This window comes from Pinus tabuliformis, chromosome 6, assembly GCF_031772625.1.
Source record: "Pinus tabuliformis cultivar Carrire ecotype Pingquan chromosome 6, CPIR1, whole genome shotgun sequence".
Classification (NCBI taxonomy): Eukaryota; Viridiplantae; Streptophyta; class Pinopsida; order Pinales; family Pinaceae; genus Pinus; species Pinus tabuliformis.
The window spans coordinates 2,046,559,549-2,046,703,727 of record NC_142292.1 but is presented as its reverse complement, the minus strand read 5'-3'; positions in this window follow the sequence as shown (position 1 = coordinate 2,046,703,727).

Sequence of the window (144,179 nt, the reverse complement as noted above, 5' to 3'; positions counted from 1 at the left end):
TAAAGCTATTCAAGTTTTCCTCCACATTCTTGTACGATTGATGATATATGCATTTGTGTGGTCAATATATATCTAGTCCTATATTGTTTATGATAGTAGATCTATGTTCTTGGATAGTGTTATGCTGCTTTGATTCTACATGTGCTATTTGAAGCTGGGTAGATGAGGTGTTGAGATTGCAACAAGATGATGGAGCTTAGTGAAAAGAGTCGCCTTCACTAAGTGGGCCCGCAGGCAAATTATGGCGCAAGTTCTATTTTTGATCACAGTGTGGGTGACCACAGTGTGAGTGATCACAGTGTGGGTGACCACAGTGTGAGTGATCATAGTGTGATTGATCATAATGTGGGTGACCAAAGTGTGGGTGACCATTGTGTGGGTGATCAAAGTCTATTTTTAGACTGGCTGTCAAAAATAGAAAAGTCAAATATTATTGTCTCATAATAATATTTGGACTATAAACTTGATCTTATTCTCTTGGAGCACTTCAGCTTGAGCTACAGATGTGGCCCATGCAGCTATCAGAAGGAAGTACGCTTTTCTTATGAGTCAGTTGAGTTGTTGCATGCATGACTTCAGTTCGAACTCAATCAATTGAGTTTGGTGGAGTTGATTGTGGAGTTGATGGAGTTGTGTTCAGTTTGACTTGGTTAAACTAGTTGTAGTTAGTCTAACTGTAGATAGACTAATGATGAGTTGTTAAACTAATTATTAACTCATAATACAACTATAGAATACATCAGTTAACTCAGTTTCATGTCAGTGCATGTTCAGTTCAACAGGGACATGTGTTAGAGAATTAGATTGCTCTCAGTTGTGACTATAGTTGTGCATCAGATCTTGCACAATCAAGGGATTGAGTATGCCAATAAGTTTGCTCATGTCTTTGCCCAGTTTGTAGCTTCTGCTCACGTCTTACACATTGTGAGTGATTCTTTGGAGGTGAAATATGAGTTTGGTAGACCATTCTCATTCATTCTTGAGTAGGTATTGAGCAGTGGAGGCAGGCAAGCAGTGGAATAGATTTGGAGATCAGATCTTAGCTGTATTGTGTGTAACAGGTGGAGCTGGTACTGGATTGCTTGTGATAAGCATTGTACTTTGTAATGTTACATGGTTTCAATCATTAATATACAGATAGTGTGGGGTTTTTAGCAAGATGCTTTCCCCGGGTTACATACTGTGTTAATGTGTGAATGCTCTTGATGTTTTATTGTTATTGATGCTGATATATTGATGATCAACGTAGAGGAGCTTATGTATTGTGTATGTATTCCGTAATAGTACATGATCAGGATAATCTCTGTTGAATATGTGTTAAATTATTCAAAATTTCTACATGAGGAAGCGAGTGGCAAAGATATATCAGAAGGGAGAGGAATCAAGCAAGGAACCAAGCGCAAGATAGAGGTTGGTCTCCTTTATTCCCCTCTTATCTATTTCTCATAAAGGAAAACGAAAGTGGTTTTAGTTTGTTTGTTTCTAAGGTAGCTACCAGCCTTAGTGGGACTATCAGATCTACATAGACACTAGATTTCCCGATAAAAATAACGAGAAAAAATGAATTAGAACTTCATTTGCAAATTTCAATCCATAATTTGCACAAAAAAATAGTTTTGCGTCGCCATCATGACTGTTTTTAAAACAGTCGCTATGGCGCAAAGTTAACAAGTTCAATTTTCTCGCGGTCATCACAGAAGTACATCACTTTCCCATGATGATCGGAAAGCATTATGTGTAAATATTTTCGGTCATCGCGGACCCGAGCGGTATACCCGCGATGACCGAGTGGCGGAGTCTGACTCAAAAAATCTGCCTAAACTCACATGCCTAATGCCAAAATGCATAAAAAAGACACTGAATTGAAGCGCAGGAAGAAGTCTATTTACCTAGAAGAAGTTTCAGGATGAACGGTGGATGAATGGGCCGAAATCACCTCGCCAACTTTGGTGCTCCAAAACGCTCCAAGGTGAAATAAACAGTGCCAATGGTAAAAATGAATGAATTACCCCCCCTTTTATAGTAATTTTTGAAAATTAAAAAAATATATTTTATAAATGTGGGTTTTTTCTCATTTTTTATCACATGGTTAGTTAAAATTTGGATTTTAAACTATGTTTCCATGTATATTGTTCATTTTATGTCGAATTGGTTTACGTTTGACATGTTTTGGGCAGAGCTACAGGTAGTGGAGTTATGTCAGCTTCGTGTACACTTGATCCATAAAGTCTTCTTTAACGCTCTTTTCCAACTTAAAAGAGGAAAAGATAGACGAGTTGTTCCTCTTGACTCGTTAAAAGAAATAAGAGGATGTCACCTTTAAGCTCTTTTCCAACTATGTAAACACGAAAAGATTGCCGAGCCTTTGTCATTTCAAGCTCGTTATTGATTACGAAACGATGTAATTTCGATCGCTTTTCTACTTTTTCGCGTCAAGATCACTGATCACGAAAAGTACTCCTCGGTTGTAATGGTTGGGAAGTGATTTCGAGTATCTTCTTATACTTTTTCAGGCTCGAGAGACACAAATCTATGGAAAAGGACTCCCCTGGAGTTTTCTTTTCCGTGTCTTTTTCAAACTCCCTAAACATGTAAAAGACTCCGAGTTTTACCTATGTCAGACTCGTTAAACCCTGATGACATTGGACTCGTCACCATGACGAGACTCGAGCTTCTCCTCCCTAGGGCTCGTTAAACCATTACTAGGTTGGATTTGACTAGCGATCAAACTTATATTACTAGCATATGCTATCCCCTTCAAGCTTGTTTTCAAAAATAATATGGGTACTCGCCAGCAATGGTGGGGAAAATTTGGAAATCATCATTGGCAGCTAGTCACTCTTGAACATCAACACTTTCACTTCTTATCAGGTTGGGACATCCATACATCGTCATTAGGCCTTCTACGGGTTTGGGTTGCCATTTAGCCTCATTCCATCTGATTCATGTCATCTCCATTGAGCCTCTGATCCCTTGGTACCATGGAAAATTTTAGGGGCTAATCTTCGCCCAGTGGGCTAATTTTCCATGATTTTTCCAAAAAAATATTCGCCAATTTCCAATTTTTATAAAAGACGATTCGCCCAAATTTTAGAATATAAAATTATTTTACCTAAAAAATCGCCAACATTATATAGAGACTCTATATAAATCATTAAAAATTTGAATAATTTTACAAATATATCAATAAACATTTTATAATTTGTATATTAGGATTAGTGAGATTCGCCAATGTTTTTAAACTTCAATAAAATTTTCCATCCTTAAAATTTTCCTTGCTTGGTACCTGAATGCTGCCACCCTCTGGAGTCGTTGTTATAGACATTTTTGTGCCTTGCATCACTGAGCATGAAATGTCAATAATCAAGGGATCCAAAGTCCCTAAACATGTTGTTCCTACCCCTAGAGGAACAAGGTCAAATAACCACAGCAATTCACAAAAGTTCTCCACCTGAAAACACTCAAAAACAAGGCAATTCTGGATCATGTCAACTGCTCCACTGAGCATCTACGCTGAATGTCAACTGCTCCACTATCCACCTGCGTTGAATGTCAACTGCAAAGAAGGCTACCTGCGCTGAGCGAGTTTGGACAAGTGGAAGAGGCAATCCTCAAGGTGTCAATGCCCAGAAAGCTTCCAAAATGACACTTGGATCAGGGAATTCGACTGGTGATGAGTAAGAGGTTCCAAATCTCCAAGTGGAAGCAAGAACCTCCAAGTGGACTCAAGAACTGAAGTGGGAGAGGACACTAGTCAGCTTCATACCAGCATCAAGCTGACTCATCCTCTCTCCAAAACTCCTATATATAGATCTCTCTCATGAGGTCTGGAGAGGCTGGAATTTGGTATTTGCAAAGAATTGTTGTTGGTTTGTGGCTAGAAACATTGGGTGTGTTATGCTTTGAAAGGAGCTGAAGAAGGAATTCCATTCTACTGGGAAGGAGATGCTGGGTTGGAGCCCTATGGGTTGTATCTCTTCCTGAATCCTGTTACTTTCAATAAAGCTATCTTGATGCTTCCCTATATGCTGGTGTATTTTGTATGATTGCATTAGTATATTTGATTTACTTCTAATCCTGAATCATTTATGAATATGTATATTTGCCTTTGTATTGTGTTCCTCTCTTGTTGCAAGTAGCTGTTCTCTTGTCACAGGTAGCTGTTCTCTTGTGATCTCGTGGGATTCAAGTAGCTGTTCTCTTGATCAAGCGAGGAGGCAAGTAGCTGTGGACACACAAAGAGAAGAGGATCTAGTTTGAGGGACAACCAGAAGACAACGATAAGTCTGCCGATCTCCTCTCTTTCACATATAATAAAGGAAAGAATCATAATAGCTGTATTCGTTTGTTGCTAAGGTACTGTCACACCTTAGGTGGATAGGATCGTCCTAAATAGGCATTTTTCCCCACAACAAATTGGCGACTCCATTGGGGAAGAACTTGTTTATTCATTTCATTTGTGTTTCCGTCATATGTTTACCTCATAGACTTGACAGCAACTTTGAACTGCAAAGTAAAAGTTGTTGCTTTGATCCAGTATGTTGGACTTGTCTATGATCTAAACTAGATCCACAAACGATTTGATTGATCCTTGTGATAGTCTTTAGTACCCTATCAAAGCATCCCTCTGTTTATACCTTACTTGTGTTTCTGATTTGGCCTGAAATAGTGTATTTTTGAGCATTTTGTGACCCAGAAACCAAGAGAAACGAGAGTTTCTCTTTTCATTGCAGGCACTGTGAAGGCAGTCTGCATTTCAACGCAGGTCCCGAAGGGGCTACCTGCACTGAATGTCAAACTGACAGTGTTGTATCTGCGCTGAACCAGTGTGGCCTTGTGCAGCTGGGGTTCTTTGTCCTTTATTGCCCTGTTTTGATCTCTGTTTTTGCAGCCTTTAACCAAGTATAGGTGCTGGTATGATAACCCTTTTCTTTGCCTGAATTCCACCCCATTTTTGTACAAAAAGATTGTAAATGTTTTTATGTGTTTGTGGCGTCATTTACAGTCTTCCTTTGCATGAGTAAAGTGGTCTTTCTGTAGCCTTTGATTCAGATCTGATTGAGATTGGTCTTAGAAGAGAGTTCATTGGCTGTTTGTTCAGATTGATTAAAGTTTTACTTTTGCTTATTGGTTTGAGTTTGTTCTTTTCAAAGTATCAAAAACGAGGCTTTATTTCGAAAATCGCAAAGTGATTGTAATCTCTTCTACCCTTGTTGATTTCGAAGAAAGTGAACTTGTTTATTTTGATCATTGTAAAAGCAAATTCAAAGTTGTGCAAAAAGCTTTCTTTGTAGGCATTTATACTAAGAAAGTGAAAACAAACACCTGGATTGTACATTTTGCATTTGATAAGTTTGCATGTTGGATTTAGGAGAAGTGCATTAGAGTGTGCTGATTGCTCTTTGAGAAAAGATAGTCGCTCTCTTTTCCCTTAATAGCTAGGATTTTCAAAGTTGAAAGATTGTAAAGCTTGCTTATCATCTTAGACTGCATTTAGGAATTTGTATCATACATCTCGTGGTGAACCTTGAAAGGCAAACTTTAAAAAGATCAACCTAAAATAAACTGAATGAATCTAACAACGCTTTGTAACATAACGCAAAACATAGAGGTCTAGGCTAGAGACGTGTTCCGGCGTCGTTAAACATAGTGACTGTCGATCTCGAAGAAGGTGGGTGATTCCTCCTGAGAGTCGGTGGCGCTAATACGGATTGTGCTCCCACGTACCGTCGCGTATATATTGGGATACCCCTATAGGCATATATCTTTTATCCTTAGGAAGCCGTGTCGGCCGCCCTACTGATCGCAATGCAGTGAACACAACATTCACGAAGATCGACCACCCGTACCGTAAAACGTATTCTGTGGTTTTGCGAAAAGTTTGGCACACCCTCTGCCTAGATCTCTAGAGCAGTTTCTTTTGGCCTTTTTCAGACTCTATAACAGAAAAAGTCCATCCGAGCATTTGTCACTTCGGGCTCGTTAAAAAATCGAAGGAGACTAGAGTCATCTTTAGCTTTTTCTCAACTCTTTAAAACTGAAAAAGCAAGTTGTGTCTAAAGCGTCGTTAACAATTTATTTTAAACGGAACAATCACCCTTTAATCCTGCATTGATCTTTAGGTTGAAAAGATGGAGCACACCGACCAAGGAATTCCCTTGGGTGGGAATCCTAGTCCCTTCTCCTCTTGGGGAGATGTTGGTGCACCCCACATGGCCACATTGTCACTTCCAGGACTGACAATTGGCCTACCAGTTTGGCTGTTTTCGACCAATGTCGTTCAGAATACCACCACTCCTGAATAGTCGAGTCAACAGTTAGATCAGACAAGAGTTGCCTCCCAGCCTTCCACTTCATCTTCCTCCCCTCCTTCCTCTTCGCTTGACGGAACTGGTCGATAAAAAAATCAGGTTCCTAAGGAGAAGAAGGAGAAGAAGAAGAAAGAAAAGAAGAAGAAGGAGCCTAAGGCAACTGGGGGCAAACAAGTGTCATCTAAAAAAAATCCACACACCGCACTCGTAAGGCCTAAATTTCCATGCGTCATATGCAGGGGAGACCACTTCCATAGAGATTGTCCCTGTATCCCACGGATACTAAGAGACTGGTCCCCCCGTTTGCACAATTCGGGAGCATCGACCTCTGATAGCCATGTCGACTGCTCACCGTCAACTAGTGGGAGTGAAGCTCCAGGACAGAATGGGAAAGTTAAATTTCCCTGCAGACTGTGTGAAGGTGATCACGCCATCCACCGTTGTCCCTTCTTAGACGAGGCAAAAGGAGTTCTGGAAGATCGCCCGATTTTACGAGCGAATCTTCCTCCTGGATATCAAAGACTCCTGCCAAGTCCCTCACTAGTTGAGAATCCAGCTGAGCCACTTAGATGGTCAGCCGAAGCACCTGTCATTGAAGAAGAACCGTCTGGATCCATGCCTGACAAAAGTCAAAAGGTTGATACGGCAGTTGACCCGGTTTTGCCTTCAGAGGCTCCATCTTCGAATGACACTGTCACAGAGAAGAATCAAGACGACACCGTCCAGATTCTCTTCATCAGCACTGACTCTGATGATCAAGGGGGCAATGCCACCATTCCTTTGTCGGAGGAAGGAAGTTCATCAGAGCACTCTCCGGCCGTATATTCGGTCCCACCACCAAGCAACCTAGTTGTGTCCTTTGATTGGAACCAACTAGGCAGACCCCGGTTGCCAGCCAGTGTGCCATTCAGAATTATTTGTCAAATATATAGAATGGTAATGGCTGGCACTATCATTGATGAGGGGGCATCTGTGATTATCCTTTCCTCTATTGCTTGGAGAGCACTTGGTTCGCCAGCACTCTTACCTGAGATGAGAAATCTATCAGGTTTTGATAAAGGAACCAGTCGACCTTTAGGGATCCTCCCCAAAGTGCCTATAACATTGAAAGGGAATACTGTTCAAATGAACATGATGGTCGTTCAAGGACCCTTGGATTATAACCTACTCGTTGGACGAGACTATATATATTGCATGGGAGCTGTAGTCTCCTCACTCTTTAGAGTAATGTGTTTTCCGCATGAAGGAAGAATGGTCAAGCTTGTGGACCAACTTTCGTTTCCCGGATCACACATTGCAAATAGTCATGTGCCATCCCTAAATGGTCTATTCATGCAAGAAGTGTCTCAACCCACGGTCCGTCCTCCTGATGAGCGCGAGTAATCAGGGAGGATATGTCTGGAACCCAGGGGGCATGCATCCTGGCCTGCTTTGGCAGGGGAACTTTGGGTATAAGGTAGAATTTCCGCGAGAGAATATGACTAGTCCATACCCCGTCCGTAGAGGAAAGAGGGTTGTTCTAGGATAAGATTCTTTTGTCAAAGTTATGTGAGAGGGCGGGGGTCGTCACTCACCTTTGTCTATTTCGGTAGGCATCGCCGAGGAAGTGTTTTGTTTAACGAAACAATCTTTAGGTAACCTGAAAGAGGTAGGCCAAGGAAGTGTTTTATTTAACGAGACAATCTTTGGGTAACCAGAAAGAGGTAAGCCTCCCTCAGTAACACAAATGTTTTGTCTTTGAGTAGTGTTCTTCTCTTGTCGCAAGTAGCTGTTCTCTTGTCACAGGTAGCTGTTCTCTTCATCAAGCAAGGAGGCAATTAGCTGTGGACACACAAAGAGAAGAGGATCTAGTTCGATGGACAACCGGAAGACAACAGTAAGTCTGCCGATCTCCTCTCTTTCACATATCATAAAGGAAAGAATCATAATAGCTGTATTCGTTTGTTGCTAAGGTACTGTCACACCTTAGGTGGATAGGATCGTCCTAAATAGGCATTTTTCCCCACAACAGTCGTGTCACCGACATGTTCAAGAGTATAATCCTTCTGTAGTTTACATCCTTGCCTTCTCCTCTGATACACTGTTTCACCATCTACTGCTTGTTCCTTATCTCATGTCATTGATGGGGGAAGCATTATGGCCCTCCTGTGACGGGTCGTCTCCTGTCGACGTCAGCTCATTATCCAGTAGATTGATCTAGAGATCCCCTTTGGTACCTTAGATCTTGCATGCCTCAATGGCAAGTTCTTCACACCTGATGGTCGACTTTCATCATTGGTCATCAATTGGGTGATTCCATGAGTGTTCGACTTCAGCTCCTTTTTCACACTTCATGGATTGTGCTAACTAGTATCTTGAGAACCATTAGCATTATTGGTGGTTTCTCTCATGCTTGTTAATGGTTTTCATCATTGACTGGTAATCAAGTGATTTTCTATCATGCTGGACCTTAGTACATCTATTTGCATGTTAGATTTTGTACTATGGTTGGTTGGCTTGAAGACCCTGAACTTAGTACACATGTTTGGGCTGTGTGGATTGGTTCATGATTGCATGACCCATTGATGGATGGCTGCGACCATACCTTTGTCACTATCATGGTCTTATAGCTGGATGGCTGCGTCCATACCACAGACCTAGTTCATATGTATTTTGGATGGATGTGCCCATGCCTAGACTACATGTACTTCATTATCAGAGATATCAGTTGTACTTGCGTGCAGGTTCTTCCAAATGGTGTTCTAGCTCAGGTAGTTTCATAAAGCATTCCACCCCTCCCACTCTCTCGGGCTTCATACTTTAGGGGGCATCTGTTACACAGTAATTTGTCACTGCCTTCAATCCAGTCCTTCTACTATGTGATGTGTCCATGTCAAACATACTCATATTGAACAAATGCTCTCTTGTGTTGCCAAGTGACCCATTTTTCCTAAGTTATCTGCCTCATCATGAATGTGGACTTAATATATGCACTAAAAGGCACTCATGAATAGTCCAACCATGCTGCCAGCGTGGAAGTACATCTGATTCTCGTGATGGTCTGATTTCATGCTCCAGTGCGAGGTTACTATTATCTTTAGTGATGATCTGACTGGCTACATTGCTCACTAGCGATGTCGGTCTTCCAGATGACTCCAGACCTTATTGTTGGCATAGTTTGTATCGGCCTCCTTTCTCTAGCATGGAAGTTCCATCAATTGTGCTACCTTCCTTGGAGATAAGCTCACTTTTCCAACTTTCATGGAGACTCCTTGTCCTATATAAACTCTCACCATTGCTATGCATTGCTAGTTTTTGATAGTTGGCTAGCTGAGCAATGTTGTTAGTGTTTGTGAGTTTGCTAGGTAGCTGGTGTGAGTGTGACAAGTGTGGGATTATTGATAGCTTGTTGAAGGCTGTGAAGTGCCCTTAACATTGTGTAAAACTTATGAGTGAGAGAGAATATTGTATGTTGGCAGATCCATCTTCAAAGAGTGAATGCTTGAGGAACATGCTGGTTGGGTCCCTCTGAGAAGGCTTGTGACATCAAGAATTTGGTTGTAAGCTTACTCTTATTTCATTATTAATACAATCAATGATGTTTTCCTATGTCTTGTATGTAATTTACTCAATAGCTCATGACTTCTTGACTTTGTGAGTAAATAGATCATTATTGTTTTTCTGGTTACGTGCTTTGTTGTATTTCCTTTGCATGTTTTCAGGTTGATCACTCATTAGGAGAAGGAAGTGGAAGCTGGAGCAGCGCAACAGAACTCCATCGATGACTAGTTGAGGTAGGCTTCTAACTATGACTATTTAAGGAAATTTATTGTTGATCTATCCTTGTTTGTGACTAGACCCACTCTAGGGCTGGGGGGTTGCCTCTGTCCACAGAGGGAACACTTTCCTACATCACAACAGGGAGAGGGTTGGGGAACCCAAGGCGAGCCAACATGAAGCTGACATGATGCAGGTTGAAGCACCTTCATCAATGACAGTTTTGTGTATACCTTTACCTTTCGTGGTGATATGCACCTAGAATGCAAGATAGTGAGAAAGGGGAGGTTTACACTTGTCCATGTCAAAAATAGCAAGCACGGAATCCATATGGTCAATATCCCCGATAGTCGAAAGCAAAGCTTTCCTTTGGCTAAGGCATGTTTGTAATACTTCCAATGCCGACATAGCCGACGGTGCTTGCGCCAAATCCTCTACGATGTTGTAGTGTTGGGTGGCATGTGCAGATGTATTGTGCGTTGTGTGTCAAAGTGCCCCCTTGGGGGGTCAGATTACAAAGTCCTCAACTGGCCTTTCAATTCACAAATCATTGGGTGGCGATGGGTTTTGACCTGCAGATGGTTCTGCTGCATGAGCAACAGGATCTCCATAAGATTTGGCTCTAGTGGCGAGATCTATCATTCCAAATGTGTAAATGGCAGAACTCCCTCCACCAGCTGAAGGATGTTGCGAACCATCGCTGCCCCCTGATGTGGGTTGTGGTTGGTTGGAAACGAAATTTTGTTGTTGTTGATTAGGAAAAGGATTTCTAAGGACAGTAGGTGACTTACCAAAATCTTTCTTGGTAAGGTAATATGCACATTCTCGAAGACGCAGACAACGTCAAGTTATGTGATCTTCAAGATAGAGTTTGCATGAATAGTTGGTTCCTTTATCCTTTTCCGTATTAGTAGGCATAGTGGCCTTCTATTTCCTGTTGGGCTACTTAGATTACTGTTCCTCAGAAGGAGCGGTCTTTTTCTTATTCTTCTTGTTCTTGCTACCCGATTTCTATATAGATTGCATAGAGTTAATCGTAGTGGCAGGAAGAGCAGTCGCTTTGGTAGAGGGGTCCACTACCAGCTTGGCAACGGAACCACTGAGTTGTTTTACAACGACCCCGGAGGTTGCGGCGACGATCTCGTTGGCATGTGCTCTAGGGTGTTGAGTGGTGCGAGGATTAGGGTTACCGGGAGCATAGGGGATAATGTCGTAGAGAGTGCTAGACTGTGAATAAATCAAATCTAAGTGTTGGGCATGACATATGGATTGGTCCTCTGTGACCGCACCACCTAGAGCAACATCTCTAATGATTTTTGGGAGCAGCAACTTACAAAACCATTATGTTAAGAGAAAATAAGGGATGGTAGCTTTGACTAACCTCCACCTACGTCTCCATTCATGGAAATGATCGGAGATGTGGGTAGCGGTATCCTGACGAAACGAAGTAAGGAGATTCGTCCCTATCTCATAACTGATAGGTAACTGAAAGTGCTTTAGGAACTCCATCACTAAAGCGTCAAAGGTATTCACTGACACATGCAGTAACTCAATATAACACTTTTCAGCATTTCTAGTGAGAGTGCGGGGAAAAAGACATAACCAGACAATGTCATGCACCATTGAGTTAGAAACACACTAGAGATGGTAGGTGGTGACATGAGTGCCCCGATCCTCACCTTGTTTTCCGTCAAACTTAGGAATGTATGTTGGTATTTTATGCAGGATTGGTGGCCATTGTAAGTTGTGGTAGATGGGGTCGTTTGTCAACTTGTATAAGTCGGGAATATCCAATGTTTCAAAAAGAGGCAAATTGTTGGGTGCCCCCAACTCGGACCATGGTGATGACGGATGACCTGAAGAGCTCTGTGCTCCTCCCATCATTTGGTTCCCCATGGTGTACATGGGTTGCATGGTGTAGCAGTTGCTTTGCAGTATAGTGTTGTAGAATGGATTTCCATGAGGATTTTGATACTAGGGTATGAAGTTTCCGCTAGTATAAGCGGTGCCCCCTTGACTCATCTGAGATTGTGAGTAGGGTGCCCCCATGGAGTGGGTGGAAATCCATTGTGGATTACCAACTGACACAGAACTAACCATATGGCTTTGATTGATAGAGGGAACACTCATGTTAATCAGCGACTGTCCATGCATGCCTGAGAACGACGGGGGAACTGTGTCATTCCCCACCGCCATGTGCATATTGGGAACCACCCAAGATATATGAATCTGGGGGTTGGAACTATACATTGGATGTCGACCTTGTTGTTGGTAAACTAGAATCGAGCCCATAGTGCCGCATTAAGTGTTGTATAGAGCACTATATGTGGCACTAGTCGAAGGTATGTTGTGTGGCACCATAGGAGTGGAACTTGGCATTTGCTGGGTTCCACTTATAGAGGGTGTTATGTGAGTTGCAGTACCTGGGACGAACAGGATTACAGGATTCCAAATTACCAGTGTTTTGATGACCGTCAATTGGGGAAGTGGTAGAAGGCTCACAGTGTCTCTATAATTCCACAACCCTTGAGGTGTCGACTGAATAGATGGGAGAGTTCCTCCAACTGAAGAAGGAAGTATAGGTATGACACGAGTAACGATAGGTGCCGACAGATCTATAAGCAGAGTGTTAAAATGAGGAAGAAATCCTTCCATGAAGAAATCCTCCGGAAAACTAGAATCGTCGGTCGTCCAGACAGATCCTGTGTGTGATTTAGGAGACCGATTCCTTGAAGATGAGGAATCCGAGTCAGTGGAACTTGTCGGATCCTCCACAATGAGTGGAGGAATTCCTAATAATCGTCTGGATTGATGATGAGGGCTGGATGTAGCCACAATGACTATTAAGTTTTATCAAATAGATTTTAATGTGATATTCTTTAAGTCTAAAAAATGATAGCACTCAGGTACCTAAAAAGAAAAATACACTAAATATATCAACCGGCAAACAGAGGGAAATTACCTTGTCTGATAAACATCAATTACTAGAGATGAAACCCAATCTCTCAATGAGTAACAGAGAAGGATGACCAAATGTACGGTTATGGTTACTTTTGAGCTTCGCTCAAACCTCAGATTGAGGGGCCAAGTACTCTCATGAAGACGAGCACCCTCCCAAAAACTGAAGACAAAGTAGATCTGTCCATTTGAGGTACCAGGACAGCCCATCGCAGTCACCTTAGGTAAGTACCTAGAAGTTTTGACCACTAGAGATACCTCAAATCAAAGAAATTACCAAGGGGGACATAGTCGTAGACAACATGCTGTGTGGGCAGGATACTTAAGTCCCCGACTTAGTTCTGAAATCCTCGAAGGGACCCCCAATACATAGAATGCCCAAAGGAGTTGTAAAAGAAGGCATGCTACCTTCAATTACAGTGCAATGTTGTCTCGTATTTCGCTCCATTGTTAGTGGAGTGGTCCTAGTAATATGAGTGCAGAAGTGATCCAGGTGGATGTTGGTGGCCACCAACCTATCCCATTTGGACCCGCACAACTGTCTCTTTCAGTTTTTCACTTTCCTTAATTATAGTGCAGTTTACTATTTTTAGCAGTTTTTCGGGTCCTAAACTTCTGGAGCCGTTTTGAGGCCCTAAACAACGTTTTTTGGGAAATCCACCACCAACGATTTTTTTGATAAAAATCGTCTTTTCCGTCGTAGTCCTCGGAGAGATATTTCCAACGGGCTATCATGCGCGTCAAACGGAGATAAGATGACCGATTCGCGACCCCGGGAAGTTGGCTGTCCAACTCACCCCAAAACGGGGCCCACAATTTGGCATTTCATCTTCTAGGGTTAGGTTTTGGAATGTGAAGGGTTTTCCATTGTTTCTCAATAATAAATAGGCCTTCGAGCCTCATTGTAAAGACAGTTCAAAATAGTTCAGATGCATGTAGCCGACACATCTCTTCTCAGAGATAAGCTACCATCGCCCTAGCTGGGTTATTTCTATTTGTAAGTATATTTCAGTATTCTCCATTAATGAAATGAAGTATTATTTCCGCTGCATCTCTGTTTTTTATGGTTATCGCATCTCTGTATTTATGGTTATCTCTGTAATCTATTGCGTTCCTACTTAAATCCGGATCAAGAAGGATTTTTCACTCGTTAACGACACTTTTGATTTTCAACCTTGGTCAGTTGACTCACACTCTTATCCCAAGGTCCTAATCTATCTAATGTTGGTTTGCTCAAAAAGAGTTAACTGGTTGAATTTAGTGTAAATTTTAGTGTACTTGCTTATTTGTCTTCGGTGGGGGTGTTGACATATGAATATGATGAGACTCTCGACTCAATAAACCATGTAGAACAATTCTTTGAAAAAAATTTCAATTTCTTATGCAAAGAAGTCTTATTCTACACATGTATCATTTCACATATTCATGGATTCATCAATGCATCTAAAGTCTTTCAACACTTTTCATAACCGAAAGTTTCTTTCTCAATATTCCCTAACAACCATTGAACCAAAAGAAAGTAGCCTACAACTATTTCGATAAAAAGGAGATATACAGTTTATCAGATTTTCTTTCAACAAAAATGACTTTTATGAGAGAAAAACTAAAACATTTTCTTAAAAAATAAATTTTAAGACACCAAATTTATTAGCATGATATTGTTGCATATCTTACTTTAGTCCCTGAGACAAGTTCCCCCCCTTTTGGTCCACAAAATATCTTGAAAAACATGGAAATGGGTCACTAACACTTTGTCTGTGTGTAAACAGAGCTTTAGTTTGGCCACTAATGCTCCCTTTGCATAGTCAAAGAGCTTTATAAAACTTTGTGTAGACCAGAAACCTGCGTTAGTGAGGGAAATAGATCAAAAAGAGAGCTTTTGGGATCAGTTTCTGAGAAGAATACAACTTTGCAGGATGCAACAAGGTAAATGGTGGATCAGAAAATGATTTGAAGAAACGAGAAGCTCATAGAAGAAAGAGAAGATTTGAGAGGAGTCCAGGCAACCGGGAACTAAATGTATAGTCCCCAGTGGAGTCACCAGTTCTACTATGGGGTAAAATGCACGAGATGAAAACTACCATTGAAAGTCTTCCCGAGACCTTTGATAGATAGGTAAGGTTATCTGCAAAAGCTACCTATTACACACATGTTCATCTATCATGCATATATTGAAAGGGTATGGAAAGAGGATCACCTTTGGTTCGTTCTATATTTGCTTGGGGTTCTTCGTGTTGTAATAAGAACTCCTCCTAACCGGCTCCAAGATGATTCCTGCACAAAAGAACAAAGCAAACCAATCACAACATACACTTCTGACAATTAATGCAAGAATTCGTAACAAACATGTATAAATGTATAACTTATCTACTTAACAGAACAAGCATCAGAATCAACAAATGAATGCACAAAATCACCGACACTTTGGAGTAGGGAACACAACCATAGTCTTATATTCAAAATGAAAGAGTGATTACAACAACCCTATTGCATCAACCTTCCTTATCCCTTCTTCCTCTCTCTCTCTCTCTCCTTCTTTCAGCTAGCTCCTTCAAGAATATGACAGTTTCACAATAGCACTATGGGCTATCCTTTTAAATGTTCTGACCCTTTTGAAATGGCCCTCTCGTTGCTTATGTAGCAATCGACTTAGGGCTACCAAACTCCACCTATATTTCCTTATGGAAAAAACCATGAACCTTCCCTGTTTACAAGCTTTTTCCCATTTTCCTCTGTTCTCGGAATATAATTTCTCCAAATATCTTGATTTTTGGAGTTTCCTTGCTTTTCTTACATAAATATAGGGATTTAATATCTAGATATTTATTGGTAGATTCGTTGGTAGAACCTCTTTGAACATCACTTAAGTTCACTAACGCTCCCCTTAGTCTAACAAGAAGAGTTAGTAGGCTAACTAACACTCCTTTTTGCTTGGTAACAAGATTTATAAAGCAGGTTGTCAATGGAAGGGAGTGTTAGTGTGGATTCTGGGCCTGCAATTGTGGTCATGGATCCAGTCATATTGTATTTCTCCTCTGATTTGATTGGGAGGTCAATTTGTCCTATAACAATAGTGGCATTTGTTCTCTGTAAGTGTCAATGTGTGAAGGGGTCGGGAAGATCCAAGGATCAGTCGGTTCATGAGGAATGGATGAAACCATAGAGACCATCTATGGAACCAGATGCGATGAGAGAGGAAAACAACCCATCAGGGAAGAACTCTTCAATAGACCAGTACTGGTATTGATGTAAGAGTGAGGTACACCACCCACTAAGGGTACGAAGCCTTTGGGTAACGAGGAGTAATATGGGGTGCAAAAGGACAGCTAGTCCATTGTGACTATCCTTCCATCCAATAGAAATAGGATGATGGGAAAGATAGTAGATGCAATGGCGGTCATGGCGTAAGTACAATTGCGGCCCAATGATAGATTATAGTCAAGATTTCTATCTACGAATTCGATTTCCAACATTACCATTTTCCAACTAAAAGTGATGGGGTAACTAGATAGGTAAACTTTCGGGATGAAAGTGTGGTTTTAGAAAGCTTTAAGGGAATTTGAAAGTGGGGATAGGGTTGGAGAACCCAAAGTGAGCCAACATGAAGTCGACATGATGCAAGTTGAAGCACCTTCGCCAATGACAGTTCTATGTACTCCTCTCCCTTTTGAAAATATTTTCACCTGAAATGCAAGCTGGTGTGAAAGGGGAGGATTACATTTGTCCATGTCGAAAATCTCAAGCATGGAATCCTGAGGGTCGACCCCACCAATTTCTGAAACCAGAGCTTTCATTTGTGCTGGATAGGGTTGTAATACTTTGAGGGCTGACATAGTTGATAGTGCTTGCACCAAACCTTCTACAGTACTGTAGTTCTTGGTAGTATGTTCATATGTATTATGTGTTGTGTGACGAAGTGCCCCTTTTTGGGGGTGAATCACAAGATCAACAACCAACCTTTCGATATGAAGAACATTAGGTGGTGGTGGGTTTTGACTCAAAGAGGCTTCCTCAGCACTAGCCACTGGAGATCCATAAGTTTTGGCTCTTGTTTGTAGATATACTGTTTCAAAGGTGTAAATGGTAGATGTTCTTTCACCAACTGGAGGATGATGTGAACCATCATTTCCCCCTTGTGGGGGTTGGGGTTGGTTTGCAATAAGGTGTTGCTGCTACTAAGCAGAGAAATGGTTGTTTAGGACCGCAGGGGTCCTGTGAGTGTCTATTTTAGAAATCAAATCATTCCATTCTTGGAGATGCATACAACGATATGTCATGTGGTCTTCCGCATAGATTTTACAATGGAATTTGGTAGGTTTGTCTTTTGCCTCGTCAAAGGGTGCAACAACTTTCTACTTTGGGTTGTACTGCTTATTTGACTGCTCTTTAGAAGGAGCAACAATTTTCTTATTCTTATTGTTCTTACCGTTGGGTTCTTGTCTAGACTACACAGAGTTTATTGTGGTGGTAGGAAGAGCAGTCAATTTGGTAGAGGGGTCAACTAACCACTCGGAAATGTGACTGCTAAGTGTTGGAAATAATACTGAGAGGGGGGGGTGAATCAGTATTATCTGATTAATCAAACTTTTTAAATGCTCAGAAACATATACGCTACTTCAGTTAAGTGAACCAGCGTGTACACGCTACTGTGACGAAGTAAAACAACGTATAGGAAGAAAACTCACAATTTAGTTAGCTTATTCTTCAATTAAGTGCATCAGGACATTATTCATCACATTAACAGTAAACATGTGCAGTAAAACAGAACAGATAAAAGGCCACACACATGAACACCAAGATATAAGGTGGAAACCCAATGTGGGTGAAAACCACCTGCTGCAAGTTGTCTCTATCTTTCTTTAATATGAAACTTCAGTTTACAATCTTTTGTACTGGTGCAGCCTTATACCAGTACGCAGGCTACAACCTGCAGAAGGCTTCAACCTTCTCTCGTTCTCCAAACTTCCTTGGAAGGGAGCTCCAACCCCCTTTGCTCTTGTACTAGCCAAGATACTAGTACGTAGGTGCTGACCTACAATCTTCCTTCTTTCAGATATCACTTTTCATACATTTTCAGACTTGGATATTCCTGAAGCACAACATTACAATCTGAAGACCACAAATCATTCAATTTCCACAACAGATCATTGAAGCATAAAACAACCAAACTTTGAATCACTGAACCACTGAACCCTGTCAATCACCAGTTACCAGAACACAGAGCAGACTACAGAACTCTGCAATAACAGTCAGACCCCACTGTAAACCCAAAATCAAGCTTCAAAAGATATACGCTACTTCAATGAGCAAAACCCGCGTATACACGCTCTTTTACCGAAGCCAACCTGCGTACAGATCTAAAAATAAACTTTCTCAACTTGCAGCTGTACCAGACATTAGTTAGATCCAAAACGTAACATTGCGACAATATGCAGATCTAGAAATACGCATAATCAACCATATCATAATAGTGCATTTCAAACCATTAGATCCCGATCTATCCTTAGATCTAGTCTTCCATCAACCGATGTGATCTCTCCTTGGCTTAGATCAAGCAACCCAGAACCTGCATATCAGATCTCTTTCTCTCTTAGATATTCAAGCCTTGTCGAAAGATGATCTTGCCTAATGATCTTCTTCTCCTTATATAGTCTTAGGCCTAACTCAATACCAAGAGCCAAAACCATAGTAACACAATACCATCAACTTCAAAACTAGGGATCGACACGCCCGTCGAGACACAATGGTCCGAAATCATAGGCACAACTTCCAAGGACTAACCACCATGGACCAAAGGAACCTTTCCACATACACGCGCTTTTTATGAATCGAACTTGCGTGTACACGCGACTTGGGCTTAACGAAACGGCGTGTATGAGCTTCCTTGGTATGCTGTACTGAGATCTGTCTTCTGATTAAGTTGCCATCACCTGTACCAACCTCTGAGCACCTGTACCATCCTCTGAGTGAGTTGCCATCAAGGACAACACTTGAATCATAATGCCAACAATCTCCCCCTTTGGACTTGATGGCAACCATCACACCAAGTCACTCTCCCCCTTTGACATCAAGGGAAAAGGGCTGTGCTCCCCCTGAGGACATGCTGATGTCTCTGTTTGGCTGTGCTGACTTGTGCTCCCCCTGACCGAAGGCCAGATCTGCAAAAGATGTTCTTCAACAAGAACCAAGACTTATACACCATAAGGGACCTTCCTATCACCAAAAGACTCAATACATACATCCATACTCCCTACCAAGAGGGGACATAACAGAAACAACCAATTATATTACAGCATTCATCCCAGGCATAGTGGGGAAACCAACAAAGGCCGTTACATGACCTTGATACCATAAAAGAGATATGACAAGAGAGATACATGACATAGAGACAACAGATCTAGACCAAGACTTAGGAAAGACACCAGCAGCATCTGATAAACATCTTGTTAGATCAGCAACCAGAATTTCTTTCTGAGCTCCTTCTCCTGAAACCAACAACCAAAACATCTGAATGCCAACAATGCTTTATGAGACTTTTGAGCTGCTCCCCCTGAACCTGTGCCTGTTGCACTCCCTGAAACTGTGCCTGAAGAATTCTGACATTCCTATTGCTGTTCAGAACTTCAGAGTTTTCCCTTGCTGTTCAGAACTTCATATACGCGTTTTATCCTGTACAAAACAGCGTATGTACGCGGATATTCTTTCTGCAACAAGCGTCCAGCATACACGCGACTTACCCATCATGAAACCGCGTGTATACGCACATATCCCTTCCGTAACCTGCGTATACCAACTTTTCTGTAGAACAAACAAACTTCAACAACAGGATGAAGCATCAACTACTCCCAGCTTTTGTCTGAGATATTCAAAAGTTTCCCTGGGCAGTGGTTTTGTGAGAATATCAGCAACTTGCTCCTTAGAAGGAACATACTCCAACTTGACCTTCTGCTCAAGCACTTGTTCCCGAAGAAAATGGTACTTGATTGGTATGTGCTTGGTCTTTGAGTGCATGACAGGATTCTTTGAAATGCTGATTGCACTTGTATTATCACATAAGATAGAGACAGGTGGAGTGCAAGTGATTTGAAAGTCCTGCAAGGTCTGCATCATCCAAAGAAGTTGTGTGCAACAAGATGCTGCAGCCACATATTCTGCTTCAGCTGTAGATAAGGCAATCGAACTTTGTTTCTTGCTGAACCAAGATACTAATCTGGAACCCATGAAGAAAGCACCTCCACTTGTGCTTTTCCTATCATCCACACTTCCAGCCCAATCTGCATCTGTGTAAGCATGAAGAGTGAGATCAGTATTTCTAGGATACCATAAGCCATAGTTTTGGGTCCCTTGAAGATATTTGAAGATTCTTTTGACTGCCTGAAGATGAGTTTCCTTTGGGTTGGCTTGAAATCTTCCAACCATTCCTACTGCATGTGTAATATCTGGTCGAGTACCTGTCAAATAAAGCAAACTCCCAATCATGGATCTATAAGTGGGTTGGTGGACTGCTGCTGATTCATCATTTGCACTGAGGCTGCATCCTGTAACCATGGGTGTACATACTGGCTTTGACTCTTCCATGCCATACTTCTTCAAGATCTGCTTGAGGTATTTGGTTTGAGACAAGAAGATACCTCCTTCATTTTGTTGGATTTGCAATCCAAGAAAATATGTCAATTCTCCAAGAAGTGACATTTCGAATTCTTTCTGCATAACCAAGGCAAAGTTTTGACTCATGGTCTCTTCATTGCTGCCAAAAATAATATCATCTACATAAACAACAAGAATTAGCAATTTGTTATTTTCAACTTTTATATAGAGATTGCTATCTGCTGATCCTTTTGAAAAGCCTTGTTGGTGAAGATATTTGTCCAACCGATAGTACCAAGCCCTTGGAGCTTGTTTGAGCCCATAGAGTGCCTTTTTCAATCTGCATACAAGGTTTGGATCATTTCCAAGAATGAACCCATCTGGCTGCTCAATATATACTTCTTCTTCTAAGTCTCCATTCAGGAAGGCTGATTTCACGTCCATTTGAAATACCTTGAAGTTTTGAAAGCTTGAGAGAGCAAGGAACATTCGGATGGCCTCTAGTCTTGCCACAGGAGCAAAGGTCTCTTCAAAATCTATTCCTTCTTGCTGTGCATACCCTTTACAAACAAGTCTGGCCTTGTTTCTAATTACTTCTCCATTTTCATTTAACTTATTCTTGAAGACCCATTTTGTTCCTATTACATTCTTATCTTTTGGTCTAGGAACTAATTCCCAAGTGTTGTTCCTTTCGATTTGCTCAAGTTCTTCATCCATTGCTTTGACCCAACATTCATCTTTGCATGCTTCTTTCACATTTTGTGGTTCAATGGAGGAGAGTAGAGCCAAGTAGCTTGAAGCTTCTGCAAGTGTCCTTCTTGTTTGTACTCCTGCTTCTTTCTGCCCCACAATCTGAGTTTCTGGATGATTCTTTTGGACATATCTGGATGGAGTCTTCTCTTCTATTCTTGTCTGCTCCTCTGGTTCTTCTTGAGATTCTTCTTCTTCTTGAGGTTCTTCTTCTTCATCATTTCGCCTTTGAGAGTAACCTTCATCTTCTTCAATGTCTTCATGATGAACTTGCCTAGGAATATATCCCTTCTCATCAACCACTATATCAATACTGTCAACAATTCTGCCAAGTCTTTTATTGTAGCACTTGTATGCTTTGCTATGTGGAGAATAACCAAGAAGAATGCCCTCATCTGCTCTAGGTTCAAGTTTGCCAAGTTGCTCATCAGTATTCTTAATATAACATTTGCTCCCAAAGATTTTGAAATGCTTCACGGAAGGAGTTTTACCACTCCAAAGCTCATGAGGTGTTTGAGTGCTGTTTACTCGGACATTTGTTTTGTTAAGAATGATAACAGCAGCATGTGCAGCTTCACCCCAGAAGGTTGCAGGAGTACCTGATTCATCGAGCATAGCACGAGCCATTTGTTGGATAGTTCTGTTCATTCTTTCCACAACCCCATTTTGCTGAGGAGTTCTAGCTGTAGAGAATTCTCTTCTTATCCCATGTTCATCGCAGAAATCGAAAAATTCATTTGATGTGAACTCCCCACCTCTGTCAGATCTGAGGCACTTAATTTTGTGTCCTGATTCATTTTCAGCCAATGCTTTGAAGGATTTGAATTTTTCGAATGCTTCATCTTTGTGCTTCATAAGCCCTAACCAAACAAACCTTGAGAAATCATCAATGAATAATATCAGATATTCTTCTCCTCGAGGTGTCCTTTTCCTAAATGGACCACATACATCTGTATGGACTAGCTCAAGAGGCAAGCTAGCTGATCCTTCCTTCTCTGGAAAGTTAGTTCTGGTTTGCTTTCCAAACTGACAAGATTTGCATATGGTGTTGTCTGGAATTTTGATATCTGGAAGATCGCGAACTGCCTGATATTTGCATGCTTTCCTTATTTGTGAGAAGCTTAGATGTCCCAACCTTCGATGCCATAACCAGTGCTCTTCATCCTTGCTAAGATAGCATTGTTGTTGTCCTTCTTCAAATATGTACAGATTATTTGGAGTTCTTTTGCCTTTGAGAACTGTTTTACCTGTATCAAGATCACGAACAAGACATCCATTCGATCTGAAAATAACCTCGGTTTTTTGATCACACATCTGGCTGACACTTAGAAGATTATGCTTCAATCCATCAACATACAAAACATTTCCAGCCTTGACCTTTTCTTTCAAAGGAGCAATACCTTTTCCTTTTATAGTTGCAGGAGTATCATTTCCAAAAGAAACTTTCTTTCCCTTTTCTAAAGTAGAATAAGATTCAAGTTTTTCTTTATCACCTGTCATATGTTTCGAACATCCACTGTCAATGTACCATAGATTTTCCTGTCCTTCTGCATAAAACGCTATCCCACATCTTTCTGTCTGAGGTTCTTTTATTCTCCATTTTTTGGTGCTCGTGGCTTGTTCCTTTTTCTCCTGAAACCTGCTCCTGCATTCAGACTCTTTATGACCAAAATTATTGCAAATAGAACATTCAACTTCATTTTCAAGAACCGAAAAGTTGTTATAGGTCCTCTTTGTAATCCCTGTCATACTTCTTTGTTTTTGAGCTTCCCTAGTCATGATTGTTTTATATGCAACACATTGAGCTGCTTTGTGACCAAAGTTATGGCAAGAAAAGCATTGTCCATTGAAGAAGCTTCTGCGGTTATTGAATCTACCAGCCAACTGATTGTAATTTCTATTTTCATCTATTCTTGTGCCAAACTGAGAAGATTTTACCTGTGGTTGGTTGTAGCTTTTGTTCACCCTTAAGAAGGATTGTCCCTGATAGTTTCTGTTTGTAATTCGTCCCTGCTTTACCTGATTATCTTCATTGTTCTTCTGCTCATTTCTTCTTGCTGCATCAAGATAACTTTTTGAGGTGGATGCTTGAGAGGTTTCTCCATTATAGCCCAAACCTGTCTTGTTTAGAGGAGACCGCTGCACATTGATAATCTCATCCAAAGTTTCAGATCCTTTGACAAACTTAAGATTAATAGTTTTTGTTTTCTCAATTTCTTTTCTGAGACCAACAATTTCACCTTCTAGTTTTTCAAGATGTTTTTCCTTTTCATCAATTTGAAATTGCAAAGTATCAATGATCACACTCTTTTCTTCTATGCATCTCTTGAGTCTAGTAATTTCATTATAGAGATTATCCACATCTACAGCATCCTCATAATCATCATCTTCAAATGCCATTAATAGCTTATATTTATTACCTTGTTCATCTTCATCACTGTTTGATAAGCCATCACTATCTTCATGGGTGTAGTAGCTTTTCTTATTTGCACTTTGTTTCTTATTCCATCTAGCAGGTTCTTTTCCTTTATCCTTATTAGGACATTTTGCAGCATAATGACCTACTCTTTCACAAGCAAAGCATTTGAAAGGTAGCTTACCTCTGAACCTTCCAGCACCCCTTTGAAGATTTCTGACAAAATTTGATTCTTCTTCCTCTTCTTCTGGAACATGGCTTGCTTCATAGTAATCTTCTTTTCTTGATGCCTTAAAAGCAGCTTCCCTTCTGTCTGATGGACCTCCCTTTCTCATTTCATAAGCAGTTAGAATTCCATGTAGCTGAGACATAGTGAGAACTTTGAGATTTTCCTTTTCTTCTATTGCAGATACTTTAGATTCAAACTTGGGGGATAATGATCTTAGAATCTTTTGAACTACTATAGTCTCTTTTATTTCTTCACCCAGATTTTTCATACAATTAACAATCTCATCTACCCGAAGAAAATAATTAGCCACACTTTCATCATTATACATCTTGAGGGTCTCATATTGAATCCTGAGAGTTTGAAGTTTAGCTTGCTTTACCTGTTCATCTCCTTCATAGCTAGTGATCATTTTGTCCCATATCTCTTTTGCTGATTTGAAGTGCATGACCTTCATGAATTCTGTTTGAGATATACTTCCTAATAGAGTACTGACTGCTTTTGCATTTGTTTCATATGCCTTTTTCTCAGCTGGATCTGTAGGAGTAGCTGAAGGAAAAGCATAGCCTGTTTCTACAATGTCCCAAACTTCTGTACCAAGAGATTGAAGATATGCAGTAACTCTTACCTTCCAATAATTGAAATTTGTTCCATCAAAAACCGGTGGCCTGATTGATGCTTCTTTCTCGTAGTTGCTCATGATGAATGATCTTCCTTCAAGCGATCAAGCTTCTCTGAAGGACCTGCTCTGATACCAATTGTTGGAAATAATACTGAGAGGGGGGGTGAATCAGTATTATCTGATTAATCAAACTTTTTAAATGCTCAGAAACATATACGCTACTTCAGTTAAGTGAACCAGCGTGTACACGCTACTGTGACGAAGTAAAACAGCGTATAGGAAGAAAACTCACAATTTAGTTAGCTTATTCTTCAATTAAGTGCATCAGGACATTATTCATCACATTAACAGTAAACATGTGCAGTAAAACAGAACAGATAAAAGGCCACACACATGAACACCAAGATATAAGGTGGAAACCCAATGTGGGTGAAAACCACCTACTGCAAGTTGTCTCTATCTTTCTTTAATATGAAACTTCAGTTTACAATCTTTTGTACTGGTGCAGCCTTATACCAGTACGCAGGCTACAACCTGCAGAAGGCTTCAACCTTCTCTCGTTCTCCAAACTTCCTTGGAAGGGAGCTCCAACCCCCTTTGCTCTTGTACTAGCCAAGATACTAGTACGTAGGTGCTGACCTACAATCTTCCTTCTTTCAGATATCACTTTTCATACATTTTCAGACTTGGATATTCCTGAAGCACAACATTACAATCTGAAGACCACAAATCATTCAATTTCCACAACAGATCATTGAAGCATAAAACAACCAAACTTTGAATCACTGAACCACTGAACCCTGTCAATCACCAGTTACCAGAACACAGAGCAGACTACAGAACTCTGCAATAACAGTCAGACCCCACTGTAAACCCAAAATCAAGCTTCAAAAGATATACGCTACTTCAATGAGCAAAACTCGCGTATACACGCTCTTTTACCGAAGCCAACCTGCGTACAGATCTAAAAATAAACTTTCTCAACTTGCAGCTGTACCAGACATTAGTTAGATCCAAAACGTAACATTGCGACAATATGCAGATCTAGAAATACGCATAATCAACCATATCATAATAGTGCATTTCAAACCATTAGATCCCGATCTATCCTTAGATCTAGTCTTCCATCAACCGATGTGATCTCTCCTTGGCTTAGATCAAGCAACCCAGAACCTGCATATCAGATCTCTTTCTCTCTTAGATATTCAAGCCTTGTCGAAAGATGATCTTGCCTAATGATCTTCTTCTCCTTATATAGTCTTAGGCCTAACTCAATACCAAGAGCCAAAACCATAGTAACACAATACCATCAACTTCAAAACTAGGGATCGACACGCCCGTCGAGACACAATGGTCCGAAATCATAGGCACAACTTCCAAGGACTAACCACCATGGACCAAAGGAACCTTTCCACATACACGCGCTTTTTATGAATCGAACTTGCGTGTACACGCGACTTGGGCTTAACGAAACGGCGTGTATGAGCTTCCTTGGTATGCTGTACTGAGATCTGTCTTCTGATTAAGTTGCCATCACCTGTACCAACCTCTGAGCACCTGTACCATCCTCTGAGTGAGTTGCCATCAAGGACAACACTTGAATCATAATGCCAACACTAAGTTTTTTTACAGCAGCCTCGGAGGTAGCATCCATAATACCATCGACGTGCACAGCGGGTTGCTGAGTAGCGGGAGCATTGGAATTTCGAGGGGCATTGGGAATATATGTCAAATCCAAGTGTTGCGCATGATGAATGGATTGGTATTCCATGACCACACCACCTAGGGTGACATCTTTAGCGATTTGGGGGAGAAGCGATTTAAAGAACCAATCTGCTAATAGATAGTCTCAGAGAGGAGCTTTGAGTAGCCTTCACCTACATCTCCATTTATGGATATAATCAGAGATGTGGGTGGTGGTGTCCTGACGTAATGAAGCAAGAAGATTCATCCCAGTTTGATATTAGATGGGTAGTTGAAAATGCTTTAAGAAATCCATCGCTAAAGCGCCAAAGGTATTCACTGACGCGCATGGTAACTCAATGTACCTCTTGGCTGCATTTCCAGTAAGGGCGTAGGGAAAGAGCTGTAGCTGGTTACTATCATCCACCATGAGTTAGAAATGCACCATAAATGGTAGTTGGTGATATGTGTACTCAGATCGTCCCCTTGTTTCCCTTCGAACTTTGGGATGTTTGTCGAAATTTTGTGCGGTATTGGAGGCCAAAGTAAGTTGTGATAGATGGGGTCATTAGTGAGTTTATACAAGTTGAGGATATCAAGAATTACCAAGAAAGGCAAGTTGTTCGATGCCATCGAATCGGACCAAGGTGATGACATATGACTTGAGGACCCTTGCGGTCCTCCCATCAAGTTGTTCCAAATATTATACACAGGATGCATGGAATAGTAATTTCCTTGGTGTACAGTCATGTACTATGGTTGTCCATAGGGATTGTGAGACTGGGGGTTGTAAGTGCCCCCATGATAAGGAATTCCCCCTTGACTCATCTAAGGTTGAGAGTGGGGTACCCATATGGATTGAGTGGGACTCTTTTGAGCGATCCTGCTCGCCACGTAATTAACTATAGCACTTGAATGACATAAGGAGGTTTCATGTAAATCAATGATTGTCCCCGTTGTCCTGTAAATAGAGGGGGAACTGCAACATTCCCAACCGGTATGTTCATTTTGGGAACATTTCCCCCAAGAATCTGAACCTGGGGGTTGGAACTAAACAATGGATGCCAACCAAAGGGGTTGTTGACAGGACTGTTGCTAACCGTGTTATATGTAGTTTTATAAGGAGTTCTATATGTAACAATTGTCTAAGGTCTGGGACCTAACACAAAAGGGGTGGAAACTGGCATGTGATGGGTTCCACTCGCGTTGGGTGTCATGATAGGGTTTGAACCTAGGTCAGGTGGGATAGCAGGGTTTGCCATCAGAGGTGTGGTACTAACTATCGACTGGGTAGGTGGCGGTGGACCAAAAGTGTCCACAAAATCCCACGACCCATTAGTCATCAATGGGATGGGTGGTGTAGGTCCAACAAAAGACATAGGAGGTACAAATGCAGTTGGAATCAAGAGTGTTTCCAACGGATTCCTGATTGGAGGATTGTATGCAGGAACGAAACCTTCAGTAAAGCAATCTTTTGGTAATCTTGAGTCGTGGGATGTCCAAACTGATTCAGTGTTAGATCTCGGAGACTGATTGCCCAAAGATGGGTAATCGGGTTCACTAGGGCTTGGTGGACCCTCCACAATGAGTGGAGGAAGACCTAACAACCGTCTAGATTGATGACCAGGGTCAAATGTAACCACGATGGCAAATAATTTTTATCAATATATTTTACAGTGATATTTATTAAAGTCTTAGTGATAACAATCTGGAACTTAAAAAATGAAAAATACACTAAAGAAATCAATTAACAAGTAGAGGGTATGACCCTGTCTAATAACCATCATTTGCTGGAGATGAAACCCAGTATCACAATATATAAAAGAGAGAGTTGGCCAAATGTACAGTTATGATTACTCTTGAGCTTCGCTCGAACCTCAAATTAAGAGGCCAAGTACTCTCGTGAAGGTGATCACTCTCCCAAAAACTGAAGACGTCGTAGGTTCGTCCGTGTTAGGTACCAGGGAAACTCGCCCTAGTCACCTTGTGTTCATCCCTAAAAGTATGGCCACTATGGTTACCTTAGATCAGAAACACTACCGGGGAGGACATAATTGCAGGCAGTACACTATGTGGGCAGGATACCTGAGTTCTTGACTCAGCTTCGATATCCCCGAAGGGATCCCCGATACTCAAAATACCCAAAGGATATTTAAGTGAAGGCAGGCTACCTTTGTTCATAGTCTGATGTTGTCTAGTATTTAGCTCCACTTTTACTGGAGTGGTCCTGAATAGTATGAGTGCAGAAGGATTTCCCTCGTTAATGACACTAGTTTAAATGTATGATCTTGAGCAGTTAACTGACAACATCCTAACCCAAGATCCTAGACTAAACTAATGTGTGTTTACTCTAAAAGGAGTTGTTGATTGATTTTATTAGGCATATTTTAAAAGTACTTTGTTAGTCTTTGGTAGGGGTGTTGACGTATGAAGTTATATGGGACTCTGACACAAATCATGCAAAAACAATGCTTGTAAATTTCACTTTCAATGAAGAAGTTGCTTCTACAAAGGGAGATCCATTCATACATCAATGTATATACCATGCATCTTGTTCAGTAAAACACTAGCACAACCAACAGAACTAAAAATGCTCACTAACAACTTTTGAAACCAAATAACGCAGATCTAACCAACTAAGCAGAAAACAATGAAAAATTTGGATTTTTTCTTTTATGAAAACAAAAACTTTAAGAAGTAAGGCTATTTCCTTAGAAAAAATAATATTCAGGAGACAAGTCAATCAAAAAATCATAGTTGCAGATCCCTGATCAGTCTACAAGCAGATTTCCCAACCCATGAGGTCACTGAGCAATGGTTGGCTAATTCTTTGTAAGAGAAGGTACAGAGAGTTACTTGTTGCCATAACGCACTGTGTGAGGACACAGTGCTTTATAAAGCACTGTTTACACTAGAAGACAATGTTAGTGAGGGAAAAGGTTCAAAAATAAGGTTGTGGGGATTAGATCTAGGGTTGAGCACTGAGATAAGGGTGTTGTATAGTCCTAAGTGGTCAGAAAGGGGACCAAGAAGTACAGGAAGGCCTAGAAGAAAGAGAGATCTAGGAACCTTGGAGAAAACCGGGAACTAAGTGTAGTCCCCAGCGGAGTTTCAAATTATATTATATGGATTAATGCATGGGTGTTTGGTTATGTAGAAACCCTCAAGGATCTTCCCGAGTTCCTTGGAAGACTGTTAGATTAGATGAAACTGTGACAAATATGCATGCATATCTATGTTAAACAAATGAGAATCAAAGCAGGAAGAAGGACTTATTACCTCAAGTCTTGGTGTAGTGTTGTTGGAGAGCGCAAAGTAGCAAGGTAGAATACCCCTTATCTAGCTCCTGATCAAAATCTGCACATAGATAAGACAAGCATAATATCACAGCATATAACTTTGACAAACAATGCATTAACATATAAAGATATATAATTACATGTGTCTAAGCCATTCATAATAACAACATTGCATAAATATGTAAACATATTACACTACTAAAATCGCAGAGTGAACAACACAATTAATGTTATATATTGATGTAGAAAAGAGTGATTACAACCATCGGTTGTATCAACCTTCCCTTACTCCTCTAGCTCCTCTCTCTCCCTTCTTAACCTCTTGATATGCCTTAGTCAGAGACTATGCTCCCCTCTTGATATGCCTTAGTCTGGACACCACATATCTCCACAATGGTATGATATTGTCCACTTTGGGCCTAAGCCCTCATGGATTTGTTTTTGGGCTTTACCCCAAAAGGCCTCATACCAATGGAGATATTTTTCCATCCTTATATACCCATGATCCTCCCCACTTCTAGTCAATGTGGGACGTTGGTTGTATACCCAACATGATATGCCTTAGTCAGAGACTATGCTCAACAGTCAAATAGGAAATCCTTTCAAATGTTTCAACCTTTTCCACAATGGCCCTAGCCTCTCATATATAGCATGAGAGGATAAGCCTTTCCAAATCCTCCATGAGTTGCATTAGGAAAATGCAGTGATGTTTCCATGCCTTTGTGCTATTTCCCATTTGTAGACTCCATTGGGAATTAGTAATTCCTCCAAAAAGGTTGAGTTTTGATGTTTCCCTGTTTTTGTGAATTTACATAGGAGAGAATCTTAAGATATTTCTTAGTTAACTCATTCCTTTGACCCTTAGAAGCTTAGAGAGAATTTGAAAGATCACTACCTTAACCTCCTGCAGTGCCTCATCAATGCTTTCGAACCCATCTTCAAAGTTGAATGTCCTCCTGAACCCTTCTCTTAAGACATCCCATTCCATAGTGTGGTGGTGGAGCTCCGTTTCCAAATACCAATTCATTGGGATTATATCCAAAGTGTGACAAAATAAATGCAATTTGGTTGTGACTCCATTCCATATACCTTAGTCCATTTGGCCAAATGATCACGTGGATCATTCTTCCCATCCTATTTCTCAGTTAACCGTACTTTAGGGTGACCAAATCACATCCTCATCATCCTTCTGTAATTGTGCCACTCATCAAAGTTGTCTTTGGGCATACCCCACCATTAAGTAGGCATAGCGCATAGTACCAAATCCAGTGCCTGGAAGTGGTGATCCTCTAGAATGTCTCTTTCAAAAGCATCCAATAAATTATCCACGTCAGTTAAACCATCGTGATAAGGTAAATTTTATACCTACGATGACACAAAATGTAGTGATTTAGTCATCATATTGTAGCGTAGTATGGATACTTCGTGCAACTTATTCTGCTAATGTTCCAACTCTTCGTCTGAATCTGAGGGATAGGAACTTTTGTGGTGCCACAAACGTTTCCCATCAACTATCGGATTAACCCAGTCTTGGTCTCACACTGTTATTTTATAGATTTGATCCAAATCATCATCACTTTCTTCATAGTCACAAATCGGTTTAGTATAGCGCGGTCCTTCTGTAGGGTCCAATGGTACTAAAACATAGAGTGATTTCCTTTCAAATGACATTGTCTGCTTCTTCAAATTTATGACCCCATTCATGTCGATATCCCAATCATTTCCCAGGAGCGTGAGGTATTGATTTCTATCGTCAACAATCTCTATCACTTCAAAATCATCCAGTGCATTCACACCTTTTATATCTAATGTAACTCCTGAAATCATCCCATAGGGATAATCTTCTGTTGGTTCACCATCCTCAGTTGAATCAGAGACCACTGTAGGTCTCCCTATTCTCTCCTAGGTTTGTTTAGGCACTACATTCATGTCAGACCCCAAATCCAAAATAACTTGGTCCATCTCATAGTCTCTTATTTGTGTGGTAAGCCTCATCTCGTGCCCTATTCTTGCCTTATGCTTACCAACGTTTTTGACTACGTAGGGTCCCTCAGGAGAATTATCCATACCGACAAACTTTTTTATCAACTCCTGTAGTCCTTTCACAGTCTTTCTATCATGCAGTAGTTTCATACAAGTCTCTAAGAAGGTGGTAAGCACGGAGGGGTCAACCTATGTAGGCAGTTTGTCTTGAATTACTAAGGTAGAGGTCTCAGTGAAGATTTTCTTCGTTTCCATGAACGTTTCATTCACACACTCTAGATCAAACCAAACCTCCTTTTCTACAACCTTGCGAACCCATCCACCTTCTTCACAATGTTTTCCATTATCGTCACTAGTTGTGATCTCACTTCGCAACACAATATTCACATTTGGGTCCTCTTCGTGGGGCTCATCCCTCATCATCTCTAAGTTCTTTGTAGGATGTTGAGGCTGCACCTTCTTCTCCTACATTTGGGTCATTAGCATAGGATATTCTTCGATTTTTTGGTCAAACTGAGTGCAATATTGACATGACAGGCGTGTTTGATTCATACAGTCCTGTGTGTAGTGTCATGCCATTCTGCAATTGTAAAAAATGACCTGCCCACAAACCCTACCAAGTCCTCCCCCTTTTGGGTAACGGAGGCCCCGTGTAATGGTTCTGGGGCTCAAAGCCCACAATTTTGGTAATAGTATGTTAAAGGCTCCACAAGATGCGTGGAGCACGAATTGTAATGAGCCAAGTCAAAGGGTTGTCCGCTTGAAAATAATGTAAGAAAATAGAAAGGGGGTTGAATGTATAAATAGAGCAAGGCTCTAAGGTTAGAAGTTAGTTTTTGGTTTTGATCTTGAATGTTAAGGGTTTATGAAGGAAATTTTCTCTCCGCGTTTGTAAGTCTGAGTGAAGGGTTTTGGTAGATAGATAAAGGCTCTACAGCTGTGTTTGGAAGGCCTGGTAGAGTCCGTAGCTATGTGCACGGACCCCTACAGCTGAGTGCGTAGGGAAGATCTGGTTGTATTGGAAAGGAGATAAATAAAGATAAGAATTTCTAAATCATTGTGTGCTTTAGCGTGAATCTATTTGTTGCTTATGTTCTAAATTTATGCATATTTATGATTACATGTACTAGTTGTTACTGTTAAATGTTTGCTTAAAGACCTTAAGAGGTAGATCAGATCTATAATAAACTCGTTAATAACAAATCACATAGGTACGGATCTACACGGAAGCCTGAGAGCAGTACAGAGTAGCGTGAGAGTGCAGATCGGTTGTGACCCCATCTAGACCACATCAAGACATCCCAAGGGTGCGGAAACCTAGTTCCAACACCCTCCACACATTTTTGCCAAAAGGGCCGGTAGCACGAGATTTGTTTGGCTAATAACTCTTCCAAACCCAGGTCAGGCCCCAACAAGCCAACAAATGGTTCCATTGCTGGGTTCGGGATCTGCCTAAGGGATGTCTGATGTTGGAAAACTAGAACCCTACAAAGAAAGAGATTGAAGATTGGTTGGATCAGAAACTGCACGAGTTCATGGTATAGGAAAAAAGAAATCCATGGATATCTGAGGAAAGGTGGCTGGATCGTTACACATATATAGAGATCCACGAGATCTTCTTCATGACTTTCTCATTAGAGCTGTATGAGTGGATCACGAGGCTAGCTGACAGTTAGGGAAGGTGCAGACTAGATCATCCCATTGTGTGGACTCCAAAATTGGTGCGCAGACTAGAAGCATTTGAAGATAAAATCACACGCACAGTAGATCACTGTTTGGATCGGATAATAGGAGGGTTTGTCACTCAGTTCGCAATAGACAAAATCGTGAGCTATAGCAAAGCAGAAAGGCGGTTTCTCCAGGGACCAAGGGGTAAGTACATCAACTCATTGAACACTTGAATTAAAATTCTGTTATGTAAAAAATGGGTTATGTGAATCCATTGATGTCTTGGGTAACGTGAAGCGGAAGAGGCTACCGAGGGTTTGAAGGATAGGAGAACAGCCCCTTGATTTCACTGTCATGAAAAAGCAAAGAGGAACTCATTGGGTTCTCTCCAAGAAGCACGATCCAGTTGATCAAGCAGCGCATTCCACTATTGCCACCTCCATCCACACCCTCACCAACTTCACCTACATTAACCCCATCTTCACCCACCCCACCTCCACCACCACCGAAGGTTGGAATGGCGAGTGCAATCAAGGTGCCTGTATTTATAGGCGTAGGGAATGAGGAACCAGGTCAGTTTTGGTTCGTGGTAAAGGTAGTATGGTAAGTCCAAGGCGTTATGGATGATAACATCAAAAAGTCTACTCTAGTGAGTGTGTTGCAAGATCTCATGTTGATGTGGTATATAAAGTACTCTAGCGATCATTTGAATGTAGGAATAGCGGCGATCCAAGATGCATTGAACCAAGAATTTAGCTGGTCGAAATCGGAGACGCAGTCGATCATTAGGCTGAAAGAGATCATGATGCTGCTAGGTGAAACCCCATGGAACCAAGATTAGAGATTGAAGAGTATGATCTGGGAGGCTAATATGACATTGTCAGATGCGTAGCACCGCGCATGGTTTGTGGCATCTTTGGCACCACATCTGAGGATGGTGTTGTCACAGCAAAAGATCTCAACCCCAGTTGAAGCATTAGAGATAGAAATGAGGTTGCATGAAACTCCAATACAGGATCGAGGGTTGGGAGTTCAAAAAATCCACGGGAAACTACAAAAGCTATGCTTAGAGATGCAAAGTTTGAAACAAGATAAGGAGCCCTAGTCAGAGGCGTGCATCGAGGTGTGGTTCATGAAATGTAAATGATAGGACCACTATAAGGATTGTTGCCCAATATTTGCGAACTATTTGATGGGGGGGACCAATGCCATTGCAACCAAAGGCACAATTGGGACCAAATGTGGCCCCTGCACTCTGGTGCACAATCTGTCAGGTGGGAGGAAAGCACGCCATAGACAACTGTCATCTATTACATAAACTTATACAACCCCCCAATAGGTATTTTGCATTTTTTGTAGATCAATGGGCCATGATGAACGAAATTGTCAAAGTTACGAGTTTTTGATGGATCAGACATCTACTTACAGGATGCAGACTGAGGCGTGAGGTCAAGATCCAGCTACAGAAATAACGTGTGGTGGATTCTAAGGACGCGGATAGGGATGAGGAGGAAAATTAATTTGCTACAATTGTGGAGGACTTGGGCACTACGAACATGGTTGCACGAACTCGACCAGAAAATGTTGCCCGTACTATTACCAATTTGACCATGAAGCAGTAGATTGCCCCACACTAATTGCACAGATGCGTGAAAAGGGGGTGCTTCAGGCTAATCCCACTCAGAACGTCCAAATGCTGAAGGTTGAACGTCCAAAGGCTTGCACTACAATGGTCTTATATTCAATTACAGATGGCGAACCAACAAAAAATCGTACCCGTGAGGAGGTTGCAAGGAGTCACAGTGGACATTGAAAATGCAAGCACACAAACAGACTTTGAGGTAATAGAAATTGTAGATGACAACAATTCTTACCCCACATTATTAGGGATAAACTAGGCCATGGACATGATTGGAGTCATCAACCTAAAGAGATGAAAAATGATATTCTAGAAAAAGTCTCTCCGCGTAGTGGTCCCATTGGACCCAGCTAAAGGGGCGTGCGACACTGAGCCTATGCGCGATGAGGAAAGTGACAATGAATTGGACTACATCTACCAGATCATAGTTCAGGATCATGATTGGGTGAATCCAACAGTAGACGAAAGAACCTGATGGGAACGGGACAATTCTTGCACATCGGACTCAGATGAAGAAATCGAGCGATGACAAACCCGATTGCATGAGGTCACAACACTAAATTGTAATATGATGGTTAGATCATTACGCCACGTAACGAGGGAAGAAAGGGAGTTCCCAATAGAGGTAGGTGTAACAAACATGGAGGAATCGGTAGACCTCTGCGATAAGGCAACTCTGGAACAAAAGCAGTCGAGTGCGCAAATAGTGAAATTATGTGAAAATACTGCACAAGGGTGGAGGACACGCCAACAGACTAAGAGGAAGTGGTATGGATGTAGATGAGAGGTGCACATACATGTTGTAGGACTCTGATGCAGGAAAGTGTTCCCTCTGCGGACAGAGGCAACCCCTCTAGCCCTAGAGTGGGTCTAGTCACAAACAATGACAGATCAACAATAGCTTTCCTTAAATAGTCATATTTGGAGGCCTACCTCTACCAGTGTTCGATGGAGTTCCATTGCACTACTCTAGCTTCTGCTTCCTTCTCCTTAATGAGTGGTCAACCTGAAACAATGTGAAGGAAATACAACAAAGCACATGACCAGAAAACAACAATAATCTATTTACTCACAAAGTCAAGAAGTCATGAGCTATCAAGTACATTGTATACAAGACATAGGAAAACATCATTGATTTTATTAATAATGAAATAAGAGTAAGCTTACAACCAAATTTTTGACATCGCAAGCCTTCTCAGAGGGATCCAGCCAGCATGTTCTTCAAGCATTCACTCTTTGAAGATGGATCTCCAAACATACAAGATCTCTCTCACTCATAAGTTTTACACAAGATTAAGGGAACTTCACAACCTTCCACAAGCTATCAACAATCCCACACTTGTCACGCTCACACCAGCTATCTAGCAAACTCACAAACACTAACAGCACTGCTCAACTAGCCAACTATCCAAAAAACTAGCAATGCACAACAATGGTGAGAGTTTAAATAGGAGAAGGAGCCTCCATGAAAGGTGGAAGAGTGAGCTTATCCCAAAGAAAGGTAGCAAAATTGATGGAACTGCCATGCCAGAGAAAGGAGGGCGATACAAACTATGCCAAAAACCAAGTCTGGAGTCATCTCGAAGGCCGACTGTTGGAACAAATTTGCCCAATATGGATCATCGTCGGTGAACAACTGAGCTATAGCGCTGACATCACTAGTGAGCAATGTAGCTAGTCAGATCATCGCTAAAGATAACAAGTAACCTCATGCTAGAGCATGAAATCGGGCCATCGTGGGAATCATATGTACTTCCATGCTAGCAGCGCATCTGGACTGTTCATGAGCAACCTTCAACGCGTATATTTAGTCCACAGACGCGATGAGGTAGATAACTTAGGAAAAAAGGGTTTTTTGGCAGCACAAAATAGCATTTGATCAATATGAGCCTGTTTGACTTGGACACATGACACAGTAGAAGGACTGGAGTGAAGATAGTGAAAAATTACTGTGTAACAGATTCCCCGTAAAGTATGAAGCTCGAGAGAGAGGGAGGGGTGAAATGCTTTACGAAACTGACTGAGCTAGAACACCATCTGGAAGAACCTGCATGCAAGTACAACTGATATCTCTGATAATGAAGTACATGTAGTCTAGGCATGGGCACAACCATCCAAAAGACATACGAACTAGGTCTGTGGTATGGACATAGCCATCCAGCTAATGAGACCATGATAATGATAAAGGTATGGTCGCAGCCATCCATGAAGACTCAGGTATGGTCGTAGCCATACATCAATGAGTCATGTAATCAAAAACTAATCCACGCAGCCCGAACATGTGTAATCTGAGTTCGGGGTCTTGAACCCAATCGACCATAGTACAAATTCTAGCATGCGAATAGATGTGCCGAGGTCAAGCATGATAGAAAGTCGTTTGATTACTATTCAATGATGAAAACTGTTAACAAGCGTGAGAGAAACCACCAGTAATGCCAACGGTTCTCAAGGTACTGTCCAGCACAATCCACGAAGTGTGAAGAAGGAGCTGAAGTCAAAAACTCGTGGAATCACCCAATCGAGAACCAATGATGAAAGTTGATTACCAGGTGTGAAGAACTTGCCATTGAGGCATGCAAGCTCTAAGGTACCAAAGGGGATCTCTACATCAATATCCTGGATAATAAGCTGATGTCGACAGGAGACGACCCGTCGTAGGATGATCATAATGTTTCCCCCATTAATTACACGAGATAAGGAACAAGCGGTCGATGGTGAAACAAAGTATCGGAGGAGAAGGCGAGGGTGTAAACTATAGAAGGATTATACTCTTGAAAATGTCAGCGACATGACTCTGGAGGGTGGCAACATTCAGGTACCAAGGGATCAGAGGCTCAATGGAGACGGCATGAATCAGATGGAATGAGGTTGAATGGTAACCCAAACCCACGGAAGGCCAAATGATGATGTGTGGATGTCCCAACCCGACAAGAAGCAAAAGTGTTAATGTTCAAGAGTGTTTAATTGCCATAAACAATCAATGATAAACCTGCTATTGAATCCAACCTAGTAATAATTTAATGATCCCTAGGAAGGAGAAGCTCGAGTCTCGTCATGGTGAAAAGTCCAATGTATTCAGGGTTTAATGAATCCGACATAGGTAAAACTCAGAGTATTTTTCATGTTTAGAGAGTTTGAAAAAGACACGAAAAAGAAAACTACAGGGGGGGCCCTTTTTCATAGATTTGTGTTTTTCGAGCCTGAAAAAGTATAAAATGATACTTGAAAGAACCAGTTGACCATTACGATCAAGGAGTACATTTTGCGATTAGTGATCTTGATCCGAAAGAGTAGAAAAGCGCTCGAAATCATGTCATTTCATAGCCAATAACAAGCTTGAAATGACAAAAGCTCAGCATTCTTTTCACGTTTATATGGTTGGAAAAGAGCTTAAAGTAGACCGCCATTTTTATTCTCTTTAACGAGTCAAAAAAGGGAAAAATACTTGGAAATATTTTCATTTTTACGAGTCAGAAAAGTGCTTAAAGGTGACTTGTACTAGAGGAACGAGTGGTATAAAGGGTAGCAACTGGTTCCGGAAATGGTGGAATTGCTCAAAACATGTAATGGTCAAGAGGCTGGCTAATAAAACCACTCATCACTGTGGTTCCTCAGGAAAGGATAAACAATCAAGTGAAAGCATATGATCGGCCAAAGAGATGGTGGTGATGGAATGAAACAACCAAGGCTCATCTAACAGAAATTTAGTGGATAAAAATGGCAGTCATGAGATGTAAATCAAGTATGGGTTCATTTTTACACAAGCTTGAACCTTGGAGAACTCTTCTTGGATTTGGTTTCATGTTTACGCAAGCTTGAAATGAAAAACTATGCTTGTTATAAGTTTGCATGCCCCCAGCATAATGATGCAAGTCAAGGTGAATACCCCCCAAGCTTCATTGCATTCAACGAGGTGGATGGAATGAAGGTTCACATTTGAGAGCTTGGAAAGACTCGACTTGGATTTTACGAGATCTTAATCTAAGACTCGATTTGGAAAGGGAGTTGTTTCATATTTTTTTAAATGACGTTGACACAATAAAAGAACTATCCTCATAACCCTTGTTCATTTTTTAACGCAGTTGACACAAGATCAAGAACTTTCCTCAAGACTCCTTGTTTCATTTTTTAACGAGGTTGACACAGGAACAAACTATCCTCGTACCCTTGTTTCAATTTTTAACAAGGTTGACACAGGAACAAACTATCCTCGTAACTCCTTCTCATGGGCCATACGAGAACATGGCTCCCAAGAGGTCTTCATGGGATGGAAGAAACGCACTCTGGGAGGAATACATGTCATGATACACCAGTGACAGATCGGGTTCCAATGCCCCTAGTACATGATTTATGAGACCATCTGCATGATCAGCAGCAGATGTGGAGATGGAACAGGTAGCCACATAATTGACCTGTGGCAAGGAAGGTACTGCTTGTGAGCAAGAACTGAGATGGGATGCGAGTTGTGCAGGAGGCACCGGGGGACTAAAGAACGATAATTGATCTATGGTCACCACTCTTCCGTCGTGTGGAAAAAAAACCACATGGAAAAGTGAAGAGATGAGGGCCCCCATGGCATAAACATAGTCATGGCCAAGGAGAAGACTGAAATCTAAAGCACCTTGGACAACCAGTATGTCTATATAGATGGTTTTTCCTCCCAAAGTAACAGGAAACTTTAGAAGGATCCATAATGGTTGATTGGTTCCTCTGTCAAATGTTAATAGATGTTGTGCAACTGGCACAAGCTGTGGGGAGCCCAAAGCTTGCAAAGTAGTGGAAGGCATAAGACTGACAGATCCACACTCATCCAAGACAGTGCCACGTACTACCTTATCATAGGCATGTATTGTAATCTGGAAAGGCACATGGGATGGAAGGCAGAATGTAGTCAAATAACTCCAGTCGAAGGAAACGACTGAACTACTTGGTGGGGGAATCATATGATTACCCCCCTGCTCTATAGGAACCAAAGAAGGGCTCTCATGATCAGCAGGGATAGGATAGTCGTTCTTGGACTTAGGAGAATCTCATGAGACGAGAAGAACATGAGCATGACACTCTTCCAAAACAGAGTGATCAACAGGTTGTGAACCCAAGTCGACACTCTTTCCAACCAATGGTTGGAACAGGCTGAGCATGGCCAGGCTCGGAAGAAGGAGGATGGACAAGAGAAGAATCTAAGTCAATATCTTTGCCAGTGGGGAGAGGGTATGAAGAGAGCCTCTAATAACCAAAGGGAAGTTGGGGTGAAGAAGCTATAAGACTTTCCAAAATGGCGGAAGCTTTATCCATGAGCGGACAAAGGTGAAGGGGATGGTTGCCTTCACATAGCTTATAGGGGAATCAGATCTTCCCTTTCTTCTTACCGTTGCCAGTTGATAGGGTAGCATCACCATGACCTTTAGAGGATGATGAGGGACGAGCCGGATCATGAGACCATACTTCTAAGATCCTAGGAATTCAGGACAATCACGAAGAAGATGGTCACCCTCTAGCCTAGACCTCTAAATAGTGTGCGTTATGTTCCAATGCATTGTTAGGTTTATTTAGTTTATTTTAGAGTTGATCTTGAATTATGTTTCAGTTTCTAGGCCCTACCGTATGTATATCAAAAACCTAGGATGCAACTAGAATGAGTAAAGCATCTTTCATTTCGATGAACACCTACTTATAGAAACGTAGAGATTTCATTCCCAAACCAAGACAAGTGAATGCAAACACTAAGAGACACAATGCATCAATACACTAATCTCATGATGCATCAATACTACTAATGAAAGATTTAAAATTCGCTTTCCAATTTTTCAAACATGAAAATTCGCAATGCAAATGTACTTTCACTTTTGTATGCTAAATGAATGCAAACTTTTGATTTTTTTTTTTTTTTGGTGAATTTAAAGAGACAAACAAGAAAGTGTGAACTGATCGATCCAAACAATTGTGATCTATGCTTGGTAGCGAAGAAATCTAATCAACATAAAAAATTGGTTCAATGATCGACACTAAAAATCAACCAGCAAGAAAACAAACAGTGAAAGAGCCTCAAGAAAATCAATAAGATGGTTATGGATGAACCTTGAATAGACAAGTAACCCAAGAAAATGATTTCTCGACGAAACTTCTAAAGGGCTAGGTCACATGGTCTAAAAAACACAAGACTCACTCAAATGAAATCAAAGAGATAGTACCCTAACCAAAAGCATTTAAAACAAGCTAATGAGAGACAAGAAACAACAGGGGATAAACAAGATTGATGAATTCAGGAGGTAAAAAATTGTAAAAACAACTTTATAGGAATCATTGCAAGTGTTACACTGACAACTAGAGATGTCATCGCTAAAGTAGATACCATCGCTAGTGATGGACAAACAACTAGAGATGTTAGCACAAGTTTTACACTGACAGCCCGAAATGATCGCGAAAATACACCTATTTTCTGTGATGATGTGATTTCCAGAGTTGTCGCGGGATGATGTTCAAAAACAATGACAAATGAACAAAAGCTCTCAAACAAGAACTAGTCAATCCAACAGACAATAGAGGGATTTCCCAGATCGATCTAAGTAACCCAAAAGACTGATAATTAATCCCCAAAATTGAAAAGAGACCAAATCAAAATCAAAACAAAATAAAACAAGAGAAGAACATAGGCCAAACTCCCCAGTGGAGTCACCAATTAATGATGCAGGAAAGTGTTCCCTCTGCGGAAAGAGGCAACCCCTCTAACCCTAGAGTGGGTCTAGTCATAAACAAGGATAGATCAACAATAGCTTTCCTTAAACAGTCATAGTTGGAGGCCTACCTCAACTGCTCCAGCTTTCGCTTCCTTCTCCTTAACGAGTGATCAACCTGAAACAATGCAAAGGAAATAGAACAAAGCACTTAACCAGAAAACAACAATATTTACTCACAAAGTCAAGAAGTCATGAGCTGTCAAGTACATTGTATGCAAGACATAGGAAAACATCATTTATTGTATTAATAATGAAATAAGAGTAAGCTTACAACCAAAGTCTTGACGTCGCAAGCCTTCTCAGAGGGATCCAGCTAGCATGTTCTTCAAGCATTCACTCTTTGAAGATGGATCTCCCAACATACAAGATCTCTCTCACTCATAAGTTTTACACAAGATTAAGGGCACTTCACAAGCTTCCATAAGCTATCAACAATCCCACACTTGTCACACTCACACTAGCTATCTAGCAAACTCACAAACACTAACAGAACTGCTCAACTAGCTAACTATCCAAAAAACAAGCAATGCATAGCAATGGTGAGAGTTTAAATAGGAGAAGGAGCCTCCATGAAAGGTGGAAGAGTGAGCTTATACCAAAGGAAGGTAGCACAATTGATGGAACTGCCATGCCAGAGAAAGGAGGGCGATACAAACTATGCCAACAACCAGGTCTGGAGTCATCTGGAAGGCCGACTATTGGAACAAATTCACCCGATCTGGATCATCGCGGGTGAACAACTGAGCTTTAGCGCTGACATCGCTAGTGAGCAATGTAGCTAATCAGATCATTGCTAAAGATAAAAAGTAACCTCACGTTGGAGCATGAAATCGGGCCATCGCGGGAATCAGATGTACTTCCATGCTAGCAGTGCATCTGGACTATTCATGAGCGACCTTCAGCGTGTATATTTAGTCCACAGAATCGATGAGGCAAATAATGTAGGAAAAAAGGGTTTTTGGCAACACAAAAGAGAATTTGTTCAATATGAGCCTGTTTGACTTGGACACATGACACAGTAGAAGGACTGGAGTGAATACAGTGACAAATTAATATGTAATAAGGACAAAGCAGGGGGAGAATCCGTTAGCAGCATAGGATGCAGGTGTATGTGGTGCATGTGCCTAACCAACTAAGAATAAAAAATTAGAATTCGCCACAGTGATGCATTCTACTAGTTGTTCACGACAAAGATAGTACGAAAACCAGGGGAAGCAGGAACAATGTCCGCCTGATAAGACAACCCAATAAGAATCTGTGGATACCAGGGGTTTGATGGGCCTATAAACTCATCAGCAAAAGGAGGGGGATGAAGGTGATGGAAGTAACTACTCAGACCACAAAATCCACAGTTCACAAGGTCCTGGGCAAGGAAATTCAGCGGTTGCAGGAAGCCATTCTGTGCGACAGCAGTAGGTTTCGCAAAATTGAGGAAGAATGTGCATGACTAAGGAGGAAAAGCACAATGTTGGATGAATATATCAGCAAAATAAAAATCGACGTCACACAAGCGGGAAACGCGACTCTGCAAATGAGGGAACTAGGCCTAGATGGGTCTAGCTTGGTGCTAGAATGAGCTGCAACCCTGCTATCATGGCTGCGACCGCACCAATGGAGAAGTGTACCATCTACAACAGCACCCGATGGGATAACGAATATGAAGGCACTCGAAAGGTGCCCATAGCCCAAGCTAGCAGGGAGGCGAAAAATCTTGCGCCTGGGGTGTGACCACTTGACTAGTTGTGGAAAGCACAGTCTCAATTCCCCAATCAGTTGAAAGGAGGCACAGGACTATAAACTAGTATGTAGGAGGTCTACGCGGAAGGAGGGTTCCATGCAGGGCCAATCGATCAACAAGATTGTGGTCATGCCAAAGGGGTTGCACTGCCATGTCGAAAGGCTAGGAGGTGACTGTTGACGTCGCTATTGATGACAAGAAGTTCAAGTTATGATAGAGAGGAGTGGGCGGCAGGTCATTAAGATAGGAGCCCTGAGCTAGATATGGAAAGATCTGCCACCCAGAAGATATTAATAAATTGAAAAGGGAGGGAAGGGTTCCATTCAAATTTATGCGTTCATCTAAAAACCCTTGGACAACACTGGGATATTTGAGATTTGATCCAGTACAGAATAGAAAACATCTAGCTACCAAGTCTCCCATGAGTACCATGGCTAGAACCTGAGCATGGTTCGTGGAAGAACTGTATCCAACCCAGGAGGAACCAGAAGAAGCGGCCACTGCCCTCGAAGTTCCAAAGTCCCCACGCACACCGCGACCCTGGAAAGACAAGTAGACTATGGGGCCAGTCTGGGTATTGCCAAGATTCAGTAAATTATCAGTGGCTAAAAAGGGCAAAGCAATCACCACTGAAATAGAGGAGGACGAGGAAGATTTGCAAGCCCTGATTGCTCAGATTGAAGCATAGGATGAGGAAGAAGAGGATGCTTTTCAAATACCTTCACTACCACCATATATCTCTCCATGGAATGGGACGGCCAAGATACCGAAGGACCTAGATGCTACAAAGAGTACACTTCAGACCCTGCTTCTTTCAGATGAGATAAGGTTTGATGGTCTGTCGTTGGGCCGAGTACCGAGTATCAAGTTTGAATATTGGGATCTTATGGACAGTGAGAAGTTCCCCCAATTAGCCGAAGATAAATTACTGTCGCAAAAGTGGTTACGGGGCATGGAGAAGGCGAGATTACTCAATCTGAGGTGGATACCCCACTATCACCACACAACCATCACTATTTTCATTATCCAATAGTTACTATGCCTGGTACATGAGGGGTATCTCTATTTGGAGGAACTGATTCCCGTCACGACTGGTTTAGTACACCGAATTACCCACCTGCCTATTTAAGGGAATGACCCTGCAAACGTAGCCGAAACAAGTAGCAATGTGGGTCTCGCAGAAGAAATGAAGGATAAATCTAAGCTGGAAAAGAGAAAGTGTGGGTATGTAATACCAAGCATCAAAGACCGAGGGGTGCGAGTCGCCACCCAGCTACTAGCAAGTAAACTCATGAGGAAATGCCGTGCAGATGAGGTACTACCCTCTATCATTGCACTTGCGGAGCAGTGTGTAGAAGGGGTTCAGTTCAACTGGGCACAGTTTCTATGCGAAATTGTTTTGACAAATTGTAAGGAAGCCCAGGAGAAAGGTAAGACTTTCCATTATGCATGGTTGCTACTATCAATCCTTCTGGTTGCAGGAGAACTACCGTAGGGTAGCAAGTTTCCCAGCATTGAGAAGAACCTACTTGAAGCAGTGCAGAATCAGTTGCTCTGGCCTACAAAGGATGCCATGAGGGTTCGTGAGATGAAGGTATTCTGGATATTCATGGAGGTGAGTACCTGGACATGGATCGCTCTTAGACCACAATTTCCCCCGACAATATATAACAATTTGCAAAGAACAACCAAGTTCAAAGCAGAGATGCATAACCTATATATCTGGGTGTGGAAGGATCCACACCAAACATGGGTAAAGCTTCCATTCATCGTAACGGATGATGAAATTTATGAGGTACTGGAAACATGGCCTCCGGAGTGGCACGCCCTAGACATGGCCGTATTAGAAAGGATAACAGGACAACAGTGAAAGAAGGAAATCCAGCTGTGACTCACTAAATTGGCGGAAAAGATATGTTAGTGTTTCTGGGAAAACTAGTGTCGCTATTTGATCTAATAGTACCACTAAGATGGGTAGCTATCTTAGAAACAAATAATTCAAAGCAACTTGTGTTTTCCTTTATGGATGATAGATAAGAGAGAAGCAGAGAGAACCAACCTCAGTGTTTCGCTTGGCTCCTTGCTTGTTTCCTCTCTCCATTGATAGAGCTTCGCCACTCCTTTCTCACTTGTCCCACTTCAAAGAACACCTATAGAGGCAAAGCAACAAAATACCATCAAAGCATAGAGGTATATAATACTATAAACAATGTAGAATCAGGTGTACAATAACCATACAATTGCATTCACAAATACAATATTTACAAGTGCACAAGTATATGGAGGAAAACTCAAATAACTTTATTGATAGTAGAAGTACAAGAGAGGATTACAACCGAGTTGTCTGATCTAGCATCATCCTCCTAGCATGAAGGCCCTCTTCACCTCATGAAAAGCAAGATCACCCAACAATACAATGTCTCAAAGAGAAACCAACAACACTTCCTTACAAATTACAAAACTCCAGCCTCTGGATCTCTGGGATGAGGGATCCATATATAGATATTTGGAGGGGGGTGAGTCAGCTTTTGGGTTTTTTATTAGTGTCATTTCACTAATAGTTCTTGGTTCCACTTGGATATTTCATGATCTCTTACTCAACCCTGGGCAAATTCAGAGAGGTAGGTGTCATATGAGCAGCTTCTAGAAGATTCTCTGAGTTTCCACCTAGCAAACTGCCTATGCCATTTGTCTGTTCTTGCTCATCGCACCCTACAGAAGGGCTTTTCAATATGCATCACACCCCTTGTGTGTAACAGGTGAGATGCATCACACCCTCAGCATGGAGTAGTTTGTATGGTCCAGTTTTGACCAGTTCGAGTAGTTTTTCAAGGAGAACTTCTAGGAAATGATGTAATCAATTGACCTTGATCTTTTAGGGTGTGAAACAACACTTTTAGGGGTTTGAGTGCCCTTGGTTTATCGAAAAATGTGATTGGGGTTGTTGTGCCCAAATATGTCTATAACAGTTGCCCCCTAAAGCATGAGGTTGTAAATCTTCTGATGTCGAGTGAAATGCTTTATCATGAGGATCCGAGGTTTTTCGGACTAGAAGGTGACCTGTATAAAATACAATTCAATACATTATCTTCATATTATTTTCATGATCTAGCTGAGGCGGGCATTCCCATGCTCAGCTTTATAAATTCATTTTCATGTACATAGGATAGACAACCATCTGTGCTGCAGACTAATGATTCTAGTAGAGCCATCATCCCTTAGTTTGGATGATCATCTGTGTAGCTATGGAGTACATTTGATGTTTTTATTTTCCTAAATATATCGAAGCCCGGATGGATGAAACTACATTCGGGGTGTTCAAACTCGTTCAATCTTCGCTCGATGTACAAGTTGATCCATGCGAAAAGATGTCCTGAAGTCGAACATGGAAAGACATCGTCTGATTACCAGCCAATGATGTAAGCTGTTAACAGGCACGAGAGGAGTCACTGATAATGATAATGACCCTCAAGGTACTATTGTACAATTCACATGGTGTAATATATGATCTGATGTCGAACACAATGGAAAATATTTCAGTCGAAGGCCGTTGATGTAAACCTGTCACCGAAAGTGAGAAAATTGCCATTGAGGCATGCAAGCTTCAAAGTACTGAAAGGGTTGTTCCTAAGTCAACTACTTGGATAATGAGATTATGTTAACAAGAAGTGACCAATCGTAGGAGGGCCTTAATGAATCCCACATCTACGACACGAAACAAAGAAAATGATTTTCTCGAGGTGAAAATGATCTGATGCTACAAGGTTCAGGGTGGTGGTCATGAAAAATGGAGCGTGAAGGTATTGCAGTGGATGAGGTGTTAGCTGGGTTGGTGAATTCTTTGAGCAACTTCTCTTGAATATATCAGCGACACTGTGATGGACCGGTAGCGTTAACCCCATGGATGGTACGAAGGACCAATGGTGATGGTGAACGGAATAATCGAACCTGACTCAATCATGGTGATGGAGTGAAAATGTCATGTTCAAGAGTGACCTGCTACCGATGAAGTTCTTCAATTTTTCTTCCATTTTTCCCCAGTCATTGCTGACTAGTACCTCTTTATTTTTTTCAAGCTTGAGGAGGATACCATATGCTTGTTCTATAATTTTCCCTTCAAGAAAACCTGTCACTCTATTTTAGCAAGTCTAGCGACAGTGAAACTCGCTCTTGTCTGGATGGACAAGTTTGTCACTATTGTTTTTGTTATCACTTAGAACTATAAAAATTTGCATGTAATCCTTTGTTCTAAGTTCAATGTCAAAAGTTGGTGTCAAATTGTTTTTTTTTTTATGTTTCTTACTTAGGGTTGGAGCTTTAAAGGTGTTTGATTTAAATTATACTCTAATCTTATTGGTCGTCCTCCACCATCATGGTTTCATAAGCCATGTCTTGTCATATCCTAGTCACCGGCTCTTTCCGTGATTTCGCAGCGCAGTCTCTTATTGGTCAGTTTTGCAGCTTAATCATTGTTCAGCCATTCCGCAGTGCGTCATCATTAAGCCGTTTCGCAGCGCGTTATGAGAATTCAAAACTAACCGCGCTGCGAAATCGTAGATTCGTGCGTTTGGCAGCAAATTTTTCCCAAAGTGTCAAGTCTGTTGATGAGTCATCAATTCCGTCCTCTCATGTCAGTCATTAACCACAATTCCACCAATAGATTTGTAGACATGCACAGAAATATCATTCAAATGGATTTTACCGTGCATGGATCTTTATGATGATCGTAAACGATGCATAAGTGACCAGCTTGTGTGATGATGTATTTGAGTTTTCAAGCGAGCCTGTTTCCAAGCGAGCCTGATTACAAGCGAGGCCGAGTCAAAGAGAATTGAATCACCATTTTAACTGAAGCTGTTGGTCATTGTCTGTGCGAAGATTTCAAAAGCAAAATGGAGAGGAAAGAACATAGATCTGGAAGATGTCAGAGAACAGAACCTGAAGGTTTAGACCTCGCATTAAGAGATGAAGGCGTGAAGAAAGCATTCAAAGATGCTGGGTGTTGGAATTTCTGTAAGAAGCTGCAAGGTGGCCATGCTCAGGTAACAAAAGATTTTGCTTTAAACTTCACCGGTTTAAATTCTAAAATAGCTATGTTGGAAGTTCAAGTGTCTCCGGAGGCAATAGCTGCTGTAACTGAGATCCCAAGAGGGGGGCAAGAATGGTTTAAGAATTTTAAGAATTTTAACTTCACCAGAAAGCACCAAGAAGTCTAGAGCTTCAAAAAAACTGAGGTTTGATGAACCAGGTGATGAATTCATCTTCAAACCAAGAAGACCTATTACAAGAAAGCAAGTAAGGGAAGCTGAGAAACTGCCTAGAACAGAGGTAGCTGAGGAATTGTCCAGAACAGAGGAGGCAGAGAAAATCAAGCAAAAAGACACAAATAGAACAATCATCATATCCCAAGGAGGTAATATTATAGCTATAAAGAATCAGCTAGAAGCAGCTAAACATGAAATTGTTTAGGTGAAGAATGCCACTAGGGAGTCTGTAGTCAGGTATGCAAATTATCGTAAAGCTGTATTGAAAGGAAGTGAAAACCTAGTAAACCAGGTGGATTTAGTAGCTGATGTTTACACATGGACAGTACCTGCCATTAAAGAGGCTAAACTCCTCAGAAAGATAAATGTGCATCTTAGAGCTGAAAATAAAACCATGAGGAAGAAAGTTGCAGACTTAAAGGCACAGCTAGGTCAATGGAAGAAGGTTGAAGACTTAAAGGCCCAGCTAGACCAATTAGTTGATAAATGAAGTTGTTGTTCAAAGAAAAGTTTTGTTCCAAATTTTGTTAAATTTTGCTTAGTTTTCTTGTTTTGAGGACATGTAGATCCCTGCCATATGTAAAGGTGTTTTAACAAGTAAAGGTCTAAGCAGTAAATACCTCAGGGCAAATACAAGCTGTTTTAACAAATTCAGCAGTTTTGTAGCGCGCTACGAAACTGCTGTAGGTGGTGTTTTTAAAGCAAACTAACAGTTTGGTAATATGTGCGGGATTTTTTCCAAAAGGGAACACCTAAAGGATATGTAAAGACCAAATGAAGACATCCCAGCCATTCTGATCAAGATAGGTGTGCCTTCAAAAAGGTGAAATGTTTAACTCAGGTTTAAAAATTTTCGGTTATAAAGCCACTTTATTACCGGTCATAGGGTATTGAATGGATTGCATACATGGAATTTTGGCTTGCACACTTGGCTATTGATGGAGCATCTGACTCATCAGGAAGCATGGTGGTGTTCTATATTTTTGGGGTATTAAAGGGATTAAAAAGACATGCTGCTGCATATTCGAAGTGATGGGGGACCAGAACCGGAAAGCAAGGGATATTCCCTAACATCGCTGAGCAGTTAAAGCCTTCAGTATCCAAAGCCAACATGGAGCATTAACTGCTCATCTCAGCCATCTCAGCCAAACAAAAAGGAAACCAGGTGTCAAAGCTGCAAGGAGGAATCCTTCTACGAAGGAGATAGAGTTAGAATCATAATCAGATTAGAACTCTTTAGAATTTCAATTATCAGTTATTGTATTTAATAGTTTGTTACAAAGCAGATAGGTGTCATTAGTGGCAGTCATCGAGCTCCCCTCATGCTGGAGGAGGAAGCTCCAAGTAGTTAGAATTATGTTTCTATATATAGCTGAATCATCTATGTAATGAGGGTTGGATATTTGAGAAAACAGAGTATTGTTTTGGCTTGTGTAAAAACTCAGTTTCAGTAATACAATTTGCTGCTTTTCTTCTCAGGATTCATACAATGTTTCAATGCTCAAAATATGTGGTTTTGCTTTATCCTTAATGTTTTTACAGTTGTATAAATACACAATCACTCAGAATTCACTTATGCTGCTCTGATTTCCTTTGTGTATTTGTAAGCTGAGGTTTTCTATGAGATGTGTTTTGAGTATTTAAACATCACATGCCCTGACTTCTATGTATGAGTAGTGTTATAGTTTACTGAAGTATGATTAACTCCATAAGCCCAATGGAAGTCTTTGTAATGTCTGTCCAGCCAGCATGTTTGTTAAATTCACCTTACAAGAGTTAGCCATCTTATCAATAGTCAAAATCAATAACCTTTTGAGAGAGCCCTCTCAGGCTAAGGAGGCTAAGCCTTAGTCAAAAGATTGGTCTGAAACAGTTACACAGAGTCTACCTGATCAGCAGCCCTTCAGTGCTTGATTTTGTGATAACATTTTGGTGCGTCTGCCGGGAGCCTGAAGATTACTCATTCCCGAAATTATAAGACTGAACTTCTGAAGGTAGCAGGAGCTCAAAAAGGTTTTCGAGGCTGCATTCTACCTTGGTGACTCCATTAATTCTTAAAGTTTAAAAGGTGGCTTCGAGAGGAAGATATACAAGGAGTAATCCTGACCCAAACCCACCTAGTCCTGTGGATAATCCCAATATCATCTCAAGGAGTAGACAAAGATTTTCTGATATACCAGGTACTTCAAACATTTCAAAGTCTTTGTTTCCTGAGTTTTCTAGAAGTCCTGAAGATAAAATTGTTGATGATAAAATTCAAGAGGTATTGTTGAGGTCTGAAAACGAAGAAGAACTTATTGGAATCATTTTGGATTTACAAAAGAAAGGCATCGATACTTCATCTTTAGTGTCACAAAAAGATAAAGAAGAGTTTTGGGAAATTGTTACTTCTGAATTGTTATTAGAGGAGGAGGACTTGAAACAGCTCAAGGAGCTTGACCCTTTTGAAGTTTTGCTTAAATCTAAAACTGGTCTACCTCTCCCAAATTGGAGTTCTTTTGTCAGTGGTTTACAAAGTCCAAATAGCCCTTTCCGAACTCATACTTTATCTTCTGCGTCTGCTAGTCCAAATAGTCCTAAAACAACATCGCATACTAGTTCTGGTCCCACTAGTCATACAATACCTGTTATCCCTGCTCCTCCTTTCATTATGGCTGTACCTGCTAGGTATGCTCCTCTAGCTCTCCCTGCTGTTTTGCATGATCTCCCTAGTAAATATGCTGCTAGAATTCCAACATGGGGAGGAGATGAAGACATTACAGCTGAGGAACATGTGGATAGGTTCAATGATTTTGTTGATAGGGAAGAAGTGGATGATGAAGATGTAAAATTAAGACTGTTTGCTCAAACTTTCATTGGGGAAGTCCGAAAATGGTTTAAAGCCCTTGGAGCTGGTAGCATTCATAGTTGGGCTGAGTTTGAAGATAGCTTTCTGAGGAAATGGGGAAATAGAACCAATCCTGTTCAAGCCCTCACTGAATATAATAGTCTAAGAAGAGCTCCAGATGAAACTGTCCAAAACTTTTCTAAGAGGTTTAATAAAGTATATAATTCTATTCCAGCACATTTGAAACCTCCTGGAGCTTTGGCACAGTTAAGATATGCTGAGTCATTTGATTCAGATTTCTCTCTTTTACTCAGAGAAAGAGAGTCTGACACTCTTGCTGACATGCAAAATGATGCAGTTAAGGTAGATGTGAATATGCTTGCTGCTAAGAAATCAAAGATGGAAAAGACTAAGATAAAGGAAGAGGAGAAGCCTTCTACTTCTGCTCAAGAAGACAAGTTTGAAACCATGATGAAAACCATGGAGAAATTGATGGACCAATTAGCACTTGGGAATACTGCTGCTCCCCAAGCACAGCAAGAGCCTCGGTTTAGGAACCCTCAATTTAGAAGGCCTCAGAATCAGCAAAGGCCAAGAGACAATAGAAATCAGCAGGCAGATCCTCCAGTGAGACCTCCTTTCCAACAAAACTTGGTGGATGAAGAAGAAGAACCTGAAGTACCTGAGGAATCTATTCATTGCTTTGGTGAGGAAGACTCAGAAATTTTCTTAACAAAAGAGGAACATGATGAGTCCAGCATGGTAAAAGCAGAAGAGGAGCCTTCATATTTCTTAAAAGGTTATTAGCATGCCATATTTGAAATTCAGAAGCAGTACAATCTTAGAAACCGAGATGTCCCTATTACAGCAAATAAAGCACAGCCCAAGAAGAATATTTCAAAGGAAATTGAAGATAAAAAGGAAAAGTCAAAGCCGGTTGATGGTAAAGGTGATTCCCCTCTTGATAGAAAGGATATTCAAAACCCTGCTCCTCCTAAAGAACTTGAAAAGTCTACTTCTGTTTTTAACATTGAAAATGAGATTGCAAAAATTAAAATATCAGTCCCTTTCAATGAAACTCTCAAGGTAGACAAATATAGAAGCAAGATTGTTGAAATGCTTAATTCTCCACCAGGAGGGGCTGATATTCTAAATGTGCAAGAGGATAATCCTATTATCTGTTTAGGTCCAAGACTTGAGGATGAACAAAATGATGAGTTTCCCCCTTTTTATATAAGCATTAATATCCATGACATGACTCTACATAATGCTATGCTGGATTCAGGGGCATCACATAATCTCATGCCTAAGGTAATCATGGAAAGACTGGGATTAGAAGTAACTAGACCATACAAGGACTTATTTTCATTTGATTCAAAGAGAGTTCATTGCATTGGATTAATAAAAGATGTTGTTGTGGCACTCACACAAATCCCAGCAAAAACAACTGTCATGGACATTGTTGTTGCAGACATTCCACCTAAGTTTGGGATACTTCTTTCAAGGTCATGGGCAGCAAAAATCAAGGGTACCATGCAAATGGATTTAACATATGCCACCATCCCAGTGTTTGGTGAACAAAGGAGGTTGTATCGTGAAACAAGGATGGCATATATGGTAAGCAGCAAAGACAAGCCTCAGAATTTTCCTATTTACTCATGTGATACAGGTCTTGGATCAGCTATCCTTTTCAATGAATCAGTTGGTAAAGAGTCACAAGATGAACATGCAGAAAATCAGTGTCAAGAGGTACAAAAAAGAGATGAAAGAGACATCACTGGTTGCTGGTCCCTATAATTTGATGGAGCAGCAGGAAAAGAAGGGGCAGGAGCTGGAATTTGGATCACTAGTCCAACTTAAGAAAGTAAGTTTCTGTCATACAAACTAAACTTTGATTGTACCAATAACATGGCTGAGTATGAATCTCTGGTGTTAGGCCTGGAAACCTTGATAGAATCGAAGGCAAACAACATTGTTGTTTGTGGAGATTCTGAATTGATTATTAAACAAGTACAAGGTGCATATCAAACAAGGGATGCAAGGATGAGAGCCTACAGAAATTTAGTGTTGGAGTTGTTGGAAAAATTTCAATCCTATTCCTTCAGTATAAAAACCAGAGATCAAAATTCTATTGCAGATTCTCTTGCTGTTGCAGCCAGTCTTTTTATTGTTCCCAAACATTCTTCTGATAGCTATGAAGTGAAGGTTCGCCATAGACCAGTCATCCCAGATAATATCATCAACTGGCAAGTCTTTGAAGATGATCAGCAGGTAAGAAATTTTCTTGAGTTGAAAGAAGAGTTTGAGCATAATCAAATAGATCAGCAGAATATGTTAACAGAGACAAGGGAAAAGTCTGAAGTGTTGCAGCTACAAAACAACCTAATTCCTAAAGGCCTTATTCCACTTGAAAAATTATTTGATCAAAATGATGTGTTTAAAGCACCAAGATTGCAAGCCAATGAAGAGGAAATAGAAAGCTGTAATTTAGGTGACTCAGTTGTGCCCAAATTAGTCAAAATTTCAAAGTTCCTATCAGCTGATATGAAGGTCAAATATGTTGAAATGATGAAGAAATTTATTGATGTTTTCGCATGGAGCTATGCTGATTTGAAACAGTATGATTCTTCAATCATACAACATACCATCCCAATTAAGCAAAATGAGAAGCCTTTTAAGCAGAAATTAAGGAGGATTAATCCTCTTTTGATGCCACTAATTGAAAAAGAAGTGAAAAAGCTTTTTGATGCCAAGATTATTGTTCCAATCAGATTCTCAAATTGGCTTGCTAACTTGGTACCAGTCAGGAAAAAGAATGGGGAGATTAGAATTTGTATAGACTTCAGGAACTTAAACAAGGCTTCACTGAAAGATAATTACCCTCTTCCCAAAATGGATTTCATTTTGCAAAATATTGTTGGTTCACAAAGAATGTCTATGCTTGATGGCTTCTCAGGGTATAATCAGATCCTTGTTCATCCAGATGATCAGGAGAAGACAGCTTTCACTACACCACGGGGCACATTTATGTATGAAAAAATGCCCTTTGGCCTCATGAATGCAGGAGAAACTTTCCAGAGGGCTATGGACATTTCTTTTGTTGAAGAAAAGGATAGATCAGTGGTGGTATATCTTGATGATATCATAGTATTTTCAAAGAAGGAAGAAGACCACTTAAAGCACCTTGAAAGGATCCTACTAAAGTGTAGGAGGTTTGGTATTTCTTTAAACCAAACCAAAAGTATCTTTGCTTTAACTTCTGGCAAATTGCTTGGACATATTATCTCTGAAGAGGGAATTAGGATTGATCCTAATAGAGTTAGTGCAATTCAAAGGTTAGATTTACCAAGGAGTAAGAAAGAGATTCAATCCTTTCTTGGAAAGGTTAATTTTGTTAGAAGATTTATCCCTAACTTTGCTGAAGTGGTCAAAAATATAACAAAAATGTTAAGGAAAGGAGCAGATTTTAAATGGACAGCTGAAGCAAAGAAGTCATTTGAAGAGATCAAAAAGGCGCTCACTCAAGCACCAGTCCTCATCAGCCCGGATTTTACCAAGGAGTTTCTGATCTTCACATTTGCTTCTGAAGATACAATTGCTGGAGTTTTACTGCAAAAAGGAAGTCAAGGTATTGAACAACCCATTTCTTTCTTTAGCAAGACATTGGCTAATGCTAAATTGAAATATAATATCTTAGAAAAGCAAGCATATGCATTGGTGGAAGCAATTAAGGATTTCAGAATTTATGTGTTGCACTCTCATATTGTTGCATACGTGCCAAGCGTTGTTATAAAATATATTCTTACACAAGCTGACCCAGATGGAAAAAGAGGAAAATGGATAGCAAAGCTGTTGGAGTATGACATTGAGATTAAGCCCACTAAGTTGGTAAAGGGTCAAGGCTTAGCCAAATTGTTGACTCAGTCAAATCTGGACTGCATTGGTATCAATTTTAGCACAGAAATCTCAGAAATTTCTGAGAATGAAGAAGAATTGGTCCAAATCAATGAAAAATTTTTGATCTCAGAGTGGTATAAGGATGTAGCATTTGTCTTGCAGCACAATAGAGCCCCTGATAACCTTTCAAAATCTAAAGCTCGGTTCACCAAGTTGAAATCTCTCAGATATTTTGTATATGATCAAAATTTATTTTGGAAGGATGCAGGAGGAATATTATTAAATTGTCTCATTGAAGAAGAAGCTGATAAAGTAATTGATGAGTTTCATAAAGGGGATTGCGGAGGTCATCACTATTGGAAAGCCACTGCAAACAAAGTTTTAAGAGCTGGATATTTTTGGCCAACTATGTTCAGAGATATTTATAAAAAGATAGCAACATGCCATGAATGTCAAATATTTGAAGGAAAGAGAAAGCTCATGCCAATGCCATTGGTTCCTATTTATGTTGAAGCACCTTTCCAGCAGTGGGGATTAGATTTTATAGGGGAAATCCATCCTCCTTCATCAGGACAGCATCGCTGGATTCTCACCGCCACCGATTATTTTACAAAGTGGATAGAGGCAATACCTACCAGGCAAGCAAATGATTCAGTAATAATTTCCTTTTTAGAAAATAACATCTTATCAAGGTTTGGTTGCCCAATCAAGATTATCACAGAAAATGCCCAAGCTTTTAAGTCCAAAAGAATGATAAATTTTTGTCATCAATACCACATTTCCCTTGGTCATTCCACTGCTTATTATCCACAGGGAAATGGTTTAGATGGAAGTTCAAACAAGAGTCTTGTGAGAATTATTAAGAAGCTACTGCAAGAAAATAAAAAGGCTTGGCATTTGAAACTGAAGTATGCCTTGTGGGTTGATCGAATTTGCACAAAGAGGTCCATTGGAACATCACCATCTGAACTTGTGTATGGAGCAGAGGCTATATTCCCAACATATCTCGGGGTACCAGTAATGAATTTGATTCAAGGATTAGAAGAGGAACCAAATGCTATACAGCGAAGGATCAATCAGCTAATAGCTTTGCAGGAGAAAAGAAGGGAGGTGTTTGACAGTCATCAACAAAACAAAAATAGGGTCAAGAGAGCATTTGAAAAAAAGATCAAAGAGGTCACCTTTCAGATTCATGATAAAGTCCTGAAATGGGAAGCCAGAATTGAAGAGAAAGGTAAACATGGTAAATTTGAAAATTTGTGGAAAGGGCCATATCAAATTTCTGCTTTTCATGGAAATAATACCTACATTCTGCAGGAGATTAATGGAACACCATATGCTGGAGGACCTGTTAATGGCAGGTTCTTAAAGCATTACAGTTAATGAATTTCTGCCAAGTATCTCACAAGCATTGTATATAACCGTTTTATGAGTCTTTCCTGTTGAAAATAACTGACAAGCTGAACAGAAAAGCTTAAGCCCGAGGTGAAGGCCCACAAAGCTAGAAAGGAATGCTTGTCAACTCTGTGTGTGTTTTTAAGAAATTGAACAAAGCACTGGACCTACGAGTTCTTAGTTTACTACAGGAGCACACTATCCCAAGTGGAGCCACTCTTATCACTTAGAACTATAAAAATTTGCATGTAATCCTTTGTTCTAAGTTCAATGTCAAAAGTTGGTGTCAAATTGTTTTTGTTTTATGTTTCTTACTTAGGGTTGGAGCTTTAAAGGTGTTTGATTTAAATTATACTCTAACCCTATTGGTCTTCCTCCACCATCATGGTTTCATAAGCCATGTCTTGTCATATCCTAGTCACCGGCTCTTTCCGTGATTTCGCAGCGCGGTCTCTTATTGGTCAGTTTCGCAGCGTAATCATTGTTCAGCCATTCCGCAGCGCGTCATCATTAAGCCGTTTCACAGCGCGTTATGAGAATTCAAAACTAACTGCGCTGCGAAATCGTAGATTCGTGCGTTTGGCAGCAAATTTTTCCCAAAGTGTCAAGTCTGTTGATGAGTCATCAATTCCATCCTCTCATGTCAGTCATTAACCACAATTCCACCAATAGATTTGTAGACATGCACAGAAATATCATTCAAATGGATTTTACCGTGCATGGATCTTTATGATGATCGTAAACGATGCATAAGTGACCAACTTGTGTGATGATGTATTTGAGTTTTCAAGCGAGCCTGTTTCCAAGCGAGCCTGATTACAAGTGAGGCCGAGTCAAAGAGAAATGAATCACCATTTTAACTGAAGCTGTTGGTCATTGTCTGTGCGAAGATTTCAAAAGCAAAATGGAGTGGAAAGAACATAGATCTGGAAGATGTCAGAGAACAGAACCTGAAGGTTTAGACCTCGCATTAAGAGATGAAGGCGTGAAGAAAGCATTCAAATATGCTGGGTGTTGGAATTTCTGCAAGAAGCTGCAAGGTGGCCATGCTCAGGTAACAAAAGATTTTTCTTTAAACTTCACCGGTTTAAATTCTAAAATAGCTATGTTGGAAGTTCAAGTGTCTTCGGAGGTAATAGCTGCTGTAACTGAGATCCCAAGAGGGGGGCAAGAATGGTTTAAGAATTTTAAGTTCGATATGAATCCATGCAAAGAGTTTTTAAAAGAGGCATATGTGAATGAAGACCTAACAAAAGCAGTGCCTAGAAACTATGTCAAGGAGCATTATGCCCTTCTTCTCACCTGTATTCAGAAGTACTTGACCTGTGAGGGAAGATACAATAAGGTCTACTCTTATCACTTCAAGTTGCTGTTACATTTTACTGGTAAAGCATCCATAGACATTCCCTTTTACTTGTTTCGCAGTCTGAGCAAAATGTGTGACAAAGTGCAATTAAGAAAGGAAGATTGTGAAACATCTTTGTTTCACCATGGTTTGGTTAAATTGTTAGTTTTGGATGGTCTCCAGAAAATAGGTAGAGACTGGAACTCGTTCATTTTCATGGCTGGTTTCCAAAGTAAAACAGGTCTTACTCCACAACCAGTTAGAGAAAAAGAACAATCAGTCGAAGAACTCACGCTAGCTGAGCTTCAAAAGGAGGCAAAAGATAAAAAGAAAGCCAAGTCACAGTTAAGAAAATCAGTGAAGCCACTGATCATTAAAGAACAACCTCAGCCATCAGCAAAAGAAGAAGCTCATCATAAGAAGACTGTACCTGGACCAAGTGGATCTGAAACAGTGTCAAGGGTAAGGACAAGGAGCCAAATAAGCAAAGAAAAAGGCAAAGCATTAGCTGTTGAAGAAAGCCCGGTATCTAAGGCAAGCCTGAGTGATTTGTTGGAGGCCATTGAGTTTGAGCAAATTGAACCGGTGCACATTGAACCAGTGCACATTGATTTGACACAGTCATCACCAGAAAGCACCAAGAAGTCTAGAGCTTCAAAAAGACTGAGGTTTGATGAACCAGGTGATGAATTCATCTTCAAACCAAGAAGACCTATTACAAGAAAGCAAGTAAGGGAAGCTGAGAAACTGCCTAGAATAGAGGTAGCTGAGGAATTGTCCAGAACAGAGGAGGCAGAGAAAATCAAGCAAAAAGACACAAATAGAACAATCATCATATCCCAAGGAGGTAATATTATAGCTATAAAGAATCAGCTAGAAGCAGCTAAACATGAAATTGTTAAGGTGAAGAATGCCACTAGGGAGTCTGCAGTCAGGTATGAAAATTATCGTAAAGTTGTATTGAAAGGAAGTGAAAACCTAGTAAACCAGGTGGATTCAGTAGCTGATGTTTACACATGGACAGTACCTGCCATTAAAGAGGCTAAACTCCTCAGAAAGATAAATATGCATCTTAGAGCTGAAAATAAAACCATGAGGAAGAAAGTTGCAGACTTAAAGGCACAGCTAGGTCAGTGGAAGAAGGTTGAAGACTTAAAGGCCCAGCTAGACCAATTAGCTGATAAATGAAGTTGTTGTTCAAAGAAAAGTTTTGTTCCAAATTTTGTTAAATTTTGCTTAGTTTTCTTGTTTTGAGGACATGTAGATCCCTGCCATATGTAAAGGTGTTTTAACAATTAAAGGTCTAAGCAGTAAATACCTCAGGGCAAATACAAGCTGTTTTAACAAATTCAGCAGTTTCGTAGCGCGCTACGAAACTGCTGTAGGTGGTGTTTTTAAAGCAAACAAACAGTTTGGTAATATGTGCGGGATTTTTTCCAAAAGGGAACACCTAAAGGATATGTAAAGATCAAATGAAGACATCCCAGCCATTCTGATCAAGACAGGTGTGCCTTCAAAAAGGTGAAATGTTTAACTCAGGTTTAAAAATTTTCGGTTATAAAGCCACTTTATTACCGGTCATAGGGTATTGAATGGATTGCATACATGGAATTTTGGCTTGCACACTTGGCTATTGATGGAGCATCCGACTCATCAGGAAGCATGGTGGTGTTCTATATTTTTGGGGTATTAAAGGGACTAAAAAGACATGCTGCTGCATATTCGAAGTGATGGGGGACCAGAACCGGAAAGCAAGGGATATTCCCTAACATCGCTGAGCAGTTAAAGCCTTCAGTATCCAAAGCCAACATGGAGCATTAACTGCTCATCTCAGCCATCTCAGCCAAACGAAAAGGAAACCAGGTGTCAAAGCTGCAAGGAGGAATCCTTCTACGAAGGAGATAGAGTTAGAATCATAATCAGATTAGAACTCTTTAGAATTTCAATTATCAGTTATTGTAAATAATAGTTTGTTACAAAGCAGATAGGTGTCATTAGTGGCAGTCATCGAGCTCCCCTCATGCTGGAGGAGGAAGCTCCAAGTAGTTAGAATTATGTTTCTATATATAGTTGAATCATCTATGTAATGAGGGTTGGATATTTGAGAAAACAGAGTATTGTTTTGGCTTGTGTAAAAACTCAGTTTCAGTAATACAATTTGCTGCTTTTCTTCTCAGGATTCATACAATGTTTCAATGCTCAAGATATGTGGTTTTGCTTTATCCTTAATGTTTTTACAGTTGTATAAATACACAATCACTCAGAATTCACTTATGCTGCTCTGATTTCCTGTGTGTATTTGTAAGCTGAGGTTTTCTATGAGATGTGTTTTGAGTATTTAAACATCACATGCCCTGACTTCTATGTATGAGTAGTGTTATAGTTTACTGAAGTATGATTAACTCCATAAGCCCAATGGAAGTCTTTGTAATGTCTGTCCAGCCAGCATGTTTGTTAAATTCACCTTACAAGAGTTAGCCATCTTATCAATAGTCAAAATCAATAACCTTTTGAGAGAGCCCTCTCAGGCTAAGGAGGCTAAACCTTAGTCAAAAGATTGGTCTGAAACAGTTACACAGAGTCTACCTGATCAACAGCCCTTCAGTGCTTGATTTTGTGATAACAGTTTTAACGAGTTTAATGACAAAGAAAAATTGGTCCTTTTCATATTTAGAGAGTTTGAAAAGAGATGGAAAGGAAACTCTAATAGTCCTTTTTCGTGGTATAATCCCTTAATTCCGAAAAAGTATAAAATAATACGAAAGGAATGACTTTTCAATAGTTTTAGCGAGCCAAACAAGACAAGCGCTCGATATTTTTGTGTAATGATCCCTTTGGTCCAAAAAGATTAAAATATAGAGGAGGGATGGTGCTTCCATTTACTTTAACGAGCTGGAAAGGCTAGTGGCTCGACAATCTTTTCATATTTTACGTGTCTAAAAAGAGCTTAAAAGAGACTCGTTTTTGAGGAAAAAGTGATGTATCCGAGTAGCAACTGGTTCCAGGTAAGTTTGGAACTTCTCAAACATGGCAGCTTAATGAGGGTGGCTAGTAGAATCACTTTTCACAGCTGTTCCTCAAAAGGGTAAACAATCAAGTGGTGGCGTATGATCTGCTAAAAGAGTGGAGCTGACGGTAAGAACACGACCAAGGCTCAAAACGCTAATAGCAATGCGATCACAAAGGTTATTTACCGAGGGTGGATTCATTTTTTAATGAACTTGAATCTTTGGAAATATGCTCAGTCGTGGGTTTAATTTTTAACAAGCTTGAACCCTGTGGTAACACTGCTCGTTATAATAGTCATAGATATTCACCATTAACACTATGTTCTTTTGACGGTCGTACTACCTATTCAATTTCTCCATCAAATTGATTTGAAATGTAAATACATGCTTGAAAAATGAGTTAAAAACCAACATCTTACTTGAATTACATGAACAGTAACATAAAAGTAGTTTTACCTCTCATTTTTACCATTTCATTCAAATTTGGGATTGTTGGAGCTCTAGAGGTGTCTTCCCCCTTGATTTTCATCAGCTGATTCCGGGAGATTCGGTGGACTATTTTCGGTACCGTCTGGACCAGGTAGTAGTTAACCTTGAGCTCCCCAGTTGCCTTCTTTCCTTTTCTGATTCTGAGCAGCTTTTCCTATTTTCTGGGCCTCGGGGGTTTGAACAATTCATTCTCTCCCCATCACACCTTGTATGCATCGAAAGGTGTGATGCATACTGAGCTAGCCATTGGCCAATCAGCATGCATCCCACCCTGTACACAGCTAAGGTGCGATGGGCACAAGAGGAGAAGTTTATGCATTGTTTTTGCATGGAAATTTTGCCTGTTTTTGCCCAAATTAGGATCCTAATTCTTCTTTTGTTTGTTTTTCAGAGATTCACCAGATCAAGATGATTGTTACTATTGAAAATAAAATTAACTCCTACATATTACAAAAACAACACACATAAAAACCAGACACACAATATTGGCAGAAAAAGGCTGAAGCTTCATGCTTCCTCATGTATTATCTCTCATTCATACATTAAAAAATTGAATATAGTGTTACAAATAAATAGATGAGAGATAATGTTCTCAAGATAGTGCGTGCTATCTTAGACACTTTTGGTTGAGATAATTTCTCCTTTGGTTGAGATAATTTCTCACCAGAGACACACCAATATAGGAGTTACCTAAACTAACTCCTATCTTAGAGGAACAACCCAAGAGTTAGGCACAAATTTCTAACTTGGAATATTTAATTAATTAATTTATTTTTGGATTTATTATTTTTTTATGAGAGAGGCTAACATTCCTGTTATAGACATTTTTGTGCCTAACAGCATGGAGCATGAAATGTCAATAATCTGAGGGATCCAAAGTCCCTAAACATGTTGTTCTTACCCTTAGAGGAACAAGGTCTGCAAATCACAACACTGAAAATCAGTTCTCCACCTGAAAACACTCAGAAACAGGCTATTTCTGGATCATGTCAGCTGCTCCACTGAGCATCTACACTGAATGTCAACTGCTCCTCTCTGTACCTGTGCTGAAGGTCAAAATTAATGAAGGCTACCTGCGCTGGGCGAGATTGGCCAAGTGGCACAGTCATTCTGCAAGGTGTCAACTGCCCAGGAAGCTTCCAAACTGACACTTGGGTCAAGGAATTCGCCTAGTGATGAGTAAGAGGGTCTTGATCTCCAAGTGGAAGCAAGAATCTCCAAGTGGACTCAAGAACTGAAGATTAACTAAAGTGGGAGAGGACACTAGTCAGCTTTATGCCAGTCTCAAGATGACTCATCCTTTCTCCAAAACCCTCTATATAGATCTCTCTCATGAGGTCTATGGAGGCTGGAATTTTGAGCAAGTAAGGAAGTGTTGTTGGTTTGAGTATAGAGCTATTGGGTGTTTTTCTTGAAGGAGGTGAAGAGGAGATTTCTTTCAGCTGGGAGGTGTTGCTGGATTGGGCCTATTATGGTTGTAACTCTCTCAGAACTTTACTTCTCTTATCAATAAAGTATTTGAGGTTCTTCTATATGCATGTGTCTTGATGATGAATTGATGCTTGTATATTTGGTTTATGCTAATCCTTAAATCGATTATGGATGCATGCTTCTTGTAGTTTCCTTTTCTTGTGCTTTTACAGGATCTGTGTGCAGCTAGGCCGGTGAAAGAGCAAGGAGCTAGGAGCAAGCAGCAAGGAGTGAAGACTGGATCGACTATTAGCGCAAGATAACGGTTAGTAGATCATCCTTTTCTTCCCTCTCTCATCTCATAAAGAAGAAACTTTGAATAGCTTTGCATTCAGTTGTTGCTGAAGTACTATCACCTTCAGAGTGGGATAGGGGCATTCTGCATTAGATACTTTTCCCAACAACAAATTGACTAATAGCTTCTGATTTGAGCAAAAACTGTGAATTTTTGAGCAATCTGTGACCCGGAAACCAAGACGGACGAAAGTCTCGTTCTTTAGTGTAGTCTGTACAAAGGCTGTCTGCATTTCAGCGCAGTTCCCGAAGGGGCTACCTGCGCTGAAGGTCAAACAGGCAGTGTTCCACCTGCGCTAGACCAGTCTTGGCTTGAGCTACTGGGGTTTCCTGCTGTGTCTTGCCTTGTTTTCACTATTGTTTTTGCTGTTTGTTGCCAGCCAGTGGGCCTATCTGAAACCAACTTCCTTTGTCATTATTCCGCCTCAGTTGTATAAAGAAATTGTGTTTGTTCTTTTGTATTTCTTGTGTCCTTTACAGTTTCCCATAACGAAAGTGAACCAGTCTTGCTGTGGCCTCTTAGATCTAGACCTGTGATTAAGTGTCGTTTTGATCTTAAGAGTTAGTTTGTTTGTTGTTCATAGCTGATTGAGCTTGTCGCTTTTGTTATATGGTTTGAATTTACATATTTCTAGTGTCAAAACAAGTAAATCTTAAGGTGTCTTTCGATTTTGGACAAACTTGTTTGCTTTCGCTTGAAATTGAATTCAAAGTTATACAACAACTTTCTTTTTGCATTTCATCAACATTAAGAAAGAGAAAAGAAATACTTGCATTGTGCATGTGCATTATGACGATTGCATGTTGATTTAGGAAAATGCATTAGTGTGTGCTCTATGATCTGTGTGAAAAGGTGTTATCTTCCTTCTCCCTCAGTAGTTAAGGTTTTCAAAGTTGAAAGATTGAAAAGCTTGCTTATCATCTTAGATTGCATTCAGGAGTGTTACTATACATCTCGTGGTGATCCATAAAGGCAAACTGCTAAACAAGATCAACCTTAAAATAAATTGAATTTACATAACAACGCATTGAAACATAACGCAAACATCTAGAGGTCTAAGCTAGAGATGTGTTCCGGCGTCGTTAAACGTGATATCTTAGCGTTGAGTGGTTGGGTGATTCCTCCACGGTGAAGCGATAAGTATCAATACGGACTTGTGCTCCCATGTACCGTCGCGTAGATATTGGGAGACCCCTATAGGATCAAAGCCTTTATCCATAGGAAACCGTGTCGTGCGCCCTATTGATCACAATGCAGTGAACACAGCATTCACGAAGATCGACCACTCGTACCGTAAAACGTATTCTGTGGTTTTGCGAAAGGTTTGGCACACCCTCTGCCTAGAACTCCAGAGCAGTTTCTTTTGGCCTTTTTCAAACTCTATAACTGAAAAAGTCCATCCGAGCATTTGTCACTTCGGGCTCGTTAAAACATCGAAGGAGACTAGAGTCATCTTTATCTTTTTCTCGACTCTTAAAAAGTGAAAAAGCAAGTTGTGTCTAAGCGTCGTTATAAAATTTATTTTAAACGGAACATAATCACCTCCTATTCCCGCGTTGATCTTTAAGTTGAGAACATGGAACGCCCCAACCAAGGAACTCCACATGATGGAAATCCTGGTCCTTTCTCCTCTTTGGGAGAAGTTGGTGCGCCCCACATGGCCACATTGTCGCTTCCAGGACTGACAATTGGCCTGCCTGTTTGGCTATTCTCAACTAGTGTAGTTCAGAACACCATGGTTCCTGAGCAGTCGAGTCAACAGTTAGATGAGTCTAGAACCTCCCACCAGCCTTCTACTTCCTCTAACCCTTCCTCCAATCCTTGATCTTCAAAAGGTGGAGCCAGCAAAAGCCAAGCTCCCACGGAGAAGAAGGAAGAGAAGAAGAGAGAAAGGAAGAAGAAGGAGCCTAAGGCGACTGGGGGCAAGCAAAAGACATCTAACAAAAACCCACACACTGCACAGACCGAGCCTAAATCGCCATGTGTCATATGTAGAGGAGACCATTTCCATAGAGATTGTCCCTGTATTCCCCGGATACTAAGGGACTGGTCCCCTCGATTGCACAATTCGGGAGCTTCAACCTCTGATAGCCAGGTTGAGTGCTTACCGTCAACCAGCGAAAGTGAAGGATCAAGACAAAAGGGGGGAGCAAAATCCCCCTGTAGACTATGTGAAGGCGATCACTCCATCCACCGTTGTCCCTTCTTAGATGAAGCGAAGAGATTTTTGGAAGATCGTCCGGTTTCACCGTTGAGACTTCCTCCTGGATACAAAAAACTCGTGCCAAGTCCTTCGTTAGTTGAAAACACAGCTGGCCCGCTCAAGTGGTCAGCTGAGGCGTCAGTCATTGAAAGTGAACCTACTGAATCGAGACCAGACGAAAGTCTAAAGGTCGATACGGCAGTTGACCCGGTTCTTCCTTCAGAGGTTTCATCCTCAAATGACACCGTCACTGAAGATTCATCTTCAAATGACACCCTCACGGAAGAGAATAAGGATGAAACCATCTAGATTCTTTTCATCAACACAGATTCTGATGAGCATCAGGGCAATGCGCCCATTCCTTTATCGCAGGAAGGAACATCGTCAGGATCGTATCCGGCCGTGTATTCGGTCCCACCACCAAGCAACCTGGTTGTGTCCTTTGATTGGAACCAACTGGGCAGACCCCGGTTACCAGCCAGTATACCATTCAGAATCATAGTCCAAATTTATAGAATGGTGATGGCTGGAACTATCATTGATGAAGGGGCATCTGTGAGTATCCTTTCCTCTGTTGCTTGGAAAGCACTGGGTTCCCCGGCGCTTTTGCCTGAGATAAGAAATCTCTCGGGCTTTGATAAAGGAACCAGTCGACCGTTAGGGATCCTCCCCAATGTGCCTGTTACATTGAAAGGGAAGACCGTTCAAATGAACATGATGGTCGTTCAAGGACCCTTGGATTATAACCTACTCCTTGGACGTGACTATATATATTGCATGGAAGCTATAGTCTCCTCACTCTTTAGAGTAATGTGTTTTCCACACGAAGGAAGGGTGGTCAAACTCGTAGACCAACTTTCATTTCCGGGATCACGCATCGCAAATAGTCAAATACCAATCCTCAATGGTCTATTCACTCAAGAAATGTCTCCACCCCCAGTCCTCCTTCCCGATGAGTGCGAGTGATTCGGAAAGATGGGACTGGAACCCAGGGGGCATGCATCCTGGTCTGCTTCGGGCAGAGGAAACCTTGGGTGTAAGGTAGAATTTCCGCGAAAGAATATGACTAGTCCGTACCCCGTCCGTATGTGGAAGAGGGGTTGTTCTGGAATAGGATTCTTTTGTTAAGGTTACTTGTTTGACAAAGGTCATTCACCATTGTCTACTATGGGAGATAGTGCCGAAGAAAAAGATCCATTTGCAGCAGCAAATAGAACCATCTTTGGGTAACCAGAAAGAGGCAAGCCTCACCCTTTAGAACAAATGTTTTATCGGATAAGTAGGGGCAGCCTTGAAATTTTACCTTATACCTGGGGGCATGCAACCTTTTGGAATGCAAGCAAGGGATGACTATTTATTTTTTTTTAAATTTTTAGGTCCTCCCTTTAAACCTGTAGGTCTAACCCTTTAAACTCGTAGGATTAGCCGTTTCCGAACTTGCATAAGGAAAGGATGAGAGGGAGCATAGCTTTGGTAAGGCGCAAGCTCTATAAAAAATGGGATCTTTCAGGAGACATTATTATCTTATGACTGGTATATTCAAGCAGTTTTAGCATAAATTTCATGCTCGTTAAAAAATAAACGCAAGTTCGAGCAGTTTTACCGCGGAATTTATGCTCGTTAAAAAATAGAAAAGCGTGAGCAAGGGTTCCACCAGAGTTCAAGCTCATTAAAAAATGAACCTATCCCGGTAAATAACCATTGTGATCGTAAATTTATTAGCCATAAAAGCCTTGGTCGTGTTTGCACCCGCCACCTCCATTTCATTTGGCCAATCGTTCACCTCCATATGATTGTTTACCTATTTTGAGGAACAGCTGCGAAGAGTGATTTCACTTAGCCATCCTTGTGACACTGCCGTGATTGGAAAATTCCAACCTGTACCTGGAATCTGTTGCTATCCCTGTTTATCACTCGTCCCTCAAAAAACGAGTCTTCTTTGAGCTCTTTTCATCTGACTCATAAAATATGAAAAGTTTGCCGAGTTTTGGCCTTCCAGCTCGTTAAAAAGGACCGGAAGAGCTATCCCTCCTCTAGATTTTAATCTTTTTGGACCTGAGGGATTATTGCACAAAAAGGTCGAGCGCTTGTTTTATTCGGCTCGTTAAAGTTATCGAAAATTCATCCCTTTTGTATTGTTTTATACTTTTACGGACTTAAGGGATTAGATGACGAAAAAGGAATTTTGGAGTTAACTTTCTGTACCTTTTCAGACTCTCTAAAAATGAAAAGGACCGAGTTGTCTTTGTCGCTAGACTCGTTAAAATGATTAAATAGCGACAAACTTGTCTTTAGACGAGAACGAGTTTCCCTATCGCTAGGCTCGTTAAAACATAGCGATGGGCTTGCCCGAAGGGCAGGTTATAGAACAAGCATATGTTATCCTCCTCAAGCTTGACAAAAATAAAGAGGTACTGGTCAGAAATGACTGGGGAAAAATTGGGAGAACCTCAAAGCTTTAATGGTAGCAAGTCGCTCTTGAACATGACACTTTGTCCTCTGTACCACATTGGGTTGGGTTGTTTCATTCACTGGTCTCATCACCATGGTCTTCGCCAAACCATCCGTATTTGGGGTAATGCTACCGATCCATCACATCAGTGTCGTTATATGTTCAAGAGATGTGTTCAGAAAGAGTCAACCATGTCCCATCCACTACCATACATTATCCTTCATCCACCCATGATCGCCACCCTGAATCATATCTCACGGATTGTTTTCACCTCCACTAAAATCATTAGCTCCGTTCCGCGTCACTGATGTGGGATTCATTAAGGCCCTCCTTTGATGGATCGCTTCTTGTCGACTTCAGCTCATTATCCAAGAAGTTGATCTAGGAACACCCCCCCAGTACTTTGAAGCTTGCATGCCTCAATGGCAAGTTTCTCACTTCCGGCGACAGGTATACATCAATGACCTTCGACCAGAAGATTTTGCGTGGTGTTCGACGCCAAGTCCTTTATTCACACCACGTGAATTGTACTGCAGTACCTTGAGGGTCATTGTCATTATTGGTGACTCCTCTCGCTCTTGTTAACGGTTTACATTATTGACCGGTAATCAAGCGATGTCTTTCCATGTTCGACTTCAGCGCAATTATCACATGGATCGACTTGTACTTAGAGTGAAGATCGAACGAGATTGAAGACCCTGGATCTAGTTTCATCCATCCGGGCTGCGATATATATTCAGGAAATATAAAGACATTTGATATGTACATCGTTGCAGCAGATGATCATCCTACTCAAAGGATGATAATTTCAGCAGAGAATTATCAGTCTATCATTAGACGGTCGTCTGTTATATGTACCAAAATGAATTTATAAAGTTGAGCATGGGAATGCCTACCTCAGCTAGATCATGAAAGCAGAATGAAAAATAATGTATTGTATTGTATTTTATTGCAGGGCACCTCTCAGCGATTGAATGAACTTCGGATCCTCCTGATAAAGCATTTCACCCGATAAACGACCTCATACTTTAGGGGGCAACTGTTATAGACATTTTTGTGCCTAACAGCATGGAGCATGAAATGTCAATAATCTGAGGGATCCAAAGTCCCTAAACATGTTGTTCTTACCCTTAGAGGAACAAGGTCTGCAAACCACAGCACTGAAAATCAGTTATCCACCTGAAAACACTCAGAAACAGGCTATTTCTGGATCATGTCAGCTGCTCCACTGAGCATCTGCGTTGAATGTCAACTGCTCCTCTCTGTACCTGCGCTGAAGGTCAAAATTAATGAAGGCTACCTGCACTGGGCGAGATTGGCTAAGTGGCACAGTCATTCTCTAAGGTGTCAACTGCCCAGGAAGCTTCCAAACTGACACTTGGGTCAAGGAATTCGCCTAGTGATGAGTAAGAGGGTCTTGATCTCCAAGTGGAAGCAAGAATCTCCAAGTGGACTCAAGAACTGAAGATTAACTAAAGTGGGAGAGGACACTAGTCAGCTTTATGCCAGTCTCAAGATGACTCATCCTTTCTCCAAAACCCTATATATAGATCTCTCTCATGAGGTCTATGGAGGCTGGAATTTTGAGCAAGTAAGGAAGTGCTGTTGGTTTGAGTATAGAGCTATTGGGTGTTTTTCTTGAAGGAGGTGAAGAGGAGATTTCTTTCAGCTGGGAGGTGTTGCTGGATTGGGCCTATTATGGTTGTAACTCTCTCAGAACTTTACTTCTCTTATCAATAAAGTATTTGAGGTTCTTCTATATGCATGTGTCTTGATGATGAATTGATGCTTGTATATTTGGTTTATGCTAATCCTTAAATCGATTATGGATGCATGCTTCTTGTAGTTTCCTTTTCTTGTGCTTTTACAGGATCTGTGTGCAGCTGGGCCGGTGAAAGAGCGAGGAGCTAGGAGCAAGCAGCAAGGAGTGAAGACTGGATCGACTATTAGCGCAAGATAACGGTTAGTAGATCATCCTTTTCTTCCCTCTCTCATCTCATAAAGAAGAAACTTTGAATAGCTTTGCATTCAGTTGTTGCTGAAGTATTATCACCTTCAGAGTGGGATAGGGGCATTCTGCATTAGATACTTTTCCCAACAACAATTCCCCCCTTCAATGATAAATCCAAAATAAGAACGAGGAACCATCTTCCAAGTTCTCATGTTGATCCTAAAAAACATTGCCTAAAAAAAACCGCCAAATCTGGATGCTGAAGAAACTGCAATATGAAGAGACTGAGTCAGCTGCATCACTGATTCATCTCGGAAGGATGCTTGACAACTCCATCATGTGCCAAGCCGCAAAAGGATACAACTGTCCTTTGCTTGAAAACAGCATCCGGTGTCCACTGACACAATTTGAAGAACGTCCACTAGCGTATTTGCTGATGATGATTTCCCACTGGCTGAAGATGACGAAAAACAACTCAATGTTGCTTTTTCTATGATGAAAGCTGCTACCTGCTGCTGTATTGTTGGTCACCCACTGGCGAATTTACTGATGTTCACTGTTGATGAAAAATGCCCACTGGCTGATGAAGATGCCCACTGGCTACTTCGTTGATGTTGTCGAGACTTTCAGTCTGACAACCACTTGTCAATATCATTGACATTTTTCCCCCTTTGTCAGTTGAAAGGAGAGACAATCTTCTCCAAAATATATTTGAACTCCCCCCCTTTTAGGTGTAGGAGAGTTTCACTGTCGTACTCCCTCATTCAACTGCATGAGAGTACCATCATCGGTTCACTGCTGGCTGCACTATGTGTGATTGTAGTCGGTTGTAGAACTGAGATAACCGTTTAACTATGGAGGACCATTCCCAAGGATCGATCCATTCATAATGTATCTTCAATCTGGCTGATTTTTGTTGGTTGCTACATTTTTCTGAAGAATGATTGGGCTTGCCACAATGGCAACAAGGATGGAGATCAAAACACTGATCTTCCATATGACCGGTTCTTTGACAATGAGAACATTGCGGTTGGACATTAACTTCAGGTTGCATGCAATTCTGTTTGTCTGCAATTTTCTCAGAACCTACTGAGGTGAGTTGCTCAAGAAATCTTGCACTCACAAACTTAATTGGCTTGGAATAATCTGGGATATGTAAGTTGGTGTCATCAGTGACATATCCTAAGCCTCGTCGATTCTTGTTATTTTGAATCTCTTCCCAGGGCTTGATGATGGGTTTGGAAGAAATTTGAATTTGATCATGAACAACTTCGACACTTGAAGTTGTTTGGATGAGTGATTTGGAATCAACATCTTTATCTTCATCTGTATGGTTGAATGACTTGGAAGAAGCACTCTTTTGTTGCAGCTCATCTCTTTGTAGTTGCGACTCTAGTTGAAGAAACTCAATGGTTTCATGTGTTTGTTGTAGATGCCGTGAAAGATCAGCAAGAGTTTCTTTGCTGATGTGCACCATGTCTTCATCACTGGAAATGATCAAACTGTGAAGAATGTGTAACAACTGAATATGTTGCGCCATCTAAACTTGCTCACTTGAAATCAGGCTCTCTTGTCGTAGATGTCGTGCTTTGAATTGTTTCACTTGATTTTGTTACTTGAATGACAGGCTCACTTGATATGGGACTTGAATGGCACGCTCGCTTGATTTGTTGCTTATTGCACTTGCTGGGAACACTTGCTAGAGTTGTAGAACTTTCTTGCTTAAACTCTAGAATTCATGCTGGCTTGATGATGATCGTATTTGCATGAATGCTCACTTGCCTTACTTAATGACTTCACGCTCACTTGAAGGAATAGCCACGCTCGCTTGATGTCGATCTCAACTTGCTTGATTGGTGTTAGAGTTGAACTTGTTTGGTTGCTTTGATGGTTGCTACAATGATCTTCACTCTGGCTCGCTTGAAAGTCTGAACTTTGTACTATTTTGATGCAAATTGCTTGAATGAATACTCACGCTCGCTTGCAGGAGATGTGAACTTGTTGTTTGTTTCATTTGGAGTTAAAACTCATGGACTCACTTGATTGTGCTTTAAAGGAAGGGTGTCGAACACTGTCGAAAATGCACCCAAAAAAGCTTACAATGATTTCAATGATTCACGACAATGAATTCAATTTGACTCAATTCAAGACCTGGGTGTCGGTTTCAACCGAGAATGTACCCTTACAATTCAATGTGATTTGAGTTTGATTACAAGTTCAACAATGTTGATGTAGACTGTGTGCTGAAACGTTGAAGTTTACAGATTCATTAACTTGAATGTAGTGATGTAGACTTTGCTTTGAAATGTTGGAGTTTGCAGATTCATGAACTTGATTGTATTGAGTGAATTTGATTGTTGAGGTAGAATACTGATGTTGAAAACTTTGATTATTTGTTGTAGTGACGCAAATGCATGTGTTGAGCTTAATTATCCTTCCTTGTAGCTATTTTGTTACAAGTGTTGTGCTTGCTTGCATTGAACTTTATGTGTGTTAAATGAGATCATTTATGTGTCAAAACTAGACACAAATCAAAAGCAACAACATGAAGCCATAAAAACACTCCCATCACAAATACACATGGTGTACCTAAGATCCCCTTATTCAATTTCGGGTAGATATTGGACACAATCACTGTTGGCATTATGATGCATGTGTTGTACTTGATGGCAAACAACTCATAGAAGATCAACTCACTTATATATATCTAGATGAATCTACGGAAGAGATATCAGATGACAATTCTTAGTATGACAAGTCCAAAGGGGGAGATTGTTGGCATTATGAGACAAGTGTTGTCCTTGATGGCAAATCACACAAATGATAAATTATAGTGCAACAAATTTATTTGATAAATTATAGTGCAAAAAAGTTTCCTTCATGTAGAGAAAATTTCACGCACTTTTATGCAGAGAAAAATTTATTCCATGTAGAGAAAAGTTCACGCACTTTTATGCAGAGGAAAGTTTACTCCATGTAGAGAAAATTTCACGCACTTTTATGTAGAGAAAAGTTTATTCCATGTAGAGAAAAGTTCACGCACTTTTATGCAGGGAAACGTTTATTTCATGTAGAGAAAAGTTCACGCACTTTTATGCAGAGAAGAGTTTATTTCATGTAGAGAAATGTTCACGCACTTTTATGCAGAGAAAAGTTTATTTCATGTAGAGAAAAGTTTACGCACTTTCATGCAAGAGAAAATTTCACACACTTTCATGGTTGGTTCATGGTATTAGTCCAACAGTTTTTGATCCTATGGTTTTGGTCCGTGGTATTGCATCCAAAAGTGTTGATCTCACGCACTTTCATGGTTGGTTCATGGTATTAGTCCGACAGTTTTTGATCCTATGGTTTTGGCCCGTGGTATTGCATCCAAAATTGTTTATCTCACGCACTTTCATGGTTGGTTCATGGTATTAGTCCAACAGTTTTTTGATCCTATGGTTTTGGACCGTGGTATTGAGAAAGGACTAAGGCTATAAAAGAGGAAGGAGATCATTTGGCAAGGTATCTTTTGATTAATTGAATATCTGATAAAGTGCTAGATCCGGAATACGGTGATTGGGTTATGGTGCAGTTCTAGATATGAATAAAGAAGGAACCTAGGCACAAGGAGAAGGATAAGTTCTATTGATGGGTCAAAATCTTAAGGCTGGAATAGTGGTATCTCTATATGATTTTGAACTGTGATATGTGGTGCATGCTTGATCTATAAATCTGATAAGATGGGTTAACTAATATCTAAATGTTTGAAAGAATGAATTTATAGACCTATATGCAGGTTTCTGTTGGTGAAGTTGCAGACTTTACTTGAAATATGTTTTAGCTGCTTTTATCTATTACTGTGGTGTTCAAGGTTCTGATTTGATATCTGGTTACTGTGTGCTGAGAAAGTATTAATTCAGCTTATGCACAAGGAAGTTGGTTGATTGCAGATCTATTTGATACTTGATGGATCGGGATCTTAAGGATTGGAATGTTTATCATTATCTGGTTTGATAGACTAGATCTGAATTATTGACGTATGTTTTATGAATGGTATGATCTGGGTATGTCTGATGTATGGAACAGCTGCAAATTTATAAGGAAATATTTGTAGATCTGTATGCGGGTTAGCTTTGGTGAAAGAATTGATTCAGTATTGGGTAATTCAGAGATTGATGATGCTAGTATTGATTGAATATGAGCTTCAATGATATTAATGGGTCCAGTATGAAAATTGGATGAAACGTGGCCTTTCAGATTATGATGTTGTGCTTCAATGTATCCAGTCTAAAAATTGATGAAACGTGGTACCTGGAGGAAGAAAGAGAAGGTTGTAGCCTTCGGTAGGTCCGCACCTACATACTAGTACATCAGCTAGTACAAGAGCCAAGGGGGTGGTAGCTCCCTTCTAGTAGCAGCTGGAAAACAAGTAAAGGTTGGAGCATCTCAGCAGGTAGCAGCCTGTGCAAAGGGGGTTGTAGCTCCCTTCCAGGAGAGTCTGGAGAATGAGAGAAGGTTGTAGCCTTCTGCAGGTAGAAGCCTGTGTACTGGTATAAGTCTGTACCAGTACAGAACTATTGTAAAAGGTATTTCTTATTAAAGAATATTGAGACGACTTGGAGCAGGTGGTTTTCACCCACATTGGTTTTCCACCTTACATCATGGTGTTCATGTGTGCTTCTTGTGTGTGATGATCTGTTCTATTTTACTGCTCTGGTTTACTACTCATATGGTTAATAATGCTCTGATGCACTCATTAGAGATCAACTAACTGAATCATATGTTTAATGGATATATACTTGTTGCATCACATATGAATCTTAATATGGAAAGAGAAAAAGTTATATTGATTTGATAATACTGATTCACCCCCCCTCTCAGTATTATTTCCAACAATTGGTATCAGAGCAGGTCCTTTGGTAGAGGCTTGATCGCTTAAAGGAGATCCGTGGAACAATGGGAAAGAAGCTTAAGAAGAAAGCACATAAGCAGAAGAAGACATCTCAGAAGAAATATGACAGTGGGAGAATCGATTGGGGATTAGGTGTAAGAAGCTCTTCAGATTCAGAATCAGATTCAGAATGAAGATGAACTATCAGGTATGAATTTGCTATCCTTTGATGTTCCAACTATCTATCCATTTGGAAAAGATGAAAGTGATAGTGAAACAACTGAATATGCTCTTATGGGTGAACAAGAAAGATATCAAATAGAGGCAAAATTTAAAAGGCTTTCGGACAAAATCAGAGATCAACAAGATCTATTGAACAAAAGGGAATGTGACTTCAATGAAGAAGTTGCCAAACTAAAAGCTCAACTAGAGGAAGGAAACAAGGTAAGGAAGTTATTCAAGGACAAATATCAAAAGTTGTAGGATGAAGTCAATGAAAGAAGCATAACCATCAAGAAACTCAGAGATAGATCCAGTTACTATGAAAGTCTTGAAGCCACGATCCGCTCGCTAAAAGAAGATCTTGAAGAATCAAAGAAGCAGAATAAGGAACTACTCCAAGCTCATGAAAATGAAGTTCTTGAACTAAGACGTCAGTTGGAAGAAGAAAGAAATGTTGAAGAAAAAGTGAAGAAGCAGTATCTTGAAAAGGAAGAGAAACATCAAGTTGAGGTAAATATTCTAAAAGATAAATTAGAAGAAAAGGATAAACTGTTACGATTTCAAGATAGTACTAAAGTCTTGGATGATATTCTTAATAGTCAAAGGTCTCCTGCTATCAAAACTGGTCTTGGTTTTCATGAGTCTATTGAAGGTGAATCTAGTTCACAAAGTAAGAAAAGGGACTCGACTGCAAAATCTGAAATGCTCAATAAGGAGATGAAAGGTCAATCTCATCATCAATCAAGGAAAGAAATTCTTCAAAGAAAATATTTTACTCCTCCTATGAATAATGTTGAATGTTATGTATGTCATAATCTTGGACATGTTGCAGCCAGATGTAGAAGAAGAAGGTTTCAAGACCATCATGCAGAAAGATCATCACATTCAAGGTATTTTAATGGATATTGCTTTGCTTGCAATATGTTTGGTCACAGAGCTGTTGATTGCTATAGAAGAAATATGAGACATGTAAGATGTTACACATGTAACAAGCTTGGACATATAGCTAAGGAATGCAGGAACAAAGTATGGGCACCATACCAAAAGGAGAAAACATCATCATCACACTTGAAGATGTGGAAGAAGAAAGAAGTACAGTCAGAAAGAGGTGGCACAGCACAACATACAAACATAACAGAATCAGAGGGAGCTGGAAGTGTAAAACTTCAGTGTCCTAAATCTCATATGCAAGTTTCTTAAAGAGAAGTCACGTATATACGTGAGTTGGTTATGACATAGTTGCATATATGATTGTTTGAGGTAAGACGGTAGGGACAGGTTCAGGAAAAGGATCAATTATGATTCGGTTTATTATTTGCGCTATTTGATAATGGTTACAATTTGTTGATGATGTGTGGAAATGACTTGATGGTTAGAAGTGTTTTTTTTCTAACTTGATAATGAAGATGTCTTGATACTTCTTGCTGATATGCATGATCAGATCTGACAGTAACCAAGATGGCACAGGTTTAGGGGGAGCATATGCTTTTAATGCATTGTTGGCATTATGGTTAATAGTCCTTGGTGATGATGCTTATATGGATAAATGATTCATCTTGCTATGATATGGTTATGAATTGTTCAGATGATTCTTGGGGTTACATAGTTGATATTTAGATCAGATTTGTGGTTGATTCTCTAATGGTGCTTACATGGTGATCTTCATAAGGATAAGGAGAAGTACAAAGCTGGAATACACATCTTCATTACTTGATGAGTCACTCATATGCTGCTGTCGTCATATGCATAAAGATCATATAATACAGTTATGATATATTCCCAAGAGATGATACATGGATGATCTTGTTGATAAGATGGCTATGGCGTTTTACACATAGGATATAATGTGAGTGATTTTATGATGATGAGTTGATATCTATCTACAGAGATATCCTCTCATAGGACATTTACAGGTTGCTGATTTGGAATTGGATGTACGTGAGTTTCATAAGGAGTATCCACGTATATACGCAAGTTTCTGTGGATACAGTCGTGTATATGTTCATTTGAATAAAATCAGTGGGCCAGACTCTGGGTGAGAAGAGTCTGATATGGGTCTGAAAGAGACCATCTGACACAGATTCAGGGGGAGCAGATTAAATTCTAATAATGCATTGTTGGCATTACCTTAGAAGCTCTTGGTTCGTGTACAGAAGCTGTTTTGGTTAGAACAGGTGCAGAAGGAGAACAAAAGGAGATCATGGTTGCTGATCTGAAAAGTGTTTGACAGATGCTGCTGCTATCAGTTACTGGTGACTTTCATAAGTCTTGCTCTAGATATTTCGTCTCTATGTCATGTATCTCTTTTATGGTGTCAAGGTCATGTAACGGCCTATATTGGTTTCTCCACTATGCCTGGGATGAAGATGTAATGTTCTTGTTTTATCATGTGTAAACTTTTGGTGTAACCCCACTTGGTTGGGTGGATGAGTCAATTCTAGTATATCCCCACTTGGTTGGGAAATGGATGTATGTATGAGTCCTTGGTGATAGAAAGGTCATTTATGATAGATTCATGTTCTTCTTGTAGAACATCTTTTTGCAGACCTTGCTTATAGTCAGGGGGAGCATGAACAACACACTTCAGCAGAGCAGAGACTTCAGCATGTACTCAAGGGGAGCATGGATAGATTGGTACACCTTGGCATATACAAAGGGGGAGCTCATTCAGAAATTTCAGTAGGCACTCAGGGAGAGTATGGACAGCAAAGAAAGAGAATATCTTGGTTTGCCCTTTGCCCTTGATGTCAAAGGTGGAGAGTGATTTGGTATTGTTGCCATCAAGTCCAAAGGGGGAGATTGTTGGCATTATGATGCATGTGTTGTACTTGATGGAAAACAACTCATAGAAGATCAACTCACTTATATATATCTAGATGAATCTACGGAAGAGATATCAGATGACAATTCTCAGTATGACAAGTCCAAAGGGGGGGATTGTTGGCATTATGAGACAAGTGTTGTCCTTGATGGAAAATCACACAAATGATAAATTATAGTGAAGAAAATTTATTTGATAAATTATAGTGCAACAAAGTTTCCTTCATGTAGAGAAAAGTTCACGCACTTTTATGCAGAGAAACGTTTATTCCATGTAGAGAAAAGTTCACGCACTTTTATGCAGAGGAAAGTTTACTCCATGTAGAGAAACGTTCACGCACTTTTATGCAAAGAAAAGTTTATTCCATGTAGAGAAAAGTTCACGCACTTTTATGCAGAGAAAAGTTTATTTCATGTAGAGAAAAGTTCACGCACTTTTATGCAGAGAAGAGTTTATTTCATGTAGAGAAATGTTCACACACTTTTATGTAGAGAAAATTTTATTTCATGTAGAGAAAAGTTTACACACTTTCATGCAAGAGAAAAGTTCACACACTTTCATGGTTGGTTCATGGTATTAGTCTGACAGTTTTTGATCCTATGGTTTTGGTCCGTGGTATTGCATCCAAAAGTGTTGATCTCACGCATTTTCATAGTTGGTTCATGGTATTAGTCCGACAGTTTTTGATCCTATGGTTTTGGCCCGTGGTATTGCATCCAAAAGCGTTGATCTCACGCACTTTCATGGTTGGTTCATGGTATTAGTCCAACAGTTTTTTGATCCTATGGTTTTGGACCGTGGTATTGAGAAAGGACTAAGGCTATAAAAGAGGAAGGAGATCATTTGGCAAGGTATCTTTTGACTAATTGAATATCTGATAAAGTGCTAGATCTGGAATATGGTGATTGGGTTATGGTGCAGATCTAGATCTGAATAAAGAAGGAACCTGAGCGCAAGGAGAAGGATAAGTTCTATTGATGGGTCAAAATCTTAAGGCTGGAATAGTGGTATCTCTATATGATTTTGATCTGTGATATGTGGTGCATGCTTGATCTATAAATCTGATAAGCTGGGTTAACTAATATCTGAATGTTTGAAAGAATGAATTTATAGATCTATACGCAGGCTTCTGTTGGTGAAGTTGCAGACTTTACTTGAAATATGTTTTAGTTGTTTTTATCTATTACTGTGGTGTTCAAGGTTCTGATTTGATATCTGGTTGTTGTGTGCTGAGAAAGTATTAATTCAGCTTATGCACAAGGAAGTTGGTTGATTGCAGATCTATTTGATACTTGATGGATCGAGATCTTAAGGATTGGAATGTTTATCATTATCTGGTTTGATAGACTAGATCTGAATTATTGACGTATTTTTTATGAATGGTATGATCTGGGTATGTTTGATGTATGGAACAACTGCAAAGTTATAAGGAAATATTTGTAGATCTGTATGCGGGTTGGCTTTGGTGAAAGAATTGATTCAGTATTGGGTAATTCAGAGATTGATGATGCTAGTATTGATTGATTATGAGCTTCAATGATATTAATGGGTCTAGTATGAAAATTAGATGAAACGCGGCCTTTCAGATTATGATGTTGTGCTTCAGTGTATCCAGTCTGAAAATTGATGAAACGTGGTACCTGGAGGAAGAAAGAGAAGGTTGTAGCCTTCGGTAGGTCCGCACCTACGTACTAGTACATCAGCTAGTACAAGAGCCAAGGGGGTGGTAGCTCCCTTCTAGTAGCAGCTGGAAAACAAGTAAAGGTTGGAGCATCTCAGCAAGTAGTAGCCTGCGAAAAGGGGGTTGTAGCTCCCTTCCAGGAGAGTCTGGAGAACGAGAGAAGGTTGTAGCCTTCTCCAGGTAGAAGCATGTGTACTGGTATAAGTCTGCACTAGTACAAAACTATTGTAAAAGGTATTTCTTATTAAAGAAGATTGAGATGACTTGCAGAAGGTGGTTTTCACCCACATTGTCTTTCCACCTTACATCATGGTGTTCATGTGTGCTTCTTGTGTGTGATGATATGTTCTATTTTACTGCTCTGGTTTACTGCTCATATGGTTAATAATGCTTTGATGCACTCATTAGAGATCAACTAACTGAATCATATGTTTAATGGATATATACTTGTTGCATCACATATGAATCTTAATATGGAAAGAGAAAAAGTTATATTGATCTGATAATACTGATTCACCCCCCCCTCTCAATATTATTTCCAACAATCACCACAAATAATATGTCTTTATTGAGTATTGAGATCATAAACCTTTCATCTTTTACAACATTGCCATGAAAGCTTTCTCAAACAATGAGAATTTGACACTCACAAATTTGGAAGAAAATGCGTTCAAAAACCTGACTCAACCTCCTACATCAATGAGCCTTCCACTGAAAAAATTTATCACTCCAAAGATTTCAAAACATCACCCTTATTACTCCATGACAAAGCTTTATCATGATTGGAAATCTTGAAAAAAAATCTTTCATAACTTTATCTCTCCAAAAGCTCCATAAAAAACTCTACTTTATCATCCCACTTAAAAATGAATTTATCATTCTTTTATGATATCACTTTATAAAAGGTGAATTCACGTTTAGTTCCAAACTAAACTTTTAAGTTTAATGCATAAAGTAAATTCTCACCATTCAAACCTTGAATTTGGCGTTCACAAAGAGTTCTCCACCATCGTTAAAACTCTCTCCACGTGAATAGTACCCTCTTCTCTTTAAAACACGTCCTCCAGTTTTCTTATTTATCTTCACGGGATTTATTGACAAAGTGTTTTATGGTGTTCGCTCCAGGTCAACAATGGCAGTATCACGCCAAATACTCGATGCATATCAATCAAACACGCTGGCTATCCTCCACGCTCCTCTTCAACGAAGTAGCTTTTTGAGAGGCTTTGAACGAGGATAGTCTGCCATTGCTTCTGATTTGGAGAGCAGAGCATGTGTGGATTGCCCGCACAAGATATTAGCAGATTGACCGAAAGGTTCTGTAGTTGTTGAGTGCGCCCACATAATCTAAATGTGCTCTTTCCACAGAGGGAGAGATGCCTTGTTCTCAAGACGGTGGATGGAACAACAAACAACAGTCCACATGTGCAAGTGATTGATTGTCTCAATAGCTCGAGATATCTATTTTAGCTTTGTAGAACAGAGATGGGTTTTACCAAATTCACTTTCGCCATCACATTTTCTGGTGCAAGAAATAATAGGAAAATCCATATCGTCACATCCTTTCAATCTAAATGCTTTAATGGAGTTTTCAGAACCATTATGAATTCTCAGCCTTAGCCTAATGGTGACCAAAACCCCACTGAAAGCCTGGGGGCTCGAATGATTTTTGTCGGGAAAGAGCTCAAGAGCGTTCAGAAGCAAAAAACAAAGAAGGGTGTCGCCCTCCAGAAGCTCAGGGCATGGAGGGACAGAAATTCAATTGTTTCTGCAACTTCTAATTTTCAGGAATGCTCCGTGGTTTTGAAGGTTGAAAAAAAATAGATGAGAAAGAGAGCATAAAAGGTCGATCATAAAATGGAGAGCCAATGTATGAAAATTCACCGATGTTTCTTGAGCACAGAGACCCACCTCATGAAAGAGCTTCATAAATTTACTGAGCAGACAGGGCACAACATATCCAACCCTTCACTTTTGCACTTCAATATTGTAGTGGATTCACACTTCACACCAGGTCGATTCACTGAGTATCAAGTCTGATGCAGCTGCGCTATGCAAACCATCCAAAGCGATGAATAATTCCCGATATTTATTGTGCTTAGTGCACACAAAGAAATTAACTGGAGCGATTATCGCAATTCTTGATGTGTCTTCCTCTCGAAGAAATCTTAGCTACAATCCATTCTTCGTGATCAAAAAATGACAAGCTAACCACTACTCTCAACCTTGCTCTGATACCACATATTGAAAATGAAATTAGCTCCAATAGATTACAGAAAAACACACATAAAAACCAGACACACAATATTGGCAGAAAAAGGCTGAAGCTTCATGGCTACCTCATGTATTATCTCTCATTCATGCATTAAAAAATTGAATATAGTGTTACAAATAAATATATGAGAGATAGTGTTCTCAAGATAGTGCGTGCTATCTTAGACACTTTTGGTTGAGATAATTTCTCCCCAGACACACACCAATATAGGAGTTACCTAAACTAACTCCTATCTTAGAGGAACAACCCAAGAGTTAGGCACAAATTCCTAACTTGGAATATTTAATTAATTAATTTATTTTTGGATTTATTATTGTTTTATGAGAGAGGCTAACAGTTACATGGTGTGAATGTAAGCATGAAGAAGAGGATATGATTTCCTTACATGATCTGGGTACGGTTACTACATTGCGAAACTGTGGCTTGCTCAAATTCTTCCGCATATCTAGCATGAGGCAACAAATCAATTTGTTGCAATATCTTCTCGATGCATGGGATCCCACCAACCAAGTGTTCGAGATTAGAGGTAAATCCATCCCTTTGACAGTTGAGGATGTGTACTTTTTGACTGGGTTATCGAGGTGTGTGTTACCGGGAAAAGTGTCTATTTAGAACTGCTCTATCCCACTATGGTGTTACAGCTTCCTTAGAAACAAACAGAGAAAACTACTTTTGTATTTCCTTAATGAACTATAAATAGAGAGGAGTAGAAAGAACCAACCTGTGCCTTGCGCTGATCCTTTGATCCAATCCCTCTCTTCTTTGACAGCTTCCAGCTACTTGCTCCCTTACTTGCCCAGCTTCACCAAGTACCTGTAAGATCATAGAAGAAGAAAACTATACAAAGACATGGATCTATATTCATAAACAACTTAGGATCATATTTAAGTTAACCATACAAATGTAACAAGCATCAATGATACAAAAGCATGGAGGAGAAACTCAAATAGTTTTTATTGATAAACAAGAAGATCCAGGAGGAGTTACAACCGATGGTTCCTGACCTAGCATCAACCTCCCAGCAAAGAAGCCCCTCTTCACCTCCAACAAAGCATAGATCACCCAATACTCTGATGTTTATCTCAAAACCAGCAACAATTCCTTACAATGTGAAAAATTCCAGCATGTGGATCTCTGGGATGAGGGATCCATATATAGATGTGTGTAAGGAGGATGAGTCAGCTTGTGATTTGATTAGTGTCTTCTCTCTGTCAGTTCTTGCTTCCACTTGGAGACTGAAGGCCTCTTACTCATCCTTGGTCGAATTCAGTGAGGCAAGTGTCATAGGAGAAGATTCTGGAAGCTTCTATTGTCTCTCCACCTCGCGGAATGACACTGCCATTTGTCATTTCTTGCCCAACGCACCCTCATAGTGCATTTAGGTGCGTTGCAACGCACCTAGCCAGTGGATTTAGGTGCTATGCAACGCACTTAGCCAGTGGAGCAGCTGAAATGATCCTGTTTTGACTTATTCTGAGCAGTTTCTGGTGGAGAACTTCTGGGAGAAGCTGTAATTTGTTGACCTTGTTCCTTTAGGGGTTAGAACAACACTTTTAGGGACTTAGGAGCCCTTGGTTTATGGACATTTCATGCTTGGAGTTGTAAGGCACAAAAATGTCTATAACAGTTGCCCCCTAAAGTATGAGGCCGTTAATCGGGTGAAATGCTTTATTATGAGGATTCAAAGTTCTTTCAATGCTAGGAGGAGACCTATAGATACAATACAATACATTATCTTCATACTGTTTTCATGATCTAGCTGAGGCTGGCATTCCCATGCTCAGCTTTATAAATTCATTTTCATGTACATAGGACAGACAATCGTCTGATTGTAGACTGATGATTCTGATAGAGCTATCATCCTTTTGGTAGGATGATTATCTGTGCTGCAATGCTGTACATTTTAATGTCTTTATTTCCTTGAATATATATGGCAGCCCGGATGGATGAAACTAGATCCGGGGTCTTCAATCTTGTCTGATCTTCACTCGAAGTACAAGTCGATCCATGTGAGAAATGTTTTGAAGTCGAACATGGAAAGACATCGCTTGATTACCAGTCAATGATGTAAACTGTTAACAAGCGCGAGAGGAATCACCGATAATGATAATGATCCTCAAGGTACTGCAGTACAATTCACGTGGTGTGAATAAAGGACTTGGCATTGAACACCACGCAAAATCTTTCGGTCGAAGGTCATTGATGTAAACCTGTCGCCGGAAGTGAGAAACTTGCCATTGAGGCATGCAAGCTTCAAAGTACTGAATGGGGTGTTCCTAGACCAACTTCTTGGATAATGAGCTGATGTCGACAAGAAGTGATCGGTCATAGGAGTGCCTTAATGAATCCCACATCAATGACACGGAACGGAGCAAATGATTTTGATGGAGGTGAAAACGATCTGATGATATATGGTTCAGGGTGGCGGTCATGAAAGAATGGAGTATAATGTATGGTAGTGGGTGGGACACAGGTGGCCTTTCTGGATGACTTCTCTTGAACATGTCAATGACACTGATGTGATGGATTGGTAGCATTAACCCCAAATGTAGATGGTATGGTGCGACCATGGCGATGTGACCGGTGAATGAAACAACCCAACCTGACTCGGACACAGAGTGGAAGTGTCATGTTCAAGAGCGACTTGCTACCAATAAATATTCTTTGAGTTTTCTTCCCAATTTTTCCCCAGTCATTGCTGACCAGTACCTCTTTATTTTTGTCAAGCTTGAGGAGGATAACATACGCTTGTTCTATAATTTTCCCTTCGGGCAAACCTATCGCTATTTTTTAATGAGCCTAGCGATAGTGAAACTCATTCTCGTCTAAAGACAAGTTTGTCGCTATTAATATTTTTAATGAATTTAACGACAAAGATAACTCGGTCCTTTTCATTTTTAGAGAGTCTGAAAAGGTACGTAAAGGTAACTCCAAAATTCCTTTTTCGTCATCTAATCCCTTAAGTCCGAAAAAGTATAAAATAATACAGAAGGGATGAATTTTCGATAGTTTTAACGAGCCGAACAAAACAAGCGCTTGATCTTTTTGTGCAATAATCCCTCAGGTCCGAAAAGATTAAAATCTAGATGAGGGATAGCACTTCCTGTCCCTTTAACGAGCTGGAAGGCCAAGAACTCGACAATCTTTTCATATTTTACGAGTCAGTTGAAAATAGCTTAAAGAAGACTCATCTTTTGAGGAACGAGTGATAAAATGGGTAGCATCTGATTCCAGGTAAGGTTTGGAATTTTCCAATCACGGCAGTGTTACAAGGATGGCTAGTGAAATCACTCTTCGCAGCTGTTCCTCAAAATGGGTAAAAAGTCAAGTGGAGGTGAATGATCGGCCAATGAAAAAGTGGAGGTGACGGTGCAAACACGACCAAGGCTTTAATGGTTGAAGTACTACATTCACGGTGATTATTTATCGGGGAATAGTTCATTTTTTAACGAGCTTAAACGCGGGTGGAAACATTTGCTCGGTGCGGGTTTATTTTTTAACGAGCTTGAACCTTGCGGTAACACTGCTCAATTAGATGGTCTTGTTTTGATTTTACCATAAATAGCTTTGTCTTTCCAAAGATCGTACTGTATTTTCAACTGCTTCATCAAACTAGTCAGAAATGAACAATATTTGCTTGAAAACGAGTTTAAAACGCTAATATTTTACTTTGAACTACGTAAAAGTAAATAAAAAGTGTTTTTTACCTCTCATTTTACCATTTCATTTGAACTTGGTTTGTTGGAGCTTTGGAGGTGATTTTCCCCCTTGATTTTCATCAGTTGATTTCGGTAGATTCTGTGGATGATTCTCGGCACCGTCTGGACCAGGTAGGAGCTAAACCTGAGCTCTTTCATTTCATGGTTTCCATTTTGCATTTTGAGCTTGATTCCTAGCTTTTCTGAGCCCATGGGGTTTAAGGAACTCGTTCTGCCATCAACGCACCCTCAGTGTATCAAAAATTGCGTTGAATGTTGGCCTGTCTAAAGGCTATCTGACATTCAACACACCTAGAACACTGCTGTAGGTGCATTGGGCGCAAAAAGGGAATTTGATGCACAATTTTTGATGGAATTTTTACCTGTTTCTCACCAAAATCAGGACCTAACTCCTCTCTTGTTTGTTTTTCAGAGATATTTGGAGTAAGATGACCATTACATGGCGAGAATGTGAGCATGAAGAAGAGGACATGCTTGCCCTACATGATCCAGTTACAGTGAACACGCTGCGGAATTGTGGCTTGCTGAAGTTCTTCCGCATTTCTAGCATGAGATAGCAGATCAACTAACTGCAGTATTTGCTCGATGCTTGGGATCCTACCAATCAGATTTTCCAGATCAGGGGCAAATCTATCCCCTTGACTATAGTAGACATCTATTTCTTGACTAGCTTGTCGAGGCGGGATGCCCCTATCTTTTTGTCAGGTTCGACCTGAGGAGGCGATTCTGTGAGAGATTATGTCCGCCGGTACTGCAGAGAAGGATCTCAGCCGAGTAAAGACGGCAAGATCATCATCCGTGATGTCATTGACAGGTCCCTTAGTACTATTCTATTTACTTTTGGTAGGATGGCCGGTAGTGCGTCTCTTCATGTAGCCAATCGATCTTATATTCAGCATGCCTTGGAATGCCTCCAACCGAAGGTGTTCAACTCGTGCGACGCAGTACTTCTTGTGATGAAAGAACAGTTGACCAAGATAAAGAATAGGAGGTTGAATAACTTTGGGTATGGTTCTATTTTGACCGCCTTTGCCTTGGAGAAGATACCACTGATGCAGCCGCAGTACATTGCACTCGATTTACCTTCTCCTACTAAACCACGTATGTAGAGATGGGTTGATCATATGTCTAGGAATGCTGGCCAGTCTCAGATTTCATTTTCTGATACCTTCTTCAGGTGGTTTGATCGTCAGGAGATGGTTTATTCTGAGTATCCATACACTGGCATGGACTTCCGGGGTGATCCAGATTTAGTACTTCCCGATGGCGAGCAGTGGGGCGCCATTGGTAAAATCTTTGACCATATTGTTGTTTATCGTTTTTTGTTTATAATGTCCTTGTGCTTTATTCTATCAAGACTTTAATCAAAATCATGTGTAAATGCAGATGTTGGTCCCGTTCATCCAGTAGTTCGCCTGAGAGTACCAGCTGTTGCCCCAGCAGGAGAGGCCATCGGAAGGGCTATTCTTCGTGACCTCGATGTGGCCGAGTCTCTCACAGCTTTGCAGGAGCAGGTTGAGGGCCTCACTCTCGGTATTCCAGATGTGAGGACCGATGAGCTACCTTTGTGGTTACAGCGGCATACTACTGGTGTGCCCAGACGATGGACTCGTCTCCTACGCATGATCGCACAGGCTGTGACTTGCTATCACGAGCATCATAGACTAGGGTGGCCCCTAGCATTTTGAATTTTTGGGTTGTTTGACCGATTTTGTCTTGGTTACAGAACATTATGTGTAAACCATAAACAGTTATATATATTTTTGATTTTCGGAGTTTTATTTTGGCTGAGTTACATGATCCACATGCAAAACATTGATGATGTGTTTCTTTTTATAAATGTTGCAAATGTCTATCTAACACATAGTTTGCTAATGAGTCAGTTAATGTGTTTAAGTTTCTGGAAATATGTTGATATTGAATAAGATCAAATTGTCTTTCCAAAATCTTAACCCTTAGGAACATGCGATAAATAGCTAGGTTTCAGACGGAATATATACCATTGAGTTGTAGTATTACGAGTTGTGAGTCTAGGCTGACAATTAGTCGGCGTATACCATGAGTGATGGCATCAGAGAGAAGCTCTATCAACGCGCTATACTCAGCAATGTTATTCATTGATCGACCAATACATACACCTCTGAAACTTACTAACTCGCCGCTTGGATCAAAAATGGCCCAGGCTGTGGAGGACAGGTTCCGCGAACTACGACTCGCTTCGTCGGCATATGCAACACATGGCTCCAATAGGTTTGACATCTGCAATAAATGTAAAAAGTGGATTACTCGACCGAAACAAACACTTGAGCGAAAACAAAAATATAACAAAAGCATACTGGTTACCATTACACATAATAACTCTTGAGGTACAACCCATTACGAGGTTGTGCCAGTGGAATTCCATCATGATCCATTAACTCGTAGGCTCCTTTTGCTAACACTCGTTTAACAATATAGGGGCCCATCCATAAAGACTTAAATTTACCTGCTCCCAATTTATCGGATTCTTGGTCGTAAAGCAAGACCAAGTCACCTTCTGAGAAGACACGGGGTTTGACATTTTTGTTGAACTGCGCCTTGACTCGTTTCTTATGGGCTTCGTTAGCCAAAGCGGCGTCATGATGGGTTTCATCCAATTGGATTAATTCCAAGAAATGAGCCTCTTCTTCTGATGTTCCGGGGAGGAGATCAATTGCGAGTTTGAGAGACGAGATTTCACACTAGACTTGTAAGACTGCTTCCAGGCCATATACCAGTTGGAAGGGTATGAACCCGGTTGCATTCCTTACCGATGTTCGGTAAGCCCACAAAGCTGAGTACAGGATTAGGTGCCATCTTCTTTTGTGAACTCCGATCATCCTTTGCAGCATGCGTTTCAGGACCTTGTTGATCACTTCAACTTGTCCGTTGGCTTGCGGATAATATGGAGTAGAGCTGTCATGAGACAACCCTAATTTGGCAGCTAATTCAACCATCATGTGATTGCGAATATGCGATCCATGATTTGTGACTATAGCCTGTGGTACGCCGAATCTGGCGACTACATGATTAAAAAAAAAAGAGGGTAGCTGTTTCACCAGTATTATCTAATGTAGGCATCGCCTCGACCCATTTGGTAAAATAGTCAACTGCGACTAGGATATACCCATGCCCCCCGGTCGAGGTGGGGTTACATGTCATGAAATCGATGCCCCATTTGGCGAATGGCCCAACAACAACTATTGGCTGTAGAGGTGCGGGTGGTCTTCTGGTTTTGCTATCAAAAATTTGACGAGCATGGCAACTTCTGACTGCGGTTATGCAATCTTTTAACATTGTTGGCCAGAAGTATCCTGCTCGTAAAATTTTTGTGTTGTAGCATATCCAGATTGATGCCCCCCACATGCGCCTGAATGACACTCATTCAGGACTTTTTCGGCCTCCTCATGGGTGAGGCACCTTCTCAGAACTGTATTGATACCACGACGGTAAAGTGTATCACCGACGATCATGTAGTCTTTTGCTTGGTATCGAATACGTTTTTGTTCAGAGTGGGAGGTGTTTGGCCTAAATTTTTGGGTTTGGAGATAAATGATTATATCCCCATACCACTAATTGCTTGTAGATATCATAAACAAACTTTCATCCACGATTGATTCTTCGGATGTTTCATCGTTGGACGACGATGGGAGATCGCATAATAATTCTGCGAAAACTAGAGCTTTCTTTGGCTTGCATTTTACAAATTCCAGATCAAACTCTTGTAGGATTGCTATCCATTTTGAGTATTTGCCCCCCGGTAACTGCCGCGACAATATATAAGTCATGGGGTTGCAATCTGACAGAATGGTAGTTTTCTGAAAGAGGACATAGTGTCGAAATCTTTGTATCACTTGAACAGCTGCAAGTGCTAGTTTTTCAACGTAAGAATATTTTCTTTCTATATCATTTAAGTTTTTACTTAAATAATATATAGGATGCTCAATTCCATCGACTTCTTGAGCTAAAACCATTGCGATGGTCGTATCTGCTGTAGCCAGATACAAGTTAAAATCTCTTTGATAATCAAGGGCGTACATTAATGATGCTTTCATTAGGGAATCTTTTAAAGCATCAAAGGAAGCTTGCACAACCTGATCCCAGACAAAGGGTACCTCCTTTTTCAAGAGACGTGTATAACCTTTAGCAAGTTCGGCGTAATTTGGAATGAACCTCCTCAAAAAGTTTGCTTTCCCTTGGAGTTTCTGAATCTGAAGAAAATTCGAAGGTGGAGGCAAATTTATGATTACCTGAACCTTACACGGGTCGAGACGAATCTCATCCTTGGAGACTACAAAGCCAAGTAAACGACCAGAACTGACACAAAATACACATTTGTGTAGATTGACTCGTATCTTGTAGTGTCGGCAACGTAGAAATATCGCTCTTAAATGCTGCCGATGATCAGTTCGCTTTCGCGAATGAGCCGGAAGGTCGTCGAGGTATGTTTGAACGATGTTTTTGATGTCATGGAAGGCATAATTCATTGCCCTCTGAAACGTTGCCCCTGCTTTCTTTAAACCAAAGGGTAATTTTCGATATGCGAATGTGCCCCACGGACAAATAAATGCAGCCTTTGACTGGTCCTGTGGGCGGATATTTATTTGATTATACCCGGAGAATCCATCCATGAATGAAAATATTTCGCATCCGGCGCATTCATCAATTATCTGGTCAATGAAGGGTGTAGGGTAGTTGTCTTTTGGACAAGCTTGATTTACATCCCTATAATCGACGCACACTCTAATTGTCCCCTGTTTTTTCATAACAGGGACAATATTCGATACCCAATCGGTTAGAGGAACCGGGTAGATGAAACCAGCATGGAGAAGTTTTTCAACTTCTGCCTTAATGGCAGCGACTTTCTTGGGGTGCACATGCCTTAGCCGTTGTCGTACTGGTTTGACATCTAGATACATCTTAATTTCATGTTCAACGATACTCGAGTCGATGCCTGGCATTTCACTGTATGACCAAGCAATGACATCTCTCAATTCGCGAAAAAGAGCGTTATATATTTCCAGTTCTGATGGAGAACAACATTTGCCAACATAAATATTCTCTACAACATCTGTTTTGGTCGAGATATTTATGGCTATAGTCTCTTCAATGTTGGACAAGTTTCGCTCGGAATCCACCATATTTACAGTATTTGACAGAAAATCAACTACTGAAGGATGATAAAGGTCATTTTGAGTATCTTCTTCATAATCCGAAAGAAGAGAATGATGGTGGGAATCATTCCATGGTGCTCCTTCAATTACCATAGATTGGAGAATTCCTTCGTCGGTGACATGCACTCGCGACCAAGGATCCGAAGGAGTACCATATTCTCTAGACCTATCTATCCAAATGCTTGATGAGCGTTGATTTGGGTTTTCCTCCCATGCTAGGAACATTGATTGCTATAATGTTTCCGTTGGGCTTGGGGGCAAAACCACTGCATGACCCATGTCGATATCATTTTCTGAGATCTTTATAGAAGATATCATGTTGCATGTTCCTATCGACGCTACTTCCGCCAGATTGATTGGAGGTGGAAGAGCGAAAGTTCCCATTAGTATAGGATCTTTTAGTAGGCCTACTCTGATATTATGAAGCGAATGGGGGCTTCCATGGATCATGGGAATGCTTCCCGTAACTTGAGAACCATTGCAGAGGAAGTTTTGTTGATCAACGATTGTAATCCCTTCTTGAAAGGGAAATGCAATCTTCCTAAAATAGGTCGACACAACAGCTGCCATGGCATATATCCATGGTCGTCCTAGTAGGATGTTGTAATCAAGATTCCCATCGATGACTTCAACATCTATTTCTACCGTTTTCCCTCCTAGTTCAACTTCCAAGTTATTTAGGATACCATATGGGGTATATGTCCTTCCGTTGAATGCTTTTAATGTCATCGAAGATCGCGACAAGGTTGGAGATCCTAACGTTTTCCAGCAACTCATCGACATAATGCATGTAGATGCCCCCTCATCAATAATTGTTCGATGAACAGTTTTGTTGAGGGCTTTCACTTGAACAAGGAAAGCTAGTTGGGCTGGTAACTGAGGATCATATCCTTTATGATCGAAGGATACAAGATTGGAATCCTTTGGGTCAATCCCACCAATGGCCGATAATAAAGCCTGCCTTTGGGATGGGAAATTTTGTAGTACTTCAAGAGTCGACATAGCGGATCGCGATTGGGCCAAATATTCCACTATGTTATAATGTTGTGCCACTCTAGTGCGGGGATTAAATGTCGACTTGTGTACTACTCCCTTTGGCAGTTTTATCGTCAATTCAGGGATGGTGGGTGGCACAACTTCTGTCGAAGTTGTTGCCGAACTACTTGGTTGATCTTTATCCTTGTTGTTCGACAGCTGTGGATTCCCATAATCCTTGTTCCTTGTCGATATCAAAGCATCATTTTTCTGTTTTGAAACTGACAACATTAGCACTTGAGACGGGGAAGCATTTCCACTTTCAACCAGATTTGTTCCTGGATTTGGAAACGGATCAATTAACACTGCGGAGGTTTTTGAATTCTTGAAGAATTTCTTAAGCTCAACTCTGCGTGGACAATCTGAGGTCCAGTGATCCTCATCGCATATAAAGCATGGAGTTTTTGGTTTCCTATTTCCAGGAGGGTTCGAAGAAGATTTTTCAGGTGATGATTCCTCCTGTTTCTTCTTCTTCCCTTTGCCTTTCTTCTTGCTTCCTAGTTGTTTGGTTTCTTTGCCTTTATCTGTCGATACGACATTTACTTCCGAAGCAAGAAGCTTGTCTTTTGCATTTTGACCTGAAATCTTACGGCTTTGTCGATTTCGTGTATGTCGTGCCAATCACGTCATCGCCGGCATGAGAGTCATTGTTTGATTGAGGAGGAGGAGGAATTGAGAATTCCGGTCTAGGGGCGTCAGGTATTTTGTCATAGAGCGTGCCAGACTGAGTGTAAATCAAGTCCAGATATTGTGCATGAGTGATAACTTGCTCTTCTGTTACGACTCCCCCCTTTGCCACATCTTCCATGATGGAAGTTAGTAATGACTTGATAAACCATTCAGCTAAGAGCTGATTAGGGACGTACGTTTTTACCATCCTACGACGACGTCGCCACTCATGTATATGATCAGATATGTGAGTGGCCGTTGTCTGTTTGAAGTTGGTAAGAAGCTCTGTTCCCATTTCGTACCTTATTGGTAATTGAAAATGGGTTAAAAAGGTTGTGGCTAAGGTACTGAAGTTGTCGAACGAAGCTCTAGGAAATTCAATGTACCATTTTGCCGCCGACCCATTAACGTCCTCTAAAAGAGGCGAAGTCTTACCGAATCATCATTTAGGGTGTTTGATGAACACCATAGATGAAAGGTCATCATGTGATTCGATGGATCTTCACTCGGATTTCCATTAAATTTAGGAATATCTGATGGAATTTTATGCGGAATCACTGGCCACCAAGGGGCGTAAGCAATTGGATCGTTTGTTAACCGATTTAAATCAGGTAACTCTAAGGTTGCCACGAAGGGTAACTGTTGATTCAGGTTAGGTGAAGCATACCCAGGATAAGATGGAATCGCCTGAGCAGTTGGTCTTTGCATACCGGCATAATGCATTTGATGCTGGTATGTTTGATAAGGTTGGTGGACATGGCCATTGTAAAATGGTTGATTTTGACCGTTTTGAATGTACGACTGTCCACTGTTCGCAAAGATTTGCTGCTCAGAACCTTGGTATACTTGTTGGAATTACGGTTGTTGGTATTGCACCAGCCATGGTTATGAAGCCATGTGCTGTTGTGCGATAGTAACCGTTTGACCAAGGTGAGGGGTAATTGTAGCCGTCTGGACCTGTGTCGCTCCACTAGTCGGTGATTGTGGTTGAGTCGCAGGGTCAAGGGGTTGTTGCATTACAACCTGAGAAACCTGAGGTTGGCATACAACAGGCAGCGTTTGAACTTGCGACACCGTCACAATAGCTGGCGTAGTCAGGATGTTCGACATAGGTACGCATTGTTACATTGAATACACAACTCTTGGTTATTGAGGTAGTATAGGTACCCAACCACTTGAGGTAATTCCAGTATAACCTGAATGTTGTTGTGAACTCCCGTATGGATATCCTCCTGGAGGGGATAATGAAAGGGTATACTGCCCCCCATACGGTGGTAATCCAGAACTCAAGGGAATTGTTTGCCCTTGGGGACCGGACTGCCCAAATTGACCTCCAAATGGATCAATTTGTTGAGACTCAACATAATAGTTTCCGGATATTATTCCAGATGAACAAACAGGAATGTACCATACTGTCAAAGTAACCCCTGAGTGAGCTCCTTCTAGTGGTTGAGAGCTAGTCGGGACAAATGGTATGCCGACGAACATTGTCGGAATGATAGCAGGGAGTTCTGCCGTCGTTGTGTCAGATGACACAGTCCTAGATGTTGATGGTTGTTCAGTCATTTGTAGTCTATCCAAAATATTACCTAGCGATTCTACAGGAGCTTCCGCTGGTGGTAGACTAACTTCTAATGAAGAAGGATATAGAGTGATCCCGACTCCAAAGTGTGTTGGAGTACTTGTTTGAGGATCTTCTACAATTTCTTCTATTACAATCAGACCAGATGGAAGGGGAAGACTGTTAGGTCCGTAAAATATTTCTGGTGCCGAAGAAAGTGTGAAATCGGCAGCGACAGATGTTTGAAGAGTAAGACTCTCCGAACCGGTTGTAGATGGAACTGGTTCAGTAACACAAGTGTTTATACTCAAACTAGGATCAACATCACTGTCCTTATGTGGTTGTTGAACTTCTTCTGTAGAGGCAGGGATTCCAGAAATATTTGGAGTAATCGGAGTCCCTGATGTCATTGGAACACTTGTTCTAACTTTGTGTTATGGTCACCAACAACCCCCCTTCTTCACTTGACATTAGAAATAACGTCAAGCAAAGAGGGGACCCTGAACAAAAAATCCCAAAAAAATATTTTTCTAAAGTTTTTATATTTCTCTCCCCAAGGCTTAAATCGCATCGCAAAGAAAGGCCGAAGCATTACTCGAGCGCGAAAAGCAAGACCGCGAATGAGCGATGCGAAGTTCATCGCGTCGCATACATCACACGCGCCCCTTTAAAAGAAGACCTTCGAAAACCGCCGATCGCCGATATGCGAAATCGCAAATCGCAAGCATCGCGCTATACGGCATAACCATTAAACAAAATTTGCGATATCTGCGATTTGCGATCTGCGATGGCAGCGATTTGCGATCTGCGATGGTAGCGATTTGCGATCTGCGATGGCAGCGATTTGCGATCTGCGATCTGAAAAGACTTATCACACGACAAGCCCAAGATTAAGTGCGCGCCTTGAAGGAATTTAATGACCTCATGCTTGAGTATCAAGGAATGATTGCATCGCATTTATCGAAGAGTCAAGTCATGATGCATGTTAGGATTACGCATTCATTAGAGTTTAATGCTTTCATGTCAATCTTTTCATTTCCCTTCTTCTTTGCGTAGACTGCAAGACACGCAACTGATATAAATCTATATGCAGGAAACATCTGAGAGAAAGGGGAAAGCGCCAATCAAACAACAGAGAGAAGATGCCTCCGCAAACGAATGCCACATGCAGCAGGACCGTGGATTCCAGACTATCAGACAACCGGCACTGATGAAATTAGACTATCTAGGACTCGGAGTCAAAGGCGCACAAAAGCAACGTGTTCAGAAAAGATCCTGAAGCTCAGACTTGGTAAAGCAGAGAAAGAAGCGCATGAGAAGGAAGATGCTTCATGAAGACCTAGAAAAAAGAACGGAAACAATTCTTAAAATAGGGGGATGTCCATACAGCACGAATCCTAACCCACTCAGTCATTCGCACGACCGGAAACCGAAAACAGCAACAGCAAAATCAGTTCGAGAAGAACCTCGGTTGTGCTAAGTATACACGCGGCGAATACACCCAGCTAGAGAAAGGTTTTCGAAAATATCTTCCGGTCTGTTAGAAGAAAGTGTCAGCTCTTGTTATTTCCACTTTTATCTCCCGAGCAAAAGAAGAAGGCAGTCAGTCGACTCTTCCCAGGAAAACGTTGCGCTGTTGACAGCACTAAAGAGAATATACAGAAACGGTCAGAAATTAGATTTAAAGTTTTAGAAATAAATTTGCTTCTAGTAAAGGGCGGTCATTTGAAGCCGATTCCCTAGATTTGTGTAATTAATATCAATTAGCTAGTAGTATTTAACCCTTCTCATGGCATTTGGAGAAGGGTCCGGAAATCTGTCAAAAAACTTATCCTCAGAACATGCACTTCTGCACCCTCAGAGGAAGTTTTTGATAAATAGATGGATCAAGATTTATTTATGTTTGCATTTTAATATCTGTTACTGATGTTGCACTTCTGTACTCTTAGCAGATGTTAGAACAAGTAGAAATAAATCATTATTACTTGAAGTTTATTGGTGAAATTAGTCATAAATGGTACTTTTATCTCTTGACTAGATTCTGCTAGTATCCCTAAAGTGATATGTAGTTGAGTTCTTTATATGTTGTTGTATGAATGTCTGCGTTACCATTTGGCACTTCTGTACGGTGGGATCATTTAATCATGCTTAACATATAGAAAACTGATTATGCGATATGCTTTTCACAACTACTCTGCCTAACTTCTTATGCAGAACGGTTTATCTTTATTGGTTTATATTCTGATATCAGTTGAATGATCTTTATTACCAGCTGCTGTTAGAAATCTTTCTAGATCGCATAAACAAAAGAAAAACACCCCGGGTTAGCATAGATCAGATGTATTTCTCTTCATTAGATTATATTAGCATAGAGTTAGTTTAGCAGTTAAAATCAAGACTAGTTTAGAAAAACCTCTAGATTAATATCATCAGACTCTACGCACACACACACACCCATCACATTGGGAAACTGGTCCCATTACCCCCAGTCGGACCCGCTACTCCAAACGAGCAAGGAGCCGCCAACCAGGTTCCAGACTGGGTGGGTATCCCCCTTGTTGTCGACCCGACTTCGGGGCCCTCAACACTTTGATAGGAGATTTGGAACCGGTTAAACGAGTTCTCTTTGTCCGTACTAGTTTCGATTCCGGAGACAAAGATGGTTGACTCGTAAGCCTCCGCGAACGACGGGGTTTCAATTGACTTTCTTCCACAATTGCGGATTACTCGATCAACTAAAATAAAGGGAAGGTATGTTTCCGAATTAAATGAATTTTAGACGCTTTGACACAACTTTTTTTTTTTTTTTTTCAGTTTTTAAGAGTCGAGAAAAAACAAAAGATGACTCTAGTCTCCTTCAATTTTTAATGAGCCTGAAGTGACAAGTGCTTAGATGGACCTTTTCCGTTAAGGAGTCTAAAAAGGAATGAAAGGGACTGCTCTGGCGGTCTAGGTAGAGGGAGTTCCAAACCAATCGCAAAACTGCAGAATACTTTTTACAGTACGACAGTCAATCTTCCCGAATGCTGTGTTCAGTGCATTGCAATCGATAAGGTGGCAGACACGGCTTCCTATGGATAAAGGATTTAAGCCTATAGGGGTCTCCCAAAATATACTCGACGGTACGTGGGAGCACAAGTCCGTACTGGCACTTATTGTCTCAAAGTGGAGGAATCACCCAACCATCAGTGAGGACAACAGTTACCAGGCTTTACGACGCCGGAATACGTCTCTAGCCTAAACCTCTAAATGTTGTGCGTTAAGTTCCAAAGCGTTGTTAGATTCATTGAATTTATTTTAAGTTGATCTTGCTTATGAAGTTTGCCTTTTGGGTTCACCACAAGATGTAGATGTAATTCCTAAAATGCAATCTAAAGATGATAAACAAACTTTTATCTCTTTTATGCAATGAAAATCCTAGCTACTAGGGGAAAAGAAAGACACAATCTTTTCACAAAGAGCAAAGGGCACAGTGTAAATGCACTTCCCTAAATCAAGCCAAACAGACTATCTATATGCAAATGCACATGCATGTATTTGTTTTCCACTTTCTTAGTATTGATGCTAAAAAGAAAGTTGATGTACAAATCTGAATTTGCTTTCAAGCGACAAACACAAACAAGCTTCTTTTCGAAATCAAAAGATAGAGATGATTACGACACTTTACGATTTTGAAATGAATACTCGTTTTGACACTAGAAAATCACAAATTCAGACCAAAGGCAATAGTAAAAGTATAATCGACCATCAACAACAATCAAACTTTCTCCTATGATCGAAATCGACACTTGCGACAGATCTAAATCAAAGGACGACAGTACGATTATTCTACTTTTGCAATGGAAAACTGTAAACGACTCAAAAAACACACAAAAACATCTACAGTTCTTTTGTACAAAGGAGGTGGAATATCAGTAAGGAAAAGGGGTTTTAAACAGACATATACTGATCACAGGCTGCAAAATTCAGAGACAAAACTGGAAAGAATGAAGCACAAGAACCTCAGCTGCACAGGGCTAGTCTGATCAACGCACCTGTAACATAGAGAAACTGCATTGCAGCGCAAGTTGCCCTTTCAAGAAGTGTGTTGAAATGCAGGGTCTCTTCACAGTACCTGCACTGGGCCAGAAACTGGAATCTGTCTGGGTTCTAGGTCACAGTTTGCAGCTTAGTCTTTGGTTTTTGGCCGAGTAAAGCAATCAGTAATGCACAATCAGGGGTAGATCTAAGGAGGGTCTAAGAGCTATCAAAAGGGCAATCAGATAGTTTGTGAATCAACTGTTCAAATCATAAACAGATCCAATGAATGGATTGAAGCAACAGATGTCTACTTTGCATTTGTTATGGAAAATGCAGTTCGAATGCTACTTATAAGTTTATGAAACAAACAACAAGAGATACACAAACAAACTAATTAGACATTCCCCAGTGGAGTCGCCATTTTGTTACTGGGAAAAGTGTCTATTTAGAACTGCTCTATCCCACTAAGGTGTGATAGCTGCCTTAGAAACAAACAGAGAAAACTACTTTTGTATTTCCTTTATGAACTATAAATAGAGAGGAGTAGAAAGAACCAACCTGTGCCTTGCGCTAATCCTTTGATCCAATCCCTCTCTTCTTTGACAGCTTCCAGCTACCTGCTCCCTTACTTGCCCAGCTTCACCAAGTACCTGTAAGATCACAGAAGAAGAAAACTATACAAAGACATGGATCTATATTCATAAACAACTTAGGATCAGATTTAAGTTAACCATACAAATGTAACAAGCATCAATGATACAAAAGCATGGAGGAGAAACTCAAATAGTTTTTATTGATAAACAAGAAGATCCAGGAGGAGTTACAACCGATGGTTCCTGACCCAGCATCAACCTCCCAGCAAAGAAGCCCCTCTTCACCTCCAACAAAGCATAGATCACCCAATACTCTGATGTTTATCTCAAAACCAACAGCAATTCCTTACAATGTGCAAAATTCCAGCCTGTAGATCTCTGGGATGAGGGATCCATATATAGATGTGTGTAAGGAGGATGAGTCAGCTTGTGATTTGATTAGTGTCTTCTCTCTATCAGTTCTTGCTTCCACTTGGAGACTGAAGGCCTCTTACTCATCCTTGGTCGAAATCACTGAGGCAAGTGTCATAGGAGAAGATTCCGGAAGCTTCCATTGTCTCTCCACCTCGTGGAATGACACTGCCATTTGTCATTTCTCGCCCAACACACCCTCATAGTGCATTTAGGTGCGTTGCAACGCACCTAGCCAGTGGATTTAGGTGCTATGCAACGCACTTAGCCAGTGGAGCAGCTGAAATGATCTTGTTTTGACTTATTCTGAGCAGTTTCTGGTGGAGAACTTCTGGGAGAAGCTGTAATTTGTTGACCTTGTTCCTTTACGGGTTAGAACAACACTTTTAGGGACTTAGGAGCCCTTGGTTTATGGAAATTTCATGCTTGGAGTTGTAAGGCACAAAAATGTCTATAACAGTGTGGCACCCCTCTCTCACTATCAGTATCCACCCGTGGGGGTGAATCCATGAGGGATTATATTCATCAGTTTTGTAGAGATGAATCTCAGCCGAGCAGGGACGGTAAGATCAGTATTCGAGATGTCACTGACTAGTCCTTGAGGACTATTTTATTCACCTTTGCTAGATTGGCTAGTAGCGCAGCTCTTCATTTGGCTAATAGGTCCTATATGCAGTATGCTCTGGAATGCCTTAAACCAAAGGTATTCAACTGGTGTGATGCAGTACTTCCATTTATACAAGAACAACATTCCAAGGTGAAGAATGGAAGATCAAAGAACTTTGGTTATGGATCCATTCTGACCGCTTTTTTCTTGGAGAGGATTCCACTGATGTAGCCACAATACATTTCACTCAGACTGTCAACACCAAGGGAACCAGGGATGTAGAGATGGGTTGATCTCATTGCCAGACATGCTGGTGAGTCGCAGATTTCATTCTATGATGCCTTATTTGAGTGGTTCGACCATCAGGAGATGGTCTTCGCTGAGTATCCATATGTTGAGATGGATTTCCAGGGTGACCCGGATTTGGCGTTACTGGCTGGCGAGCAGTGGGGTGTTATAGGTAAAAATATCTGACTATATCTCTGTTTATTTCTTTTATAATTTTATTTTGTTTTTTTTTAAAGGTTATCAAGACTAATTAAACTCATATATGTGTGCAAATATTGGACCAGTGTGACCAGTAGCGCGCCCGAGGGTAGCAGCTGCCGTTCTAGCAGGAGAGGTTGTAGGGAGGGCTGTCCTTCGCGATTTGGACATAGAAGAGACTCTTGCAGTATTGAAGGATCAGATCATGGGTCTTACCCTTGGTATTCAGGATGTGAGTACCGAATAATTACCTTTAAGATTACAACACCATACCACTGGCGTGCCGAGTCGATGGACTAGGCTTTAACATATGATTGCGCAGGCGGTGACTTGCTATCACCAACACCATTAGTCTAAGGTGCTTTTCTGTATTTTTGAGTTTTTGGGTCATATGACCGATTTTGTCCTGGACACAGAACATTTTTGTAAAAACTATAAACATTTATATACATTTTTTATTTTCAGAGTTTTATTTTGGTTAATTTATATGATCTTGATGCAAATGTTGATTGAAATGCTTTTTCCTTTATAAATGTTGCAAATGACTATCTAACACATAATTTGCTAATGAATCAATTAATGTGTTTAAGTTTATGGAAATGTGTTGATATTGAATAGATTCAAACTGCCTTTCCAAAATCATGACCCTTAGGAACATATGATAGATAGCTGGATTCCGAACAAAATAAATGCCAGTAAGTTGAGGATGATGAGTTGTGAATCTAACCTGACAACAAGTCGGCATATGCCATGTGCGATGGCATCAAAGAGAAGCTCCATCAATGCATTGTACTCAGTGATGTTGTTTGTTGATCGACCAATACATATCCCTCTGAAACTCACTATCTCGCCACTTGGATCAAAAATGGCCCAGGCTGCAGAAGATAGATTCCACGTACTACGACTAGCTCCATCAGTGTATCCAGCGAATAATTCCAACAGGTCTGACATTTGCAACAAATGCAAAGTGGATTACCTAACCAAAATGATCACTCTTGACAAAAACAAAAACGTAACAAAAGCATATAAAGATATTACTACACTTAATCAAGCATAGTAACGCTTAAGATACAACCCATTTCAGGGTTGCGACAGTGGAATTCCATTGTGATATACTAGCTCGTAGGATCCTTTTGCTAATACTCGCTTAAAAATGTAGGGACCCATCCATAATGGTTGGAACTTGCCTGCCCCCAATTGATCGGATTCCTGATCGTAAGTTAAGACTAGGTCACCTTCTAAGAAGACACGGGGTTTGAAATTTTTGTCAAATTGTGCCTTGACTCGTTTCTTATGAGCTTCATTAGTGAAAGCGGCATCACGATGAGTTTCATCCAATTGGATTAGTTCTAAGAAATGAGCCTCTTCCTCTAAAGTTCTGGGGAGTAGGTCGATTGTGAGCTTGAGAGATGAAATTTCACACTGAATTGGTAAGACCACTTCCAAGGCATACACCAGCTGAAAGGGCGTGAACCCAGTCGCATTTTTCACCGATGTCCTATATGCCCATAAGGCCGAGTACAGGATTAAGTGCCAACTCTGTTTGTGGACTACAATCATCCTTTGCAACATGCATTTCAGGGCTTTGTTGATGGCCTCAACTTGTTCGTTAGCTTGTGGATAATACGGAGTAGAACTGTCATGGGACAGTCCTAATTTGGTAGCCAATTCAACCATCATGTGATTAAAAAAATGTAATCCATGATCTGTAACTATAGCTTGTGGAACACTGAATCTAGAGACTACATGATTGAAAAAGAAAAGAGCAGCCATTTCACTGCTATTGTTTAATGTAGGCATCACCTCGGCCCATTTTGTAAAATAGTCAACTTCAACTATGATATACCCATGCCCCCTAGCTGAGGTGGGGTTACATGTCATGAAATCTATGCGCCATTTGGCGAATGGCCCAACAACAACTACAAGATGCAATGGTACGGGTGGTAGTCTGGTTTTGCAGTTGAAGATTTGACAAGCATGGCAACTTCTGATTGCAATTATGAAATCTTTGAATATAGTAGGCCAGAAGTAACCTGCTCGTAAGATCTTTTGCAATGTAGAATAACCAAACTGATGCCCTCCACATGCACCTGAATGACAATCATTCAGGACTTTTTCGGCCTCCTCATGCGTGAGGCACCTTCACAGAACTGTATCAATACCTCAACGGTAAAGTGTATCACCGATGATCATGTAGTCTTTTGCTTGGTATCGAGTACGTCGTTGTTCGAAGCATGAGGTATTAGGCCTATATGTTTGGGTTTGGAGATAGATCAGTATATCTCCATACCACAGATTGCTTGACGATATCAGAAAGAAAGATTCATCCATGATTGATGCTTTGGATGTTGAATCGTTGGACGACGATGGGAGGTCGCATAGTAACTCCGCGAAAACTAGAGATTTCTTTGATTTGGATTTTGTGAATTCCAGATCAAACTTTTGGAAAATGGCTATCCATTTTGAATATTTTCCCCCTAGTAATTGACGTGATAGAATGTAAGTCATAGGGTTGCAATCTCACAAAATGGTAGTTTTGCGAAAGAGGATATAGTGTCGAAATCTCTATATTGCTTAAATAGCTGCTAGAGCCAGCTTTTCAACATAGGAGTACTTGCTTTCTGTATCATTTAAGTTTTGACTTAAATAATAGACAGGATGTCTAATTCCATTCTCTTCTTGTAGTAAAACCATTGCGATGGTTGTATCTGTTATAGCTAGATACAGGGTAAAGTCTTTTTGATAGTCAGGAGTGTACATTAATAATGCTTTTATTAGGGATTCCTTTAAAGCATCAAAGGAAGCTTGCACAACCTGATCCCAGTTGAAGGGCACTTATTTTCTCAAAAGACGCGTATAACCTTTAGCAAGTTCGGCTTAATTTGGAATGAACCTCCTTAGAAAGTTTGCTTTCCCTTGGAGTTTTTGAATCTGAAGCAAATTTGAAGGAGGAGGCATGTCAATGATTGCTTGAACCTTACATGGGTCGACTCGAATCCCATCCTTAGAAACTACGAAACCAAGTAAACGACCAAAACCGACACAAAACACACACTTGTGTGAATTGAGTCGTATTTTGTAGTGTCAGCAACGTAGAAATATGGCTCTCAAATGCTTCAGATGGTCAGTCCGCTTTCGCAAATGAGCCAATAGATCATCAAGATATGGTTAAACAATGTGTTTGATGTCATGGAAGGCATAGTTCATAGCCCTCTTAAAAGTTACCCCTGCGTTCTTTAAACCAAAAGGTAGTTTATAGTATGCGAATGTGCCCCATGGAAATATAAATGCAGTCTTCAATAGGTCCTGTGGGTGGATGTTTATTTGATTATATCCAGAAAATACATCCATAAATGAAAAGATTTCGCATCCGACGCATTCATCAATTATCTAGTTGATGAAAGGTGTAGGGTAGTTGTCCTTTTGACAAGCTTGGTTTACATCCTTGTAATCAATGCACACTCTAATCATTCCTTTATTTTTCATCACAGGAACAATATTCAACACCCAATCAGTTAGAGGAATAGGGTAAATGAAACCATCATGTAAAAGTTTTTCAACTTCTGCCTTGATGGCAGTGGATTTTTTCAGGTGAACCTGTCGAAGCCATTGTTGTACTGGTTTGACATCTAGATACATCTTGATTTCTTGTTCAACGATGCTCTAGTCAATGCCTGGCATTTAATCATATGACCATGCAAAGACATCTCTAAATTTGCAAAAGAGAGTTGAGCATATTTCCAGTTCTGAAGAAGAGCAAGATTTGTTGACATGAATATTCTCTAAAACATTAGGTTTGGTCGAGATATTTATGGCGATAGTTTCTTCAATATTGGATAGAATTCGCTCAGAATCCACCGTATTTATAGTATTTGATAGAAAATAAAAAACTAAAGGATTTTCAAGGTCATTGGAATAATCTTCGTTGTTATTTTGAAGATGGGAAAGATGGTGGTAATCTTCACATGGTGCCTCTCCTATCATCATTGACTAAATGATTCCTTCGTCTGTAGAATGTACATGCGACCAAGGATCTGAAGAGGTGCCAGATTCTTCAGACCTATCTATCCAAACACTCGATGAGCGTTGATTTGGGTTTGCCGCCCAGGCCAAGAAAATTGATTGGTACAAAATTTCTATGGGGCTTGGAGGCAATACCTGGTGATGATCCATGCTAACAAAATGTTCAGAAATCTTCTTAATCTTTGCTGATGTAGAAGATACCATATTACAGGTTTCCACTGTGGCCACTTCCGCCAGATTACTCAGAGGCAGGAGGGAAAAAGTACCCATTAAGGCAGGGTCTTTTATGAGGCCTACTCGGACATTTTGAAGCAATTGAGAGCTTCCATGGATCATTGGAATTCTTCTTGTAACTTGTGAACTGTTAGGGAGAAAGGTTAGTTGGTCAATGATTGTAATTCTGCCTTGGAAGGGAAATGTAATCTTTCTAAAGTATGTTGACACAATAGCAACCATAGCATAAATCCAGGGCCTTCCCAATAGGATATTGTAATTGAGGTTTCCATCAATAACTTGGACTTCAATTTCCACTATCTTGCCCCCTAGTTCAACTTGCAAGTTACTTAATATCCCATACGGCATGTATGTTCTGCCATTGAATGTTTTCAATGTCGTTGATGATCACGACAAGGGTGGTGACCCTAAAGTTTTCCAGCAGCTCATTGACACTATGCAGGTTGATGCGCCCTCATCAATGATCGTTCGATGAACAGTTTTGTTGAGGGCTTTCACCTGTATAAGGAAAGCGAGTTGGGCCAGTAACGGAGGTTCATATCCTTTGTGATTAAAGGCCACAAGATTGGTATCCGTTGGGTTAATCCCACCTATTGTTGATAATAAATCTTGCTTTTGGGATGGGAAATTCTGCAGTACTTCAAGTGTCGACATAGCAGATGGCGATTGGGCTAGATCCTCTACTATATTATAATTCTGTGCTGCTCGAGCATGAGACTTAAATGTAAATTTATGTACTAGTCCCTTTGGCAGCTTTATCGTTAGTTCAGGAATGATGGGTAGCACAACTTCTGATGAAGTTGTTGTCGAACTACTAGGTTGATCAGTAGCCTTGTTGTTGTTCGACATTTGTGGATTCTCGTAATATGTTTTCCTCATCAATATCAAAGCATAATTTTGCTGCTGCGACACGGATAACATAAGCACTTGGGATGGGGAAGCATTATCGATAGCAACCAGATTAGTTTTTGGGTTTGGAAACAAATCCGTCAACACTACTAAGGTGCTCGAAGATTTTAAAAATTTCTTGACCTCAGCTCGATGTGGAAAATCTTTCGTCCAATTTTCTTCATTACATATGAAACATGGTTAACTTGGTTTCTCTTTTCCAGTAGGGTTTTCAGAAGATTTTTCAGGAGGTGAATCTTCCTGTTTCTTCTTTTTGTTTTTCCTTTTCTTCTTGCCCCCTAGTTGCTTCGGTTCTTTGCTTTTGTCAGATGACACAACATTAACCTCTGAGGTAGGAAGTTTTTCATTTTCTTTTTTGCTGGAAATTACAAGGGATTTACCTGTTTGAGCCTTTGTGGTTTGTGTACTTGAGGTTCCAATCACACCATCACCAACATGAGAGTACCTGTTTGATTTAGGAGGGGGAGGAATGGAAAATTCTGGTCTAGGAGCATCAGGAATTTTGTCATAGAGCGTACTAGACTGAGTATAAATCAAGTCCAGATATTGTGCACGAGCAATGAATTGCTCTTCAATGAAAACTCCCCCTTTTGCCACATCTTCTGTAATAGAAGGTAATAATGACTTAATAAACCACTCAGCTAGAGGTTGATCAGGAACATTGGTATTTACCATTCGACGACATCGTTGCCACTCATGAATATGATCAGATATGTGAGTGGCAGTCGTCTGCTTAAAATTGGTAAGGACTTCTGTTCCTCTTTCATACCTTATGGGTAATTGAAAGTGGGTTAAGAAGGTAGTGGCAAGGGCGCTGAAGTTATCAAATGATGCTCTTGGCAATTTGACGTACCATTTCACTGTCAGACCAGTTAACGTTCGCTGGAAAAGGTGAAGCCTAATTGAATCATCATTGGGGGTGTTGGATGAACACCACAAATGAAAGGTAATTACGTGATTCGATGGATATTCACCCGGATTTCCATTGAATTTAGGAATATTTGATGGAAGTTTATGAGGAATCGTCGGTAACCAAGGTGCATAGGCAATTGGATCATTGGTTAACTAGTTCAAATCTGGTAATTCCATAGTTTCTACAAAGGGAAACTGTTGATTCAGGTTTGGCAAAGCATACCCAGGATAAGATGGGATCGCTTGAGCAGTGGGTATTTGCATACCGGCATAATGTATCTGATGCTGATAACTTTTATAAGGTTGATGGACATAACCAATATGTAACGGTTGTTGATAACCATTTTGACAATACAATTGTCCATTACCTAAAGCGCCTTGTTTCTCAAGTCCTCAGTAAACTTGTTGGAATTGGGGTTATTGATATTGCACCAGCCATGGTTGTTGAACCATTTGCAATAATAGATGATTGACCAAGATGTAGAGTCATAACACATGTTTGAGCTTGAGTCATTTCGGTTAAGGAAGCACTAATCTGAGATTGTGGCGAAGCCATAGAGGCAAGAGGATGTTGTACTGCAACCTGAGTAATCTGAGGTTGACATACAACAGGCTATGCTTGTACTTGTGACACAATCACAATAGTAGGTGTAGTGGTAATATTCAACACAGGTAGGGTTGGTTGTATTGAATATACAAACCTTGGTTATTGAGGCAGTATCAGTATCCAACCATTGGACGTAATTCCAGTTTGACCTAAATTTTGTTGTGAGCTCTCATACGGTTGTTTTCCAGGAGGGAACAATGAAAAAGCATACTGCCCCTCATATGGCAACAATCCAGTGCTCAAAGTATAAATGGGTCTTTGAAGACTGGGTTACCTGAATTGAAACTGGAATGCAAGATCAATTTGTTGAGCTTCAACATAAGAAATTCCAGATAGGGTCCTGGAAGAACTAATGGGAACAAGCCATGTCATTGAAATAGTCCCTAGGTGGACTCCATCTAGTGATTGATAGCTAGTTGGGATGGATGGTCTACCAGAAAACATCGTAGGAGTGGTAGCAGGAGGTTCTGTTGTGGTTGTATCAGATGACACAGTCCTAGATGTTGATAGTTTTTAAGACATATTCAGTCTATCTAAAAGATTTCCTAGTGATTCGATAGGAACTTGCGGTGAAGGAAGATTGAAAGAACTAACTTCAGGAATAGAAGGGTATAAGTTGATCCCAGCTCCAAAATGCAATGGGTTACTGGTTGGAAGATCCTCTACAACTTCTTCTATAGCAATCAGTGCAGGTGGAAGAGGTAGACCGTCAGGTCCATAAAATATTTTTTGGGATGAAGAAGGTATAGTTTCTGCAACGACGGATACTGGAGGGGTGACACCTTCTGAATTCTGAAACCCAACTCCTAGATGTTCAGGTGAGTGAACTTTAGTTTCTAGACCAGCTCTAGATGGAGTTGTTTAAGGTATTGAGGTGTCTACCATTACACTAAGATCATTTCTAATGTTATCTTGTAACTACGAAACTTCTTCTGTAAAGGCAGATGTATCATAAATAATTGGAGTAACTAGAGTCTTTGCTGATGTTGAAACACAAGTTTCAAATAGACTAAGAGATTTCGACCTAGTTAAACGAGATTGTTTCACCCGTAATGGTTTCACTTCCGGAGTCAAAGATGGTTGACTTGTTAGCCTTCGTGAATGACGGGGTTTTGATTGACTTTCTTCCACAATTGCAGATTACTTGATAAACTCAAAATTAAAAGGGGAAAATGTTATTCTGAATTGAATGAATTTTATGAGACTTTGACACAACTTGCTTTTTCAATTTTTTAGAGTCAAGAAAAAGCTAAAGGTGACTCTAGTCGCCTTCGATTTTTAATGAGCCTGAAGTGACAAGTGCTCACATGGAACTTTTCTTTTAAGGAGTCAAAAAGGAGTGAAAGTGACTACTCTGGAAATATAGACAGAGGGATTACCAAACCAATCGTAAAACTGCAATACACACCTTGGTGGTAAATTAAAGAGAAATTACCAAGGACTTTACGTACGACAGTCAATCTTCTCTAATGCTGTGTTCAGTGCATTGCGATCAATAGGGCAGCAGACATGGCTTCCTAAGGATAAATGGTATCAGCCTATTATGGTCTCCCAATATTTAATCAATGATACGTGGGAGCACAAGTCTGTACTGGCACTTGTCGTATCAAAGAGGAGGAATCACCCAACCTACGATGAAAATGATAGTTACCAGGCTTTACGATGTCGGAATACGTCTCTAGCCTAGACTTCTAGATGTTTTTCATTAGGTTCCAAAGCGTTTTTATGTTCATTGAGGTTTAGTTTATAGTTGATCTTTCTTAAGAAGTTTTCCTTTCAAGGTTCACCATGTGAATTAGATGTAAAATTCCTAAATATGCAATCTAAAATGATAAACAGTCGTTTTTTTTCTTTTAGCAATGAAAATCCTAGCTACTAAGGAAAGAGGAGTACAATTCTTTCAACAGAGAGCAGAGAGCACACACTAAATTTATTTTCCTAAATCAATTTCTGCATGCAGTCTAAATGCAAATGCACATGTACGTATCTGTTTTTTGGTTTCCTTAATGTGAGAATGCCAAGAAGAAAACTAAGTACAGATCTGAACTACTTTCCTTCAAAGCGACACTTCAACAATTTCTTTTCAAAAGACGAAAGGAAGACTAAGACGACACTTTCAATTTCAAATGGGAAACTGCTTTCGACACTTCAGATATTGACAATTCAAATCAAATACAATGGCAAAAGTACAATCGACTATTTGAAAGAGGAAAACTTGATGACACTCCTTTTCTTGACTCAAAATGGCAGTTGCGACACTTTGGAATCAAAAGACGACAGTTCGATTAAGCTATTATTTGCAAAGGAGGACTATAAGTGATGAGAAATACATAAAAACATTCACAATTCCTTCTCGATGGAGCCTGAATAATGTTAAGGAAGAAGGCTTCAACAATGATGTACTGATCATAGGCTGGAAAACTACTGAATAGAGTTGAAAAAAATTAAGAAAAAACCAATTTCTGGAAAGAGAAACAGTCTCATTCAATCATCGCACCTGTCCTTAAGGGAAATAGGGATGCATCTCACCCACAACACACGGGAGGTGCGATGTATCCAAACTACCAATGAGAGACAGTACGATGGTCCAGAGAACGAAACTGAGCTTGGTTTTTGCTCAAAATTTGCAGCTAAGTTTAGCTATTTCAATCAAGCTATGATAGACAGTAAACACAAAGTATAGGGGTATGATTTTATGAGGTTATTGAGCTACCACTGGGGCACTTAGGATGTTTGCAAGTTAGATGTTTAGTTCATAAACCAACCCATAGATTGACTGAAGTAGTGTTGATCTAGTTTGCACTCGCATAGCAAGTGTAGTTTGAAGGCTAGCTGGCTTAACTTTAGGCTCCGTCTATAGTTGATAGAGCAAATAACAGTAACAAACAAACAAACTATTCGCTCCCAAGTGGAGTCACCATTTTGTTTCTGGGAAAACTAGTGTCGCTATTTGATCTTCTAGTCCCACTAAGACGGGTAGCTATCTTAGAAACAAACAATTCAAAGCAACTTGTGTTTTCCTTTATGGATGATAGATAAGAGAGAAGTAGAGAGCACCAACCTCAGTCTTTCGCTTGGCTCCTTGCTTGTTTCCTCTCTCCTTTAATAGAGCTTCGCCACTCCTTTCTCACTTGTCCCGCTTCAAAGAACACTTGTAGAGGCAAAGTAGCAAAATACCATCAAAGCATAGAGATCTATAATACCATAAACAATGTAGAATCAGATGTACATTAACCATATAATTGCATACACAAATACAAGATTTACAAGTGCACAAGTATATGGAGGAAAACTCAAATAAATTTATTGATAGTAGAAGTAGAAGAGAGGATTACAACCCAACTATCTGATCTAGCATCATCCTCCCAGCATGAAAGCCCTCTTCACCTCATGAAAAGAAATATCACCCAACAATACAATGTATCAAAGAGAAACCACAACACTTCCTTGCAAATTACAAAATTCCAGCCTCTGGATCTCTAGGATGAGGGATCCATATATAGATATTTGCAAGTGGGTGAGTCAGCTTCTAGGTTTTTTATTAGTGTCATTTCACTGATAGTTCTTGGTTCCACTTGGAGATTTCATGATCTCTTACTCATCATTGGGCGAATTCAGAGAGGCAAGTGTCATATGAGTAGTTTCTAGAAGATTCTCTGAGTTTCCACCTAGAAAACTGCCTCTACCGTTTGTCTGCTCTCACTCATCGCACCCTACATAAGGGATTTACAGTATGCATTGCACCCCTTGTGTGTAACAGGTGAGATGCATCACACCCTCATGATGGAGCAATCTGTATGGTCCATTTTTGACCAATTCTGAGTAGTTTTTCAGGGAGAACTTCTGGGAAATGATGTAATCAGTTGACCTTGATCTTTAAGGGTGTGAAATAACACTTTTATGGGTTTGAGAGCCCTTGGTTTATCGACATATGTGATTGGGGTTGCAGTGCCCAAATATGTCTATAACAGTCAGGGACAAAAGTCAGCTTCGTAGCAGGAGGCAACCAAGGAAGTAAGCGCCGAGGAAATCATGGAAGATCAAGAAGTGTCCTTGGCACAGGACATATAGAGTGAAATACAGACACAAAAACACATGGACCTCCCCACGAAATCGACCCAAGCCAAGAGGTCACACATCAAGGATTCTCCACATACACGGAAAAAGTCAAAGACTATAAAGACCTTGGAGAAAGACTTTATGGACAGGAGCGAACCGGTGCGTGATGTCACTCAAGGTGCTCTACAGGGACGGATGACAGAGTAGACAACTATGTTGGGGGAGCTTAGGGCAGAGTTGCAGGCGTTATAGGTGCGAACCCCAGGAGGAATGTTTCTGACCCTCGCGGAAGGTATAACCATAGTAAAGCAAATGGTGCACGCCTCCACTATGAACATGTTCGTATTACCAGCAGGCACCATCGTAGCAAAAGTTGAAGGTGATATGAGGGGTTGGGGGTTGAATTTGGCTGCCCTTCCTCGATAAACCCTATACCAACTACAGGATGGGGTAACCATTGAGCTCCATGCTAGGGAAGGTCACGCCCTCCAAATCTTAATGCAGCATAGGACAAATTTTAGCAAGTCAGTCTACAACGTGATGACTTAGTCACACACAACAAGGAACTAGAACAAGTTGTGGCGAAGGTTTGTAGCATGGTACTAGAGTTGGTTGTGCTAACGGAACTTCCAATAGCCAAAAAGATCGATCACATGGCTGCAAGATTTTGTACGACCCAAGAGGAAGCCACAAAAGCTCAGTGGGAATTAAACTTACAAATTGCAGAACTAAGGATGAAGGTGTAGCCGCCTACAACCCCAGAAGTTCGAGAAGAGCGTTTCAGTGAAATTCAAGCAGGATTGGAAGTGATAGGGTGTGTTGTCCAAGACTAGTCTGGATTGTTGGATCAGTCCCTCCATACGCTCACTTCCCTTCAGGAAGACCCAATGCTACAGCAGGTAGAGACAGAAGCACGGGAGTTGCAGCAGGCATATGACAAAGTCTAGGGCACTCCATAAATGGTAACCATCACACAATGATTGGCCAAAATGAGGGAGGTCCAGGTTCTCAAGGCACAATTTGATGCCACTCAGTAGAAGGAAGCAGTGCTTAAAGAACTCATCTAGCCTTGGCTTGATGAGGCATTTGTGGTCTCCACCAACATTGAGGGAAAGTTAGCACACATGCAGGCAGTATATGAACTCAACCAAGCAACTGATACTGATGCATCAGTGGCTCGCATAGAAAGGGTACAAGAGATGGTAGAAGATTTTTTTGGAAGTGTAAGTGAAGCGCAGAAGTTGTTGAATGACCTTCATGCAAAGATTGCTGCACCAGCTGAGTGACTCGAGACGAGTCACGATGAATGTTTTGGGGGCCTGTTGGGTAGCGGAGGCCCTGCATAAGGGTTTTGGGGCTCAAAGCCCACAATTTTGGTAATAGTATGGTAAATGCTCCACAAGATGCACAGAGCGCGAATTGTAACAAGTCAAGTCAAAGAGTTGTTTTCCCAAAAATAATGTAAGAAAATAGAAAGTCAGCCTGCGCATGGTCCACAGACCATGGGAATGTATAAATTAAGCAAGGCTCTAAGGTTAGAAGTTAGCTTTTGGTTTTGATCTTGAATGTTAAGGGTTTATGAAGGCAATATTCTCTCTGCATTTGTAAGTCTGAGTGAAGGGTGTTGGTAGATAGATAGAGGCTCTATAGCTATGTGCGCAGAGGCTTGGTAGAGTCCGCAGTTGTGTGCGTGGATCCCTGCAGCTGAGTGCGCAGGGCAGATCTAGTAGTATTGGAAAGGAGATAAATAAAGATAAGAATTTCTAAATCATTATGTTCTTTATCACGAATCTATTTTTTGCTTATGTTATGAATTTATGCATATTTATGATTGCGCATACTAGTTGTTACTGTTAAATGTTTTCTTAAAGACCATAAGAGGTAGATCAAATCTATAATAAAATAATTAATAACAACGCACATAGGCACAGATCTATGGGGAAGCTTGAGAGTAGTAAAAAGTAGCAGAAACCTGAGAGCGAGAGGGCAGATCAGTTCGTGACCCCATCTAGACCACATCAAGACATCCCAAGGGTGCAGAAACCTGGTTTCGACACCCTCCCTTGCTACCCTAGGGGAGACTTCAATTTTTGCTCCATGAACTATTGGTGAAAGGGCCAATAGCGTTGGATTTTTTTGGCTAATAACTCTTCTGAACCTAGTTCAGGCCAAACAAGCCAACAACTCCTCCTCGGCCTCATCCGCGTCCTTGATATCCTCTGTGCATTCCCCTAGCGCCCTAATCTAGAGGCGAAGTTTCTGCTTGCATTAGATATGTAGGCATCCTATCCATTATTAATTCATAGCTTTGATAGTGACTCTCATCATGGCCCACCAATTTGCAGAAATCACAGAACAATTGTTGTGGCATCTGTACAAATTTTTGCACAAAATAACAATTGTCTATTACATGTTTTCCAACTACTTTACAAATAACGTACCATAGTGTGGGCCCTACACTTGTACCTGTGGGAGCTTCTTGCCTTAGGAGCATTGGCCCCCTTCTTGTGATGTAACTCATGAAGACAGGGTAGTGATTCTTATCATGCCCCTGTTTTTTAGACTTGAGACACCAAACTTCTTCGCACACCTAGGGTCGAGCCGCTTTTTCCTTTTTCAAGCTCTACAACTCCAAGAAGAGGTTTTGTAACTCTGCATGAATCTATTGAACTCCCAAAGAAACATCCTAGATAGGTGTGTCATGCAATCTCATCGCGATTTCCAGGACTTTCACCTAAGTTCCTATATTTTGTTGCGAAAAAGCAATCCTTAGGTGGGGCAAGAGTGTGGCTATAAACCAATCATGATGCTGACTATCTGTGAGATTCAAATTAGCTTCACGGATCCTGCACTCGATCTTTGATCTAGCTCCTATGGCATTTTACCGGGCCTCATCATGATTTCCTTAAATCCAATTACCGATTGTGAGGCATATTTAGGCTTACCAAATTCCTTATTCAAAGCAGTTTGCATATCTGCCAATGACGCCAATGAGTTATCAATGCAGTACTTAACATATCATGTCAGTGTGTGGTCCTGCAGAGTGGTGAATAATTGTGCCTTATTTATATTATCATCTGTAATTTGTTGTGTTGTCCACACAACCTTTGCAACAAAGCAAAAACGATCTGGATCCTCACTTCCTAAGCCCCTTAGAACTAGAAAATTCATCATATTTGACATGTTGACCGGCAACGGTGGTGGTGGCGCTGTGGGTGAAGGTGTATGTTGTGGAGGTGAAGGTGGTGGTGGTGTGGATGGATGAGGTATCCAGGGAAAAACTTTCCTTATAAAATGGACAACACTCTGTGATGAAGCCTGTGCTACTCCCTCATCATCACTTGAAGTAGATCCAATCAATGGACTATATTCAAGACCTGCTTTTCCTTGATTTCTAAAGCTTCGTCCACTTCGCATAGATCTAAACATCAAGGCAATGATAGGTCCTGAATATATTCCATTGAATATATTCCTGTAGCTTGGTGAGGTGTTGCGTTGTAGCCACTGAGCGTGTCATCACCCACACTTCATCGTACTATTGCTAAAGCTCTTGATCTCTATTTTTAATCTTTGTAGGTTGGGATCTTCCTGTCAGGTCATCACTACTTCCATGGCTTGCTCAAACAATGCTATACAGTCCACAACTGAAGCATCCACATTACATATTCCATCCTTAACAGTAGCTTCATGTTTTTCCTTAACTTCTCATGGGGTCAAAGGCTGTGACTTGAGCTCTCGTTCTGTGATTTTCATGTTGAGCTTGAAATGAACTCGGGCCACCTCTACCTTAGCATCGTGGACACACGTTGCAAGTTTTCTGATCTTGACCTAAAGTGGTGCCTCCTTAGGTATGTGCAACTTCAACATTATCCTGCATGCCTTTGCAACCGTGACCGCTAGTTGGGCACTCTACACCTAGATTATCTCTTTTTCCTTCAGGGCCTCCCTCCTTTTGGTGAACATTTGCTCATTGTACACTTGATATTCACTTATTAGGCTGAGAGTGCATTGCTCCTGTGCTCCTAACTCTGTTATCACACCTGTCTGCAACGTGTGAAGATATTTGTTGGGGAGCGCTACGAGGTTGAGGCTGATGTTCTTCAAAGTACTCACGATGACCTTGTCATCGACCAATTCCATGCACAAGGACCCTTATGGTATCGTGACTACCCGAAGATCCACTGACCTAACCAAATCAACAGCTTGACTGATACCTGTTGCTAGGCTCATCTGTGCAGTGCTCACCTGCCCTGTGCCCACTTGGATCCTATTGGTCTGGATCTATAGTTCATGTAGATCCTTCTGAATAGTGCCTAGCAACTATAGGTGCTATTGTTCGAACTACTGCAATAGTTACGCAGAGGTGTCGAGAAATTTATCCCTGATCTCGTTGAGATCACCTTCTGTGAGCATAATGGGATCAAGTGGTGGCTTCGTCACTTTTTACTTCTTTCAGAGCCCCTCCTTCTGTTGTTCCCTGTACCTCTTCACCTGGAATGGAGTGTTATGTCCTTCATCACGACTACCGCCCTGCTCTGACTCTTCTTCTTCCTCGATCTGGGGCAAAGGGGATTTACAGCTTTGCTCAGAGTCACATTGTTCCTGTTCAACTTGCTACTTTATAGTGCACTCCTTTTGTAGCCAAGCCTTCTCCTCAGCCTCCTTTATTCGTTGTGCAACCAACTTTTCTATCTCCTGTTTCGCTGCCTCCTTCTTCTTCTCCACGGAACTCTCCATGCATTTTCTAGTACACATGGCCAGATAAGATGGATAGTGCCAATCTGTCAGCGAGCACTTGGTGATGACTTGAATGGCATCATCCGTGGCAAGATAGGGCAGATCAAACCACTTCTCATTTTCCTTCTTGGTCGGATTCTAGTGATGTGACATCACACATCTCTTTATGCAGATCTTGGTCCCGGTAATAGAACCATTTGTTGTCTTAGGGAGTCCTAGCCGAGGTTCAGAGTTAGTTGCACCAAAAAAATCCCTACAATAGTGGCCCTTTCGGCATCAATCTATGGTGCGCGGACTAAAGTCTTACTTGAAGTAGTATCAAGGGATGTTGGAACCAAGTTTTTGCACCAAGAGATCAGTTTGATGTCCTTTTGGCGACCTAGGTCTGCCTTCACGCAGACTTCTATACTCCTACAGCCTAGTGTTATAACTTCCCTTAATTGGCCTCTAGACCTCTGTGAATATCTATGGTTGAATTTTGCGGACGTTGAATAGGCCAATCAGCTACTTATGTGAATCTTAGATTACACTTAGATCTGTAATTACTCGGAATTACTAAGTGTTCGATAACGTAAACAGAAAGCATTATGATCTTCATGTAATCACTTAACATTAACTACGTTCAGATAGCAATACAAATCAAATAAAGTCGCGCATCATACATCATTATTTTATAAAACCATCATTCATCACACCATATAGCGTATTCATACATAACAGGAGTAAAGGGACTAAACACAGGAATCTCTGTAACAATCTTCTTTATTGATATTCAACCATGGTTTATAGATGTTATCACCAAAAAATTGATCATTTAGCATAATTTACTAGATGGGTTGAAGTACACCATGTAAAGCCAATTTTACCATAGTAAAATTTCTTTCGTTGTGGGAAATTACTTGATAAACCACCTTTATTAAGTAATTTATGGTTAAACCCATGAAGAATAATTAAATAAATCACTGTTTATTTGATTTTCATCTATGAATAATTAATTAAACCAATGTTCTATTATTATTCCCTATTAAATTTGACACAATCATGAAAAATAAACAGATAAATCATTATTTATCTTATTTTTCTCTACGAATAACTAATTAATCATTAATTAATTACTATTCTTTGTTAAGTTTGACTAAATCCATTAGGAATAATTAAAAAAATCATTACTTGTTTATTATTCCTTAACTAATTCCTTGAGATAATAAATAAATCATTTATTTATTTATTATTTCTAGATAAAATTTTAAACACGTTTTCCCTCGTAAACAAATATAATAAAATATTCCAAGTGGTAATTCCAAGAATGGGATCAATAATATTTTATTATTACTCATTATTCGAGGAGAACTCAATATTTTGTTATAAATAGGAGGTTTTTCCATTCATTATTCACTTTTGATTATTTTCATTATTGCACTCATTGTTGTAACTCTAATTATTTTCATTGTCACACACCATATTTTTTCTAGATTTATGCATTATAGAGGAGAGAGACTCTACAGATGCTGAAAGCATTTGAGGATTGCCAAGAACCCATCCCATAGAGAGGGACTAGTAACATATATTTGTTCCCTTCACAGGTGTTATAATAAAATCATTCTTGAAAAATCAGGTTTCCATTGGATGTTTTGGGGTTATTACTCTTCATTTTACTATTTAACTATGATTGCAGCATAGATCGGGATTTTGGCAAGTTTTGTTTCTATCAATAGTTGTAGATCTACAATGTTTAGCAATCATTTCTATTGTTTTAGATCGTTTTTCATCCATGATCTTAAGTGGGTCCTTTTCATACATCATTGAGAAGAAAACACTCTAACAACAGACTCAAAACTTCCCTATGCACTCAACTGCATGGTTCTGCGCACTCAGCTATGGACACTATGCTAGGCCTCTACGCACTCAGCTGTAGAGCCTTTTCCTCCTATGAGACTTCTATCTCAATCTTCCTTCTATTGACCCATTGCATTCATCATATCTTATCATCAAAGACACACCTATTTATACAATCCCATGGTCCACAAACCATGGGTAGATGTTCAAAAACAGACTCAAGTTACATAAAACAAGAGTAAAACCCTTTTTGACTCTTAACTAGCTATGTGCTCCGCGACCAAAATTTGTAGAGACTTTACATATTTTTACATCAAAAACTTGGGCTTTTGCCCCAAAACTGACCCAGGGGACCCCATCCCAACAAACCCCAATAGAGCGGAGGGCATACAACAAAAAGAAACATGCAGGCAAGTAGCCTAAATGCTTAAACTACTGAAGTAGGAAGAAGAGATATTACCCAAAGGTGCTACATTCGAGGTCGATCCTGCAGGATCCAAACCCTATGCTCCTTCTAATGCCTTTATAACCTACAACTTATCCAAGCAAATCATATATAACCGCAGTAATAGAAAGCATGTTCATGATATAGGTGTTAACTCATATAAGCATGTGATCAAATGAGCATTAACATAAGATTTCATATGTAAATCATAACATAGATTAATGCATAAACACAATAAATATCAGAAACATAACGACATTTCTTTATTGATGTAAGCTAAATGAAATGTGGAAAACTGCAACCTGACTCTTCCTCCAGCTCCAATCGGAACCATCCCCTGTATCCATCATGCCCAGGCTTCAACAGTTGTCCTCTATAAAGTTACACCAGGATGTCATTCAAAGATGATAGAGGCCTCAAAGAAGGAAACAAAGGTGTCCTATAACTTGGGAGTGTAGGAGGCACAGGTATTTTTTTAGACTTGATCAGGGATGTAATAAACTATAATATCAATATCTCATCTCTCTCCTCTTTAGGCCTTCCCATGGTGGTTTATTTATACTTCTCCAAATTAGTTTTCTTAGTTGGGAAATAGTTGGGCCATGGGCTATAGTAGGTGAGTAACAAGTAAAACCTCTAAAATCCACTCGAATGAAATGAGATTATATGTTTTTTTAATGTTTTAACACATATACATGGGTTGGGTATACTAACCCGCATGTACATGATTTTTATACAGGGAAAATAACATATGGGAATTAAAACACTATTTTTTAGAATTTGGACCAAGTCTGGAAAGGAAGGGTTTCCCTAGGCCATAATCAAAGCATAAAATCTACTAAGAGTGGTAAATGGTGCTATAACAGATGCCCCATAATATATGAGGTCAGAAGGTCTACATGATGGCTGAAATTTGCTATGTGTATAGAAGGAATCCTACTAAGACCTTAGATGAGTTCACCAGAATTCAGTCTGCCAAGCCAATGAAACAGATCAGAAAGGAAGTTGTTGTCTGAGGCAGGCATACCCATGTTGAGAGATAATAAAGCATGTCCTCATATAAAATACAAAATCATATCCAATATGTATACAAGTATAAAAGAACTTAAAATACATAGTGGATCATCAGATCATATCCATAGAATTACATGTCTCAATATCACATATAAAGAACTCATCAATGATGCTAAAGTAGAAAGCTGATCATTGAAGTCATAAAGGTGATCCAAAAAGTACCAAATCAAATGGTGGAACAAATTGTACTACACACAACTTAGGTACCAACATAGAGGATATCATTGTAATGAACTGCAATATATAAGGTGGATGTTATCACTGGCAGAAATAGGAGGGACTGACAAGTGATCCAAGAAATGTTGATGCAAATCCGAGGTATTCACTGACCACCGTGGTACATTTATACACAATGGGAATAAATCATCTAAATTCGACCATGTGATAAATCATTTGATTACCGGTCATTGATGTAAACTCTTAACGAACGTGAAACTACTCACATATAATGATGATGAGAGCCAAGGTACCTAGTATAGTCTAACAAGTGTGAATAAATGAGTTGAATTCAAACACTTGGAAGAATCTATCAATCAAGAGATGATGATGTTTTCCCACTATCGATACTGAAGGAGTCTGCCACTAATGACTGCAAACCCTTAGGTGGGACCAAATGAACTCTAGACCTTCTTCCCAGAGCAATGAGTTGAAGTCAATTGGAATAGATCTGCTAGAAGGAAGGCATTAAGGAATCCTTCATCAATCCAGCACGAGTGTAATAGGTAGGCCAATAATTTGGAAGGAATCGGATGAAGAAAGATGTAGTAACCAAACTAAAGCACATTTCTGGCATACACAAGATGTAGCTAGCGCACAATAGAAACCCTCTGAACCAACGAATGATGAAAGCTAACACTGAGGTGAGGAATCCACCAATAGGGTCAATGCAAACCAAGGTACTCCACGAATCCCAATGTGTGATAATGAAAGCTGACGTCGAACAAAAGGGAAATCACTTAGTCAAAGACCCATGATACTGATCGATGCCGAGTAGAAGGTGACCTATCAATAACAAAAATAGGGCCAGGTTGTAGCTCTAGATCCTCTCTCAGAGAATTTTTTTGTAGTTGGTAAGAGCAAGACCCACTAGCAAGAAGTTAGTGGAGACCTTCTAAAACTAGCACGAGCAAAGAGCCAAATAGTTGATGTGATAATGAACATGACTCTAACAACCAGGGATGGTTGATTGAAAAATGAGTCAAAAGACATTACAGAAAGGGCTGACTCAAGTTTACTTCCCTTGAACAAAAGCACGACTCAAATGTGACAATATGGCATCATATGATAACTTGGTATAAGTTTGTCATGCAAGAGGAATGAACAAACTCTCCATATGATTGGAAGATATAACCAACTAGAGGAGTATTGACTCAATAACAAGCTTAAGACTCTCCTAATTCAAAATAAAGCCCATCCTAATGGAGGAAAGACTTAATATTGAGTTCTTTGTTCAAGGGTGACACAACTGACTCTTGCTTCCATCAATCATGAAAGTAATTTCCCGTTCCCACTCTTTTTGGAATATATAATTCTTTTGTCATTTTCATATTTAGAAATCCTGAAAAAGAATAAAATAATGCCTATAGTACAGTCGAAAGAATAAGTGTCTAAATACATATGCACTAGTTCCTAGAAGAGGAACATTCCTATGCTCAATGCAAGGTGATGAAACTTGTCAATGAAAATCAAAAGGGATGTTATTTCCACAAGTAAGAGGGTGTCAAGTTGCAGAGGCTAAGTGATTGCAAGGTTGATTTTGCAAAATACATGGTCAAAAGGTGGCTTAAACATAAGTCCAAGTGAAGCCATCTTAAGGCCAAAAGGTACAAATGGTCAACATGCAATGCAGTGGTACAACTCAACGCAAAGGAGCCTCTTGGGTATAAAGCTAGAGAAATAGTGAACAAGTAAGAGAATTAAGCTTCATCGCAAAAGTCATGGTGGGAGTAAAGAGGACTCTCGAGCCTAACAACAAAATTTCATCATGGGTGCCAAGTGAAAACGAGGTACTATCTAGGGCGCCCATGATAAGGTAGGCTCTACCACACAAGTCATAATGCCCCTAAGCAATGAGAAGGTTTTGCATCATATCTTGGTGGGGTCGATCCTAAGGCCAAAATGGGAAAGGAAACTAGTAGATACAAAATGGAGGTGAGAAACCTAACCTATATGCCAGTTTCGAGAACCAATACCTGTCAAAGTAGATCAACCATAAAAACGCACAAAGGAGAAATCTTCAAAGTTCTGTAGACGTAAATAGGAACACTAGACAAGAAGTTAATACATCCCATATATAAACTTTAGATAAAATATTGTGCTATAGAATAAAAAACTTGAAAATGCGTACCTTATATATACAATATGGTACAGGGAACTATGCATCCTATTTCTTCCAGAAAAACCCCTTACAGGGCTCAAGCCAAGGATTCCTTTGATAGTTAAAACTCATGGCTTCAAAATCTAGCATGGATTCCTAGACCCACCGAGGCAACACAATCCTAGCTTTACCACAACCCAAAGTATGGCTTAGAGGTCATTAGGCCAATGGCTTTACAGTGACCCATAGTCTGGTTTAGGTACCACTAGGCCATGTTCCTATCATTCATAGATTCATCTCACTCAGCTTTGAATCCATCTAGAAATCTATCTCAACCAAAACATGAGAACCCCATCACACCATGGCTATTCAAAAATGGAAAGGTTAGGTTGAAGAACACTATCACGCCTAGAAAAACTCATGATATGATAGAAAAAACCACATGAAATCCCATGCATGCCAAATATAGCAAGTAAAATACACATGAAAGTCGATAGCTGCAATGAATCGTGTTGTAGCTACTTGATCCTACCTTTCCTAGCTTGATATTTGCTTCCTCTTTCCTTCTTTACCTTTCTTGATCTAATGCCAAAATTTCTCCAAGAAAACTCTATGTGTCCAAGAGTGAGAGAGAGAGAGAGAGACAGAATAATGAGACAACTCCAAAACTCAAATGAAAAAAGGTTACCAACTGATACTCCGAAGCCTTTTTATGAATGTGGCCTCTATTTTATTCATTCTCCATTATTTTCCTTCAATTTCCTCCACACATGCAACCTATGACCTTTCACCTCCATTTTCTCCTAGTTTCCTTTATTTTCATAAATAAATGTGCCAAAAAATCCATTTTTCCTTTCCAAAGCCTTAGCAATTTCCTTTGCTAATTTCCTTAGCCATAAACAACCAAATGAACACCCCTTAGGATGTCTTGCCTAACATTCAGCTTGGAATAAGTGTCCCATCAGCTATGGTTATTATTTTTAACTTTTATTACATGGAATTTTCACAAGGGTTATTACACCCTTATACCGCGCGGTATATTCCAACTACTTCACTGCACAGTCCACTTCGCACTCTATTACGTGGTCCACCCTACAAAATGCAAAGACTTTGCCAAAAACTAGGCCAAGTTGGACTGCGTCCAACATTCAACCACTTCTTCAAGAGATCACATCCTCGTTGGAGCCAGATGTTACCCACCATTTCATGTGTGATATCCCTAAGAATTTTGTTTTCTCCAAGATTGTCCTTATTTAGCAGCTAGCATCCCCTTGTAGCCATTAGCTAGCTCATTGTGTCCTTTCTCTACCACCTGAGCAGTCATGTGGTCCCTTGCCCATCTACCATGATCATATGTTTGAAGGTGGGACTCCCAAACCTAAGGTATGCCTTGTCATTTGGTAATTGAGTATTGTAGTTTTCTTATCATGGACACTTCTGGGAATGGATTAATGGGGGGATTCATTGGAAAGAATGGGCTAGGTCTATGCTCATGTCCCCTATACCCCTTTTGGATATTAACCTTTGATTCTAGCCCCATGGGACCTTTTTTACCGATAATTTTGCTTTAGGGATGGCATTTCACGGGAAACTCTGAGTTTGGTTGTGTGGTCCCGCTCCCTTATCTACTTATATTACCCCCTTTCCACTCATTATTAATCTATTCATCATTTCTCCCACCTAGGTCCACATTCCTCTACTATATCCGCATAGGGATAACTTGCCCCTTCCCCTTGCCCTTGAACATATATGTATATATATTGAAATACTAAGATCTATCAGTGCAATTGAAGCTAACTTTTACTAAGTAAAAAGTTTCCTATAAAGGTCTATAGCAGCTTGTCTATCTCACAAGTTGTGTTGGAAAATAACAAGTCTACATTATTTTGGAAAAAGGGTAGCCTTATTGTCAAACATAATGAAGAAAGAATTTAGTACCTGGTCTATCTTTGAAGAAAGGAAGAACTCGTTGAAAAATCTCTCTGTTTCAAGAAGAAGAGAAGTCTCGTTGAGAAATAGAGTTGACATAGCACATTGGAAGCTTCTACTACAACCAAGATAAAGCATATAGCATGTTTGGACCAACCTAAAGTCCTCATCAAACTCAAGTAAGTATTGATATTACTTTTTATATTTTAAGTCTTTTAGAAATATGTATTCAATTTTCAAGAAAGAGTAACGAGTTTAGTGGGACATCAAAATTTCAATCATGAAAGAAAAAGGTATGGAATCTTGAGGTATGTATAGAATGTTCATTTTATTAACATTAAATGTTTTAAGGTTTAGTTTCTTGTACGGTTTTGAGGTTTGAAAAGTTCTCATTGTATTGAAAATTGTTAATATATAGGGATGTAAACCCTAGATAATACATATGAAAATATCACCCTATTCACTTGTTCCCTCTTAGAAACCCTATCCCATAATGTCTAGGGTTCATAAGGAGTCTAAGATATCTAGAAATCCTTGGCAAGAATTAAATTGAATGATGTCTAGGTTTTGTACTCAAAATCCCTAGGAATTGATCTTCTAAAATTTAATGGAATCCCTAGATAATCATCATATTGTTTTACTTGTATACTTTTGGCGGTACTTTTCAAGTAAAATGTTGCAGGATGCTTCAAGGTAAGAGGGAGCCCTTCAAAATAAATCCCTACAAGTTTTGTGAAAGAAGTAACTCAAGGTATGTATAAATACCTATAGCAAGTCTTCATCATATAAGAAGGTTCGATTATTTTATCTTTAAATACTCCATATGACTAACTCTCTCATGTCTAGGGTTTTCTATAGAATCATTGAGATTCTACATTGTTAGGATGATTAATCTCTAGATTTAATCTACTCTTTTCATCTTTCATTCACTTTGGAAAAACCCTAAGCTTTAGGTTTCATTGTAAAACCCTAGCCTTTTGATAGTTAGGGCTTGTTTATGTTATGATGAAACCCTAGCCTCCTAGGGTTTCTTGTTGATGTCTAAGATATATGATGAAACCTTATATTTTTAAGATTTTATGAATTAGGGTTTACGAAAAAACCATTATAATAATGTAAAAGCCTAGGAATGAAACCCTAGGTGTATATTCTTCAATATGACTTGGTGTAGTTTCTTTATATCTAATATTAAAATTTTAATGACTATATCTATGGTTTATGACAAAACCCTAGTAGAGATTGATATAAGATCCTAGGACATCATAATTAAACCCTAGATGTAAAATGATTTTGCTATAATTGGAATCCTAACTTGATTTAGTTGTTGACATCTAAGGTTTATTTTTTATGATGGAATCTAGGGTTTGTGACAAAACCCTAGCATAGGTTGTTGTAATAAGTCTAGGGCATGAAAGGTGTAACCCTTGTATAGATAACTAGTTTTAGGTTTCGGATATCTAAACTTTGATTTCTCATTCAAATTTTTGATAACCCTAGATGCTCCCACTATGATAACATGCTAACCCTTTATTGATAAAATTAAGTTCATGCTCTTGGTTGTACTTGTTATCAAATATTTATAGGTACATAGACTTCAAAATGTTGAAGATACTTACCTACCTCATACTTGATGATGATGATGATGATTATGAGCGTGATGGAAAGAGGGAGTTGTAAGAATCTTGATGGCATTAAAGTTTACATGATCTTGTTTCTATGTGAAGAGAGAAGGAATGAGGCTCCAGAAGGTTAAATTTATTCGATGATACGAAAGAAAGAGCCTTTGTGGCTAAGTTGTTGATGGATTTGTCCCCTGGTAAAGAGGAAGCTTGGATAAAGGAAATGTATATCTCCCCAGTTAAGAGGGACATAATTATGACAACTATAATGAATATCTTGAAGAAAGAATGAGATTAGAGAATGGCTAAAGCACTATAGATGGTTATTCATGAAGTTACCAACAAGACTTGGATGTGTTGAGATGTGTTGGGGCCATGTTTGGTGCTGCTAAAGAAATTGAAGAAGGAAGCTTTTGTCAAGACAAGTTTGGATATTATGATGACCTGAACAACATCAAAATGGACCTTGGAGATCATGCTAGCATATTGATAATAAGAAACTATATATTGTCAGTGATTGGGGTCGTATGGATATAATACGTTGGGTTGACTAAAATAAGTAGTTGATGGTTTGATCTCTCCCTAAGAAATTTGTCTATATCTCTGATTTGGTTGAGAGGGGGAGATTAATATGATAAATATTCTTATATAATGGTACTTGGGAGGGAATATTGGCCTGGAAATATTGAGATCTTAGTTGATGTCTACATCACAATGAGGGAGGGTATCTTGTGGATCTCTCGTTTAGTGATGATACCTAGATCCCTGTAAGGGTTAGTGTTAGGGAATGGAGGCCAAGATGGTATCTATGTCTTGTTGGATTGATACCAGGGTTGTACCTTGATGGTATCTATTAGGGTCTTATAATTTTTATAGGATTTCTTGATTATAGATGATCATTATTATGTTTGAGATGTTGTAAATAAAATTTCGTCCTGCAAATTATTTCCAAAGCGACACCAAGTACTAAGATTTGAGGAGATTTTTTTCATGAAAATTTTTGGATCAGATTAGACTCCAGGTATTTTCATTAGAAAGTGCTAAGAAAAATCTTTCCAATGGTATATCCTACGCTCAAATCTGATTCTTGGATTGAAAGATAGGAAAGAACGAAGTTTGAACTTCAAAAGCATATAAAGGCTTGGGAACTATTTCTGTTATAGTTTTAAATTATATTTTCATCTGTCTTTTCTTAAAAATATTTTCTCAATTATGGATATGCAATATGATTTTTCACTCTAGTTGGGACCAACATAATCACCACCTCATAGATTTATTCCATTATCCATTCATTTGTTATAAATCCCAACTCGAGCCACATTTCCATGTTTTATTATAAACTCTAGCCTTAATCCATTTTCCCTTTGTTCATATTAATTCCCAAACTCTAGCCTTAATCCATTATTTAAATTTCTAAACCTTAGTCACATTTCCATAAACCCAAACTCTAGCTGCATTTCCATTTTGTATTATACATTAAACTCTAGCCGCATATCCATTTAAATACTTAACTCTAGTCATGTTACCCATTTCCTATATTATAACCTCAACCAGAACCACCATGCCATGTATATAATCGTACTTGCATTCCCTTGAAATAATTGGCCCTGACCCATGGCCCCTTTTATTGTGCAATTGCAATGTGCATACCCATCTGTTACACTAAAATTTGTCACCATGACTATTTGCAGTCAGTATGGCTCCATCAATAACCATATTGTCCTCCTTGGCAAGTCTTATACCTCTGCTCCTCATGTCAAACTCCAAAAAAGAGAGAAAGCCTTTAAAAAATCAATATAACTCTGGTTCCGCACTTTCTCTTACTCTTACCTGCGGGCCCGCACCTCAAGTACATAATACCTGCGTACTTGTACGCTCTGTATGTAAAGGGGTGGGTGCGTACCTCTGTAAAAGTCAAAAGGCGCAAGTTTTACTTCAAAAAACTTACTTGCGGTCGATTCTAGAGCATTCTAGAAGATGGTTTGACGTGGATTGAGCGCCTCCAGATGGTTCATGCATCCCAATGAAAGAGGAACTTATCCCATGAAGAGGGGAGCTATCCCTTTGAAAGAGGGGCTTATCCCATTGATGGTGGACCTGTTTAACTTCCTCCAAAGCATTATAAATACAGGCATTAGGCCAGAGGCAAGGGAGGTTGAAAGCTGAACATTCCTAAGGGTAGATGCTGCTGAAATTAGGACTCCCTTATAGAGCTTGAGAGGAGAGATCACATTCCTTTCTTAGCTTCATTTGGAAGTGGGTGAACTGATCAAAGTAGAGGAGAACTCTTGCTGGACCCTGGGAGGGACCTGCACAACACCAAGGCGTTGGTTGTAAGGTTTCTTTTGTTTCCAATTAATACAATTAAGTTCATTTTTCTCAACAAGTTGTTATATATTCTACCTGCCGATCAATCGAAAACGGCTTTCATTTGTCCATGGGGGACATTTTCTTATTGTAAATTACCTTTTGGGCTCAAGAATGCCAGAGCAACTTTTCAAAGGGCGATGTCTTCTGCGTTTCATGACATCAAACACATTGTGCAACCGTATCTCGATGATTTTCCCGCTCATTCATTACATCGAGCTGATCACCTCATCCACTTACGTGCAATCTTCATGAGGTGTAGGCATTATCGTATTCGGTTGAACCCACACAAATGTGTCTTCTGTATAGAAACGGGTCGATTACTGGGATTTGTAGTTTCGAAAGTCAGCATTCGCGTTGATCCCTCCAAGGTTGAAGCTATTATCAATTTTCCTCCTCCTTCGAGTCTTCACCAACTCCAAAGTTTGCAGGGGAAAGCAAACTTTTTACGACGATTCATTCCTAACTACGCAGAGGTTACAAAGGGTTTGACACAGTTGTTGAAACAGAACGCTCAATTCTCTTGGGATGAGATAGCTTAGAAATCTTTTGATGCACTCAAGCACGCATTGACCCATGCACCATTGTTGCATCCTCCCAACTACAACCAGGATTACTTTTTGTATCTCGCCGCCTCCCATTCCACCATTGGAATGGTCTTAGTTCAGGAAGATGAATTCGGAACGGAACATGTGATATATTACCTTAGTCAAACGTTAAATCCAACTGAATTAAAATACTCACATGTGGAGAAATTGGCATTGGCAGTCGTTCAAGCTGTCCAACTACGTAAAACTACAGTCATTTTGGATTGCAACCCTATGATCTACATTTTGACCAAACAATTGCTAGGGGGCAAGTACTCTAAATGGATTGTTATCCTGCAGGAGTTTGACTTGGAGTTTGAGAAATATAAGTCTAAGAAATCTTTAGTTTTTGCAGAGTTAATGTGTGACTTCCCGCATGCTGACACGGAAACTGTGGCAGAGGATCCCATTGCGGACGAATATTTGTTTCTAATCAGCACTTTAGATCCGTGGTATGGGGATATCATCATCTATCTCCAGACCCAATCCTTTCGGCCCGAAGTTTCAAAGTCGGAATGTCGGAAAATTCGATTCCAGTCCCAACAATACAAAATTATTGGAGATACTCTTTATCGCCGTGGGGCGGACTCTATTTTTCGACGTTGCTTAACTCACGAAGAGGCTGAAAGGGTTCTAAATGACTGTCACTCTGGAGCATGTGGTGGTCATATGTCTGGGTATGCCACAGCCCAAAAGATATTGCGCGCTGGCTACTTCTGGTCGTCCTTGTTTAAAGATTGTATTACTGCGGTCCGAAAATGCCACAACTGTCAAGTGTTTGATCGAAAGATGCGCGCTCCACCTGCTCCTCTCCACCCTATAATTGTCGTTGGTCCTTTTGCCAAATGGGGTATCAATTTTATTACATGTAACCCTCACTTGGCCGGGGGGCATGCGTATATCATCCTTGCGGTAGATTATTTTACTAAGTGGGCCGAGGCGATGCCTACATTCGAGGCAGACGGCAAGACAGCTGAAATTTTCGTGTTCAATCATATAATTTCTAGGTTTGGTGTCCCACAAGCGATAATCAATGACCATGGGCACCATTTTCGAAAAGTTATGATGACAGAACTTACAGGCCAGCTTGGTTTGCATCACGATAGTTCAACTCCTTATTATCCACAAGCGAATGGTCTGGTTGAGTCCATCAACAAAGTTTTAGTTATCATGATCCGACGAATCATTGGTATTCATCGGTCGAATTGGCACAACATGTTATTTTCAGCGCTTTGGGCGTACCGAACCTCAGTGAAAACATCAACAGGGTTCACTCCTTTCCAACTAGTTTATGGTTTGGAAGTTGTGCTACCCATTGAATGCGAAATCCCGTCACTGCAAATGGCCGTCGAGTTACTTCCAGCTACTTCCGAAGAGGAAAAGTGTTTATTATACTTAGCTCAATTAGATGAGAATCGACGTGATGTTGCATTGGCGATCGAGACTCACGCAAAACGTATGAAAGCTCAGTATGATCGAAATGTGACCCCTCGAAATTTTTCGGAAGGAGACCTAGTGTTATTATATGATCAAGCTAATGATAAATTAGGTGCTGGAAAATTCGTTCCTATGTGGCATGGGCCCTATATTGTCAAGCGAAAGCTAGCAAAAGGGGCCTATGAGTTGGTAGACTTTGACGGGGACTCTTTAGGTAAACCCAGAAATCGTATTTACTTGAAGAGGTATTTTCCTTAAAAGAATGGGAATGGAGATTTTTAGTTAGGTTATTTTTTCTTTCTAGAAAGTGTGTTTTGGTTTAAAAAGTGTGCTTAGCTTAGAGAGTGTTTTTCGTCATTATTCTGGCTTATCTTGGTTTTACTCTTGATATTGCAGATATCGATGCCTCTCAATACATACATTGGATTTGCTGATGGTGCTTGTCGTAGTACACGGAACATTTCTTCCGTAGCTTGGGTTATCTATTCGCCCTCTGACGAGTTAGTTTCTCTGCATGGGGTAAGCCTCGGTTAAACAACAAACAACATTGCCGAATACAGTGCAGTGATTGAGTTATTGTCTGAATCTATTTCATTTGGGATTCGGAGTTTGATAGTGAGGTTAGATTCTGAACTCGTTGTATTACAGCTTAATAGAGTGTATGCCATTAGAAATCCAGTGTTATTAAGGTTATTTTTGAGAGTGCGTCTCTTGGAATGTGAGTTTGATTATATTGAATATTAGCATATTCCAAGGTCTTTAAATACATTAGCAGATGCAATTGCTTCTCGAATGTTAAATAGACATTTGCAATAATCATACATGTAAATTTAAAACCATTCCATAACATGATTTACAAGATAAGCCGGTAATAATGATATATATATATATATATATATATATATATAGGAGTGTGTCAAAAAATACATCGTCTTCGATCATAGGTTGAAGAACACCTTATGATCGGCAAAAATGATAAGTAAAAAAAACCAAAATTTCACATATGTCTACAAAACGCCCATCCAATCACTGGTGATGATCTCTATATGACACCACTGTACGGGCCACCCTACACAAGAACCTCCTAAAAGGTCCTGGGACCCCGACTACATAGCGCTGAAGCCTGATTGGAATGTCATCTATGGTAGTCTCCAGTATATCTGTTGTAAGACGCTCCATGTGACTTTCCAACTCAGCCAAAGTCTTTGTGGCCTCGTCCTGTGGGGCCGGTGCCGCTGCAGCTGGTAGTCTCCTCTCGTAAGGCTGGAGATTGGCTAGACGTCATGGGCCTACATCTGCATTTTGGAAATTATTACTATCAGTTTTCAGACGATATAAAACAAACAAAAATAATATATAGTTTAGAAAACTTGTGAAAAATGAAGTTACCTGTATCATCCCATTGTTCTCCCGGTGGAAGAACCATGTCCGGATCTCCACGAAAATCAACTCTGGCATAAGGAAAATCCTGTATAGCAAAGACCTGGTTTTCTAACCAGCGAAAGTACTCCGGAGTAAATCGGACGACCTCCGTCCCCTCATCAGGATGACGGGCCATAACCACAACGCATCGCATCAATTTAGGCTCTCGAGGAAGCCCAACCTCAATAGTGAACCGCTGTGGGATCAGCATCAGAACCCTCTCCAAGCCAAAACTCACAACTAAATCCCCATAACCAAAGGTCTTTAGCTGTCCGTTTTTGGCTCTAGTCAGTTGGCATTTTACATTGGCCAACACAGCATCACACGAGTTGAAAATGGTGCCTCGGTAGGAATCAATTGCCATCCGCATCTGGGATCCAGTGGAAATGTGTAAAGCGGCAACCCCGCAAAGTCTGGTAACTGTAAAGGCAATCACCATAAGTTCAGGACGGGATATAATTTTGATCTCTATCCCCTTCTCCTGAGACTGAGTGTTACACCACTCTAGTCAGAGACTAGCGATAGACTGGCCACCTGGCCTAGTCCCGAACAGAGTCAAGTGTTCGCCTCTCTTCGGCAAACCAGTGATAAAGTAGATATCTGCCGGCTCCATCTCAAGCTGGTGCCCTCCAATATAAAAACACTGGTCCTGAACGTTCCATCTTTCTACCAGCCACTCTAGAAAGCTCACTTGGGCCCTCATGCCAGGTATGGCCCAATATTTATAAAGGACGCATGCCTTCAAAGCATCAATTGACGGTTGATGATTAATGGCAGCCAAATCAACATCTTCGTGCTCTCTCTCATGCCAATCAAGCATGGTGAACAATCTACATGTCATGAAACATCCATTAGATTCCATAAAATCAAAAAAAATTGGTCCATCTTGGAGAATTTAGGTTTTAAAAACTCGTTGCGCGGGGCACGCACCCCTCCTTTAGGAACAGAGCGTAGGTATGCAGAGTCCCTGAAGGCAAGGTGCAAACCCCTGACATTTTTCCAACTGAGAAAATGTCGGGGTCCGCGGGTCCCTAGTGTGGCGCCTGCGTACCCCGAGAGGCAGTTTTTGAAACCATAAAACCTCCCAAAAATGAAATCTGGGGCCTAAAAAGAATTCTAAACGGATGAAATTGAAGAGGAGGATGTTGTAGATTACCTAGAAGAGACGGTGTTCTATTTCGACGGTCGGATTCTCCGCAATGTCCACGGGAGGTTTCTTGCCAAAAGCTCTTTTTCTCTCCTCAAATAGTAAAATGGTAAAAATGAATTGGTAAAAGCCCTTTTTATTGGTTTTTTGGGTAAATAAATGGTAAATTTGTTTATTTTTCACCATGAAAAGGTATTTATCAAAGAATTTTTATCTATCTTCAACAGGTATGAGTAATGTGTTGGTTTTTGTGCAGGATAAAGGATTTTCAGGGAAAATTGTCATTTTTTACAAACAAAAACATTAGAGTCATCTTTAAGCTCTTTTCTGACTCCTAAAATGTGAAAATATTTTTGAGTTTTCTTTTTAGCTCGTTAAAATAGAATTAAAAAGACGTTCCTCTTACAGCTCTTTTCTGACCGTAAAAACATGAAAAGATTGTCGGATTTTTGTCGTTTCAAATTCGATATTGGAAATAAAACGACGTGCCCTTGATCGCTTTCTACTTTTCAGATCAGAGAAACTAATCTTGAAAGTACTCCTTGGTCGTAAAGATCAAGCGGTTCTCTCAAGTATTATTTTATACTTTTTCGGGCTTGGGAGACACAAATTCATGAAAAAGGTCAACCCTGGAGACTTCTTAAGTTTTTCAGACTCTCTAAAATTGAAAAACGCCGAGTTTCTCCTATACTGGACTCGTTAAAATTTCACAGTAAAGGACATGTTCGATTACAAACAGGAACGGACCACTCCTTCTTAGGGTTCGAATCTAAACTAAGTTGGACTCATCCGAAGGATGAGCTTATAGTCAAGCAAATGTTATCCTCCTCAAGCTTGTAAAAAATAAAGTGGTACTTGCCAGAAATGGTGGGGAAAAGAGAGGAAAATGAGCCTATTTTTTATACTTTGTCTCGGGAAAACCTTATCACCACTCTTGAACACGACACTTTTCATTCACCTGGGTTGGGAAATCCTTTGCCTAATAGTTGATCAAACCACATTAAAGTCTTCAGCCAGTTTCCGGGTATTAACTTTGGGACAATTGTCACCAAACCATTTGTAGTGTCGTTATGTGTTCAAGAGGAGTCTTGCAAATAAACCATTCATCTACAAAAAATATGTCATCCATCTTGACCATCCCTGAGTCAGTCCTTACAGCTACATTTCTTCAACTTGATCTATGATTTCGTGTTGTGGGCTTGCCTGCAACGGATCGCTTTCTATCGACTTCAGTTCATTATCTAGAAAGATGATCTAGAAATCATCAGTACCTTGGGATCTGCATGCCTCAATGGCAGGTTTCTCGCCTTTGACGACGGGTTACATCAATGACCTTCGATCAAGGGATTCTGTGACATGTTCGACATCAACACATTCATTCACATCTCATGGATTGTACTGGGTACTTTGAGAGCCATTGACATCACTAGTGGTCTCTCTCACACTTGTTAACAGTTTACATCATTGACTGGTAATCAAGTGGTTTCTACCATGTTCGACATCAACTCATTTATTCGCATGGATAGAATCATACTATTTCGGGAAGCAGAAATGAAGACCCTGGATCTAGTTTCCGCCATCCAGGCTGCGAGGAGTTTTGTATTCATTATACAGTAGAATAATTATAAACAGATGGCTGCGCCCATACTGTGTCTACATGTGTCTATGATTATGATGTATTGCGAAATCATTCCTATATCAGAGCAGTAGTTAGTTTGTTAGTTAAGTTTTTGATCTGAGTATGGGAATGCCTACCTCAGCGATGATATGATCTCATATATGTATTTTGTGTTGAATATTTGCAGGTTCCAACTGGGCTCTCCACAAGATAATCCTCAAAATGATAAAGTGCTTCACCCTTCCTAGATGATATAAAACCCCGATCTACTACAGACCTCGCACTTTAGGGGGCAATCTGTTACACTAAAATTTGTCACCATGACTATTTGCAGTCAGTATGGCTCCATCAATAACCATACTGTCCTCCTTGGCAAGTCTTATACCTATGCTCCTCATGTCAAACTCCAAAAAAGAGAGAAAGCCTTTAAAAAATCAATATAACTCTGGTTCCGCACTTTCTCTTACTCTTACCTGCAGGCCCGCACCTCAAGTACATAATACCTACGTACTTGTATGCTCTGTCTGTAAAGGGGTGGGTGCGTACCTCTGTAAAAGTCAAAAGGCGCAAGTTTTACTTCAAAAAACTTACTTGCGGTCGATTCTAGAGCATTCTAGAAGATGGTTTGACGTGGATTGAGCGCCTCCAGATGGTTCATGCATCCCAATGAAAGAGGAACTTATCCCATGAAGAGGGGAGCTATCCCTTTGAAAGAGGGGCTTATCCCATTAATGGTGGACCTGTTTAACTTCCTCAAAAGCATTATAAATACAGGCATTGGGCCAGAGGCAAGGGAGGTTGAAAGCTGAACATTCCTAAGGGTAGATGCTGCTGAAATTAGGACTCCCTTATAGAGCTTGAGAGGAGAGATCACATTCCTTTCTTAGCTTCATTTGGAAGTGGGTGAACTGATCAAAGTAGAGGAGAACTCTTGCTGGACCCTGGGAGGGACCTGCACAACACCAAGGCGTTGGTTGTAAGGTTTCTTTTGTTTCCAATTAATATAATTAAGTTCATTTTTCTCAACAAGTTGTTATATATAATTTGTTTCATAAACTCCTTGGTCTTTATGATGAATATGTTTTATTATATGAGTTATTCAGGTGCTATGTAATCGTTTGCTTGTTTGTGTATGCAGGCTTCAAGGAGAGGAGCTCATCTGGATCGAAGAGGCTTGGCCGCTACAAACAGCGTTGGACTAAAGGTAAGCATTAAACACCTGGTTGCTTTTATTTTAAATGCATATTTAGGGAAAGATAGTGCTTGATTGTTTTTTTTGTCACTAGAAAAGCCTTAGTTTCTAGGGAGGTCGGTTTTGTCCGCAAAATTGACTCTTTCCACATGAAACCATCACAATTGGTCCCTCCCCTTGTACAACACAATAGTCACCCACCTCCACCCGCCAGTTGCGATTGAGACATCCCATCTCATAGTCAGACCCCTCTTGCCACCGTTTGCGATTAAGTCTCACCACAGATAAGTCCCACAGCCAATAAGCCCTGTTGATTTCCCCCACCGATAGCAATATCATAATTGGTGAATCGCACCAACTTTAAGCCCCTCCCCTACAAGGTCTTCCTCCTGGTTGCGATTGAGATAGAATACACGGCCCCCTTTCCAGACCCACCTGGATTATTAATTGGATTTGAATGCCTTCAAGTCTGGGTTTGTGGTTAAGCCCCACTGGATGCGATATATTATAAGTTGTATTCTAAAGGGTTTTTGGGTATGGGTTTATTATCCCATTCCTATGTACTCCCTTCCCTGTTGCGATTGTGATGTGGAAAGCCCTAGATGAATGCAATATATTATATGGTGAATTTAAAAGGTTTTCGATGCCAGTTCTATGGATAATCCTATTTACATAAACAGTGCCTCTCCCATTGTGACTTTGATATGATACAAGCTCCTCCCAGATGCGATATTTTATAGAATGAATTTAAAATATTTTTTAGCTCCACTCCCTTGGAAAAGCACTAAAAAATGTATTGTATAAGCCCCAGCCCTGTTGCAATTGCAATAAGAAAAAGGGCCATGAGTTTAAAAACCCTTCCTATCTTGATGGCCAGATCAAATCCTCCTAGATCAATGGTAGAGGAAGACTTTAGGGCCCCCTGAGCTCCATTTCAAATTATTCAAGGGGGGGGGGGGTCTGAACTCAATGCTACATGTTATCCGCTCCACACTTCAGATCCCCCCCTCTCATATGTCATTATAGAACACCCCCCCCCCCCCCACTTGAAATGAAGTTTCCTTTGACTTTTCAAACCCGGCTCCACCTCCACTTCATCTCACTATCTCCACTCACAGAGTGCCAAGCCTTTGCTTAGAGGGTAGTGAGGACATGTTCAACATTGTTTCAGCAGCTACAGTCATCAAAACAGAATGTAACGAAAAGAGGAACAACTCAGTGCATCTACCAGTAGGACAAACAACATTTCTCATTTAAAGGCCCAGTCACCACCAGAATACCCAGAAACAACATCAACATTCAACTGACTGGCATTTTTTAAATAGTCTAGTCTATTTTTATACTTTTGGAATAAAATCTTGAATTTTGTTTCAATATATTTATATAGATATTTGTAACAAATATTGAGATTTTAAATCAAGATATTTTGTAATAAAATTATAAATACTTCATCATTTGACGTAATAAAGGTTGGTTTTTATACAAAAGAATACGATTGTACATTTCTGAAGCATCAACAGATTTACTAGTAATGCAGAAAGCTCTTTCATATGATTCTTATGTCAAGTTGTTAGTGAAGTGCCTCTATCATTCTATGTGTTTATATTTCTCTATTTATCACACATATTTGTTTCTCTATCTGAATTATTCAATAGATAATTAAAGGATAGAATTTGTTTAAATCTACACTCTACTCCCGACATTGAATAATTTCCATGTTTTCTACTAAAATTTAAATATAGAATTCAGGTAACAATGCTCTATATCTAAAGTTAATCTTAATCTGTTCTTCCTTCCCCACCTCATAAACTAAAAGAATCCAATCAATTTGTCTACCCTACCATGTGAGATCTATCTATAAACACTGAAATTGATCTATACTTTATGAAACAGACTCCACAACCCAATGGTAATCTAGTTATCAACCAACCATTCAAATACAAATCAAACTTAAATTTCACAACTAACCTAACATTCAATACAACAAAGCTAAACTTTATAGAGAGAGCACTCGCTGAAGTTGGCAGGGCTAGATCAAAGCTTCCAAAGTAGGTTTTTGGTTATGTTTTCGATTTTCTTTTGCAGCCTCAGAAAATTACAGAGTGCTAACGGTATCCATTTAAATACTTAACTCTAGTCATGTTATCCATTTCCTATATTATAACCCCAACCGAACCCACCATGCCATGTATAATCATAATCGCATTCCCTTGAAAGAATCATCCCTGACCCATGGCCCCTTTTATTGTGCAACCACAATACACGTACCCATCGCAATTGGCCCTTCCCCTTGTAAAACACAATATTCACTTGTCTCCACCCACTAATTGCGATTGAGACATCCCATCTCATAGTCAGACCCCTCCTGTAGCCGATTGCAATTAATTATTGCCACCGATAAGTCCCACAGCCAATAAGCCCAACTTATTTCCCCCACCGATAGTAATATCATAATTTGCGAATCGTACCAACTTTAAGCCCCTTCCCTGCAAGGTGTTCCTCCAGGTTGCGATTGAGATACAATACATGGCCCCCTTTCCAGACCCACCAAGATTATTAATTTGATTTTGAAGACCTTCAAGTCAAGGTTTGTGGTTAAGTCCCGCTAGATGCGATATATTATAAGTTGTATTCTAAAGGGTTTTTCAGTCTACATTTATGGTCTCACTCTTGTGTACTCCCTTCCTTGTCGCGATTGTGATGTGGAAATTCCAAGCCGAATGCTTTATATTATATGGTGAATTTAAAAGGTTTTCAGGACCGTTTTTATGGGTAATCCCATATATATATATATATATATATATATATATATAGATATATATATATATATATATATATATATATATATATATATATATATAAATAGAGCCTCTCCCATTGTGACTGCGACACGATACAGGCCCCTCCCAGATGCGATATGTTATAGAATGGATTTAAAATATTTTTCAGCTCCACTACCTTGGAAAAGAACCGCAAAATGCATTGTATAAGCCCCAACGCTGTTGCAATTGTGATAAGAAAAATGGCCATGAGTTAAACAACCCTTCCTCTCTCAATGACCTAGATCAAATCCTCCCAGATAAATGACAGAGGAAGACTTTAGACCCCCCTGAGCTCCATTTCAAATTATTCAAGGGGGCAGGGGGGGTTTGAACTCAATGCTACGTATCATCCTCTCCACACTTTAGATCCCCCCCTCTCATATGTCAGTGTAGCACCCCACCCCCCTCTTGAAAAGCATTTTCCTTTGACTTTTCAAACCCGACTCCACCTCCACTTCATCTCACAATCTCCATTAATAGAGCACTAAGCCTTTGCTCAAAGGACAATGAGGACACTTTCAGCACTGTTTCAGCAGCTAGAGTCATCAAAATAGAATGCAATGAAAAGAGGAACAACACAATGCATCTACCAGTAGGACAAACAACATTTCTCATTTAAAGTCCTAGTCACTACCATAATGCCCAGAAACAACATCAAAACTCAACTAACTGATATTTTTTAAATAGTATAGTCTATTTTTATACTTTTGGAATAAAATCTTGAATTTCGTTTCAAGATATTTATATAGATACTCGTAAAAAATCTTGAGATTTTAAACCAATATAGTTTGTAATAAACTTATAAATACTTCATCGTTTACAATAAGAAAGGTTGGTTTTTATACAGAAGAACACTATTGTACATTTCTGAAGCATGAACTGAATTACCCGTAATGCAGAAAACTCTTTCATAGGATTCTTATGTCAAGTTGTTGGTGAAGTGCCTATATCATTTTATGTGTTTATATTTATTTGTTTATCACACATATTTGTTTCTTTATCTGAATTATTCAATAGATAATTAAAGGACAAAATTTGTTTAAATCTACACTCTACTCCTGGCTTTGAATAATTTCCATGTTTTCTACTGAACTTTAAATATAGAATTCAAGTAAAAATGCTCTATCTCTAAAGTGAATCTTAATCTATTCTTCCTTCCCCATATCATAACCTAAAAGAATCCAATCAGTTTGGATACCCTACCCTGTGAGATCTATCTGTAAACACTGAAATCGATCTATACTTTATGAAACAGACTCCATAGCCTAATGGTAATCTAGTTATCAACCAACCATTCAAATACAAATCAAAATTAAACTTCATAACTAGCCTAATATTCAATACAAAAAAGCTAAATCTTATAGAGAGAGCCCTCTCTGATGTTGGCAGGGCTAGATCAAAGCTTGCAAAGTAGGTTTGCAGTTACCTTTGTGATTTTCTTCTGTAACCTCAGAAAATTATAGAGTGCTAAAAATATCCATTTAAATTCTTAACTCTAGTCATGTTACCCATTTCCTATATTATACCCTCAATCGGACCCACCATGCCATCTATATAATCGCAATCGCATTCCGTTAAAAGAATTGGCACTGACCCATGGCCCCTTTTATTGTGAAATTGCAATATGCATACCCATCACAATTGGCCCTTCCCCTTGTGCAACGCAATAGTTTCCCATCTCCACCCGTCGATTGTGATTGAGACATCCCATCTCATAGTCAGACCCCTCCCGCAGTCGAATGTGATTAAGTCTCGCTACCAATAAGTCCCACAACCGATAAGCTCTGCTAATTTCCCTCGCCGATAGCAATATCGTAATTAGTGAATCGCACCAACTGTAAACCCCTGCCCCACAAGGTCTTCTTACCGGTTGCAATTGAGGAACAATACACGGCCCCCTTTCCGGAGCCACCAGGATTATTAATTGGATTTTGAAGACCTTCAGGTCTGGGTTTTTGGTTAAGTCCCACCGGATGCAATATATGATAAGTTGTATTCTAAAGGGTTTTTGGGTCCGAGTTTATGGTCCCACTCCTCTGTACTCCCTTCCCTATTGCGATTGCGATGTGGAAAGCCCCAGCTGAATGTGATATATTATATGGTGAATTTAAAAGATTTTCGGGACTGGTTTTATGGATAATACCGTATATATAAATAGAGCCTCTCGTATTGTGACTGCGATATGATATAGGCTCCTCCCAAATGCAATATTTTATAGAATGGAATTAAAAGAATTTTTAGCTTCGCTCCCTTGGAAAAGCACTGCAAAATGTATTGTATAAGCCCCAACCCTGTTACAATTGTGAAAAGAAAAAGGGCCATGAGTTAAAAAATTTTGGCATTATGGCATTATGAACATATGTTGAACTTGATGGCAACCCTCTCTTAGACGGTCATTTCTCTTATATACACCATGATGGAGCAAGAGGAGCCAAGAGGATCCAAGAGGAGACAAGAGGAGCCATATATATGTATATGTCACATATATATGCCAAAGAAGAGGAGCATACACAACTATCGGGAGCCTATCGGAGTAAGAAAGGCACTCTCATATGCAAGGAGGTCTTTGGAAGACACTACCAAGACAGAAGAGCATATCGGGAGCTTATCGGGAGCCATCGGGAGCCATCGGGAGCAACAGACAGAATTATCGGGAGCGCAGACAGAGCCATCAGGAGAACAGAAGCAGTTATCGGGAGCCATTGAGCCATTGGGAGCTTATCAGAGCAATAGAGGCACATTATCATTTATAAAGAGCTTATTGGGAGGAATCGGGCGTATAAAACCCTTGGATGCATGCTTAATCATTATCGGGAGTCATCAGGCCATATATGCATGCTTTAACACTATCGGGAGTTGTTGGGCGCCCAAATCCCATATATATGCATTTTACAATAATCAAAGGCATTTCCCCTTTTGGCGGATAAACACAGTTATATGTGTTAATGTATATATTTCGGCATATATGCACGTCGGGGGTTCGGCTATGTGACACCGCTGAAACCTTCGATTGCGAGCAGACCTGATGGTGGCATTAAACTTGGTCCATAATAATATCACATCCGCGCCAATCGATCAAGCCCTGCCTCACCCAAATGCCAATTGCGACAAGAGGAGGCGGACCCGATGGAGGTATTAAAGGCAGTCTATAATCATATCACATCCGCAGTATAAATGGTCGCCCACCCCAATCCTCTGATTGCGATAACATATGGACCCGATGGCATATCAAATGTGGTTTATAATAATATCGCGTACGCAGTATATCAGAATGCATAAAGGGTCGTCCACCCCAATCCTCCGATTGCGATAAAAAGTGGTGGACCCGATGGGAACTTTAAAGGGACTTTATAATATATCGCATCCATCGCAAACCGCCGATAGCGATAAGGAGCGAACCCGATATATATATAAAGCATGATTAATGGCCATATCGCATCCGATCCATCGGATCGCCCATCGACAAATAGAAAATGTTATATAGCGATAAGGAGCGGACCCGATATATTTATAAAGCATGGTTAATGGCCATATCACATCTGATCCATCGGATCGCCCATCGGAAAATAGAAAATGTTATATAGCGATAAGGAGCGGACCCGATATATTTATAAAGCACGGTTAATGGTCATATTGCATCCGATCCATTGGATCGGCCATCAGCAAATAGACGATGTTATACAGCGATAAGGAGCGGACCCGATATATTATTGTTATGGGTGCATAATGTTTAAAGTCCGCCTTTTGTTATTTGGACCATTTTTCATCATTTTCCCGCTGTTTTTATCACTTAAATCATTCCTTAAGAGATCGGTCAAAGCAAGCGAGCCCCAGGATTTTGGATCCTCTGGTTTTGACTCATGGTTTTATTAAAAGCGTGACTATATAAGAAGAAAAGAGATCCTTTGGCACGGACGGAAAAGGAATTGAAGATCTTAAGGAAACTGTGCAGCCGCAAACAGGAAAAAGATAGAAGTCTCTTCGGGTGTGGAGAATCTCTATTCAGGAGGTGATGTGGGAGAGGTCACCCACAGGTTCTTTTAAACAAAGATGCAATCATTTCTTATATATTCTCTAGCCGCTTATGCTGTTTACTAAAGGGTTCTAAGTGCGCAATATTAAGTTTTTTTCTTGTTTAGCCTTCGGGTGTGCAGCAGTATGTAAATCCTCTGTTTGGGTCTTGATAGCAGCCTCTTTTTTCTAAATCGGGTGATAACTGTCATGGATCTGGTGCTTGGGTTGGCCCTTGAGTGATTCTGATAGATCTGTTGTTTGGGTAATTCTGAAGATTTGTTTGTACTTAATGACCATTTTCTCTTCTTAGATCCAGACTGAAAATTCATGAAACGTGGTCCTTGAACGAAGTAGGGGGTTGTAGCTCCCTTCCAGGAGAGACTGGAGAACGAGAGAGAGTTGTAGCTCTCTACAGGTTGCAGCCTGCGTAGTGGTAAAGGACTGCACCAGTACAAAATCATTGTAAAAGAAATTCTATTTGAAAGAAGATAGAGACATATTGCAGCAGGTGGTTTTCACCCACATTGGGTTTCCACCTTATATCTGGTGTTCATGTGTGTGAATTATGTGTGATGATCTGTTCTATTTTACTGCACCAGTTTACTGTTAATATGGTTCTAATGCACTCATTAAGGATCAACTAACTGAATCATAAGAAGTTTTGGAAGTAGCATATATGAATCTGAATATGGAAATGAAAAAGTTTTATTAATCTGATAATACTGATTCACCCCCCCTCTCAGTACTATTTCCAACAATTGGTATTCGAGCAGGTCCTTCAGAGAAACTTGATCGCTTGAAGGAAGATCGTTCACTATGAGCAACTATGAGAGGGAAGCATCAATCAGGCCACTGATTTTTGATGGGACAAACTTCAGTTATTGGAAGGTAAGAGTTACTGCCTATCTTCAATCTCTTGGCACAGAAGTTTGGGATATCATAGAGATAGGCTACACTTTTCCTTCAGCTACTCCTATAGATCCGGCTGAGAAAAAGAAATATGAAATAAATGCTAAAGTAGTCAATACTCTGTTGGGATGCTTATCTCAACCAAAATTCGTAAAGGTTATGCAATATAAATCTGCAAAAGAAATATGGGACAAGATTGTCTTGAGCTACGAAAAGCATGCTGAACTTCAAACCCTCAGGATTCAGTATGAGAATCTCAGAATGTATAATGATGAAAGTGTGGCTAACTATTTCCTTAGGGTAGATGAGATTTTTAACTGCATGAAAAACTTGGGTGAAGAAATAAAAGAGGCTATTGTGGTTGAAAACGTTCTAAGATCCTTGTACACCAAGTTTGAATCTAAAGTGTCCGCCATAGAAGAAAAGCAGAATCTACGAACTCTCACCATGTCACAGCTGCATGGAATTCTAACCGCTTATGAAATGCGAAAAGGAGGTCCTTCAGATAGGAGAGAAGCTATCTTCAAGGCTTCAGGCAAAGGAGAGTACCTTGAATCAATTCATGTGTCAGAAGAAGAAGAAGAATCAAATTTTGTCAGAAATCTTCAACGAGGTACTGGCAGATTCAGAGGTAAGTTACCCTTCAAATGTTTTGCTTGTGGAAGAGTAGGTCACTATGCTGCCAAATGTCCTCATAAGGATAAGATTGACAAGGGAAAGGAACCTGTTAGATGGAACAAGAAACATAATGCAAATAAGAAGAGCTATTACACCCATGAAGACAGTGATGGTCTATCAAACAGCGATGAAGATGAACGAGGTAATCCCTATAAACTTTTAATGGCTTTTGAAGATGATGATTACATGGATTCTCTAGATATAGATAGCTATTATGAGGAGATGTCTAGACTCAAGACATGCTTAGAAGAAAATAATGTGATCATTGAGACTCTGCAAATCCAACTTGATGAAAAGAAACAATCTCTTGAAAAGTTAGAATGTGAAATTGTTGGGCTTCGAAAAGAAATTGAGAAAACAAAGGCTCTCAATCTTAAATTTGTTAAAGGATCTGAAACTCTAGATGAGATCATCAATGTACAGCACTCTCCTTTAATTAAGACAGGTCTGGGGTATAATGGAGAAACATCTCAAGCATCCACCTCGAAGAGTTATCTCGATGTTGCAAGAAGATATGAGCAAAAGCAAAACAGAGATCACCAGGTAAAACAGGGACAAATTTCATCAAGAATAAACAAAGACTACCAGACAAATCAGGGACAATTCACCTTAAGGACGAAAAAAAGCTACAATCAGCCAAGATCCTCTCAATTTACCTCAAGAATGGATGAAAATAGAAATCACAATCATATGACTGGTAAATTTGATAATCGTAGAGGCTTCTTCAATGGCCAGTGTTTCTCTTTCCATAACTTCGGTCACAAAGCAGCTCAATGTGTTGCCTACAAAACAATCATGACTAGAGAAGCCCAAAAGCAAAGAAGTATGACTGGGATTACAAAAAGGACCTATAACAACTTCTCGACTCTTGAAAATGAAATTGAATGCTCTATCTGTAATAACTTTTGTCATGAAGACTCTGAATGCAGGAGTAGGTTTCAGCAAACAAAGGAATACGATTCAAGAACCAGAACATGGAGAATAAAGGAACCTCGACCAGAAAGATGTGGGATAGCATTTTATGCAGAAGGACAAGAAAATCAATGGTACATCGACAGTGGATTTTCAAAGCATATGACAGGTGATAAAGAAAAACTTGAATCATACACTGCTTTAGAAAAAGGAAAGAAAGTTTCATTTGGGAATGG